We start from the raw sequence: 140,943 nt of genomic DNA, 5'->3' as shown, positions 1-140,943 counted from the left end.
CTCCACCTATCCCTATCTTCTGCATTCTCAACGCTTACACCCACTAGCTTCATATCCTCATTTATTACATCCATATATTCTTTTATCTCTATGGAATTAAAATCAATTTCTGAGCCATTAGCAAATGCTCACACACCTCTCTCTTGTCACTCTTGACCTATATATTAGACAAATGTACACTCAAAGGTTTAGTGCTCTTGCTTCACACATCATGTATCTCAGTCAATGGAGAGCCTCATCACCTCACCACCATCATCACTATCTTTACATTTCAATCCAGTTAATGTATATACTGAACAAATGAAATGACTTCACACACACACACACACACATTATATCTAAGTCTCCATTCTTGCCATGACTGAAAATCTGAGAATTGCAGTTGCTAAGTGATTAGTGGATGGCTGGCTGGGTTTTGCAGAACATTAGCAGATTTAAGCTCTAGCCTGCAGGAGACACAGCAATAATGCAGGATTAAATGCATGGCCTGGAAGATGCATGGAGATGCTCTCAGGGTCACCAGAGTGTTCAAATTATGAATGGAAAAACCCCATACAAGCTATATATATATATATATATATATATATATATATATATATATATATATATATATATATATATATATATATACATACATGTATATACACTACCAGTCAAAAGTTTGGACACATCTTCTAATTCCATGGTCTTTCCTGATGTTTATTTCTTTCTACATTGTAAAACAATGCTGAAGGCGGCTGAAATACACAATAATGTCCTTTGAACAGTTGATATTGAGATATGTCTGCTACTGATGCTCTGTAAAGCCTTCATAACGGCTCTAATCTGAGGTGCTGTTAGTTGGTGATTTCTGAGGCTGGTAACTCTAAATGAACTTCTCCTCTGCAGCAGAGGTCAGTTTTGGTCTTGCTTTACTGGGATGGTCTTCATGTGAGCCAGTTTCATCATGGTGCTTGATGGGTTTTGCAAATGCACTTGACAATACTGTTCTTGCAAGAACTATTCCAGAACACCTGACCTTCGTGTCTTAAAATAACAACTGACTGTTTTTTGTTGTCATTACATATGGATTACTTAAGTCCATGTGTGTTATTTCATAGTTTTGAAATCTCCAGTATTGTTCTAGAATGTAGAAAATAAATCCCTAAACAAAAAACATTGAATTAGAAGGTGTGTCCAAACTTTTGACTGGTAGTGTATATACTATATATACACTATATTGCCAAAAGTATTCGCTCACCTTCCTTGACTCGCATATGAACTTAAGTGACATCCCATTCCTAATCCATAGGGTTCAATATGACGTCGGTCCACCCTTTACAGCTATAACAGCTTCAACTCTTCTGGGAAGGCTGTCCACAAGGTTTAGGAGTGTGTTTATGGGAATTTTTGACCATTCTTCCAGAAGCGCATTTGTGAGGTCACACACTGATGTTGGACGAGAAGGCCTGGCTCTCAGTCTCCGCTCTAATTCATCCCAAAGGTGTTCTATCGGGTTGAGGTCAGGACTCTGTGCAGGCCAGTCAAGTTCCTCCACACCAGACTCTGTCATCCATGTCTTTATGGACCTTGCTTTGGTCACTGGTGCACAGTCATGTTGGAAGAGGAAGGGGCCAGCTCCAAACTGTTCCCACAAAGTTGGGAGCATGGAATTGTCCAAAATGTCTTGGTATGCTGAAACATTCAGAGTTCCTTTCACTGGAACTAAGGGGCCAAACCCAGCTCCTGAAAAACAACCCCACACCATAATCCCCCCTCCACCAAACTTTACACTTGGCACAATGCAGTCAGACAAGTACTGTTCTCCTGGCAACCGCCAAACCCAGACTCGTCCATCAGATTGCCAGATGGAGAAGCGCGATTCGTCACTCCAGAGAACGCGTCTCCACTGCTCTAGAGTCCAGTGGCGGCATGCTTTAAACCACTGCATCCGACGCTTTGCATTGCACTTGGTGATGTATGGCTTGGATGCAGCTGCTCGGCCATGGAAACCCATTCCATGAAGCTCTCTGCGCACTGTTCTTGAGCTAATCTGAAGGCCACATGAAGTTTGGAGGTCTGTAGCGATTGACTCTGCAGAAAGTTGGCGACCTCTTCGCACTATGCGCCTCAGCATCCGCTGACCCCGCTCCGTCAGTTTATGTGGCCTACCACTTCGTGGCTGAGTTGCTGTCGTTCCCAAACACTTCCACGTTCTTATAATACAGCTGACAGTTGACTGTGGAATATTTAGGAGCAAGGAAATTTCACGACTGGATTTGTTGCACAGGTGGCATCCTATCACAGTTCCACACTGGAATTCACTGAGCTCCTGAGAGCGACCCATTCTTTCACAAATGTTTGTAAAAACAGTCTGCATGCCTAGGTGCTTGATTTTATACACCTGTGGCCATGGAAGTGATTGGAACACCTGATTCTGATTATTTGGATGGGTGAGCGAATACTTTTGGCAATATAGTTTATATATATATATATATACACTGTATATGAAATCAGCAGAGCTGAGTATGACAGGTTTTCTTTACGTGCTTAGCTTCAAAGATCTTTCTTTTTTTTTTCTTTTGTAAAACATGATTTATTATGTATGATTTTTTAAACATCTTTAAATCTTACCTTTGAGCTACCTTATCAGATTAACACTGTTATGTTGTGTTTGATATAACATGGCAGGTGATGAGGCTGGTGAAGTTCAATGCATACTTGTCATATAATTCACTGGTTAACTAGAAATATTTATGTGCTTAATGACCTTAATTCCATCAATAAAACTTTCAAAGGAATGTCATTTGGTTGGTTTTACATAAGGAACAATAAATCTCTGCTGCATTAAATGTGCAAAAAAAATGCAAGTTAAATCCATAACCTTGAGTGTTCGACTTGAGAGAATCCTTAAAGCCTGTATGTAGAAAGAACACAGTGGTATCCTGTCTGACAGCCTTGTGAGAGGAACACTTAGGAAGCTAAGAATGTGACCTCTGTAGACAGAACCTGACAAAGATCCTGGTTTTAGTCATGTGTAAGCTTATAGCTACAATTTGAAGCATAATAAATCTACAAATGTCTTTTCTACAAATGATTTAAAATGTAATCTTATATACTTAGACCTTTAAAAAGCTTTGAAAGGACACTCTGAAGGGTAAATGGATAAGGTGAGTGGTCAGTATTTCAGGTTCTAAATAATTAATGAATATGCTGAGTAATCTCTGCTACAAGTTATAAATCAGCATGTCCTCTTCCTAATGTCATGCAAAGGGTGCTTTTGGACCAAACCAATAGATCATAGCATGTTAGACTTTTTATGTTTAAGATGATGTGAAGTTTTGTGGGCAGCATTCATAAGGAAGGAGACAACAGACGCAGAAGCAGGACAGATGCAGATCTGTGAACACTTAGAAACTGGTAAAATAATGTTTATTATATTACTTCTTACAGCAAGTTAAAGTGCAGAATTTCGATGCTGGGTAGAAAAAACAGCTGCCTTTGGAGGAGAATGAGAAAACACAAGGTCCAGTTAAACACGCTGGCTCTAGTTTTTTTACCACATGAGAACACCAAGCTGGAATCTGGTTTAGAAATCATTGAAGCATTCGAAAAATCATGACACGTGGACTAAACTGTAAACTATCAACATGTAGGTGAAAATGAATGCCATTTAGTTTTATGTTTTATGTTCATACCTTATTTGTCACGTTTTAGTTTGTGTTTCCTTTTTCAAAAGCATTTATATTTCTATTAAAAAAAGAAAGCAAAAAAACCAGCTTAGTATCCAGTTTAAGATAAATGCTTCTTATCACCAATGAAAATTACTTCAAAAAAAAAAAATAAATACAAATGTTGAGATTTCAAAATACCACGTTTAAGTGCACTCTGATATATATTAAAGAAACAATGCTATGCATGTACTGGCTATTTATTTAATCAGTACACTGGATTATATGTGACATTTTATATCGAATAAGCTTGCAAAATTATACTATTAGTAGAATAGTGGTATGCTCCAAACAGATCTTTTCAGATTTGTTTGTTTTAGACATGTGATCGTTTGCTGAAAAATAATGCTGGTAGAAGTTGTTTTTCTTCTGAAAAGATAAGCTACATCAGATATGTGGAGAAAAACAGATCCGAGTGCCTGACTGCGCACAGCCTCGAGCCAAGCAGGACCGATGCAGTTAGGTAATATGCGCTTCTGAGGGGAGAAAAAAAGGCACTTTGTTCTGGAGCTGCTAATTATCTAACATATGCAACCGTGTTATTCTAGTCGTACGGTTCGAGTGGACAAACACCCACGTTTGTCAATTCTTTACAGTACACGTGTGTAAACATGTAAGCTTTTATGTAAGCATTTGCATGTGTAACAGTATTTGTTTGCTACAAGTGGTGCCAGTGTACACTGAATGTGCTGTAGATAGTCTGAAGAAGCAAGCGTGTGTTTCAGAAGACGTGTGCTAAAGTCACAGAGACAGTGCCGTCTTTGCAAGTGGAGTCGATCTGCAGAGGCTGTATGAATGACACAGCCTTCATCATGCAGGCTCCTCCCTCTGACAGGCAACAGTAGACCCAGGCATTGAGGGTCAGCGTGGGGTCAGGGGTCTGTGGTTGAGGCGGGATGGCGCAGGTGATGGAGAGGGGCTGCGAGAGATCAGCAATGCTTCCTGTCACAGCATGTCCTTGCAGTAACCATTCATTACCTGGAGAGGAGAGGAACACACTGAACTGAGCCGCAAGTCAACAGCAATTATCCTAAAATTACTGCCTGACAATTCTTTTAAAGACTGGCTACTGAGAGTGTAGAGTGTGTATGTGCGTGCAGTGGAATATTTCTCCAAGCTGGTTACGTCTCCCAGTATGCACACAGCCGTGCTCTCACCTTCATTTTATAAACTGACTGATGTGATCGGACCAAAGGGGGGTCAGAGCTGTGCTCATATTCACACGTGTGTGTGTGTGTGTCTGTTTCTAGCCTTGAACCAAGGGCATGCTAGTAAGACAAGCATCAAACTGAATTAGGGAAGCATCTAAACCCAATTTATATTCACATGGGACCACAGGAGGGAATCAAGCCAGACTTAATATACAGAAGGGGATTCAAACACCCCCACTCTCTCCCCAGGTAAAATACAGTGTAAGAATAGGAAGTCTGCACTTAATTCATTCAGTCATTTCAGTCATTTAATTGCATCAAATAACAAGAGCCATACGGATTCCGGCTGGCACAAAACTTATTACAGACACTCACTAATGTTGGTCCTTTGGGGCCCTTTGCCATTCCAACTAAAGGCACCTGAGTAAGGCAATTATTGTAAATAAGTCAAATGACATGCATTAATTATACAAATATGTATGTAACAGTTAAGCTTAGATCGATATTGCTTTTGATAGCTGCATGGCTTCTTTCTTTGTCTTTGTGCGTGTGTGAGAGAGAGAGAGAGAGAGAGAGAGAGAGAGAGAGAGGATATGAAGAGGTACTGGGAGATCTAGCGAGTATGTGCTTGTGTATTCCGGATGGCAGAGGAATTGTGAATTTTTCCTTGGCCTGGGTCCCAGTGTGGCCGGCTGGTCCCTGCAGCCTGGTGAAAATGTGTGAACAAAGCACTCCAACAAACCGTCTCTTAAAAGTCTCTCAATGCTTCAATCCAACAGTATCCATTATCTTAAGGATGCACTTACTACAGAGAAAAAAAATCTCAGGAACAGAATATCTAAGTGTCCTCAAAGCAAACACTATACAATTTTAGGTTTTTTTTTACACTATTTAAGACCAAGTTTGCAATGATGACATACAATATATTTCAATATACTTATTATATTTCCACTATGGAATTTATTATTATTATTCTTATTGCAAATTATTACTTAAAAACCTTCCATAGAAGTCATAGCATTGAAAAAATAGAAAGAAAGAAAAAACCCACTTTTCCGCATTCAGCTTCTGAGCCGTTGGAGGTTTTAATCAGTGAGCTATCATCTGCTATTCTTGAGCCAATATTGATTAAGCAGATGACTGGAATAGCAAAGAAAAATGTCTTCCTGTGGGACCGTAAAGTTTACCATTTCATTTCAATTTACATTCCCTCATATGTCAGTTTAGGAGAAGCATCTGTCTCTGTGTGCCTATTGCACAAGCAAGCTAACATCAGCCTTGGTTTAATGCACACCATTGTTTCATTGAAATGAGCCTGCAGCGTGTGTGTGATTCAGAAAACATGATGATAATCAGTCACTGAGATCACATTTTTTCCCCTATTCTGGTGTTTAATGTGAACATTAACTGAAGCTCATGACCTGTATCTGTTTGATTACACAATGCACTGCACTGCTGCCACATTACTGGCTGATTGAATAACTGCACGAATGAGCAGGTGTAACAATACTCTGGTGTCCTATTAAAGTGGTCGATAAATGTCTATGAATTTCAAATCCTTCTTCCCTGCTAATTCAACCCAGTCATCAATTCAGTACCTTCAGCAGAGAGACTCCAGAAGCTCGGGGCATCCTTGGTCAATTTGGTTCCACCAGGCAGAGTCAGGCTGAGGTGGATATTAATGACCTGCCCTGTCGATACTGGCAGCGTAGCCATGCTGAGCACTGGGGCTGACTTTGGGAGCTTAGGAACCTTCACAATGACAGCAGTAGAAGCTGGGTTTGCAATGAAAGAATCTACTTCTACCACTGATATGGGGAGCTGAAGGAATAAAAAGCGGGTAGACACAAAAAGAAGGGTTAGGGATTCTGGGTTCAGTTATAATCAGTGATTTGACATATGAGACAGACACACACTGACCACAGACGCTGATTTGGTCTCCAAGTCCAGCACTTTGATGCGATGGTTGTTGGTGTCTGCTATGTAGAGCAACGAGCCCCCCTCGGCCACACAGAGACCCCCAGGCTCATTGAAACTAGTCTCTGCAAAGCTCGGGCCAAATGTGTCGCTCGCTTCCCCAGTGCCTGCCAGCACCCTGCACTGCTTAGTCTTAGGGTCCACAACTTTGATCTGGAATGAGAAATCATGCTTATAATAACTATAATTTGGCTGAGTGTCTAGTCACTGCATGACAAATATGAACAAATCCAGTGAAAAAAAATTAAATATAAATAAATTTATATATATATATATATATATATATATATATATATATATATATATATATATATATATATATATATATATATATATATATATATATATAAAAATACCTTGTGGTTGTAGGAGTCTGCTACATAGAGCAGGCTTTTACTGGCATCCCAGGCTACTCCTAAAGGATGCTGAAGCTTAGCATCCACTCCCTTTCCATCCACATCTCCAAAAGCAAAGAGATTCTGTTAAAACAAATCGAAACACATACCCAGTTGAGACTGCTGGGCCGTCCTGCTGTCCTTCAGATTGCTAAATCAATAAAGCTACAGTGCACAGAATATGTTTTTCTTTAAAAATATTAAATGGGGAAAAAAAAAAAACATGATTTAGTCAAGAGAGAAAAATTAGATATCATTTTATACTTCATCTATAAGATGTTCCTGAGCTGCTGTGAGTCACCCTGACAATCCTGTCATGGTAATTCATTGCCACTGCTGTGTCAGGGATGTCAGAACAAACTTTTACGCACACATCATACTTTAACTCTAATATATCAAACATCACACCTAAATTTGATACAAACGTCTGGCTACACACTGATGGGCAGGAGAGAGGGAGAGAGTCCCATATAAGACTGATGCCGTTTTTTTCTTCTTGAATTTTTAAGTCATTTATTTATAGCAAGTCACACTGAAAAGTTAACTCTCAGTGCCGGTCCCAAGCCTGGATAAAATGGGAGGATTGCGTCAGGGAGGGCATCCGGCGTTAAAACCTGTGCCAAATCAAATATGCGACCCCAAACAGGGAGCAGACGAAAGAAGAACAACAACAACATTTACGGCAAGTCAGAAATACTTGGGCTGCATCTTTAACCGCTTCCTACCATACTGAATAGTATGAGTCGCTACATCGTGTATGTCATTATGAATTAGGTGTACTATTTAGTGTGCATGGGGCAGTTTGGAAAACAGCTCAGGTTAAGAAAAATTCTTCCGCAAGAAACTTGCAACAGCGGTTATCTAGCAAAGACAAGAAAGGCCTGACCTGAAAGCTGAGTACAGGACAAACACTCAAAAGTTAATATTTCGATTTTATTCATTTTGGTATTTTTTAGAAGTGACTTTTTTATGTGACTTATGTTTTATTTGATAAGAAATAAGGATTTATTTGTTTTGGAAGAAAGCTTTATCACTAAAGCATTAACTAACCCTGACTTCATATAAATCTTTTCTAGCGATAATATAGATATAAATAGAGCTGATTTACCTGATTACGACTTTATAAAACAGCTTACATTTCTTCTTATTTGCAGCAACCGTGAACAAAATTACCTCTAACTTGGCTTTAGTGAAATGAATTTTTCCCACTCTCTGTTTTGGAGGACGCCATTTTGGCCTTCCACGTGCTTTCCTTTTATCGGCTCACTATTGCAACGACTGCATAAATTGTAAATAAGCTGTATGTGAGCGTACATCAATGTGAGCCGTATGAACATGACGTACAAATAAGAGACTAACGGACAGTTTTCACGCAGCAGCAGCTCATCGTTTGCACTTGACTCGCTGCTCGTTTTTTTTGTCGTACAGCAGCGGAGTCGCACGGAGATTCATTTGTACATCATTTCATGCTCTCATGACAAATGTGGGTCATTGAGTTCATTCCGCAGTGTGTCTTTACAATATGGTAAATTAGAATCAAGCTTGCTCTGTCACCTCACTCCACGGGTGTCACAGCTAGTCACGTCTAATTCGCCAATCAAGTCCTCTAACAAGGCAGGAAAAGAACAATTACACTCGAATGTGACTAACAAACAGAGCAATCAGATCTCCTCTGACTCTCAGGAAAACACAAACTGTGAGAGGGAAATTACACAGATCTGAAAATGTCTTCATTTTTGGCATGGAATTGAAAGAAGTACTTTCTCCACTAGGTTGTCTGAGCTCAGTACATGATCGTGATTGCTCCTGGCCTCATTTAATAAACACGTCTTTGTGTTAAAGAGCACTCCGGAAAATTTGCATTCCTGCCTGTCAAAATTTAACCCAGCATGCTACAATACTTCTACTTGTACTGTTTAATTAATTCATGAAGCCACAAAAATGTAAATCTTTATTTTGTGTATGTGCTTTTTTTTTTTTAACTGCCTCTGTATTAGTGGGAACAAGTGAATCTTTTTTCTCTGAGTGGAAAACACAAAGTGCTGCAGGACAGAGAGCATAAAGCAATGATGATTAGAATTGGGAAAGGAACGAATAGACAAGACAGGCGAAGAGATCACACTGCTCTCATCTGACCAGCCGGCTCAGCAGCCCGGAGCAAAACTTCAATCCCTTTTCTAATTATGTTCAATCCTAGCGTTTAAGCTGCATTCACAGGAAAGTGGCTCTAAATAATCACCGATACGAGTGTTTCCTTTGCAGCAGCTGCACTGTGAGCTCCTGATATTGTTTCAATTTGAATTTTATCAGGATACACAAACTTTGCCAAACACTGTTTAGTGAATCATACTGAAATGCTTTGAAAGCTGAAAATAAATCTCACCAGGGGGTCCCTCTCTCCTCCGACGACATGTTTGACAGCTCCATCTTTCAGAGAAAGGCTGCGGATTGTGCTGCTCTCGCTGTCTGCGATGAAAAGGCAGCTCCATGGTTCTTCGGGAGCAGCGGTCAGACCCGACGGCTGAGCCAGGCCGGCTTTATGAGGATACGCGTTATTCCTGTTCTCCTCATTCCCACTGCCTGCGAAGCGCACACACTCGCCCTTTTTATACTCCCTGCAATCACATATGGAGAAAATTAAGAGATTACTGTAGAGGTTTCATTTACAGTGCATGTGCAAAAACAAGCTTTATTCATTTTTAAAATCTTCACAGAATGTAATATAAAAGTGCAACAATCTGTATACTCTTAACATGAAAAGATCAACATTTCAAGCCACAAATAATACTGACATTTGATGAAAAGAATTAAACTATAACCACTTACTGTATAAAATACCTTCTGTTATCTACCTAAGTACTATCTAAGCCCAACCCTTTGTCTTACTACTTTAAACCACTTTCATATCATCATCTGAACAGCTTTTGGATCCTCCTAACTCGAATTTTCTTTAATAATGTTAAATTGTGCTCTCATTACAGGAACCACCCACATTTTTAACATTTTGCCATAATAAAATTGATGTACATTTTTAAATCATTATTAAATCGGGGGAATGCAAACTTTTGCCTCTTGCCACAGTGTATTTAATTTGCTAAATCACATAAATAAAATTTCTAAATAAGAACACAAAATTATCATCAACAAATGTGTATGTTTACTAGCACTTATGAGCTTCATTCACAAGTAAAAAATAATCACAGCTTAGAGAACAGCACACTGTACCCTGGAGTATGGCATCATACTGGTGCTGTGTGTGTGTGTGTGTGTGTTTGTGTGTGTGGCCATGTCGACCGACAGGGAACAGCTTACCTTCCTTTGGGCAGCTTCCCATCCTCTAGGAACAGAGCCCAGATTTGATGTGTCCCTGCCATTGCGATCCACAACACGTTATCCTTTGTACCACCTGTGATAACACATGCGTGTGTATACACGCGCACACACACACACACACACACACACACACACTTAAGTTGATACTTATCTCATAATAGAGCTATTAACCACTGTCTCTTATTTTTGTCTAGAGAGTTGATTGATTGATCTTCTTTAGAGAATTTCAAACAAATCACTCTTTTTAAAGTATACCTTTTAAAAGTCTTAAAACACAGCATTAGGCTCCATCAGTCAAGAACTGACCATCAAGTCCTTGTCGAAAATTGGGGAGTATTTACAGGGACAACAGCACACACAAGCGGGTTCAGTTATTCAGGCTGTGCTTACTACAGTAATATTAGCTCTTGGGTAAAGAAAAACCACAAGAGTAAGAGTGTTTTCAGATCCCAAAATTTTGCAACCTAAACAGCATTCAATCTGTACAGTGATTCACTAAAGCACTCACACTCCAATTAGACCTTAGCTAAACCCTATTCAATAGTGTCTGTGTTCAGGACCACACTGTGTGTGTGTGTTTTATGAGAGGAATGGACAATGAGGGCTATTGCACTGATGTCTAACAATAGCCAGCTAATGGTGCTGTTTATCTGAGACAATTTCTCAAAAGCTGGCTCAAAGCCCAGTACATGCATTAATGGCAAAGAACGGCTGAGAGAGGAACCGATGGCCTGAGATGAAATCTTTCTACATGCAGCTTTTAAAATAATTGGAAAAGGTACAAGGAAAGGATGCAAGACATCCAGGCGGTGGAAAAAATGATGAATCCAGAGCTTGAATGTAGAAATCCATCAACTTCAAACTTAGCAGTAGGTATTAAATAAAATGACAAGAGCAATAACACTTAATCATTATTAAAGGAGGTTTTACATAGACCTACATTATGAAAATATACTGTATAAACATCATTTAAATTCAATCTCACGGGCTATCCAAAAAGCCTTTTAAGATTTTTGCTTAAAGCAATAGTTACACATGAACTGAAACGGAATGACAATTTTCTACTTACCCTAAATGCAGCTAATTATGCAAGACATGCTTGATTCTTTAGTTTTGCACTGGAATACAAGATTAATGCTTATAGCTGCCAGATTAGCCTTGTGCAAACAGCATAACTAATTCATTTCACACTCAATTCAAGGGCTGTGCAAACAAAAATAAATAGCAAAATAAGAACAAAACAGGTTAAGGCGGTGTGATGCCATTACCACCCCAAAGCTGATTGTTTTCATGTCCCAAACTGTTTTGTTCTTTTATACCACAAGACAAAAATGAAATCAGTGCTATTTTAATTAAACTATGACAGTTTTTTTTCCCCCATTATAGACACCATGTCAAAAGTTTTGGGACATCTGCCTTTATATGCACATGAATGTAACATGGATTTGGCCCGCCCTTTGCAGCTATAACAGCTTCAACTCTCCTGGGAAGGCTTTCCACAAGGTTTAGGGGTATATTTATGGGAAGCACATTTGTGAGGTCAGGCACTGATGCTGGACGAGAGGGTCTGGCTCGAAGTCTCCGCTCTAATTCATCCTAAAGGTGTTCTATCGGATTGAAGTCAGGACTCTGTGCAGGCCAGTCAAGTTCCTCTAAACCAAACTCAAATCATCCATGTCTTTATGGACCTTGCTTTGTTCACTGGTGTACAGTCAGGTTGGAACAGGTAGGTTCCAACTTTGTGGGAACAAACTGTTCCCACAATGTTGGGAGCATGAAATTGTCTAAAATGTCTTGGTATGCTGAAGCATTAAGAGTTGAACTAAGGGGCCAAGACCAACCCCTGAATTAAATTATTTGTTTGGAGGGCCGTCCAAATAACAAAACTTTTGGCAATATAGTGTACAATATTTATATATATATATATATATATATATATATATATATATATATATATATATATATATATATATATATATATATATATATATATATATATATATATATAAAAAATGTTCTTCCTTGTCCAGCTTGTCCTTCCAGCTGCTCTTGCTCCAGCCTCCCCAGCCAAAAATATGCAACGTTTTAAGCTACTGAGAACCGAGAAAGTGCAACATCCCCCATCTGGAAAACACAACCATGGCAGAAAACAGCACTGCCTCTGACTGTCACCATATGCTGGCACTGGAGACTCCTTCCATAAAGAAACATCTTCACACACAGAGAGCTTCACAATATCAACTATTTTATATTAAATCTTTTCAGCATCCTTCATATTAGACTTTTGGGAGTGTCACAAATCTGCCATAAAACTGGCACTACTGTCCAAGCTGCTGTTAAAGAAATTCTGACCAATCAGAATTGAGAGTTCAACAGCACTGTTTTATACAGCACTTTGCTGTATACACCATACAGCAAACATGCGGTTATACCAGACTGGTGGCTGAAGGAAGCACACTGTACACAATAAACATGTCTGATTACTGATTGGAAAAATTTGGCAATGAAAAAAATGTCCAAAATGACCAGTCGACATGCAAAGGGACCGAAAGAATGTTGGACAGATGCTTGGGGCAGCACTGTGTCCTAGAGGTCAGACTAAAGTGAAGAAGCAGCTGACTTAAAAGAAGAAACGCATGATCCAGCACCATAGGGGCCAAGAACGTGCTCTGAACAGTGCCAAAGACACAAACTCAAACACATCCCAATCACAGAAAACTGCAAATCCTTCTTATCCGTTGTGTATTCATTAAAAACCAGCATGACAAACACAAAAGACCACAGCTTCCTTACTACTTTAAAAGTATAAGATGCAGTTTCAGATTCGCATCTCGTTCCACAACAATGACCTGAGATTTATGGAATGGCATCTGATCCCATGCATCACAGATTGTGGTTGTCTCCTGGATTTCTAAATTGCTTAAGGGGGAAAAAAAGCTAGCTCACAAATAAAAGCAGTAAAAACCTTGCATTTCAGGTCATGAGAGTAGTTGCCTGACACAGTGCTATGAAATGCGAGCCAAATAAATCAGGCAGTTTGCTCAAGGAAGTTGCCGCCGGTCACCAACAAGCATTTCTGATCTTATCATGTTTAGAACCCAGACAACTCATTCATCTTAATATCTGCTGCTAGTAACCAGCAGACCTGGCTGTTTACTCGTGGGTTGCGCCAAACAACAAGAGTCCATTCTGTGAGCACAAAGGTCCACCTCGACCAGACTACACACCACACTAAGCAGCATAAAAGGCAAATATGGTATCGACAACCAGAGCTACAGAGAGAACTTCCAAGAACTTCAAAAGGGACCGTTCTTAGAAGGCAGATGGGACTGATAGAGAGACATCATTGTGGTGAATAGGATGAATAAAAAGATCATAACATAGAATAAAATTGCTCCTGGCAGAATAATAAACTCAGACTTTATATGAGACATTAAATTTCATGAGTAATACTGAGAGAAAAAGATTAAGTGATTGTAATTCTTGTGCATGGAAAGGCTACACAAAGGAGAAGAAATATTAAAGCAACGGAAGCAAGAAGCAGGCTGAGTTCCAATGACCTCTTTGTTACCTTAAAATGTCTCTTGATCCCCTCACATGAACTGACCAATGACATGTTTAAGGCTTTTGTCCTATTTCTTTATACTACATAGCAAAATTAAGCGCATTGTGATAGTAGCTTATTATCTCATCATCTAAATCGTGGTCATTTACCCTCCAGATTTAACCTACTCTGGGACAGGTGATTATGTCCCTTAACTCCAGGCGAGACTACAACTAACTTTCACTTGAAGTCAGGCATCTCAGCAGACAGCCATGAACGACTGCTATTTGCGGTGTAAGCAGGAGTTAAACGATGTGACCACTTACCATGTGATCCTCACCTCATAAGGCATCAACACACTTGATTGCTAGAGCCTGTAGTGAGCAAGTTTATTTGCTACCTCTCTTGCCCATACAACAAAAGCTTTTTTTAGACAGGAAAGTAAATTAGTAAGGGGAAATCGAACACACCTATCTTCAAGAAGAAAAAAAAGTAAGAAGACAGATGCAGTAAAAGAAATCAATAAAGCAAAAGATGAATAAACTCCATGGAAACATTTGACTTTTAAAAGAAAATACACCCAATCACTTTCTAACCGTGGGTCACACTTTACTGCAGGGTTCTTCAATCTTACGCAGAAAGGGTGCGCGCACGCACACACACACACACACACACCACTGCAAAACACCAGTCACTGTACTCTGGAGTATATGGTAGGAGTTTCTTCTACTGGTTGTCATAGTAATAACATTAATCTGCAACTAGCATTCCAGCTGACAACATATGAGTTTTCTTCCTGCTAAAATGAAATATTCTCGAGGGAGATTTAGTGTTTGTGAATAAAATTCGACAGTGTATATCTGCATCATATCATATGAGATCACTGAGCAGAAGTGTATGCTCTTTGCCATGGATCATATCTGCTCTACTGTCTTCACTCCCACCTGTAAGCAACGCACCAAATCACTCCACAATCGCAGAAACTTTGAGACATCGCTAGACACGCTCACATCCAGTTGCTCATGTCATCAGCTCTCACTTAAAAGGGTTGGCCTTCGGTCACTGTATGTGTAAATGTATCTTCAATCAACTACCAAGCGTGCCTACAATTTGGCTGCAATAAAAAGCTGCATAAGACTGAATCCCCTTCTTTACTGTCTACTCTAAAGACGTTGATGAAATGTCATTCTGTTTCAAAACATAAGAATACTGATCACCCATGGAAGATTCTGACGATTTGCAGAAGGCTATATGAATATAAATGTCAGTATTTAAAACACATTACATCACTCTTATCCATATTACTAATAGAGACTGCATTGATGCACCAATACAGCTGAACACTGATATCTGTGCTGTGTTGTGTCAGTCAAAAACAACAAGCATTCAAGACAAAAAACATGTCAGTGGATTGGATTTTAAAATACATGGTATGTCCGATTCGATTCTGAGCCAGTGTCTCAAAAGCCATTATGCAGAGAGTGGGGAAAATTGTGCACTACAGGACATTCAGACCAATTCTAAAGCAAAATGTGAACCAATTTCAGGATGATCATAGATTATTCACTTCCCTAATCATCCTGTGATATGTGGTATGTATAAATCAATCTCAACACCACTGATATAATCACAGTCTGGTTATGTCTGGCCTTGCCTGTAATATGGTGGGACCTTGAGTGTACTAACCATCTGAGCACCGTAATCTGAACCTGTGTGGTGTTTTGTTTTTGTCAAATTGAGCTTTGAGTCCTAAGGGATTCCAGAGGACAGAAATCTCAAACATCCGTCACTACAGCTGGGGTCTGGCAGATTTTTAATATCAGATAAAATTTAATAAACCTTTTAGTGCGTGTCAAAGGGAAAGGATAGATGACTAGAATGTTCCCATTTTATTCTATTTACATTGAATTCTATTTACAAATAGAGTAGTGGCTATATGATAGTCTTGGAACATGAACTGTCATCCTTCTTTCTCTTGCTCAGACCCTTAATAACCACAGATATAGCAATTTCTCCAAAGAGAATGTTTGGGAAAAATCTTCACCTGCTGTGCCAAGGACTATATCCCAGGGGGAGCTGATAGGCTGCTGGAGTCCCATTGCTCCACCCTCTTTATCTGTGCCTTGGATGCCGATGCCAGCTAAAGTTGTAACTCTTCTTTCTAAAAGGTCAATCTGATGAAACAGAAAAAAGACGTACAACTCAGCAGGACTGATCTGATAAAGTCAGGGAAGTAGGTCGAAGCCTACAGCTGCAGTGCAGAGCACATGATCCATTTACCTTCCTGATAAGGTGATTCTCAGTGTCAGCCACATACACACTGTCTCCTTTCATGAATATTCCTTGAGGAGAATTAAACCGTGCCTCAGACAGATCTCCATCCCGCTTTCCACTTTCAGGCCCTGCCATAATAAAGAAAACACAGATTACACCATGTTTCTGTCTGCCTTTTCTCAAACATCAGTTCCATCAAAGTTGGTGTTGAATCAGTGAGATGAAACACTTCTTACCCCCTACACAGTACAAGACTTGTCCAGTGCTTGACAACACAAGAACTCTGTGGTGTCCTGTATCTGCAATGGCCAGGTTCTTGCTTTTAGGGTCCACTGCCACTTTTCCTGGAAATGACAGGATGGAAGGTGGTAAGGTGTCCTTGTAGAGCTTTTTCTCCACAGCATGGTCTTTGAGCAAACCCTGCTGTCCATAGTACTTGAGAGCACCAGCGGTGAACAGGAAGAGGCGTTCTCGATGTCCTTCACCCACCAGCGAGAACAGTAGGTTTCCTCTGGGCCCCAGAATCACCAAGGTGGGCCAGCAGGACACTTCTAACTCGTGCCACAGCCGAGCATCGCTGTCGTTTACCACTGGGTGAGTAATACCGTACCTCAACACAGCGCTGCAAATGTTCTGCAAAACTTTCTCATTGGGAAACTTAGCAGAGTGAACCCCTACCACAACCAGGCCATCTACAAGAGAAGAGAGGAAAGAAAAGGAAAAGAGGCAAGTGAGAATATAAATGTATTTTATAACATATTATAACCTAACCAAATTGTAAACCTGTTGTTGACCTGGGGCCAACTATTTCCTCAGGGGTCCTGGAACAAGAATAGGAGACAGCAGGCAATCAAACCTTCCTCTTTATAACTGCAGTGTGTCCTCAGGTAAAACTCTTATAAATGTTATAAACACAGCTCATTCCTCGACCCTTCTCTATATACACACACAGGTACTGTGTCTGCTGCTATTCTGCACAACACAATCACTATCAAATAGCCAAAAGCTACAATTTCTAAAGAAAATAAGATGTAAGTTTTTGTCAATTGCCTATTCAGACCCCTGTAACAAAGTACACTACTCTTACTAAAGTAGGTGAAGGCAGAAGAAATGAGATTTCCCCCATGAAAGCCTGTAGGTCTGAGAGGTTAATATATGAAATATGGAAGCAGCCAGGGAGAAATATGGGTCTGCAAAATATTCGAAAAGGTCTTTAAGTGACCAAGTGTTGAAAGTAAAAGTTTCATTCAGGGATAAGTGAAATATTGTGGGATTACTTTGATGTTTTCTCAACAAATTGCTTTTGTTCTTTTTAGATAAAAAAAATATTCAAGGCTGGATAGAGGACTCTCATCAAACAATGCATGGATGTGTGATGTGTTGATGGATGTCGTATTCAATCTTTGGATGAAAACATCCTGTTTGTCTGAGCTGTCAAATTGCTTCCTTGCTTGACGGCCTTCTAAAATGGCTTTTGTCTTTGTGCATTTAAGGGTTATTTTTATTCTAAACCTGTTTATGGTTTAGAGCCAGAAAAATGGCCAGGAAGTGCTTTCTTTGCCAGCGATTAAGAGGGATTCTTAATTAATTGGTTTTATCCTAATCTGTTCACTGAACTGTCACTCAAATTTAAAACACTACACTTAATAATATTATGTTTAATAATAAAGACTTTCCAGAAAAGGAGAAACTACTTTTCGGATAAATGTTAAAAAAAATATATATATTAGCCAACTCAGAGATTTAGTCAATGAACACTGAAGTTCATAATTAGTTATAATTATATACATTTATAATGATAAAATTTATAAATATTGAATAATTCTGATGGAGTGGTATAAAATGTTAGAGCAAAACCAATGAGTGGAAACCTACATATTTTATTGAGCTCCTATGCAGCCCTCGGGCATCCTATTACAACCAAGGACCTACTTTACATTAACTTTATTTTATTTCTCTCAGCTGTTCCCTCTCGCTTCAAGTGAAATGTCAGAAGAACAGCTCCTTCCTATCACAAGAAATGACATTTTTTTTCATTCCCTGTCCTCGTGGTGTGAAATACAGCCACTTGTATATAAAACATACAGATGTTAATTTCAGTGTTCAGCTTTAAAGGCCCATTAGCATATTACTTAAAGTATCAGCAGACAAGAAATACAAAATGAATAGAGGGAAAAATCTTTAGCTGTTTCTTTAGGTTCTTTCCCTTTCCTACATGAAAAAAAAGAAATATATGTAAAATTTTGCCTTCCCAGCTAATATCAAAATAAATATTGTTATAATCATCAGTGGAGCACAGCAATGTATATGAGATTCATTAACAAACTTGGGGTTGCATTATTGAAACCGTTTTCCGATCAACAAAAGGGCTGGTTAAACAGGGAAAGGGAGGAGGCAGCAGGGGCATGGGCATGTTCTGATCACTTGTAACGGAATGTACCAAAAGCTGTGCCAGCGATGCACTGTAAATTCTGAGATATGGCAGTAAGCAGGATAAAGGCTGTGTGGCTTGGCCCACTTCCTCCTTACAAAGAGGGTAATGACAGACCACTGACAGCTAGAGCTGATAGCACCTTTCACAGAGCTGCTATAATAAGCCACGTGCCAGCAGAACAGTGAGCTGAAGCATGATGACTGCTCTCTCTAATATTTAACAGCTCATCATATCCAGGGCTCAGAGTGAATGAACTGAGGAGGAACAGCCCTGAGCAACTCTGAGATAACTGGGGTCAGTAGAAAAAAATAAGAACCAGATTTCTCTCTTTCCTTACGTCATAATTAATATAAAAGGACAGTTTTATAGGGCAGTGTACTTGTTGTGCAATGGTAATTCCAAAAAAAAAAAAAAAAATTATATATATATATATATATATATATATATATATATATATATATACACACACACAATATATATATATATATATATATATATATATATATATATATATATATATATATATATATATATATATATATATATATACACACACAATATATATATATATATATATATATATATAGTTATTCTACTGTACAGGAGTGGGAGTAAAAAATATACTACAAGGAATCCACATTATTACACAGATTTGTGATTTACATCCTTCTTCATACACAGAAATTTCAGAGGCTTGTAATTTTAGAAGAATGAGCAAGTCTGGTTATGACTGTCCATAACCTTTATCTGAACATATCACCCTAACAGAGATTGTATCAACAGAGATTGTAAGATAGCATCCAGACATTTACATTTCTCGTGATGCCATTAATTACATGCTGTATAACTTATCCGAGTGAGCCTTATAATAGCCAGGCATGTAACTAATACTGCCTCCCACAGCTTAATGGGTAATGTTTAGAAGGAAACAGCGCCTCCACTCTTTGCCACTGCAACATTCTCATGGAAAAAATGATGTGCTGCTTCTTTTAAAACTTGATTATTCCATTTGTATTGTCTGTATAATTGTAATGTATACATAATATGATAACATCCAAAACATTCAGGGTTACATTAATGTATAATCCCAAAAAACTGCATGATGTAGTGTATGCACGCAGGACAATTTTCATCCCAGATGAGTGGAAATACAATATTGTGTGACTTACAGAGACTTAACCATAAAAATTGAAGGGTAACTTTCACTCAGGGGCTAAGCACACAGTGGCGGTGTACACAGTGAAGGGGTGTGTGTGTGTGTGTGTGTGTGTGTACGTGTACCTTTCACAGAGTGACGCTGCTCCAGTTGGTGCAGATCAGGCAGTATGTGCATGCAGTTGATGCAGCAGTAGGTGAAGAAGTCCAGCACCACCACTTTGCCTGATAATTCCCTTTGCAGAGACAGAGGGCCCACAGTGTTTAGCCACTCCAGCCCTGCAGTACACCAGAGATTTGGTCTGTTATTGTGCTATGAAATAAGCAGATATTCACCATGTGGTCACTGTTTCAAAGTCATTTCAGCCAGTTGGAACTCTGAAAGGTCATCTGTCTGAAGCTTGTACTATATAGTGCACTAACTGGGCATTACATGTGTTCAAGAGCATTGTGGAAATATCCAGAACTTGATGAAATCCCACAATGCATTGCAATAGCCAACATATACCCTAAAAAATACAGAATTCCTATAATGCACACACTTTGTTTACTTGTGATGAATAGATATGATTATAGATAGATATAACGAAAACATAGCACTTATATATATATGACATCAAATCTAAAACAAAAAGCTCCACCCAAAACAAAGTTCGCTAGCTGATAATAACCTTTTTCAAAATCAGGGACCTTCAAATCTTCGTTTTCGTCCAGCTTTTGTAAATACTGATAGACTAGATTTTCCTTCTCTACTTGCGTGGGAGCGTCTTCCAGGGTGTAGTCTAACTGACTCTGAATGTGCAGCAGAGCCGTCAAACTGCTGTGAGCCGCCATGTTTCCTACAAGAGCAGGGGAAGTAAGCAAACATTAGAGGACTATATCCGTATTAGCACATTCGCCATTAAAGTCATTAAAATGATTCACTCTTTGTCTTGGCACATCTCGCGATTATTTCTGAGTCAGTATAATAGTTATAATTGACAGAATTTATTTATTAAAGTTTACGTGTAATTATTCTAGAAAGCAAAGTGTACGTTGCTCGAAAATGCCGATTGCTAACGTACGGTTTGTTTATTTTTCCTGCACTGGCGGTAAGTGTGTAATGAAAGAGGGCAATTAAGAAGCGGTTATTCCGTGTATTATAAACTTTATTTGCGACATCCCAAGGTTTTGAACGAGAATGTCTTACGGTTCTATAATAAATGTCGCTTCGGTCCTGTGTGTAGCGCTTATCTGTAATTAGAGTAAACTCATACTGATGTCACAGAGCGAGTCTGAAAGTGATATTTGGGAATATAAATCTCTTAAGAAGACTAAAAGAAAAGCCCAGACTCCGAGATCTAGTGAAGATGAGTCAAAGCGACCGAGGTTGGCAAAGCAAGCCGAGTCAAAGAAAAAGACAAAGAAAGCCTGCAGAGGGAGTAGATTGAACACTAAGTCCAAGACATCGACTGAACTGTGTACAGGGAGTGAATGTGTTCAAGTCACCAAGCCAGATGGACCAACGACCAAATCCTCCCTATTGTCCAGCTCACAGTCAGCCGAAGTGGACGAGGGGTCATCATCAGAACAAGACCCTCAGTCCAGCAGTTACTGTCCTGTCTGTCAAATGCCATTTTCCATTTTGGTCGTCCAGACAGCACAGTGGCATGTTGCTGAATGCTTGGAGAACCCTGGAGAAACAAGTGAAGGTATGGCTTCATGCCAAGAAATAACTTCATAACAACATTAGACTTAAGTGTTCCATTTGAGTGTTTTCTGTTTTCCCAACAGACCTGATTCTGTTAATCAGCTAATTCACAGTCCTTCCTAAGTTGCAATGATTGTATTAAAGCAGAAAAAAACACTAAAATATATCTATGACAGCTCATACCACTTATAATAGATATCCTTTATTGTAGGTCTTTAATTATATAATTTTTCACATTTTGTCTTTGAAAAATACAGAATGTCCAGATGGCCTACAGTGCTCCTCTTCCATTCCAAACCACTACAAGAGGTACTGCCACTCTCTTTTAGCTCACAGTCGAGCATTAAATGCCACAGAGGCAGCTTCTTCAATACTGGGCCACACGCCTAGATTCCATCTGGAGCAGAAGACAATTAATAATGATGCCATTATTTATAGTAAAGATAGCTTTGTGGATAGTGCTGTCAATCTGTCCACTGCATCCAGCCACAGTGCCTTTCCTGCTCAAGGAGCCAGAGAATCTTCTACTCCTGTCCGCCCGAATGCCTTGCAGCTCTTGCGCTCGCCAGGGCCTGAGGATATTAAGAAAAAGAAAGGCTGGTCCCCTTCTACCAAAGGACCTAGATCTCATGCATCAACTCAGGAAGCTAAAATTAGGATGTCAACCCCAGTGAAAGCAGAAAATGTAAGCCATGATGTTCAGACCAGGGAAGTAAATGAGGAACCATGTACTTTAGATGATGATGATTATATCTCCTACTCTCCTCTTTCTGAGCTCCCTGCTGAAACCAAAGGGAAGCAGATAAAGAAAAAACTGTTTCACAGTACAGCGTTAGAGGATGCGAAAGGGAAAGATGACAATTCTGATTCACTGATATTGTTTAGTGATAGTGCACTGAGTGATGATGAGCTTTTTGCTGATGTCTTAGATAAGTATGAAACGTCAGTAAGCCAAGAAGATCCTGTCATTAAGGAGTCTCTGTCCACCTGTGACCAATTAGAGTCATTAGAGTCACATAAACATTTGACGGGTTCCAGCTGTGCAGGCCCTACTGATAGCCCTCATCAGTCCAGTTCTCCTTTTAGACACTCAAAAGACATTCATGAAATAAAAGACAGGAAGGAAGATAATCCTCCATTACAGTCTCCTCAAAGTCTGGTCCTGGAACGTCTTCGTCAAAGCATATCAAACACTGCACAGTTCAACAGTATCGATTCTACTTGTGTTGATATAAAGTCTGATTCTTTGACTCAGGAAATGCTTTCCACTCAAACACTCCCGGCCACTAGGAAACAAACGTCTTCCACGACCCCTAAAAAAGCCAAGACCAAAGCAGGAACATCTGGGTTAAAGCAAACTGATATTGGAGTCTTTTTTGGACTGAAGCCTTTGAAAGAAATCAAAGAGGAAGTTAGCACAACTGTGGAAGAGAAATTCCAGGTGAGCTCTGTTTCAGGAAAGAGTTCGGGGTCTGCAGAGCGGCAGAATAGACGGAGGAAGAACAAGGCAGTCTCTGAAGTGACCGCAATAAAGGAAGAAGCAGAAGAAGGAGTTGCTCAGCCTACGCAAGCAGAAGGCAAGCGAGGAGCGAGGGCATGGGGGAGGAAGAGGTGGAACAGAACAACAGCGACAGATGGAGTAGCAGAAGTGCCCAAACGATGCCCGTTCTACAAGAAAATCCCTGGTAGGTTGCATTGTTAATGTTTATTTGTTTTGACTTGCATACATTATCTATTCCTTTCATGTCTTGAATGAAAAATCTCTTTTCTTTAAGAAAAACTTTTTTTTTTTTAATATAACCTCATATCCTCGGAATGGTGTCATGCTGTGGTGTGTGTGTCCTTTAGCTTCCTAATATTTCATCTTGTGTGAACAACGACGAAATAAAATTTATATTTCCACTGATAGATTTGGCAGGCGCTTCTATCCAGTAAAACTTTGAATGAGGATGCAATCCAACAGTGCAGTTAGTAGAGCTAGGCAATATATCATTTTATATATTGTGTTAAATTATCTTACAGTACACTTTTTTGAAATTGTATGAGCTTTTTTTTAAAGAAAACTAACAATTACAAACTCTTAATTCCAAAGCAGATGATGTTACAGACTCCATTTTACCTCATATGCAGTATCAATTTATTTAGACATCCTTTTAACAAAATTGCTGAATCACTCTTGCTTGCAGTTTATTAGCAAAACTTTATATTATGATGCATATTGCGTATCATGGAAAAGTCTTGTCATCATATCCACCACCCCTAATTTGAAGACTAATGTTGCATTTAAATTACGTTTCAGTGTAATTTGAGCACTATTAAGGATGAGGAGGAGATTGAAATGTAGATATATGTTTAAGCAGTTTGCAAATATTTGCATATTTGCTCAAGGGCCCAACAGTGGTTGAGTGGCATCTTTTGACACTACTTTTTAACGTGAAGGTCACTGGATTGATGCTGAGTATGTTAACTTGAGTATAGAGGGAGGATGAAAGTCTTCTGTTGGACCACATTCAGAAATTGACCCATGTGTGATGTACATTTTTGCTGACTAGACTGCATATGTTGTGCTAATGAGGTATATGCCGAGTAGAGTCTGTTGCCATTCTGCTAATGATTTTAATTTGGTTGTTTTTCCTCAGGAACGAGCTTTGCTGTGGACGCTTTTCAGTACGGGAATATCAAAGGCATCACAGCCTACTTCCTCACACACTTTCACTCGGATCACTACGAAGGACTGAAGAAAACCTCAACTTTTCCTATCTATTGCAATAAAGTAAGCATATCTGTCAAAGTATAAATAACTGCAGACTGTCCATGTGGAAGAATGCAATGCTCATTTTCAAAGACTTAAGCAATATTCTTGAAGCGATTTACACTTTTTTGCTGAGGTCCTTTCCTTTGAGTACAGGAGAAATGCAAAAGATTAATTGGATGTCGATAGAGCACTTGTCTTGGCTCAGTAATTGTGGCTTTATCATTTATCATCCCCCCCATTATTCCCCTGAGTAGTAATGAGTTTTACAGTGATGTTTTGTCTCTGAAAGGTCACACATGGGTGAATTTGACTGGTTTGTCATTGTAGATAACAGGCAACCTGGTGAAGACTAAACTACATGTGGATGAGCAGTATATCCATATTCTCCCCATGAACGAGGAACGAGTAGTCGATGGTGTGAAGGTTATCCTGCTAGATGCCAATCAGTGAGTTTTAATACTTTTGTTTTCCTTCAGTTACTTTTTATGTGATTAGGTTTACCTGAGCTCTGGTCTGTGACTGAATCTGTGCCAGGAATGTCATTCATTTCTTTTTTTTTTTTGTCCAGCTGTCCAGGGTCGGCCATGCTGCTGTTGCTGCTGCCAGATGGTCAGACTGTGCTCCACACAGGCGACTTCCGGGCACATCCGTCCATGGAGCGCTACCCAGAGTTGCAGAGCGTCAGGATTCAGACAGTTTATCTGGACACGACGTGAGTACTTTGGCCAAATGCAGCTTGCAGAACATCTGTTCGGCTCTCTGCGTGATGAACCAACTGAGACAGTTTGAGGTCTTGGGCCCTGTTGGTTTATACAGTTTAAGAGCGTGCGAGCCTCACTGGGTGGTACAGGATATTTAGTAGTGATATGAGCTGAAGGCCACTGCTGTGTTTTGAATCACAAGCACCTTCATTAGTAGGAATGCACTAATCCCATTATTGATGTGATCCCATAAAGATCTGAGTGACTGTCAACACCTGAACCGGATACTGATCCGATACTGATGAGACAGTTAAACCAATAAGCCACATGTTGGTAATTCGCTTTCAAACTGAAGCTCATTGTGGCTCTATAATGAGTATTAATCTTTTTTTCTTTTTTTTTGGCATAGGTACTGCAGTCCAGAATATACATTTCCAACACAGCAGGAAGTGATCACATTTGCTGCTAACACCGCCTTCGAGCTGGTCACGCTCAACCCTCGCACGCTGGTTGTGTGTGGCTCCTATTCTGTGGGAAAGGAGAAGGTGTTCTTGGGTGAGTGACGTCTTTTTGCTGTTGTTGTACTCGGCCACTGCTTTCATACCTTCTCGGCAGTTGTCAGGAAAGAAAAGAATCCTCTTTAGTGAGCACAGCATCTGCGCTGATTAACTGACGTGGCAGTGTAACGGAAGGATTAAAGGGAAATGTCAAAGATAATTCTTTCTCTCCTGATGTGTCCTTGGCTTGAGATGAATTTCATCTTGTCCAACTTTTTTTTTTTTTTTTTTCCTGTCTACGAGCCTATTTCCTATTTTGAACTCTTGCTGGGAGCTCTGTACTTTTAGTGTCCTCCTGTGACCAGTCTTACTTTACCATAGCTTAACTGAATTTGTGCAAGATTGTGTTAAACTTTGCATTTCTGTTTGTTTCCTCTCCTCCAGCCATTTCTCAGGTGCTGGGTTCTATGGTCTATATGTCCAAAGATCGTTATAAGACCATGTGCTGTCTAGAGTCAGAACATATCAACCAGTGCATCACCACAAACATGAAAGAATCTCAGATCCATGTTCTTCCCATGATGCAGCTCAATTTCAAGGTGAGCTGCAGTCTGTCTGAGATTTAATAGTCAAATTGTTTAATAACAAATTTATTATTATTATTATTAAATCTCTAAAATAGTCATGTGCTGTGATTGGTCAATTAGAAAGTGTGAACACTGCAACATTGCACAGATGCATTCTGACATTTTATAACACTGACATTCTGTACCAGATTATATAAAGAGCTGTGCTCCAGTATCCAAATCTACTGAGGGTCAGTTTTCACATAAATGCTGACGCAAGTGTTGACTCGACTCGTTTTAAGAAAAAAAATGTAATGCTGTCATGACCCTGATAGATAAGAAACAAAATATGCTAGAATGTGTTCATATTTTTTCTCTAGAGTTAACAGTGTGGAAAAAAAACTATACTTTGTTATATACCATTTGTTTTGGGGTTTATGAAATATAATGATTTAGTATACAATTGATGGAATAAGGCTGTAAATCTCTCAGTGAGGTGCACTGGCTAAAAGTAAAGAACACTAACTACCACAAGCTTATTAAGGGGTTATTTATTGTAGGTGGGGGGGGAGGCATTTCTGCTAGAATCTGCCGTGGTTATATTGTGTTCGTTAAGGCTCATTGTTAATGTTGATTTAATGCTGTTAGGTATAAATAAAACTTTTATAAACATTCAGTTAATTAACAAACATGAATGTTATGCACATTTTTACTGAAGTGTATTAAGTAGAAGTAAACCAAGTAGTAAAAATGCATTTAATGCTGTTACTCTAATCACTGTGAGGTTTCTCAGGAACTGCAGTGCTATAGGTTTTATTTTTACATCTTTTTAATGTCTTTTTACAGAATTTAAAAGCATACTTGAACCGGTTTTCTAGTACATATGACCAGCTGGTGGCATTCAAGCCCACAGGTTGGACCTTTGCTCAGGAAGTGGGTGTGGAGAATATACAGCCTCAAGTCAAAGACAACATCAGTATTTATGGTATGCCATTTATCTTTCAAAGCTTCAGTGTCCTTGCTTACTAAGCTCATGATCACATAGATCTTCCTGAATACAGGTTTTCAGGTGGGCAATGAATTTCAGTGTAGCTGCTCCATGTTAAAACCTTTGACCTGTAGTGTTTTTGAGGCAGTGTGTCCTTGCAAAAACAATGGGAAGGCTTTATAAAGGGGTATTAATAGCAGCAGAAACTTATTTAGAACTCGATACAAACTTAAGACTGATTAAATTGAAAAGTACAGTGGTTTTTTTTGCAAGTTATCTGATTGGATGGATTACTTCTGGTCACTAAACTGCATGGCTTGTGTTCAGAATCAGCTGTAGATGTGTTTTGGAGTTTTGGTACTAATTTCTTACAACACAGCTATTTCCTTATGAGTAATGGAGTGTTCCAGTGTGATCAGTAAAACAAGTTTGATATCAGAATGTCATTATTCTCAGATTGAAGGCTGCGTCGGGTAGAGCTGAAACATTTCCAGTAAACCCCTACACATGTCTCGCGGACCATATTTCTTCCTGCTATTGATGGTATTGACTGGCCCGTTATGCTCATTACCCATCCGACTAGTCTGTCTCCTGGGAGTGAAGCCCAGAGTAGTGACATGTTTATTAGGGATCAGAGACACTCTGTGTTAAAAACAATGGAAAAGACCCATGTAATTGTCTTGCAGATGAGAGTTTCTGCAGAATGACCAGGCTGGTTCGAGTGACAGAAAGGCTGCATTAAATGAGAACCTCTGTATGACTAAAATATTAGAATGCACAACACAATGAACCTCGAGATGCATGGTCTACAATAGCAGAAGACTGATGAATCTTTTTCTGCTCAGGCACACAGATGGTAGGGTCAGAACTTGGCACCAACAGCATGAATCCATGTGACACATATGTAGAGTGGCTTATGTTTAAGAGAAATGTATTTTTTTGGCAAAGTGAAAAGGTCTCACGCTGTGCCTGAACCCAAAGTACTGCCAGAGATAATGATGCTGCGCTATATTAATAAACCCATCACCCTGTCTTCTCTTGAAGATGCGACTGTGGGTCATTTCCCAGCTGTTTGTATGCTTTGTGTGGAGTGCTATAAAAGGGCCACAGTGTTTAAAGACCATTTAGCATGTTGGTTAAAGGATGTGATTGTGCACACATACTTGAATGTATGCCAAGCGATGCCTCTTTTCATTAAATGCTGTTCGGCATGTGCCATGTCACCTCCTGGGTGACACTAAGAGCAGTGTCGGTGACTTCATTTATAAAGCAACACAAGAGAACTCGCATTCTACCTTCATTACGTGTGTTCTGTTTTATCTGACCCTGAATCATTCTCATTCTTTGTATAAAACAGCATCAGTTCATTTAAATGACTTCCTCCTCAGTAGAGCATAGATAATGGGGCTTTGGCCTCAGCTAAGATCAACATAATTGTGTGAGTAATTTTCTCAGTTTCAATAGATGTCATTGGCTGTACCTTAAATGATTCCTGTCCTCAGTGGGCTTCAGTAATGTGGATTGAGAGATAATCACTCAATACTGTACAATACTTTATTGATGAGACTTCTCAGTAGAGATCAGTATTAGTGCTTGAGTGACTTGTATGCTCAATAGAACCACTATCAGCACTCAAGTATTCCAAGGACTTTTGTGACGCTAACCCTCAATAATGATCAGCATCCTGTCACTAGAGGGAGCAAATCAACACTGGTCATTGTTCACTATAGAAAAAAGGTTCAAACACTAACTGGAACAACTGTCCATAATGTGTCAGGAAATCTTCTGACGACTTCTATGCAGTCTCCACTAGTTACATAAGGAAACTGCCTCAAAGATCTGGAATGTAAGGAAGTAGAATGGTAGGTTACAAATGTAACCAAGATGCTATGAATAAGCGAGGGATAGACTGATAATCTGGCTCAATCGAGTGGACTGTGAGAATGAGTGTGACTTTGCTATTAGCTCAGCAAGGAAATAAGCACACAGGAAATTGGCATTAGTTCTAGAAGGAAACCACCCTGGTGGTCCTCCACTTTGTCATAGAGCCATGAATGCTTACTGTTTTTCAATCTGGGGTTTTAATTTTCACATCTCAGGCTGCCACAAGCAAATGTACGTTCTTACTTCATAGGTTCTTCTCAGGTGATATCTACATTCCCAACCTGAAACCAGACATAACTGGGTGACCTACAGTAGACTGTCTGCTTTGCTTTCTTTCAAATGATTAGTCATATTATATATCCAGCTTGATTTTGGCACACATTTTTAGTCTTTTTGTTTTTGTTTGTTTGAGGTTTTATAGGATTGTGTGGGTTTCAGTCTAATCATGGTTTGTCTATTTCAGGTATTCCATACAGCGAACATAGTAGCTACCTGGAGCTGAAGCGCTTTGTGCAGTGGTTGCGGCCATTAAAGATCATACCCACAGTGAACGTGGGCAATTGGAACAGCAGGAAGGCCATGAACAGTTGTTTCAGCGAGTGGCAAGCTGAGGTTAAAACTCTAAATGCTGTACCAACGAGTAACCGCCCCTGTACAAGACAGTGACTGACCAGTGCCTCAACACATTTCAGCATTTGACCAAGTAGTCAAAATGTGTATTCAGATCCCAGATACATGCCTGGTTCTAAGCATAATCTCTTCTCATTCAAAGAGATGCAGAGGAAATTCTTGAATCATTATTTTACAATTTTCAGTGCAGAAACAAAGGTCATTGTTTTGTCTTAATATGAATATTATATCAAATTAATAATGAATGATCCAAGCCTTCTCGCTGAATCTGTTCCAGTGCATTTCCTGTCATAACTACCTAATGCCTAGGAATGTTTTAATTTAAAAAAAAAAAAAAAAGAAAAAAGTTTTTAATATGGAGATATTTGCAAATAAATCTTTTAAATAATGCTCAAGTCTTTTTAAAACCCTACTACACAATTCTCTTTTTTTTTTGCTCAATTTTTTGTGTTTTCAGTGAAACTTGCCATTGATTTTATATGTAAATTGAAAACAATTGTTAATGCAGCCAGAACCTAAAGGTCGTGTTGACATGACAAACACACATTGTCTGTAAAATATGGTCTCTACACCTTTCTTGGTGTATTGAACATTCACCAAACACTTTATTAGGAATACCTGTATACCTACTCATTCATGCACTTACCTAATAATAGCTCTGGGTCATTGGCTGGAAGATGTCAGGTGGGCTGGTTTGAGTATTTCTATAACTGCTGATCATCTGGGATTTTCTCACGCTTAACAGACTTTATTCAGAATGGTGCAATAAAGATGTTGATGAGAGAGGTCAGTGGAGGTTTGCTAGACTGGTCTGACTTGACAGAAAGATTACAGTAACTCAGATAACCGTTCTGTACAATTGTGAGCAGAAAAACATTTCAGAACAAAGTGACCCTTGAGGCAGATGGGCTACAACAGCAGAGGACCACAAACAATGGACAGTTGAAAACTGGAAAAATGTAGTGGTCTGATGAACCTTGTTGTCTGCTGAGGTGGAAGTGCTACAGCCTGTTTGTGTATCATTACTTATCATGTGCATTCCTTCATGGACAATTTACCATCTTCTAATGGCTACTTCCAGGATGATAACACACCATGTTACAAAGCAGCAAAGGTCTCAAACTGCATTCACGATCATGACAACGAGCTCAGTGTTCTTAAGTAGCCTTCCCAGTCACCTGCTCTAAATCCAGTAGAACTCCTTCGATATGTGGTAGAATGGGCTGTCATGACCGTGACTTGATAAATCTGCAACAATTATATAATGCAGTCATTTAAACATGGCGCAGAATCTCTAGAGAATGTTTTGTGGAATCTATGCTATCAATTATTGAGGCTGTTTTGAGAGCAAAGTCAGGCCCTACCGAGTATTACTATAATGTTCCTAATATATTAAGTGTATGTTCAGCCTGAGTTCACTGAGACTCCAAAATTTCTTTGTAGGTTGGGATTGTGTAAGCCCAGGGTAATCATAATTAGTCAAACTTTTTTTTGACTTGTATATGAAATAAACAGCAATTATTTAGAATATACCACACCAATTATACAGTTGTTTAAATACAGGAATAAAATTTAGGAATATAAACAGCATGTCAGAATATTATATCCTGTGCATCTCCAATACATCTATGAAAGTAATCATTTTTTAATGTACATTTGTAAGTCAGAAAAATGATCAAGTACTGAAGGAAAAATAATAGAACAACATTCAGAAAGTCTGTTAAGTGGCTTCACTTTCAGTGCAATCTAAATTTTTCTTTTCTGCCCATTTGAAACACTAGAGAGCTTCATGATGTAGTTCTCCCAAAGGCAGAGAAGTGCAGTGTAATACACTCTTGGATAGCTGGAGTCTTTTCATTTCTTCATCAGAGCAAAGATTTCAACTTAACAGTCATCCTAGACCAGACTTATCTTGAATCATTCGGAACATATTCTCTTGATACGCACTGTAAAGCTGACCCAGACATAACACTGCTGCTTGCTCAAAGGCACAGAGAGTAAGGATGCCTGATCATCATATCCAACACACGTCTGTATTTCAAATGAACAGTGCTGGGAGATGCACAGAATCAGAGCACATTACATGCAACATCCACTTAACGGTTGGGACCCTGCCTGTCTTAGGATAGTCAATTTTACCTGCAAGAGAGATTTATGAAGTTCAGCACACTTCCAGTAACAAGAAATCTTAAAAAAAAAAAACTTCCCTAATCCGACATGCATTCTTACCCGGTCTTTAGTAAGCCTCCTTAGATAAGTTTGCAGCTCCCCCAGACTGTTTGTAAGGAGGTCATTAATAGCTAGGATTTGGTCACCCTCATGGAACAGATCAGAGGACTGCGTATGCTTCCAGTTGGACACACTGCCGAGGAACAGACAACATACCATTAACAACTAAAGATTTGGAGTTTATAACTTGAGTCTGTGAATCATAATCAAGATAAATCAATGATCCTTAAGTATAATCAAAATGCTGTGTGGAAAAAGAAATAACGTACCATACTTTACCCCCTTCCTCTGAGAGGATCACACGGTTTTTCAGCTCATCATGACTAACAAAAATGTCCTTCTCCACAGGAATGCCCATTTCACTGAGGTATGCACATATTTAGCATTAAAAGACATTGTGTCATCTGAAACCAAGTCACATTCTACACTACATTCTACATTTGCATTTTGCTCACCTTGCTGGTGAAATCTGGCTGATCAGAGCAGTGGAGCCAGTGCCCTTATTGCCAGTCTGGAGGATCGAGTTCTCCAAAACATTACTTCCCTCCAGACTTCAAAACAAAACATTTTCCTTCGTTACTAATTAGACTGGTGTTTTATTTTTAAATTATAACAGGAAGATTTAAAATTCAAAACCTTAAGAAATACATCAAATTATAAAACATAAGATGTTATGTTATAAAATTACAGTTCTTTAAAAGAACTATCATGACATTGCAATTATTCAGTCTAGACTAGTGTGAATCATCTTGCACGGTTAACTGGACTTTAGGAGGTGGGGGAGTCTTTCTTCTTTCATGTATGTAAGCAACAATGTGGGACCAGAACTGGTGGTTGGAGTGGTTAAGGCCCCAGCACAACCTTACTCCATTGTTGGGCAACTAAGCAAGGCCCTTAACCCTCCATGCTCCAGGGGCCCCTGCGCTCTGACCCCAACTTCCTCAGCTGAGATATGTGAAGAAAACTGCTCCACTGTGCTTTAACGTTTGTGTGGTGATAATAAAGGCTTCATGCCCTCAGTTCGACTGACAACACGGAAATTGTGATGTAAACCTTTTATTAACTACTACTGACCAGGCTTTAGTATCCCTTTCCACTTGCTTTGGAAAATCCTACATTAATCCTCTAAAGATTTGTACCAAACTCTCACCAGTTCTTCAGTGGATTCTAATTGTACATACAAATTGGTATCATAAAGAGTGTGGTGCTCAGATTAAACATCCTTTTAATACACTTATAGTATACATTTGTGGAAGAATTATGATTTATTATCTACACCATCCTAAAGAGGATGTGTTCAGTTTAGAGTCTGGTTCTTCTCAAGGTTTCTTGTACATGTTGTCTCAGGGTGATTTTCTTATCAACCTTGCCGCAGGCTTGCCCATTAGGGAGTTAAATTAACATCAAGAACTTCAGTAAAGTTGCTTTGTGATGGTGTCTACTGAGAAAAACTCGATTCAAATAAAATGTAAATAAAGAGAACTTTTTATTTATTATTTTTTATTTAAATTTTCCTTGTCATTGTATGCCGCTTATTAATGAAAAAACATAAAATATACTACATAATATTTAACCTAAATTTAACATCAACAAAATTTATTTTCATCCCATTTTCTTTTTTTTACCTTTGACATAACCCATTCTTATAAAACTTTTTCTTAAAAAAAATTCTCTTAAAATTTCTTTTTTAGTAAAATCTACAAAAAAAATCCTTAAAATAAAAAACAGACCCAGCGAACAATGGCATACATTTTAGGTATGAGGATGTAAGTTCATTGCCAGGTTTTCGTCATTTAACACCAACTCTCAGACTTGTTCAACAAGTTTCGTTAACTACTCCATCTTTAAACACAACACGGCAATGGTTTAGCTATGATGACCTCTGATAAACAAGAATGAGTTTCAAGTTGTTAAGCAAAAGGTACTTATAGAACAAGGAAGAGCTTTTTAAGATTCATCTAAAAAAAAATCACACTCAATCACAAAAAGATCACCACTTACTCTGTCTGAGGAAACAAAGATTCTTCATCCTGAGCCCCTCTCAGTACCTCTGTCCTGTGTGTGGATGTGAAAACATGTGGACATGTAGTTTTTCAATTCAGATTCACATTAAATACACTCACAGCACTTACCTTTAGGATGAGTATAGATATTATATTGGTATAAATAATAAAAACTGGTTAAATAGCTAAACATTTTATTTGCTTTTAAACCACAGCACTGTTTATTGTTCAAATTGGCAGAAAACCTCTCTATAACATTTTTAAAATATATAGTTATAATATAGTATCTAGCTTGTTTTTTTTTATTTACAGATGAAATGGATAAAAAGTATGATGTGTTGCTCTTTTAAAAAATAAAAAATATAATCTTTAGGTAAATGCAGTGGTTTAAGAGGAATAAAACTTTTAAGGATTATTAGAAACAAATAAATTTGCATTATACCACTCCAGTGTTGATTCTTTCTCACAGCAGTACATCACATTAGGCTTTACTTCATATGGAATTTTTGCTTTTTTGTTTATGATTATAATAGAAGAATTAATTATTATTTTTTCCCCAGAAAAGGAAAGAAAGGAACTTACACACTTCCCATGTCCATGTAGTAGCTGATGTTTCCTTTTGTTTCACTTTCTTTGTTTATGTTTATTTCATCTTCTTCATCTTCATCAGTGTCTTCACTTTCCTGAGGCTTTACAAAAAATCTTAATGATTTTGTGATTTTGTGTAAATAATGATTTTATGTTAATGTTCTAGGCATTTATGAGTGTGTGTGTGTGTGTTTAGGTGAAGTGAGAACCTACTTGTGATATTGTCATCATGTAATTCTTGGGATAATCATAGTGAGAGTATAGCGAGTTGAAGGACTCGGGGGCAGACTGTCTTATTGGAAGAGATGAAGCAACTGGATCAGGTTCTTTCTGTTAGGAGAAGCAACATGTCCATCAAGAAAATGTGAATAAAATTCCCATTAATATATATGTACTACATTATATGATGTGCTTCATGTGGTAATTTAACTAGGTGTTAACATGAATTTAATTCCATCTAATAAAGTCTGTGCACTTCTTTTCACACAACAAGGGGGAGAGACCCATATACCAGAAACCCAAAAATGATTGACAAATTATTTTTCAAGCTATGCTGAACTTGAGGTCATGTCTATCACATTAGGTTTATTAATAACAATATGTTACTTGATGCTTTCATAATAAATATGTTGAAATAGTATTTGTCCATAACATTACATAACGCTTTGTACTTACAGCCTTGTTATTGCTGATCTCTGTTAAGTGAATTAAAATAGAGCTGTCCTAGGATCTCTAATCTAAGACCTATTTTAAATAGTGTGTGTATAACATTAAAACACACAGAAAGCTTCCTTATATTGGTTTATTGACTTACAGAGCTTACAAACCACTGCTTTCGTAGAAGGCTTACATGTACACACTGATGAGCCATAACATTAAAACCACCTGCCTAATATTGTGCTGCTAAAACAGCTCTGACCCATAAAGGCATGGACATTCAAGTCATGTTAAGCTATGATGGGTAAAAAAAAAATCCTATTCCTTGTTTTATTATTCCTGTGTCCTGTAAGTTGTGAGGTGGGGCCTCCATGGATCTGACTTTTTTTGTCCAGGATAAAACATCCACAGATGCTCATTCTGATTAAGATTTGACGAACTTTGAGTCTTTGTCAACTCTTTGTTGAGTTTCTAATAATTTCTAAGCATTTTTTTCTAAGTGCATTATCCTGCTGGAAGTGGCCACTGCCTTTAGGTGATACTGTTGCTGTGAAGGGAGATACTCGGTCTGTAACACTGTTTTGTAGGAGGTATGTTTAACATTCAGTTGAATGCCAGAAGGTTTCCCATTCCCCAGAGCTTTGCCCATTTTTCCTACTTTCACCACATCAACTTTGAGAACTGACTGTACAGTTGGTGCCTAATATATCATTTATCCTTAATATATCATATATCCTTGACTACCATTGTAAGAAGATAATCAGTGTTATTTACATCACCTATCAGTGGTTTTAATGTGATGGCTGATCATTTAGTACAATATTAATGATGTTCGATTGTCTGTTCAAAAGAGTTTTTTTGGAGAATGGAACTGAATATAAAGCAGATTACAAACAGTTTTATCAGTTTGGCCCGGCACCTCACGATAGACAAGCCGTGAGTTACAGTTTAATCTGTAATATGGCAGCTAGAATTAAGGGAAGTGGGACATTTAGTGTTTTCCTTTTTCTATAATGGAGACAAATTGCCATTAGTTCAAGCATTAGTATGATCCTGTTAGTGGTGTCTCACCTGTTCTTGGTTTTCAGACCATTTTGCATCATGATAAACATACAAAGGCTCAGATATTGACCTACTTTTCCTGAATTCCTATTAAAAAAGAAATCAATTCAAATTAGCAGTCTGTAGGTTGTATATTTTCAGTTAAAATGATTTTTCTTCAAAGAAAAGTATGCTTCATGTCAGGTTTTTTTCCTTCATTTCTCTGGACAGTACCTCTGAGTTGGGCAGTGTGTTCAGAGCCTTAAATATGGCATTAAACCAGTCCTCCACCTCATCACTGTGAAGAATATTTTATAAAAATCTTTGTTAGTTTTCACACCTAGAGTTTTCACACCTCAAATGTTGCAGTTTTTAATCATTTGTTTTTACATTCACAAATTAAATGGACTTTGATGAGGTTTTTCGAATGCTGCTATGAATCATGACTAACCTGTTTTGTCCAACCAGGAAATATTCTCTGTTTGGAACCTTCATGTACAGAACACAGGATGCAGAGCATCTAAAGTTTCTTTGTATCCACAATAAAATCGGGTGTGACTCTGGATGCCGGAAAAGCAGTGAGACCCTGAAAAAACCCCCAAAAAAAACACACACATCAAGATCCCTGGATCAGATCCCTGGATATGATCCATTAAATAATCTTTAATATTCAGAAAAAAATGTTGTATCAGAAATACATTCAGAAATATGTTTATCTGCTTTCCCCTGTTCTTTTCTTTGGTATTTCAAGTTTTATCCACACTCTAATATCATCCTAATGTCTCCATTGTATGAGGCAAATGTGGGTTGTATTTTTATTTATAAGTATTGTTTATTGATATGGTTTTAAGATATTAAAATATCTCATCATTAACAAAAAGGCCATACAACTTGTTTGCATGGTTTACAGCATGCCAGTGTATACAAGAATAATATTTTAGTTTATTTTTCTTATTTGTTGATAATTAGTAAATCTATTCATTCTTTCACATACATTACTTCATATTAAGCTCTATTTGATTGTATTAAAAAATTAATTTAAATGATTAATGATGAAGAATAATGCTCATATTGAGCTGTGATGAGTAAAAAAAGGATTTTTACTATTGACTAAAATGTATAACGATAATTGGTTGTCATTAAGATTTATTTCATTTATTTATTTAAATACATTTTTTACACTATTTTTTGTTTTCGTTTTATTGTGATAACTGCAATATAACTACATACTGATCCTCACAGCTATTCTTTAAAATTTTCATTTTCTGTTTCATTTTCTGTTGAAATATTAAATACCTGCTTTTAAAATGAGTGCAAAAAGAATTGCCTCAAAGTAAGCAAACTGCTAAGATTACCGATAAACCGCTGTTAAATAGCAACTTGAGAAAAAGGAGCAGTAAATGTATAAAAAATACAAATATAAAAAATGTTAAATTCCAAGGTTTCTAAATTCCAAGCTCCTGATTCACCTAAGAGATTTGATAATCATATAAAAAATATTGTAGAAACCCAGCAGTTAGATCAACTGGAATATACAGTTGCAAAAAAAAAAAGATCTTCGATTAATATAGTTTTAATGCTTATATACATACTGATAAAGGTTGATTTGTCCTAGAGGTTTCTCTCTTCTGTTTTCGTCCTTGAAGAATTTCAGCTCGTATTTATTTGCAGTTGTCTTATCGAGCACAAAGTACCTCCTCTTCCACGATTTCTGCAAAAGTTTACAAAAGCAAGAAGTCACACAGAAATGTTGTTGCAGTAAAGCTGTATTAAAAGATTCAGCCCTATTTAGATAAGGGTTTATTATTAAGTAGTATACCAAGGATCTGAAAAGGGTCTGTGGGGGTGACTTGTACAAGTAGCCAGACTGCACCTCTTCCATGTTTGCCGGGACATGGTATAACCTGGAATTTTTACTTGCTAGATGGGAAATATATGTAATAATGTTCAGGGTTTGTCCAAAAAAGATGAATGTTAAGTTCAGCACTCAACTATGAGGCAGACATACCTGAATTCTTCAGCTTGCTAAACATTTGGACACTGTCGTAAGACTTCCTGAAATAAAAACCACTTCTGTTATTTCATATGTGTTGATGTGTATCAGTGTGTTACATTTACTATTTTAACTAATACCGAGAGGAAGCAAACAGAAACAAGGCTATCAGAAACATACACAGGAAAATGAGATATTATCCAATCGTCTATAATTAAATTGTTATTCAATTATCAGTTATTAAATGAATTTATTCTTATGTGAATAGAAAACACTAGTGACCAAGGTCTGTGTGAGTTACTAACTGTATAGGCTTAATAATCAATCGTACACATTTTAATAATAAATATAAATTGTCTTGCAGTGTGTGTAGTCATTTTCTCTAAACAAAACACCACACAATATTAAATACTGGTAAGAGAAAAATAACCTGCTAACATTTAAATATTATACACATAAATCAGAATAATATATTAAGTGCATATACAGCACATTTTTATTTGCAAGTTTGCAAGTTTGAAAATATGCATGAACAATTTACGGTTACAGAATAAATCACATAATTTGTTAAGCATGAGCATCCAGAGTCAGTTGGTTCTAGAAAAATGTGTCTTCTTAGGCCAAAAGAATTTGCAAAAATAAAATAGAAACATTCTTCTTATTATTATTCTTATACACTTCTTATACACGTCTACTACCACCACCACCACCACTAATAATAATAATAATAATAATAATAATAATAATGATTTAAATAAATAAATAAATAAAGTAAGTACGTAAGTAAGTAAGTAAGTAAGTAATAATAATAATAATAATAATAATAATAATTTAAAACATTAATGAGATGCTGGAATATAAGCAAAACAGTACAACATTATATATTTGTTTTTGTTTGAACAAGATTACTGTACACAGTGTTATAATGAATCTACCTAATTGAAAGAGATAAATCAGTGCTGGGTTGCATTTCTTCATTAATCTACGCTGAGGTTACGCTCAGTAATTATCTTATAGAATTGGATATTTTACCTGAAGCAGAAACTGATGGTCCTCTGCACCACTCTAAGTACATTCATCTAATGACACTGAGGACAAGCCCAAGGTATTTAATCATAGCTTGTGAGATCATTAAAGGGCAGGGCTTCAGTCTTCAGATGTTTTCTATCCAGATAAAAATCTGATGTTTTTATTCACTTCAGAAGTGGGCACCCTAATTTTCTTTTCAGCTCTATAAAAAAAAATCTTTCTGTATTCAGTGTGCTCATATCCTTGCCTGTTATTTGACTCGGTCTGTGGGCTTGTTTAAATAAGCTCTTTTCTCAGCTCTTGAATGATAGCAGGAGGAAGTTAATTACCAAAATAAATAATGGCATGGAAGTTCCTGGGGGAATTTTAGCATGAGGAAAGGAATCATAACTTTATATGACCTAATATATATATATATATATATATATATATAAGGTTATTTTTCATACCGCTTCATTTTCTTTGCACTGTACCTCTCAGCTCAACATTTCTAATTATAAAGATGCAATTGTTTCTTCAAAGTGATTAATAATAATATGCATCATCTTACTTGTATGTGGATCCATACAATTATTTAATAATAAACATGACACTTGTTCATCCCACTTCTGAGCACACAGCCCTGATCAGTGTTACTCATTATTTTACTCATCTTGTTAGTCTTGTATTTACTCCTGTATATAATGACACAGCTCCTACATTCCTTTCTCCTGGCTCTGCTGCAGAGTAGTTTTTTTTTTTTTTGTCGAGCTTGGCTTCTGTCTCCATTTTGGATTTCAATTAGGAAAAAAAAAGAGAGATCATGAATGTGATATCTAGCATTGTTCACATAAAAATAAAATACCAGCCTACTGAGAAAGCATGACCAGTTAATGGGACCAGCTACCAGCTTCCTAAATACAAGAAAAGATGCTCAAACTAGGGCATCTTTGACAGTGTTGATAGAAAGGAGCCTTATGTTTTTGTATAATAGTTTAAAAAAATTGTTGCTACTAATCTAAATTTTAGACAGTTAAGAAAATACTAAAATCTCAAACATCTGTTGTTTGTTTGGTTTAGTATTAAAGAAAGATGGTGTACCAGCTTGAACAGCTAAGCCTTTGTGGTCAGAGTAGTAATTTGTCATTAGAGTATAATCAGATCTGGATCAGATGGTCCAGTGGTGACAGCATGTCTTAATTATATTAGAGATTAATGGCCAAACTCATTAAATAATACCATCACTTCAGATGCAGACACTGAGACCAATGAATATGAGACATAATCAATCACAACAAGCAACATTTTATTAAATATAATATATACCTGACAACATTGATCTTATCCTAATTGTTTTAATTTTAGTTATGCTTTAATTATTTGCTTCATACACATGATCATATCTTAGATACTGGAACCTCTTTAGAAAGACACCAAAGTACACGAGAGAGACAATAGATTTTCACTTACATAATTGAATGAGCAGTTATTTGTAACGCCTCGTCAGGCGGAGGAGTGTTAGAGTCCATGTGCAGATTTCGTAAAGGACGGTGGGCAGAAATCGTGGTCAAGATAACGAAAGCAAAGGGTCAAAAAAAAAAGCTGTTACTCAGAAAACTAATCCAAAACACAAATCCGAAACTCGAGGTCAAGAGATAAACTGGCAAGGTCATACACAAGGTAACTAGACAATAACAGAATAAAGGCTTGGCAAGTGACACAAACGGAAACAATGCTTCGCAATGAGGCTGAGGTGGCGCGCTGCTTAAATAAGCCTCAGTACTGGAAGTGGCCAGAGATAGTTAATATTCGGGCGAGGGCTCCCTCTGGTGTTCTGGCCCAGACTGTTGTGTGACAGAACCCCCCCCCCCCATCCCCCCCCCCCCCCCCGGGCCGGTCTGTAGGGAAAGTTCAAGTGAAATTCTTCGATGAGTGCAGGGTCCAGGATGTCCTGCCTATTGACCCAGCAGCGCTCCTCTGGACCGTACCCCTCCCAGTCCACCAAGTATTGGAGGCGGCCACCCTGTCGACGCAAGTTGAGAATGGTGCGAACGCGAGGGAGCCGTCGATGTCCAGGGGAGGAGGTGGTTCATGGGTTTCGGAGCGCGTGGTTTGAGGTACATGATAGGGCTTGAGCAGAGATACATGGAACGTGGGCAAGATACGATAAGAGGCAGGCAGGTCCAGGCGATAAGAGACAGGATTAACCTGATGAACGATCTTGAAGGGGCCGATGAGTTTGGGGCTGAGTTTGCGACAGGGTAGTTTGAGTTTCAAATTACGCGTGGATAGCCAAACTCTCTGACCCACCTGGTAGGCTGGGTGAGGCCGACGTCGGCGATTGGCCTGAATTGCCTGTCTTCGTACTGCCCTTTGAAGTCGGACATGGGCTCGCTCCCAAGTCTCTTGGCTACGTCTAGCCCAGTAGTCCACTGCGGGGACATCGGAGGGTTCTTCGGACCATGGGAATAAAGGTGGTTGATAGCCTAGTACACATTGGAACGGCGTCAGCCCCGTAGAGGAATGGGTTAAGGAGTTTTGGGCATATTCGGCCCACGGGAGGAACTCACTCCATCTATGTTGCTCCTTGCTGCAGTATACTCGCAGGAACCTCCCCAGCTCTTGATTCAGGCGTTCGGTTTGTCCGTTGGACTGGGGATGATATCCCGAGCTCAGACTGACGTTGATCCCCAATTGCTTACAGAACTCCTGCCATACTCTAGAGGTAAACTGCGGCCCTTGGTCTGATACTATGTCCTCAGGGATGCCAAAATTTCGGAACACGTTATGAAAAATAGCTACGGCGGTTTCCATAGACGTGGGTAGGCCTTTCATAGGGATGAGTTTACACCCCTTGGAGAACCGGTCTATGACGACCATGATCGTGGTGAAGCTCTGTGACTCGGGGAGGTCTGTGAGAAAGTCTATAGAGAGGTGCGACCAGGGGCGTCGTGGGATGGGTAGCGGTTCCAGCAGGCCCTCAGGCAAATGGCGGTCGGTTCGAGATTGGGCGCACATGGGACAGGAACGAACAAACCCATCCACATCCTGATTTAGAGAGGGCCACCAAAAGGTCCGGCGCAGTAGCTGAGTAGTGCGGTGCATACCTGGGTGGCCGGTGCTGGGGCTCTCGTGGGTCCACTTAATCAGTCTGTGACAGAGTGTCGTGGGCACAAACCGCTTGGAGGGTGGACAGTTTGGGGGGGGGTGCCTCAGAGGTGCAGGCCCGTTCGATCTCACCCATGAAATCCCAACGTATAGGAGCAACCAGCACAGACGGCGGAAGGATGGTGTCCGGGTGAACGGAGGGTTCGCAGACTTCATGAATTCTAGAGAGCGCATCTGCTTTTCCGTTTTTGGACCCAGGACGATAGGTGACCGTGAATTTGAATCGCAAGAAAAACAGTGCCCACCTGGCTTGGCGTGAGTTCAGACGCTTGGCTTCCCGTAGATAGGCTAGGTTACGGTGATCTGTAAGAATGAGGAACGGGTGAACTGCCCCCTCCAGCCAATGTCTCCAGTCCTCCAGAGCAGCCTTCATGGCTAGTAGTTCCTTGTTACCCACGTCATAGTTCATTTCCGTCGGGGTTAGCTTACGAGAGAAGAAGGCACATGGGTGTAATTTGCCTGACTCTGGCTGGCGTTGAGAGAGCACCGCCCCGAGGCCGCTGTTGGAGGCATCAACCTCTACTGTGAACGGTAAGTCTGGTCAGGGGTGCCGGAGTATGGGGGCAGACGAGAAGCTTTGCTTGAGCTTACTGAAGGCATTGCTGGCTTGGTCAGTCCATCTGAGTTTACGTGGCTTCCCCTTTAGTAACGAGGTCAAGGGACTGGCTATGGTACTATAGTTCCGAATGAATCGGCGATAAAAGTTAGCAAACCCCAGAAATCGCTGTAAGCCCTTAATGTTGGTGGGCTCCAGCCAGGATGTGATCGCTGATACTTTGGACTGATCTATTTCTATTCCTTTTTGAGATATCACATAGCCCAGGAACGTTATGGAGGGACGGTGGAACTCACACTTTTCCAATTTTACGAAGAGGTTGTGGGCTGCTAAACGGTGAAGTACGTCACGAACGTGGGAAACATGTTGCTCATAGTTGGATGAGTAAATCAGTATGTCAACTATGTACGCTATAACGTGACTGTGGAGCATGTCTCTGAACACTTCATTTATCATAGATTGGAAAACCGCTGGGGCGTTGGTGAGTCCATATGGCATGACTAAGTACTCGTAGTGTCCATTCATGGTGTGAAAGGCTGTCTTCCATTCATCTCCTTCTCGTATCCGAATCAGATTGTAAGCACTGCGCAGATTGAGCTTAGTGAATATTTTAGCTCCTTGTAGCTGTTCGAGGGTGGCCGGGACTAAAGGGAGTGGATAGGGGTACGGCACAGTGATGGCATTCAGACCGCGATAATCAATGCATGGCCGGAGCCCTCCATCCTTTTTTTCCCACAAAGAAGAAACCCGCAGCTGCCGGCGATGTAGAGGGTCGGATATATCTGGCAGTGAGGGCCTCTTCGATGTAGTCCTCCATGGCCTTTTTCTCAGGGATGGAAAGAGGGTAAACTCGACTCTTGGGTGGTGTGGTGTTAGGCAGGAGTTCTATGGTACAATCCCATGGTCTGTGTGGTGGGAGCCTGGTCGCGTTCTCTTTACTAAAAACCTCCTGCAGGTCGGAATATTCCTGGACGAGGAGTGTGAGCCTGAAAGCAGTTTTTTATGCAGGAAGGAGCCCACCTGCGGATGTCACCATTCTTCCAGGAGATATCGGGGTCATGAAGCTGCAGCCAGGGGAAGCCCAATACTACGAGGTTAGATGGGGAAGAGATGACAAAGAATGATAGTCGCTCACGATGGAATAACCTGAGTTGGAAGTCTATGGGTGGTGTGTGATGAGAAATGAGGCCCCCTCCGATGGGTTGGTCGTTAATGGCGGTCACATGGAGTGGGAGCACACATGGGACTGTGGGGATGTGAAGGTCGTGCACCAGATTAGCGTCAGTGAGGTTAACCGCCGAGCCCGAGTCAATCAGCGCTGTGACACAGAACTTAGAATTAGCAAAGAGCAAGAAAGCAGGAAGAGAAACCTTGGATAAATGCTCAATAGTCTCTATCTGGGTTGTAGCTGGCTTCTCAGGACATTGAAGCACACGGTGGCCCGGTTTGCCGCAGTAAAAGCATAGCTGGAGCTTAGTGCACCGCTCGCGCTCAGCCTCTGTAACTCGAGCCCTCCCTAGTTGCATCGGTTCGGTTAGATCCTCTGTGTGTTGCTGGATATCCATCATGCGGCGTGGCATAGCACGTGAACTGGTGGCTGCAGGTCGGTGTTGACGGCGCAGGTTGTCTAGACGAATGGCAGTGGAGATGTATTGGGATAGTGTCATGCTGGTGTCGCGGCAGGCCATTTCTGCTTGTAATTCTGGGTTGAGTCCCTCGCGGAACACCGCCATGAGAGCTGTCACATTCCATCCAGACTGAGCGGCCAACGTGCGGAATTTAATGGCATAATCCGCGGCCGCGTCCCTCCCTTGGCGCAACTCCAGCAACTGTACAGACACCTCCTTGCCTCCCGCTGGGTATTCAAACACTTCCCTGATTAAGTTCCCGAAATAATCCGCGGACGCTTTGACTTGGGGGTCTGAGTCCCAAACCGCTGCAGCCCAATCTAGCGCTCTTCCGGTTAGCAGAGATAATATGAATGCGCACCTGGTTCTCTCGTCGCTGTATGCCTCTGGCTGATGAGCGAAATAGTTATCACATTGACGAAGGAAACCCCTGCAGCGATCGGCGGATCCATCGAACTTTTCGGGTAAGGCAAAACGAGGAAGTTCGCTGCGTACGTGGAATGCCGACGCCATGGCGGCTATTTGTTCTCGCGGCTGTTGCTGAAGTTGTAGATTAGCGGCTTTCAGCGAGTCAACCTCTTCCTGATAAGCACGAAGGAGGGCTCGTTGTCGCCATAACGCCGCTCGCATATCCGCTGGACTCATTTCAGGCGAAGCATTCTGTAACGCCTCGTCAGGCGGAGGAGTGTTAGAGTCCATGTGCAGATTTCGTAAAGGACGGTGGGCAGAAATCGTGGTCAAGATAACGAAAGCAAAGGGTCAAATACCAGAAAGCTGTCACTCAGAAAACTAATCCAAAACACAAATCCGAAACTCGAGGTCAAGAGATAAACTGGCAAGGTCATACACAAGGTAACTAGACAATAACAGAATAAAGGCTTGGCAAGTGACACAAACGGAAACAATGCTTCGCAATGAGGCTGAGGTGGCGCGCTGCTTAAATAAGCCTCAGTACCGGAAGTGGCCAGAGATAGTTAATATTCGGGCGAGGGCTCCCTCTGGTGTTCTGGCCCAGACTGTTGTGTGACATTATTATTCAGGATTATTGTTGTTAATTTTGCTGTTACTATTTAGAAGAAAAAATCCTTATTATTGATACAAATACCCCATAGCAGAATTCTTCTTCTTCAGCATGTCCCAGCTTTGGAGTTTGGGGTCAGATCACAGGGGCAGCTATGAAACAGCACCCCTTGGGAGGGTTAAGGCTTTTAAGGCTGGAGCAAGGAGGGTTAAGGTTATTTCAAAATATATACACACATGGGGATATTCTGGGACTCTTCATGGGAAACTTCTGGGCTCTGTTGTACCCTTTGTTCAAGGGTCCAGCTGTGGCAGTTTGGTGGTGCTGGGGCTTGAATCCCAAACTTCTGATCAACAATCCAGAGCCTTAACCACTTGAGCCACACAGTGACCAAAACACAATGTCAAATTGTTTCAAAATATGTACACGCATGGAAATATTCTGGGAATCTTCATAGGAAACTTTTCTCCAGCTTGCCTTCAAAACAGACAAAGCAGAAAGCGAGTAAAGATGAGCCCTTATTTAAATCATCTTGAATTAATGAATTAACTACCCCCTCCCAAAAAGATAAATGTACATGTGCTCACCTATTTCTTTTTCATGTTGTTCGTCTTTGCTTGAGTCTGATCTTGCATCTAGTTTCCACTCAACCCTCTATAACCTCAATACAGTATGTCATGTTATTACATCATTTATGTAACAAAGACAAAGCATTGAGAATGAGAAGAATAAACACACCTGGTCTGTCTTTAGTGAATTCGGGGGTGCACTTATATCTCTGATTCTCCCATATTCCTAAAGTTATACAGAGATAATAATTGTACATGATGTCCTCCATGTATAGCATAGTGCTAAACTAAAAGCACAACAAAATTTTTTTCGAAGAGCAGAGAAACTCTACCTTAGGCTCAAACAGCTTGTGTGGACGATTATACATAGCCTCATATAAGGCACTGAACCACTTTTCAATCTCTAAACTGGAGAGAGAAATTTGATGCGCATAGAATCAGAGTGTGGTTTATACATGTGAAAGAACAAATTGTAGATAAGCTGAGAGAACGCTGTAGAGAAACACTGTAAAGAACACCAAGCCATATATTCTTGCAGTTATTCCTGCCTAATATAACACTTCTGAATACTGAATGTCTCAGAACACGGTTCAATGAAATTAACCAGTTTTCCAGTTGACTTTAATCCTATTTAGCCAGATGGAAAAAAATAATTAGCCAATACATGCTTGATATAAATGAAGTTTTAATCACTTGAAACACTTGATTCAGTTTAATTAGTGCAAGCTCTTTTTCAGATTTGATTCTAAGCTTTCCCATCAGTGAAGTCAAGCTTTCAAAACTGAGCATTTAAAACTAATTTAAATAAAAGATTTGCTTGTTTCTAAGGATCTGAACAAGGAAAAAATAATTTTGCTCCCTCCCTCAGCCCATACCTGGTTTCTCCAATGAGAAAATAGTCTCTGTCTGCCACTTTCATAAAAAGAACACAAGAGGGAGAGCATCTGAAATTCTCATGAACCCATTTCCACATCGAGTGGATCTCAGGATTCAGAAACATCGACGAGACCCTGAAAGACAGCAAATGTTCAAAAACCTTTTGGACTTATAGCTATTGAATTCTTGTTGGTTCTCAGAAAGTTTGTTATATAAAAAAGCTGAACATACTGAGACAGATCAATGGCTCCAATTGGTTCACTGTTCTTCATTTCTTCACTTTTGAAATATTTAAGATGGCATGTAATTTCACATTTCTTCAGAAGAACAAAATACCTCCGCTTCCATGATTTCTGCAATGTTAGCAGATAAAGGCAAAAAGAGATTACTTGGTTCTCTTTAACAATATAGTGCTTAAAAAATTTGACAGTGACATCTGCTTTTTAAAGAACTCTGTAAAGAAAATTAACCTGTAATTTAAACAGGCTCGCTTGGGGGGACTTATACAAGTAACCAGCACATAACTCCTCCATTTCTCCACCTACAGTGTGTGAAATGTTTTAACTAGCAAGATAAAGCATCATCAGTCAAAAAGCAAAGGCATACAAATTTACTATATTTATAATGAAATACTATTTATACTTACTTAATGCCATTTTTGATGGGGTGTTTTTGTGTTTGTAGATGGCTGAAAAACACCAGGATTAGCCACAGAGTGAGCTCTGTGACATTAAAAAAAGGTTTCTGGTTTTCTTTCACAATTGAATTTCTTTCAAAATGCAAAAAATGCCGCTTTACCTGCAAACCTGCACTCTGATGTCACTGCACCTTATCTGGTCAAACCTTTCAACATTCTAGATTATCAAAGTTGTGTCATCACAGGATATTTTTTATAGAGCAGTACTTCCTTGTTTTGTGTAATGCGATCCCATGCTGTTCCAGTGCTTGACAGGCTTGGAATTGCAAAGCATCAGTATTGTACACAGGAGAGAATAGTAAGGGAACGAGCATTGCTACCAGACACCTGTTCAGCCTTTAATGAACCCCTACCCTAATTTCCAGTCATCTTATAAATGTCTAGTGTCAGTCAAACAGCCATAAACCCGGTGGCACACATCAGGTCAGCAGTTGTGTGGCTTGAGCTTGTCTCCATGAACTTTATCAGAATGCTGGCTGTGTTTCTAGAGTTCAGCTCCCTCTTTCTTTCTTCTCTTCTTCCATTCATGCACGCACCACATTCCTACCATTTGTGTACGCCATTCACTAGAGCCCTGAAGGTCACGGCCACAGGCTATTTTCAGAAAAACCGGCACTATGACTTGACTGACAAATTGGCAGTTACTCAAGAATAACACAAAGACACAGACACACACACATATGCACAAAGACATTTATAAATACAGATACAGTTACTTATCAAACTAATTTACAACAACCAACAATTTACGACTCTTGATTTGCATCTGTTCTCACATATCCACAAAGTCTCATCAAAGGCCTTTGGCATAAATGGCAGATATAAATAGAGCTTTTTGGATGATGGCCTCTTATTTAAAGGAAGAACAATTGGACAGCAGTGTTCAGGGTGGCTTGTTCTTTCTATAACAATTAAAACTAATATGTGGCCAGATTTATGGACCTCTCTGACAGAAATTGAATATTTCCCAGGGCGCAAGGACAGCAGGTGCCATAATGGACATCACAAAACCCACCCCCCTGCCTTCGCCTGCCTGCAGTGGAATATAAAAGCTGGAGTCTAGGGTCTTGCGATGAGGAACTGCCTGCTGGCATAGAGGGAGAAGGGAAGATTTTTTGTGAAGCACCATTTTTCTAGACGCTGTGGAGCTGACGATTTATTGGGGCTATGAAAACTCAATCTCAGGTAAAAGTGTCACTCAGCTGTATATTCTGTTAAAATGATTAAGTCAGAATGAAAACCAGTTTCAGTGCATGATCTTTAGTCTTAACATGTCTCATTTTAGGACAATCCTGTAAAACAGCAGGAGCACTTGAAAAAGCAAAGGGACATTCTTGCTTACCGAATGAAAAAACTGTCAGCAAAGCAAGAGTACTTCATTGTAAGTCATAAATTCACAGTTTTGATTTATATTAATAGTGTAGTATATTAATAGAGTAGTTCTCAACAAAAGAAAATGTTGATATATTCTTTTTATATGGTTCTGGTCTGCTAACTATCGCAGAAAAACACAGCAGAACTGAAAGAAAAGATCAGGAAGAAGTATGATAACATGAAGCGAGTGCTGGATGAGGACATGCAAATCACAATGTGCCAGCTAGACATGGAGCAGGAGGCTATGGAGAGAACCACTGAGGAGAACATAGAAAAGTGCTTCCAACTAATTCAGGACCTGGAACAGCAGCTAGCTGAGACCGCCAAACAGCTGGACCAGGACAAAGCACGTGACTTGGACCAGGTACTGCCTGAAAAAGAGATTTCTTCTCAGTAAGAATGTGACTTTCTTCTAGCGAGTCTTACTCTTGATCTGTTTTTTTTCCATGCAGATTGCAGAGACAGACAGAAGGTATGTACACATTGGGCTGTTAGCACTAAAAATTGGGGAAATGATGGCAATGAAATGGCTGGTGCACCTTATCGGGAGAGAAAAGACATCATTAAATCCATCCACATTCACACAGAGCTTTAGAATTCTCACTCTAATCCATGTATCTTTTTCATTTTCTCAATCTGCTTTCTTGCAGGATAATGGAGACTTTGAAGGCGACAGATCCAGAGTGTTTCCAAATGGATGAGTTTAAGAATGAGCAGTTGCTATGTTTAACTATTAATTTGCTCCTGTTCATCCGCTCACAGGTTCCTGTCACCAAGAAACTCTTCCAGAGCTGTGAGACTCCCATCTATCACTTATTCTTCCTCAAGCTATACCAAGTGTTAATGTTTTTACTGCTTTCGTGTTGTAATTTTGTATTTTTTCGGTATACTGCAATGATACATTGCTTTGTTGTCTTGTCTTCCTCTCTCAGATGCCCAAGAGGTGGTTCTGAACCCTGATTCTGCTCATCCGAAACTCATCATTTCCCCAGCAGGAGACTCAGTGACATACACAGACACCTGGCAGGAAGTTCCAGAAAACCCTTCCCGCTTCGATACCACCCTGAACGTGATAAGTCAAGAGGGTTTCAAAGAAGGCCGCAATTACTGGGAGGTGCAGGTCAGTGACAAAACCTACTGGGAGCTGGGACTCACCTATCCCAGCATCCCCAGGAAAGGTCGTGAGGAGCAATGCTGGCTGGGGCGCGGACCCGAGTCCTGGTGTGTGGAATACTTTAATGGTGACTACACAGCGTGGCACAATGGGGTTCCCCATGAGCTCACCCATTTAACTGGGAGGAAATTCCAACGTATCGGGGTCTTCTCCAGCTCATATGGGGGTCTCGTGTGTTTCCTTGGCTCAGACACCATGACTCCGCTATACAGTTTTTGTGTAGGCCCATTTACAGACGCACTTCATCAAGCTGTCTGCCCTGGTCATGACAACCAGGGGACCAACTGGAAACCACTGCTGATCTGTGATGCCTCCAAGTCTGCGCCCACTCTGTGATTGGAAAGGTTGGAGAGATGGCAAGGCCAAATAAACTGAATAAAAAGCAGCCTATGTACAGTATAACAGTGTGATTGAATGATGTAAAATACAGACAAAAACGAATTACACACAAAGCAGTATTTATGTTTTAATACAGCGGTATGCATTAATCTATTATTTTAGATGCCGTCATTTAAATCTATTTTGGCTCTAAATTAAAAAAAGAAAAATGGCATTCAAAAATTTATATAGAATTCCAATCAAGATCAGTTATAATAAAAAAAAATCAAAACATTTCACATATGCACTGAGTCAAGCTTTTAAAACGTTTTTTTTGTTTCAGAAATCCTTTTATTTCAACACTAATGGAGAAAATACACTTTCCTTGTATAGTATAACAGGAAATCTTGCTATGTAGTGGACAGTTCATTATAACCTCCAACTAATGATACAGTAGCTGCCTCTGTAGATAATAATCTGACTGAACATAAGATGAAAATCATTTTCACGATCATCATCAACTTTCATACAATAAGTGCTGCTTTTATAAATTGCTGTTGTGTTTAGATTAATGCAAATTTCTTTTTATTTAGAAACAGTAGGATCATCAAGAGTAACTAAAAATAATAGTTTTGTTGTTATTTAAATGCTATAAGTCAGCCCCAAAAACCCAGGGATGATGTTCCACCTCAAAGAAACTTAAAATCAATACACTTCAATGCTTCTTGTGCTTTAAGTTTATAGTTTTTATATAAATTATAAGCCATAACCATTTAATGATTTGTAATAAAACAAATAAAAATTCATAGTGCACTGAACCTTGGGCAGAGACAGGTGTAGATACCAGTGAAGCACTATTTGTTTCTATTGTGTGATTCAAGAAAAGAACAAAAATGATCTTTAGCTAGTGATGTAAGCCAATAATAATAAACTAATTCGATTCAATTTATTGATCTAGCTCCAACCACTTACCACTGCATTCACCTGATATATTTAATTGTAGGCAGTATCACATTATTACAGTGTTGTTACAATGGTAGTTATGATGGATCAAATTCAGCTGTTACTCCTGCAAGTTTACTGCAAGAGGCGTATTCGGGTTGTGAACACATCTGTCTGTATATAAAAAAGATAAAAGAAGAAATACAAAAAATGACATTACTAAATGCTTCTAATAGGCTACAGGTCCATAACCTAACATGAATATTTCACACTGGTGTGGACAAAGAACGGCAATATTAATGTTCAGTGAAATAAAAAAAAAGGTATAAATAATGAGCAGTAGCATACAGTGTCAATAAAGAACCACTCCTCTGAAGAATCTATTAAGCGTTCAGAATAAAGTCAGAAAGAACCTGCTATCCCACACAAACAACACTAACTCTAGCTATGTCTGGATCATCCCTGAATATTCAGACCATGTGGTCACATCCTGTCAGTTAGTCAGTCAGTATATTAGTCGTCAGTCTCCAGCTTTGACTGTGATGTGAAAATGTGGGTGGTCAACATACTTAAAAATGAAAAATAAACAAAAGAAAAGAAAACAGAACAAGACTTATGAGTAAAAAAAAAAAAAGGAAATCAAAGACCATAAAGAGACTCTGAGGTCATATAGTTATCAGTTAAAATAAAGCTCTTTGGTCAGCATAGAGACAACACAGGGAATCTGCTTCTTCTCACTAAAGCGTGGGTCTTCAGACCAGGACTCAAAGTTGTTTGCCACCATGTAGTTGACACGTGTGAGGACCTGCAAGATTTCCAGTTGCTTGCCGGAGTCATTCAGGATGTTACAAAGAGCTTGGATGAACCAAGAGCCCCGGCCGGGATTCCTCCATGAATAGTAACCTGAGCAAGAAATGCATCACTGTATCAGGCAGCATCTGATGCACATACAGTTTAGGTCATCATTAATAAACTGCTTTCATAATTTAGTCAAAAAAAAAACAGATTATATTTGATGTAATGAAAGTTTCTATCAGAGGTTAGGAGACATTTCTGCAATGGGAAAGACTTCAGGACTTTACACTTTGGGGTTTGCCAGTAACCTGACAAGTTGCATTTTTTGTCTGAGTAAAAGGAGAAAAAGGAGAGACTGGTGAGGGAACAACTATTTATAGCTGTAAGTGATAATAGGAAATAAGTTGGCTCGAAGACATTCCAAGAGATTAAATGTAACTACATCCGGATAATGTGTCATTTTTTAACAAATAGAAATAGAATAGTTTGGCGAACGGCTGTGGTCTAAAGAAATTAAAACACTTCATAAACCAGCAGGTGCTGTTAATGGAAAATAATCACCCACAACCCCAACATTGTTTTTCCCCCCTATAATCGCAATCCCTGTCATGTTTTATCCATTATTTACAAATAAAACACAAAAATTACTTTCACTCTTCTGCAATTTTTTTGGAATAAGAAATTTAAAGGAGGACAGTATTAAGATCATATGTTACCTGGAACAGTGGAGTATGCAAACAAGAAGTCTGCCTCCACTGGGATTTTGTGTCTTGGGTTCGCATCTGTTTCTACAACGTCATGAGGTGTTCCTGAGTCAGTCTGTATACCTTCATCGAACTCTGAACCTCGACATGCCTGTGAGAATAACTCATTAATATCCTCCACAAGCAGACAAGAAAGAGTTAGCAAGGTGAGTGACCATGCTGAGTAAAGAGAACTGTGTATATACTTATAACTTTTATGTATATACTTATAACTTTTATGTGTATATACTTATAACTTTATGTAGGTCCTTTTCCTTTTCCTTTCCCTTTTACCTGGATGAAGAAAAGCTTGGGTTTGCCTACAAGACTCTTGCACATATCTCCTCTGAAGAGGGAGGTTATGTTTTTGATGGGCATGGCCCCGTCTGTTCCATATATCATGCCCTCCTCTCCATGGCTTAGCAAGATGCAGGCGAAACAGGAACTTTCGGTGTGATCCTCTTCTGACACTGATGCAAACACATACACACACACACACAAACACACACATTAGTGATTCTAGATGACTAACAAAATAGCAATAGTGATCATCTGCTTTTTACAGTGTAGGTTAGATATACGCAAAATACTATGACCAACAACTACAACTGCTTAAAAGGACGACCTTATATAAAGTACAATGAACCTTAATTGGTTTAATACCCAAAAGTATAAAAATATGTTGCAACAGTCTTTTTCTGTTGTGAGACTTGTACAGAATATTTATCATTACAGTATCAACAAAATCAGCAGTGTTGTCTGTCTGAATAACTCACCTTTTTTCAGTATGCTTGTCATTTTTTCACAGGACTGGTCGTTGTAGATGGAAACTTCAAAACCAAGGTTTTTAAAGCATCTGAACAATTCTCCTGCATCTCGGTCTGTGCCATTGCGTACATTCATCCCTTAAAGCCACACAATGAAACGGCTATTTTTGTATAATAGATATACTAAACATATTCATACTGCTATACCTATAACAAAAACTTTAATAACCGCTTTAATATACGTTGTAAGAGATTTAAAGAAGGCCTACCTGTATCAAGATTAAAGTTCTTATTGTTAATGATGATACATTTTCCCACTTGCGGGTAGTTCATCTTATATTGGCACATTGGAGAAATGATCCTGTAGCGCTGCTCAGAGGACGATTCCTTTTCCGGCGCCTTTTCATCCTTGTTCTTCTTGCTGTGAATAAGGAAACAACAGAAATTCTAAATTTAGTGCAGTGAGTCAGTTTATCATACTACAGTGCTAAAATGGGGAGTTAACCTAGCAGTAGTTAGCTTAAAAAAAACCCCACAGCCATCATTTATATACTTATATAACAAATAACAATACAAGGAAACTACATATAGCTATAACTATTTAAACTGGTCAAATATTAAGCTAGCATTATGTTTGAGTATTTTACATATGTTTGGGGAATAACTATTAAGGACTATTAGGACGACCACTAACAGATTTCTTATATCTGGTTCATTATCATATTTCCAAATATCCATCTGGCAGGCCTCTCTGGCCACTGCACACACAATATGAACAAGTTTGCTAGAAGAGCCTAGTCAGCCAATCAGCCAACCACTACAAACACAGTGCCCCAACACACAGCCCACAGAGTCACTCCTTTGATATTCCATGTGATTCCCCTAACACACAGGGGATGATAAGCTGATTTTGATAAGCTGGCATTAGAACAAACTTACCTGGATTCATCATTTAGCACTGAGGTACTCTGCATCGAAACTGTCCTCAAAAGTGGCCGCTACTGTTTAAATTTTCTTTCCTTGGCACGTGGTGGGTGCTAGGATCCTGACATGCTCCGTACTCAATAACGAGTTGAGTAATGACTGTGCCGGCCAGGAAAGGTGCACACTTACCTGAGTCAGCAGCCACACTACCCCCAGAGCTTTCTACAGGCCCATTCAACTATGCAGCTGAGGTCATGTAGGGCACAACTGACCCTCTGCTGACTGGTACACAATGCAGCTATGGGCCTACAGACTAGTTCATCTACTCTGTGTACAGAGATATTATTTCTAGATAGAACATCGAAATTGAAGTATAAGGGACTTGAAGCACAAACATTTATCCAATGAGTCACAAATCAAATGTCGAAAAATGCAATATACAGTAGAGGCACATATACCCAGTCACTGATATGCTCTGTTAATATCCTGACAATAAAAATACACATAAAATATCTATCACATAAATATCCACATGTTCTTTAGCTTAACACCTCGGGCATCGATACTGGGCACGTTTGAAGTGATCAATTTAACCTGTTATGCCACCTAGTGGAGAACAGGAGCAGGAATTTTTTAAAGTGAAGTGTTATGAAAGCTGACTAGTTTTTGTATTATTTATTTATTTACAGATACAGACAATGATTTTAACCCCAGTTGTGTAATTTAACCAAACTTTTTGATTATGGTGAGACAAAGACTGCAGGCACTACATAAATGCAGGAATGCTGACTGTATTTATCTATACACTTTTATTTTCTTTTTTCTGATTTGACAAAAATCTAAATGTTTTCTAAAATCATAAGCACTGTTTTGTTGTTTATAAGAAGGAAGTCTGTGATACCAGGCAAATTACAGTATCACACTTTGGACGGGTTTGAAAAACAAACAGAAAGGAGTCGTTTGGGAGTCGAATCTTATATTATGTAGCTGAGACAAATGAATCGACTCTGAGAAAAGACCCGGAAATCCTGTAACCTGAGTCAAAAGTCATCAGACTTTTTTTTTTTTTTTTTTAAATTTCCCTCCTATTTTCACTTTTGTTTTTACCCACCAGAAATAAAAGCTAATTCTAAATATAAGAAAAAGAGTTATAAAAACACCACACTTTTACCCCAAACAGGATGTGACGACAGAATTGGCTCACCTTCCAAAGAGCAGAAATCTTGCTTTACGGTCAGGCTTCGCATCTGTCTCGTCGCCACAAGCCCAGGTCTCTTCCTCAGAGTCCCCAGTGTTAGGAGGCAAAGTTTCCTCATCCATTATATATATCTACTGTAGCAAAGAACCCCAGTGATTATGATTGAGTCTAAAGGTTTGCAGGTTAAAACTGTACTGCAGTGTAATGGTGTCCTGCTATAGTCTTCCAGATCATTTATAATTGATGAGACAGGGGGCAGATAACAAACAGCACGTAATAAATATATATCAGGGATTCAAAATGTTCTGAAGCAAAGTCACTCAAGTTGGTTAAGGTGTTTTACTTTCCCTTGTGGTGCCTTAACCATTTTCTTTGCGGAACTAGTTAACCATAGCGGGCCAACTTTCTGAAAACCCGGTAGTACTAGGCTAAAAAAAAAAAAAAACTACATATTTACATTTGACCTATAACAGCACTAGATTAGTTAGTCAATCGTCTAACAAGCTAGACTAAGGCAGCTATAATAATGTAATATTAGCTAATTATTTTCAACAATAGTACAATCACGAATACCGAGATAAACAAGGCGTAGGAATCCAGGTTAGCTGAACAGCTCATGGGTTAACCTGTTTAACTTGGCCACACTGACAGCTAGTTATTCTGAAGACTAATAGTTAGTGAAAGCATGAAAACTTACTTTTCTCGCGAACTGACTCAAGGCACTGCAAAAGGAGACAGAAAGTGAAAGGAGACCAAATAAACAAAGTTTGTAAAGTACCACCGTGCAGTGCAGTACAGTATTTAAAGACACAGGAACATGTTAGACAGCATGGCAGTGTACAGGAATCTCTAACTAATCAACATCACGTGACCTTATTTTCACTCTTCACTTTGGGTTTTTACAAATTTTCATTTTTTAATTAAACGTTATTTTTCTACACTTACTGGCCTCTTTATTTAGTACATCTATTTTCTCCCATCCCTGATCCTGTTATAAGATGCTTTAGCCATTTAGGTGCACTTTGTAGGTCCTCAGTTACTGACCATCAGGGGTGGATTTAGTGATTTTCGGGCCCTAAGCGATTCCAGGTATGGGAATCTCGTGCTTGTGCAGTACTATAGGAACGTTCCACTATTCATGAATCATGGGGGGGCCCGCATTTGAAAAGATGTAATAATAACGTTAAAATCTTAATGGTTATAGGCAGACCATACAATATATGATAGAAAAGTAATAAGTACTATATGATTTATATAGGCTTCTTGGTATTGGTTGGGGCCCCCTAATTCCCCGGGGCCCTAAGCGGCTGCTTACCTCACTTATTGGTTAAGTCTGCCCCTGCTGACCATAGCCCCAGGACCACAATAAGAATCTCTGACACTAATGGACAGTGTTAACATTTACATTTACAGTCCTGGCATTTGGCAGACACTTTTATCCAGAGTGACGTACAAAAAGGGCTTTGAATTCTCTCAATAAATGCATTAACACTGATTCAATCAGCTTAAAAACTGTTAGGAGTTGTTTTTATTTATTTATTTTATTTATTTATTTTTTTTTTTATCAACATACAACAAAATGTGACAATATGAGTGTTGATGGTGCTGGTACAAGCATATTGCTTTTAAATATCTTAATGTAACTTGAGAACAGTCTGTCAACCAAAAATCCAGCCAGCAGCCCTCCTGTGGCCAGAAGCTGACACTGATGATGGGTTAGAGGATGTCCACCACATCACATACTGAATGAGATAAGGCCCATGATAATTTGCGTATAAGGGCAGTTGATCTACAGGTACTAATTGTCTACACACAAAGTAAACCAATATGTTGGTATAACTGACAAGCTGCCCAATGAGTTTAAGTGCAAGCTAGATGTGCTTATGTAATGTAGAATATTTAATAATCCTGTGTAAAGTCAGATTAAGATCAGGTCAATAAGGTTATAACAGGCCACGGGATTCTCCGTTTTTAATAGACTCAGTGGGTGGATCTCACAAGGAGAAGGACAGTTATAGCTACATCTCAAGTTCACTCAATTATTTTCAGCCTGGCCATTTTAATAAGGGGATTGCAATCTGAAAGCCTCATTACCAAAGCTCATTATTTCGCATGCTTTGCACTCACATCAGTGGCAGTGAGAATACAGTTTATGTTCAAGTGCTCAGCATCCACATTTCAAGACATTTTAATTAGTGAGTAATTTATTCACTAGCTTCCCGAACCTTAGTGAATATGTACAAGACAGCAAGGGCTGGCAGCTATCAAGGCTTAACATGATCTCAGAGTTGTCCAGTCAGAAGACCTGTCCAATGTAATAATTTCCACAAAACTTCTTCAATTATATATTTATTTTTATACACAAAATCACATGCTTCAATAAAAGGCACATTAAGCAAATATGTACAATCACATTTATTTAGTTAGAGCTTTTTAGTCCTGAAATATTCACCAACCAATTATATTATGATAAAATTAAGTTAGTTAAACATTTTTATTAAAATTGTAACCACTTTATCCAAGTACTGTATCTATCTCTAGGCCTGATTACACCCTGGATGGGACTCCAGTCCATCACTATGCATACTGACCCATTCACACACTCATTCACACTCAGGGACAATGTAAGATGGAGAAAACCCGCATGGACAAAGGAAAAACATGTGAAAATCCACACAGAGATTACCCTGAGGATTGAACCCGGAACCCTCTAGATAAATATCCTCAATTTAAATAGAATAATAACTATAAAATTATAAAAACTTTTGCCAGACTAGCCGGACTGTGGCTGGCTATCAGCCAGTGTAAAATTATTTACTAAAAAAATAAAAACAGATTTAAAAATGAGTAAGCATGATAAAAGTAAGCACATTTATAATGCACCTATTACACGTGCAACCAGCAAGCTCTGTGTGACTTCATTCACCTATTTTTGAACACAACCGAAAGACGTGGAGGCCACTGTGACTAAGCTCCCGAAATGTACAACAGCAAACTTAGTGTTCGGTTACATAAACACAGTAGCATCTTTTCCCCCCTAGCCACTAACAGACAGCTTGACAGCCAGTTGCATGAGCGTCAGCGTCTGAAGAGGGGTGGAACCTTACATCCACTACATGTAATAGACAGAGCTGAAGTGTAACAGATCTAAGTTTAACACAGGTCAGAGAGTGAGCCACAATTGGGAACAGTGAACTATCTGGAACGCATTGCCTTCCCCAGCTGAGGTCCGCCGAAGACTACTGATTTTGGAGAACTTTTTAATATATGCCCTTATATTTTTTGTAGTGAGTACATTAATAGGGAAAAGATGAATATTCAAAACTGTGCTAGGTGTGGATTTGTTGTGTATCCTGCTGAAAAGGTTAATCTCATTGGTCAGGTAAGTCTGGTTGTTTATAATATGTGAGTATATATTTGATTTGTGACATTCAGTGTTTTTCATTAGTTTAAATATTCAGATAGATTATTGCATAATAAAACTAATCTAATAACACTAAAGCAGTGAGTGACTTCTATAGTATATGTTGATGCAGGAACATTAATCAGGTTGCCATTTAGGATGAAATAGAAAACCTGATATGTTTTGTAAGAATTTTAGCTAGATCTCTTTAAAAAAGTGATTACAGTAGATTTGGATTTTGTTATATGTAATGACAGTGTCTCTCCATCTGTCTCTGTCATGTAAACAGAACTGGCACAAAGCATGCTTTCACTGTGAGATCTGTAAGATGGTTCTTACAGCCAATAATTACATCAGCCATCAGAAGAGGCCATATTGTCAAGTGTGAGTATAAGACAATTTTTGTTTTTAGATTTCATATAAAATACACAGTTTTGTCTTCTACTGTTCCTGTAAGGATACTCACACAAAACTTGCAACTATGCATATCACTGCCACAAACTAACTTTTGCTTATGGCTTGTGTGCAATTTACAGACACAATCCAAAGAACAACACCTTTACTAGTGTCTATGAAACCCCTGTCAACATTAATGCCAAGAAACAGGCACAAGCTGTCAGTGAGGTGAGCTTCAATTATGTCCAAGATATCACACAACACACCATGGCTTTGATTATTGCTCACACAAAAAAAGCAATAATCATGCAGAAATAATGACCTTCAGTAGGTTGTGTTTTTAATTATTGATGGGCTGTAAGGTAAAATATCAACAATATCTAGAGTACTTAAATACATGTATATGTTATTAATGGATTAATGTTAACATTGAAATGGCATGTCAGTGGCCCACTAATAAAAGTCATTATAGTGCTTTTTATGAGTGTTGTAAAGCTGTTTTAAGGAAAGCTCAGAGGCTGTAGTGACTCTACATGTTTGGAATGGAGACTGAGTTTCTGTGCTGAGCTATTTCGGTGGTGTGACTGTGACTCGACACCCTACTCTGATCCACTTTATGTACATGGTGTTTAAATATATGCATCACGAAAGCAGCCCTCTTCTTTTCCTGTTCCTCTCTCTCTCTCTCTCTCTCTCTCTCTCTCTCTCTAAACCTGGGATACCCACCTGCTCATGTCCGTTAGTGTGCATAAGTCTCTAGACTTTGCTGCAGAGTTGTAGTTACAGTGTATTAAATCTCCTTTACTTCCTGGAATTATTACCAAAACATTTTCCCATATAAAAACGTTATAAAAAGCAGCCTGTTATAAAATTAAGCACAGGCCACATGATCTGATCAAGAATGTTGTATCTCTGTGTGTATCATGACTGAACATTGTGATTTTGGAAATATGTAGAAAAATTCATTGGAAAATGTTGGGCTTTGATTATTCACGTAAACACTATATTGGTTTGCAGATTAAATATAGAGAGGATGGTGAACGCTTCATGTCCACCTTCCACTATGACATGTCCAAAGAGATAGAGCACGCTCGTAAGGCCAGCCAAATGACCAGCCAGGTGGGAGATCAGATACAATTTTATAAATAAGAATAATAGTAGTTTTGATAATTGTATCTTTCTTAAACTCAAAGCCACTTTACAGAAGGAATAAAAGCTGTCAGGTTGTTAAATTGCTAAATCCAGGATTGGTGCAATGAATAATGCCTGTGTTAAACCGTCCTCTAGGGCTACAATTCTGAATTTTCAGAGCAGCAGGTATGGTACTCGGGGAGCGCAAGCAGCCAGGAGGTAGTTCGCATGTCTCAGGCACAGAAAATCATCAGTGATGTAAGTAATCTCAGATCTCTGTAAAAAGTAAGGATGATTGTATGGTGGTTCTAATCATTGAAGTCTCTCTGGTCTTAGGTGGAGTACAAGCGTGGCCATGAGGAGCGAGTGACACAGTTCACCTCTGTAACTGACACACCTGAGATGCTACATGCTAAGACTGGAACTTCACTGGCAAGCGATGTATGAACATCTTTGCATATTGATAGTCCTAATTCACATTGTGCTCAAACATTATCACAGAAGGAAACTCTATTCTATCTTTGCTTCTCGAAAATCTAACGTTTTGGAAGCAGTAGAGTTCATTTAAAGTAACACTTTAAAGGCATTCTTAATACATTCAGAAAATGCACTCATTATCAGTGTGGCTTTAAAGCATCCTTCATATCCCTGGATCTTAACTGACAGGTGAAATACACAGAGGGGTATGAGCAATCCAAAGGAAAAGGCAGCTTCCCGGCCATGCTCACTCCAGCTTACGAAGTGGCCAAGAAAGCCAACACTCTGGCGAGCAATGTAAGTAAAGATTCCACATGTTGTGATTTGATTATGGTCAAACACTCATACAATGTGTTGTTACACATATAGCATGTCAAGCAGCATTCTGCATGTGTTTTATTTATTTTCAGGTCGAGTACAAGAAGGGACACGAGGATAGGGTTTCAAAATACACCACTGTGATAGATACACCTGAGGTACTACTGGCTAAAAGTCAAGGAAAGATTGCTAGTGATGTAAGCATGAACACTCTCAGACATTATTAATATATTTCAAAGAATTTATAAGACTAATCTGTGGCTGAAAATCGATTAATCAATTATTAAAAAAACAAAAACAAAAAAAACAGGTTGTCTACGTGGAGGAATATGAACAGCAGCGGGGGAAAGGAAGCTTCCCTGCTCACTTTACTCCTGGTTACCAAGTGGCCAAGAAAGCAAATGAAATGGCTAGCAAAGTAAGTACTCCCATGTCACTTGTACACTTTTTACACTGAGACTTCGCCATACAAGCCGCTAATTGCCTATGTTGTGCAGGTTAAGTACCAACAGAGGTATGAACAAGAGATAAAGGGTAAAGCTTGCACTGATGCTGGAGCAGCTGAGTTCACTTTGGCTAAAGAAAATGCGGAAAAGTTTAGCCAGGTAACAAGCTTCCTTGATTTTACATTTAAGCACATTTTAAGGTATAATGTTTATTCAAGCGCATGCCTTAAACACCATATAACTCATCAGTACTTATGACAAGCCGACATACAATGTCCTGTCTGCTAATCATTTGATCTTTATGTAAAATTATTTGACCATTTACTTCTTGTGGCTAGGAATGTGAAATAATCGAATTGCAGAGGACATGTTTGACAATGCGCTTCAGAGAGATTTAAACGCATGAAATTTTAACAAGTGAATTAAAAATTTACCTAAGAAGATACTGTATTGTGGTAAATATCTGCTGAACGTATTTTCCAGTGAATTTATTGGGTTTATGAGAACAAAATTAAGACCATGGAATTAAACATACATTATTTATTGTGAACACATTTACTATTCGGTAATAATATTATCACAAATGTATTAGTGGCTAATAGTCATAAGTCTTGGTGACTGTGTTTGCTTTCTTCATAAGCACTTATTACTAAATCATCAAGACTTATGACTGTGAGACTGTATATTTATTTTTGTGGTTGTGGATTATTGTATCTCAGCATGCCTATACAGAGGAATATGAGCAGCAGCGAGGCAAAGGAAGCTTTCCAGCTATGATCACTCCTGGATACCAGATGGCCAAGAAAGCCAATGACATGGCCAGTGATGTGAGTTTTGACAATCTCTTGTCAAATGAATACAGTACAGTTTTGTCATACAGTAAATTAATATTGTAAATGAATTCAGTACAGTTTTGTGATAGACATCTTGATCTTCATTACTGATGTGATTCCTGGGTGAAATCTACATTCCTACTGTAGTTAGAGAATCAATCTTACTGTCATGACTCCTACCTAGGAATTGAATGATGTCACTCCAAAAGCTCCCAGCAGACCAATATAGTTCCACCGTCTGAGTTTATGTATGACCATGTGTTATCTCACACCAGGAGAATGCAACCTGACATGGATATTGTTGTTTTAGAGTAGCACAAGTAATAACTTCTCTCTCCATTTTAACCTGCAGCTGAAATATAAGAAGGACCTGAATAAGATGAAGGGCTCTGCCTCTGCCTACCATTGCTTGACCTCTGAAGACAACCTGGCTCTGAAGAATGCCTGCAAGATCAACAAGCTCGTTAGTGAGGTGAATTCTGCTTTTTTAATTGGCTTGTTACTTAAAATGTTTTAACATACATGACTCATATGTGCATCCTACACTTATGTATGCTAAAGTTAGGAGTAGTATGTAAAACAGCTAGAACATAACTATTCTAGTGCACACTTAACATTCTTGAAACATCATCTGACATGTGTCATCAAAATCACGAGCTATCAGGATGAACTGTGGTTCCCATGCAGACATATATGGCAAAGCAAAGTGTCTATGCTATGGACAGAGGACAAGGCATCTGTCATGAGCTTATTCAGACACAAAGGCACCAGCCCTGTGATGTGTTCATCTTTCACAGCTCTCCTGCTGAGTTCAGCTCCTCTTACACTGCATAGAGACAAAAGTGACATCATGTCACTGTACCACTCACAACCTAGACATGTCGAAATACCTTTATTGATACCTGATGACACCATATCATCATCATCATCTCAGCCTGATTTATGTTCAGGGGTCAAAGAGCAAAGTTTTTTGCTTTTGTTTAAAGGATGGGAAGGTCACTAAAGGTTTAAAATAGACTGACACTGTATTAGATCATGGCTGTTTATACTATATGTGATCACCACTTTTTTTTAATTTAGGTTGAATACAAGAAGGATCTCGAGAACACAAAAGGACACAGCATCAACTATTGTGAGACACCACAGTTTAAAAATGTGTCCAAGATTGCCCAGTATACCAGTGATGTGAGTATGACCTTTATGTGCCTGCACTATGAGTGAGAGCATTTACTATATTTAAGTGAGATATTACTGTGCAGAAGTCACACTGCTTCATGTCTGATAATCACAATAAGAAACTGAATCATATGGTGACATAAAATATTATTATTAATATTAATATAAAAACATGTCTGCATACATTTGTATTTTCTATGACATACTTTGTCATTAAAATAATGTAGATATTTTACAGACATTTTTTAATTCAATTGTTTCTGTCTTTTTTTTGCAGAATAAATATAAGGAGAAGTATGCAAATCACATGAAGGGTCACTATGAAGGAACTGGGCTTGACAAGAAAACTATGCATGCCATGAAAGTTAGAAAGCTGGCCAGTGATGTAAGACTTAATGTTTTGTCGCTGTACTGTTAATACAGTGTCTTTATCAGTTAATAACTGATTGTCATTTCTTTAAATTCTATTAATTATTTTTAAGCACTATGAAGTATTTAGTATGTTAATGAGTTAATCTTTTCAATTTCAGATTTCTTATAAGTCAGAACATGAACAGGAGCAGGGTGAATACAACTATCCTGCTGAAATCACCCCAGGTTATCAGGCCCAGAAGAAACTGGAGCCTCTCAAAGATGTGAGTCTTCTGATATGTACAATAGTATGGATTTCTCTTGTAATTTTTATACGCCATTTACACAAAAACATACATAAAAGTCCTTTTATATCAGAAAATACAGTACATTCGCTTGTTGTAGAACAATTTCCTTGTGAAGCAAGTGATAATAAAACTATGAATTTTTCCTGCACAGAAAAATTATAGACAGCACATTGACAAGCTGAAATACAGTCAGGTGACAGATACTCCTGACATCGTTCAAGCCCGAATCAATGCACAGCAACTTAGTGATGTAGGTATTGATCTTTTTCTCTAACAGTGAAATGTATTGTTTGCTATGGTAATATGCAATAGACTAAATTAGACTGAACATTCTATATATTACAATGCTGTGTTGTTATGGTTAAAATGTTTATCTAATTCAAATATAAAAAATTCCTCTAACAAAAATTTTAAATATTAAATTGTTTTGATGAACACTTTTCCTAATTCTGTATCTGGTATATGATTGTTCTAATTTTCATCAATGTTCATCATTATATCAAAACCAAATAGTGTATAAAATATATTTTAGAGTCTAAGGCATGCTGTAATGTATTTTGCAGTTGAACTACAAAGCCAACTATGAGAAATCTAAGACCCAGTATACCTTATCTCAAGATACACCACAGCTTAAGAAAGCCAAAGCCAATGCAGAGCTCATTAGCGATGTGAGTATATACAGTAGTAGAAAATATAATCAAACTTATTTTGTCTTCTAGTTTTTGAGCCATGTATATGTTTGTATTATTGGCACTGTTCCTGGTCATAGATCAAGTATAAAGAGGAGTGGGAGAAGAATAAATCTAAAGCGTGTGACATTGGTGTGGACACACTGACCTTCAAAGCTGCTAAAGCTTCAAGAGATCTGGCCAGTGATGTATGCTTTCATTTCCTAATTCTATGACGCTACTTTTTTAAATTTGTTGCTTTACTGTAACTTGAAGTAAAAAACATTAAATTGAACATATCTTGTAGATTAAATACAAAGAGACATTTACAAAGAACAAGGACAAAGCAGTTGGTGTGAATGTAAGTGATTCGAAGACTCTCCACTGTCTTCAAGTGGCCAAGTTGAGCAGTGAGGTAACGATCTTTCTGTTCTATAATACACGTTATAATAAAAAAAACTATATATGAGAATATGCTGTGAAAAGAAAGAATTATTATATATCCATATGACCTTAGATTGCCTATAAGAAGGACTCAAAGGAGACTCAGACCAAGTGTCACCTGCCTATGGACATGGTGAATCTAAACCATGCGAAGAAGGCCCAAGCACTGGCCAGTGATCTGGACTACAGGAAGAAGCTTCATGACTACACCATCCTGCCTGATGACATCAAAGTGCAGCAGGCTAAGAAGGCCTACAACCTGCAGAGCGATGTAAGAAAAAGTGGAAGTAAATATTGGATTACAAGAACTGTTTTTTTGTTCATATTGCACCTTTTGAAGCTATATGGTTTGCCCCTAACAGAACCAGTACCGCTCTGATCTGATCTGGATGAAGGGAGTGGGCTGGGAGGCTGATGGTAGCCTGGATGTTGCACAGGCCAAGAAAGCAGTAGAACTTGCAAGCGATGTAAGTAAATTCTGGATGGACGAGAATGTGTTTTATATGAACATTTGATAAGTATTCATTATACAACTTTATTTTGCAGCAAAAATACCGCCAAAAGGTGGACAGGGTGAAGTTCACCCAGGCAGCGGACACTCTGTCCATCAAACATGCCAAGAAGAGCCAGGAACTGCAGAGTGATGTTAGATCATTTTGTTAACTTATTTGATCTGACTTTATATTTAGGTTTTAAATCAAGAGAGTCTCATATTTTTGACTAATCTCTTTTCAGCTGGCATACAAAGCAGGCACGGAGCAGATCATCCATAAATACACTGCAACCAAGGATGAACCTCTCTACAGGCAGGCCAAAGCTAATGCAGAGCTTCTCAGTGATGTACGAGCACATGTCACTTATCCATACATGAAATACCCTAAAAATTATCGAAGACTTTAAGATTATAAGCCAATGCTGTTTTCTACTTGTGTTCTTCAGAAAACCTATAAAAGTAGTTGGGAGGCCCAGAGGGACAAGGGCTTTGAGCTGCGCATGGATGCACTGTCTATCCTTACTGCCAAAGCTAAGAGGGACCTTGCCAGTGATGTGAGTGACCAAAGCAGAATAAGTTTGAAAACCTTACCTGCAGAGTAAATCTACAACATTCAAAGTGGTGTGATGAATAAGCATTGACTCTCTTTGAACTTTCTCACATTTTATAGTGACTAGTTGAACAAATAGGGTGAATACTTGTCCAACATAATGTAACTTATGTAATGTAAAAATATATTTATGCGACTGTTTCATTAACAGCCACTGTCATTGTAGGTAAAATACAAGCAACAATATGAGATGACAAAAGGAAAGATGATTGGGGTGAAGAATGTGACAGATGATTCTCAGTTGGCTCACTCAACACTGGCCACTAAACTCCACAGTGACCGCAATTATAAGAAAGCATATGAGGACAGTAAGACCAGATATAGTGCATCACTTGATATGATGACCATCAGTCAAGCTAAAAAGGCCCAGGATCTGGCTACAGAGACCAACTACAGAACTTTCCTGCACGAGTACACAAGCCTGCCCAGTGACATGAAAGTGGATTGGGCCAAGAAAGCCTATGGCCTACAGAGTGATGTAAGAATCAGATATAACTATACAGTTTATTGATGTATGCCTGATCTACAGGTATAACCAAACTGAAACATGCTGACAGCTGATTATATATGAACTGGTTCCTCCTTCAGAAAACCTATCGGTCAGATCTGAACTGGATGAAGGGTGTTGGCTGGGAGACTTCTGGATCTCTTGATGTAATGCAGGCTAGGAAGGCTGGCAATATCATCAGTGAGGTATTGATTAACTGTCTTATCTCTAAGCATTACTAGCATTTGCAAGACCCCTAAAAACTCCTAATTGAACTATGCTAAAAAGTGTTTCCTCCTATTTCTTTTTAATATATAGCAATTAATAGATTTATACGTTTCTATTTAGGAAAACATGTAAATGTATATAGTGAATTGGGGCTATGTTTAAAGAAAAAAAACTATACAAATTACTACAAAGGGATGCGGTAGCTTAGTGGTTAAAGGTGTTGGTGATCAGAAGGCTGTGAGTTCTTCTGGGCCCCTGAGCAAGGCCCCTACTACTCCATTGCTCAGCTATATGAAATGACATATTGTATAAAATGAGATCAGGGCCTTGAACACAGAAATACCTTACAGCAAAATACTAATAAAACACATCTGCATATTTCATAAACTATTGCACTTTTATTTAGCACATTTGCAAGTTGGTATAATGATTCATTTGAATAAACACCTTATTTTCTGTTTATCTACACAATGTATTAGATAAAAAAGTGCTCATTTTTTATCATCTTTGAAAATATACAGTGGGGAAAAAAGTTTATTGTTTATTATTATGTGCACTGGAGTATGAAACACAAGAATTCATGGACCATTTTCTCTGAACACATAATTACTCTATATTGTTATTCTTCACAGTATAGTAGATGACAAATTTTGCACCTATGTGCTGTCTGTGTGTTTCAGAAAAAATATCGTCAGAATGTGAGTGGTCTGAAATTCACCAGTGTGGAGGATACACCAGAGATGGTGCAAGCCAAACTCAGCAACAAACTGGCACTAGATGTAAGGATCAGAATTATACATTCATTAAATAAATCTATTTAGACAATTTAGTAATGAAGTAGAACCTTAGGAATGATGAATTTACTTATTTTGGTTGTATTTAATTTAATCACTCCTCTCAGTGCTCCCAATTATGTGGATATAACCAGATATTTTGTGATCATACAGAGGTTGTACAAAGAGAAGGGCGAGAATGAGAAGCACACTTACACACTCACAGAAGACCTTCCAGAGCATGTGCAGGCTAAGATAAATGCTATGAACATCAGTGAGGTGAGCTTGTTTAAATGTGTGCTTTGCTGTTTCAGTGCCACCATCGTTCCTCACCTTAATGTGCACTTATTTAATGTTCTTTCTTGTGTGTTTATTTTTAAGACACGCTACAAAGAATCATGGACAAAACTCAGAGACGCAGGCTACAAATTACATTTGGACGCTATTCCTTTCCAAGCAGCCAAAAGCTCTGGAGAGATACTTAGCGATGTAAGAGTGATCCTTATTTTGTATTATATTCTGTTGTTGTTTATCAGGGCAAGGTAACTGAGATCTATATTATTTCACTTCTAGCAAAAATACAAAGAACAGTTTGAGAAGTCAAAGGGTAAGATGATTGGCTTGAAAGGATTACAGGATGACATTAACATTGCACACTCGGTGCATGCCACCCAGCTACAGAGTGATGTGAGTACACCAGCTATGTACACACTTATTACTGTGAATAAGAATATTCATGCTTGAAGATCTTTTACTTACTGATTTAACTCATGCACACTCTATAGATTAAATATAAGAAAGATTCTGCTAAGGGACACTCTCAGTTCCACCTCCCAATGGACATGTTAGATGTGGTTCATGCTAAGAAGGCCCAGGCTCTGGTCAGTGACCAAGACTACAGATTTACCCTGCACAACTACACTGTTCTGCCTGATGACCTGAAGGTGCAAGCAGCCAAGAGAGCTTATGAGCTGCAGAGTGAGGTAATTTTTGATGTCTTCTAACAATAAATGTCTTGCTGGAATATTGTAAAATTACGTTTGCATTTTATAGCAACAAAATTATGCAGACTCCCTAACAAAGGTTATGTGAGACATACACAATAGTTCTTAAATGTGTACTTATATGTAAACTGACTAATTTTTGCACAGTTACTGACTTGTGCTTTGTGTGTGTCTAATAGAAAACATACCGCTCTGATATGAATTACCTGCGAGGAGCTGCCTGGATCGCTACTGGTGCCTTACAGATAGAAGGCTCCAAACATGCAACAGAGCTGATCAGTGAGGTATGGTGTATTGGCCTTGTTGTTTAGCATGCAATGGAAACTCTCTAAAAATAATAAATAAATAAATAAATAAATGAATAAATAAATAAATAAATAACATAATAATGATGCAATTTCTCTTTTTCAACAGAAAAAATATCGACAGCAGCCATATGCATTTAAGCATACATCTGTTGCAGATTCTCCTGATATCGTTCATGCTAAGTTCAGCAACAAAATTAGCAATGAGGTGTGTTACTTGTGTTTTTGCCATTTGAAGTCTTTTTTCTGAGGCTCATTTGAAACAAAGTAGAAGAATCAATGTGTATGTTTTAATTCGACAGCGTCTCTACAAAGAGAAAGGTGAGAACCTCAAGCATAACTACACCATCACAGCTGAACGTCCAGAGATCACCCAGGCCAGGATTAACACTGCTAACTTCAGTGATGTAAGCCAACTTCCTTTGTTTACTTAACCATATTTTCATTTTTAAATTCTAGATCATTCCACTATATACTACAATATGTGTCACAATAGCTTCTGAACATAATTTCACTGTATTGTATATTGGCTTTTCATATGCAGTTAAGGAATCCAACATTTGTGTTCTTCTTCTAGACCAAGTACAAAGAGTCCTGGCACACTCTGAGAGCTCAGGGATATAAACTGACAATGCAGGACATTCCCTTCCAGGCAGCCAAGGCATCCACAGGCATTGCCAGCGATGTAAGTACATCCATGCTAATTTTACATATTCTGTAAAAGGCTACATGCATAAACTCGTGATCTTCTGTGTAGTGTGTAATGTCAGTGCAGCATCATTCAATCAACCAAACCTTTTATACCTTTTGTATCAGGCGTGCATTAATATTATAACTTTTTATTTTATTAACCGGGAATATCATAACCTGAAATCTGAATCAATTCCTTTCCACAGTACAACTACAAGCATAACCATTTGTTGGAGAAAGGCAAGCACATTGGAGCACGGAGTGTCATGGATGACTCTCACCTCCTACACTGCCGGCAGATGGCACGTCTGCAGAGTGACAAGGACTACCGTAAAGATGTCATGTCCACCAGTGGGCAGTACCACCTTGGACTAGACCTCATCAACCTGGTTCATGCCAAGAAAGCCCAGGCCCTGGCCAGTGACCAGGAATACAAGACTCACCTCCATTCCTACACTGTATTGCCTGATGACATGAAGACGCAGTGGGCAAAGAAGGCTTATGAGCTGCAGAGCCAGGTGAGAGAAAAGGAGCTTACTGGGGAAGAGACTAGTAGAGAGAAAAAACTGCTTGGTAAATATATGTTTTTATGTTGACTTAGGGTCTACCAGTAAATATTGTATGTTATTTAAATGCAGTATACTACATAATGTGTTTTCTTTTCTCAGAATATGTACAAATCAGATCTAAACTTCATGAAAGGAGTGGCCTGGGACTCAGTTGGTGCACCTCAGATTGAATCTGCAAGAAAAGCTGGCGAGCTAATCAGTGATGTAAATCCACATTATCTGAACTAAAAAAAATCACAATGGCATTAAACAAATTATCCACCTGTTTATGCAATGCAATAAAATTTGGTTTTCTATAATTTATTCCTCTCATTGTAATTGCAGAAGAAATATCGTCAGCTTCCGGGCAATCTGAAGTTTACCCAGGTGGCTGATTCCCCTGATATCGTCCATGCCAAGAACAGTTACATCCAGTGCAGTGAGGCAAGTCTTCAGCTAATGTCTTACAAAATTAAGTGATGCATAAAGAAATAACAGAAATGCCACAGTAAAGATGCAATATGTTGACACAGTGTAATAACCTGTTCACGTGTATTACAGAGATTGTACAAGTCTGGTGATTCTGAGGCCATGCACAAATACACCCTACCCCCAGATCACCCTGACTTCATCAGAGCCAAGACCAACGCACAGCAGATCAGTGATGTATGACGGAAAATTATTAAGTATTAAAAAGGTTCTGAATTAATTTAATAAATAAGATGTCATTGGCTCATTTTCTGTCTAATGTTTCATTCTACAGAAAGTTTATAAGGCATCAGGTGACCAGGTGAAGTCAGCAGGCTATGATTTGAGACTAGATGCTATCCCCTTCCAGACAGCCAAGGCCTCTAGAGAAATTGCTAGTGATGTGAGTCTGTGTGACAAATTTTAATTATTTACTAGTCTTATATAAAATTAAAGAAGCTACATTTTCTGACCAAACAGCTGTTGGATTAAACCAAAGTTTATCTACTGTTCTTTAGTTCCATTACAAGGAGGCCTTTGTAAAACAGAGGGGCCAGCAGGTTGGTCTTCTCAGTGTTGAGGATGACCCCAAGATGAGACATTCACTGGCTGTAGGCAAACTGCAGAGCGACAATGAGTACAAGAAGCAGTTCCAGGAGACACGATCTCAATATAAGATCCATGCAGACCAGCCAGAGTTCCTGCATGCTAGGAAGAACCAGGCTCAAGCCAGTGACATCAGATACCGTCAGCATCTCCATAACTACACATGTGACCCACAGCAGCTGAACTTCCAACACGCTAAACAGGCCTACAAGCTGCAGAGTGATGTGAGTTGAGCATTTTGTTTTCTGTAAAATATTTATTTACTTTATAGCAAATATAGTTTAGATATAAGTTATGTGTGGAACCATGTAATATTAAGTACACTTAACAGAAAAAGTACATTTACCAATATTTTTGTAAGCAAACTAATGTTTGTTAGCTGTTATTTTTTCAGCAACTGATTTTGGTAGCAAATTTATTACTAATCTAATGGATGCTAATTATCTGTTCTAATTTGTACATTGTGGATGGTTTCAGGTGAACTATAAATCTGACCTGAATTGGATTAAGGGGGTGGGCTGGACTCCTCCAGGATCACATAAGGTAGAAATGGCCAGGAGAGCTGCTGAGCTTGGCCTGGCTGAGGGGCTGGACACTGACCAAGCCATCTCTAAGTATCAAGAATTAATGGTGAGACAACTTATTAGAATCTACAACAAATATGAAGGGAGATCTTAATGAGAAAAAAGAGAAAAAAAAATAAGTTAGACCTAATGCAATCTAATGTTGGCTTAACTCTCCTCTCATCTTTAGATGCTCCAGCGCCAGTTGCAGTTGGAGAATCAGCAGCAGAGCTCCTCAGAGGAGGCGGACACTACAGAGCAAGTTCAACAGTCTGTGGTCAATCCTGATGCAATGGAGATCCTTCAAGTCAAAAGGAAGAAGACCATCCACACTACTTTCAAACAGGCAAAAACAACAAAGTCCATGACGGTGCAGTCTGTAACATCTAGCTCATCTACAAACCACTCTCTCACCAACCAGTCCTCTGAGAAAAAATTTATTACAAATTAGTGATGATTTCATAATGTACAGTAGTGTAAAGAAAGCAGTTTACAGTGAGGCCATGTAGCGGTTGCTTTTCTATCAGTAATTCGACAGAGTAAAGTCAGGAATATTCTAAAATGGAGTGAAGAATATTCATAGAAACACAGTGAATTTCATCTGAATGTGACAGTGATGGAAGAATTACGAAGGTGGTGTAGAGTAAATGTAATGAAAGTATATAAATCCTGTTTGTTGAGGTATTAATAGGCGTATAAGGAGGTTATGAACTGTAAGCACAGGTGGAATTAAGTCTTTTGGAGAGTGTCTTGTGCATGTGAAGAATGCAGAATTACTGTAATGGAAAGGCAAGCACCTTTCTTTTTATTAATGAACAATTGAAGCAAACAGCTTGAAATAGCTGGAAAAATTTATTTAACAGTAGTGTTGGAAGTCAAATGTATAACCGCTTTGTGTGTCACAGGTGGACAATTATTATTTTAGACTGCCAATGGCAGAAGAGTTATATATTAAGAGATGTTTGATACAGTATACTTTTTGCCTGGCAGGTTCAGCTTTTTCAGTATGCCAATAGCTACAGAGATAAGCTTAATTAAGAGTACATGCTTGATGTATGACTTATGACAATGGGATCCAAACATAAAGGTTTTTGAAAACTATGCTCTGCTATCAACTCTCTGATGTCCTTTTATTAAAACACAGTCAATATTGCATACGTGTGATATGTAGTGCTACTCTATGTGGAGCGCATCTTTTCATTGATCCAGTCAATGAAGTGGGTGACACGAGCATAAACACCAGGTTTATTTTTCTTGCCACAGCCATCACCCCAGCTCACCACTCCATAGATATAATGTGTGTTGTTCTGCTTGCACACAAGAGGGCCCCCAGAGTCTCCCTACAAAGAGAGCAACCCAACTAAATACCAAACCAAACCAGAAACAATATTTATAAATATATTAAGCACCTGCACACATTAAATAACTTATTATTGGTGCATATAAATTTATGTCTAGGTATATGTCTATTTTTAATATATACACTATATTGCCAAAAGTATTCGCTCACCTGCCTTGACTCGCATATGAACTTAAGTGACATCCCATTCCTAATCCATAGGGTTCAATATGACGTCGGTCCACCCTTTGCAGCTATAACAGCTTCAACTCTTCTGGGAAGGTTGTCCATAAGGTTTAGGAGTGTTTATGGGAATTTTTGACCATTCTTCCAGAAGCGCATTTGTGAGGTCACACACTGATGTTGGACGAGAAGGCCTGGCTCTCAGTCTACGCTCTAATTCATCCCAAAGGTGTTCTATCGGGTTGAGGTCAGGACTCTGTGCAGGCCAGTCAAGTTCATCCACACCAGACTCTGTCATCCATGTCTTTATGGACCTTGCTTTGTGCACTGGTGCACAGTCATGTTGGAAGAGGAAGGGGCCAGCTCCAAACTGTTCCCACAAAGTTGGGAGCATGGAATTGTCCAAAATGTCTTGGTATGCTGAAACATTCAGAGTTCCTTTCACTGGAACTAAGGGGCCAAGCCCAGCTCCTGAAAAACAACCCCACACCATAATCCCCCCTCCACCAAACTTTACACTTGGCACAATGCAGTCAGACAAGTACCGTTCTCCTGGCAACCGCCAAACCCAGACTCATCCATCAGATTGCCAGATGGAGAAGCGCGATTCGTCACTCCAGAGAACGCGTCTCCACTGCTCTAGAGTCCAGTGGCGGCGTGCTTTACACCACTGCATCCGACGCTTTGCATTGCACTTGGTGATGTATGGCTTGGATGCAGCTGCTCGGCCATGGAAACCCATTCCATGAAGCTCTCTGCACACTGTTCTTGAGCTAATCTGAAGGCCACATGAAGTTTGGAGGTCTGTAGCAATTGACTCTGCAGAAAGTTGGCGACCTCTTTGCACTATGCGCCTCAGCATCCGCTGACCCCGCTCCGTCAGTTTACGTGGCCTACCACTTCGTGGCTGAGTTGCTGTCGTTCCCAAACACTTCCACGTTCTTATAATACAGCTGACAGTTGACTGTGGAATATTTAGGAGCGAGGAAATTTCACGACTGGATTTGTTGCACAGGTGGCATCCTATCACAGTTCCACGCTGGAATTCACTGAGCTCCTGAGAGCGACCCATTCTTTCACAAATTTTTGTAAAAACAGTCTGTATGCCTAGGTGCTTGATTTTATACACCTGTGGCCATGGAAGTGATTGGAACACCTGATTCTGATTATTTGGATGGGTGAGCGAATACTTTTGGCAATATAGTGTATGTCCCAGTTGCAGTCACAGCCACACCTAAATACACACCTGGCAAGTGTCAACCCCTCCTTGCATTCGTCCAGCACAGACCATGCTGTCATCCAGCACATCACCAAGAACATCAGGATCCATGCAGCGGCTCTGGTTGATCAAAAGAATTTTTGTGTCCAGCAACTGAGTGGAATGTGTATCTTCAAGAAAAGTATAGACAAAAAGAGAATTTGAGTTGATTTTGTGTTAGCTGGTAAAGGAAAGCTCATGATCAAGCAAATAAGTAAGAATAGGGATTAGGAGAAAATCTACACCTTTCTCAGTGACTCCAAAGCCTGATATAGAACATTCCATCCCATCAGGAAAAGGGCCAGGGGGCAGACAGGCAGATTTAACATACCTGGTCTCTCTGGCACAAAGACCATCTTCTGTCACATTCTTCAGTTTGAGCAGGGCTGAAATTTATTAAAACAATGTTTTTGTCATTAATTAAAAAGTAATCAACACTGAAATGAGTTCAAATTAGCTTGGTCCATCGATGGTATGTGGAAACAGGGTAGTGGATGACCTATGTCATTATATAAGCCCGTGGAAGTTGCATTGTAGTTCTCATGCACGATATAATCTTCAACCTCAATAGTCTGATCTGCTGCCTCACTCTTCTTTAGGTCCACACCACCCAGAACCACCTGCATCTCATAGAATTCTTCACTGTTAAGTCACATGTACACAGGCAGGCAGGCAGACACACACACACACACACACAATTTATGTTCAATATATTAAAACATGCACTTTCTTAATATTATGCCTCTATAATACAATGTCCATGTAATTTGTCTAGAGTATAAACAATATGTTTTGGTACACAGTGCTGTTACACAGGCAACACTTACATGCAGTGAGCAGCAGTGAGAACCCAGCAGGAGTTAAGGAGGGTTCCCCCACAATTGTGACTGAAGTCATCAGTGGTATTCCAGACACGGACCTGAAATGAGACTTGCCAGGGATGAGCACCAGGCTTGGACTTCCTCCCACCAAAGATCCTAGATGAAATCCTACTTGCCCATGGCTTTCCACACTCAGAGAACTCTTTCTTTACGGCAGGCTCTGTCTCTCCAGTAATCGTTAGCTCAGTTGTAGAAACTGGAAGAATGTTGAGAATAATAGAAACTAGGCAGGGTTGAAAAGAAAGAGACTAGGGAAGTAAAAGAGGAAAATGTGGAGGATATATACCAGGTTCAGGGCAGCGTGTGACATTACAGCTGTTCCAACGCAACTTATTTTTGTATCTGATGAAGCACCAGGGCTGGCTCTCATCATCTGGGTTCCTGGAAAAAGGAATAACTAATACTTTCATAGTGACCAGATTTGTCTTGTTTTATTACTTCTTTATCTCTCACACATATGGACTCACAGTCAGGTCTTACCTGCAATAGTTATGAGGTCCAGTTCCGTCATCTTTTACATCTTCATCATCATCAAAAGGACTAAACTGCATTATTAGGTAAGAGTTCCAAGGCAGACACTCATGTCCAGATATTGTTTCACTGACAAAACCTCTGTATGATGCCCCATTTCCCTCATAGCAATCATCAGGACCTTAGTCACACAGAGTTAATCACCAGCATGTTGATAAACAAGACTAAACAATTTAAAAAAGCAGTGAATGATAATAGACCACTTTACCAACTTGGCAGAACTTTCCACTGTAGTTTTCAGTACAGTTGCAGTAGAATGAAGCCCGTGTTCGACCCAATACGCATGTTCCACCATTCAAACAGGGACTGGGATTACAGGGTGAGGCTGAAACAGAACAACTTAAGCTCTTAACAAAACTCTTGCAGTAAAAAAAAAACACCTCATTTTCCTCAACACAATTAATTTGGCTCTCAAAAAAAAAAATGCTTAATGAATAAATTAACTGTGAATATTTATTAAAAAAATTTAAACGCTGTTTTATAAACTGTTTCCTTTCAGTGTCATTGAGAAAGACTGATCACACTCACGTTTCCTGCAGTTTGGAGGCTGGAAAGGGGCAATACACTTGCATTCAAAAAAGGGATGCTTATCAATACGGACACACTCGCCACGGCCGCATTTGATGGTCTTACAAACATTTACAACTGAAAACCAGAAAATCCATAAATTACTGCACCGAGAATATTTTCTTTTCAAATAAGTAGGACTGGTAACAAATCATTGGCCTCTAACCATCTTGACATCTTTTGCCCGTAAAGGGGTGAGGGCAGTTGCATTTGAAATCACTGTTACCATCATTCTCACATATACCATGGTTATAACAGGGATTTGGATCACATTCATCTGAGAGGAAGAGTGAAAGAAGGTGGAGGAAAGAGAAAGAGCAACATATATGTTTTAAATAACAATTCAAAAATTTGTCTTTGCATTAATGCATTAATTCTCATGTATTTTATATCTATATGATATCTTTCTTCATATCTATTTTTTTTTGTTAAACTGTTGATAAACTTTCAAAAAGAAGGGAGGGAATTCTTTACTGCTTTGTTTATATCAAAGAATAAATTGCTTTCCCCTTTTTATTACTTAACAATATGGATTAAATATATTTAATTTATCACCTATTTCATCAAAGAGGCCAGACAGCCAGTCATCATCATCATCATCATCATAAGATTCATCATCAAACTCATTGCTGAGCTCTCTAAATGTTTCTATGACACCTAAAGTGATTCCATAAAAAAAAAGTTATTGACATGACAAAATATTTATGTTCATTCATGTTACTAGGAAAATACAGTACTGAATCTCACCTTCAGCTATCCCCAAGATGAAGTCCAGTATCAGATTCTGAAAAAGTTAAAACAATTTGCATCCTGTTGCTTAAGGATTTAGAATTTGCACCACAACAATCAAAAGAAACATGTGAAACATGTTTTAGTAAACAATGTAAGTATTTAGCCTCATGATTTTAACATTATTCACTGGCAGTCCAAATTTAGTCAAATTTAACAGAACATGCTCATGACACAGGGACATAACAGAAAGGACACACTGAAAAAGGTGTTCATCCTCATCATCATTTAATACTTACCCAATGTGATTTCTAATAAGATGATTTTATTTACCTAACACATGGTACAAAAGTTGCTACATACCTTACTTTCTGCTTCTGTTGCTGCTGGATTGAAACACTGCAGACTCAACAGCAGCAGCAGCAATGTGAACATGACGCTGCCAGTACAGGTCACAGGATTACAGGGAAGAAATCAGCACAGCCCTGGGAAATGCAGGCATTGATCTTCCAGATCACCCCTTGGATATTCATACAGAACCTCTCCTCTTCAGCTGGCAATCATTAGCCCAAAATATTGATCTGTCTATAGATATGTCCAAACCTGTGCCCCAATACACAGACCACCCCTTCATTAGTCTGTTTACGGTTTGAATGTACAATAGCACTAGAGATTTCAGATCACTTTTTGTTCATTGAATATTTAATCATGTAGGCAGGTCAGGTATAAATTGCCAAAAGGAATTTAATGGTTTTTTGGTAGGATTGCTGTAACATAATTTCTGACTGCCTCTGTATGATTTTTTTTTTTTTATCCAGGTCAATGGCCATGCTGTATCAGTATATTTACTCTGAATCAGCCCTTTGGACTGAGCTTTATTTTACAAATAAACAGACCGTAAAATCTTCTACTGCTCAAAGGGTCCAAACTGTAGAACTTGTTAGGTGACAATATGGGCATCAGACTTAAGTCCTAGTTCAGGAATACAGTTACAGTCTTTTTCTTTACTTTACTTCTTTAATCTACTTCTACTTTTCTTTTTCTGAACAGCTAATCTTTACACTGGGTCATGGGCAAGGCCATAAGCACAAATAAATGCGTGTAAGTGCTCTTACCTTGAGTCTACTGTTTTCCATAAAAGACTGTGCACAGTGTTAGTGACTTAAGTCCAATTTACACAGCACAAGTCAATATTTACAAAGCAAAAAAAAAAGAAAATTCAAAACATGGTTTTTACAGCTGCATAAATCAGTTTTCTGGGTGCAGCATTCATATTATGCTAATTACCTTTCATATAAGATTTTTTTTTTGTCAGTAGAAGTGTCTAAGACAATGTTTTTCAAATGGATACCAAATACTGATATTAAATCCTCACTATGGACATTTAACTCAACAATGTATATGCTCCCAAGAGACGCACTGCATAGGGGATAAACGTCAGTCATTCATATAGTAGTGCATATAAAAAACAGATATCAATGAGTTGTCTTGAACAAAACTTTAATGTGAAAAACTGATTTGTGTAACCACAGCTGGATTGGAGATTTTATTATACAGATGTCTGACAGGATACAATAAAATTACTTATTGCATGGTATATAATTTATGGCCATGAAAACAAACAAAAAAAAGGTTTTGTGGAAGCTGGATAATGTATGCCACTATGTCACTTCTATAATAATCAGAATATGTCCCAGCTTTATTTGGAGCGCATCTTTTCATTGATCCAGTCAAGAAATTTGGTGACACGGGCATAAACACCAGGTTTATTCTTCTTGCCACAACCATCACCCCAGCTCACCACTCCATAGATATAATGTGTCTCATTCTGTTTACAGATCAGGGGACCCCCAGAATCTCCCTATAAAGCAAATAAGTGCAAAAAAAACAAACAAAAAAAACGTTATAATAAATATCTATGGGTACATTTAGCACACAGAAACACTAGAAACCAGCATACCAGGTTTAAAACAGTAGTTCTAGTCACATAATATGACATAATATGATTCGTTTAACCATGTTCTAGCCATGCTATTATGTATATATATATATATACACATGATTGTTTGATATATACAGTATATTTGAATAGCCACACATAAATACACACCTGGCAGGCATCAACCCCTCCTTGCATTCGTCCGGCACAGACCATGCTGTCATCCAGCAGATCACCAAGAACATTAGGAGCCATGCAGCGGTTTTGGTTGATCAGGAGAACTTTTGTGTCCAGCAACTGTTTTGAACCACGCTCATCTTCAAGAAAAAAGAATGTGTAAATAAAAAGAAACCATGAGTTGATTTTGTGTTAGCCGGTAAAGGAAAGCTGATCAAACAAATAAGTAAGAATATGGAGTGAGAGAAAAACTACACCTTTCTCAGTGACTCCAAAGCCTGATATAGAACATTCCATCCCATCAGGAAAAGGGCCAGGGGGCAGACAGGCAGATTTAACATACCTGGTCTCTCTGGCACAAAGACCATCTTCTGTCACAGGCTTCAGTTTGAGCAGGGCTGAAATTTATTTTGAACAGCACCATAAATGCACCATCATTATTAATTAAAATCTAATCAAATCTAAAATATAACTAATTCAGTTCCAAATTTTGCTGACATTTTGATTCATGCAAAACTAGATACATGTACAAAATCTCCAAGACTCTTTGACTGATAATTTACGGCCTTTCGAATCCATACATGAATCAAACATCATAGGGCATTTTCCTCACAAATTTATGAGATATCAAAATAATTACAATTGCTTTAAAATTGCAATAGGCCTATTCAAAATATAAGATGTTTTCTTAAATAACCTATGTCATTGTACTGGACATCGTCAATTTCGGTGTAGTTCTCATGGAGGATATAACTTTGGACTGCTAGTTTCTGATCTGCTGGCTCAGACTTTTCCAGGTCCACCCCACCCAGCTCCACCTGCATCTCATTTTCCTCATGTCTGTTAAGTCACACACCACACACACACACACACACACGCACACACACACACACACACACACACACACACGCACACACACAAATTAAGATTTATAAATTTAGAATTTTATAGAATTTTATAGAATTATAGAATTTTAATTAATCGCACACAATGTATTTAATATTTTAACTGCAGGTTTCATTGTTAAACTACAGTAAATTTTGGATTAGATTGCTAGGGCTCTTTTTTATTTAAATTGAGAATTTTGCTGTTATGGTACCATATTGCAACACTGCTACTGCAGGCAACACTTACATGCAGTGAGCAGCAGTGAGGACCCAGCAGGAGCTGAGGAGGGTTCCTCCACAGTCATGAGTGAAAGGTTGAGTGCTATTTCTGATGCGTGTCTGCAATGACACTTGCCAGGGATGAGTTCCAGGCTTGGCCTTCCTCCCACCAAAAATCCTAGGTGTAATCCTACTTGGCCATAGCTTTCCACACACAGAGAACTCATTTTCTGGAGTAGGTCTGGTAATCGCTACCTCAGTTGATGGCTCAGTTGGGGTTAAAGCTATAAGAGTATGAAGAATGTTATTACAACTAGGTGTGTTGTTAGTAGAGAGGGTGGACAGTGGGAGGGTGGGAGCCAAAATTAAATGAAAGAGAAACAATGAAAAATGTGTACCTGTTCCTCCTTGGCAACGTCTGACATTACACTCATCCCAGTAAAATGTGTTATTGTGTCTGAAGAAACACCAAGGCTGGCTTTCCCCATCTGGGTTCCTACATGAAGGGATATTCAATGCTTATATATTTACAGTAACCTTAAACAGTAATCTAGTAAAACATAGACTTAACTAGGACTTAAATTCTGATGCCAGCTGATTATACCAGAGGTGATTTAGGGGTTATGTAATCATAACTTTTATGTATTTTTTATTTGTAAGTATGTTTGCAAATGTTTAAACAGATCATACATAACATTAAAACCACTTAAATGGTTGATAACATGAATAACATGATTATCTCATGATATTGTCAAAGTTGATGTTAAGGAAGCAGGAAAATTGGATGGGTGTAAGGACCAGGGCCAAGCTGTGATGGCTGGATGGATGGACAGATAGATAGATACAACTTTATTGTCATTGCAAAGTATAGGTACATAGCAAGGAAATGCCATCAGAGACAGGGTCAGAGCATCTCCAACACAACAGGTCTTGTGGGGTCTTCCTGGTATGTAGTGGTTAGTACCTACCAAAAGTTGTATAAGAAAGGACAACCAGTGAACCATTGACAGGGTCATAGACCCACAAGGCTTACTGATGTGCTTGAGGAACAAATAGCCAGATGTGTGTGCATAACGTCTCTGGGGAAGAGATTGCACCAGGATAAACTATTTGAACAAGCAGGCAGTGGCAGCAAGATGCACCGGGCAATGTTCTGCTGGGAAACCTTGTGTCCTGCCATATATGAGAATGATACTTTGACATGTACCACCTACCTAGACATGTTGTAGACCAAGTAGACCCCTTCATTAGGCTTTCTTTAATGTACTGTCCTCTTTCAGCAGGATGATGCTCCCTGCTTCACTGCCAAAATTGTTCAGGAATGACAAAGAGTTGTTGACTCGGCGTCCATGTTTCCCAGGCCTGAATTTGATCAAGCATGTGTGACATGTGTTGGAGAATCCTAAAAGGATCTGTTGCCAATATCTTGATATCACATTAAGGAGTCTGTGCCTCAATGGGTCAGAGCTGTTTTGGCAATACAAGGGGGACCAAAGAGTTAGAGTGTTTTTAATGTAATGGCTTATATAAAAATATATATGCGGAGCAGAGGCTATAGGTTATTTTGTCTCATCAGTCAGAGTCAGCTCCAGGTGGTAACATGTTAAAACATGGAAAAGTTCAAGGGGATTAAACTCTTATATAAGCAGTGTTTCATTTGATGGCATGCTCACACACACACACACACAAACATATACACACACCCCTGACCTGCAATAGTTATGCGGTCCAATTCCATCATCCTCCTCTTCCTCCTCCTCCTCCTCCTTGCCAGCCTCAGTATAATCATCATCACCAAGATTTGATACAAAATGAGTGTTCCAAGGTACACAGTCATGTCCAGATATTGTTTCACTGACAAAACCTCTGTATGATGCCCCATCTCCCTCATAGCAATCATCAGGACCTTAGTCACACAGAGTTAATCACCAGCATGTTGATAAACAAGATACTAAACAAATTTAAAAAAGCAGTGAATGATAATAGACCACTTTACCAACTTGGCAGAACTTTCCACTGTAGTTTTCAGTACAGTTGCAGTGGAATGAAGCCCGTGTTCGACCCTTCACACATGTTCCACCATTCAAACAGGGACTGGGATTACAGGGTGAGGCTGAAACAGAACAACTTAAGCTCTTAACAAAACTCTTGCAGTAAAAATAAACATTTAGTTTTCCTCAACACAATTAATCTGCCTCTCAAATAAAATATTTAAATGAATAAATTAACAATTCATATTTACTGACAGCATTGTGTAAAAAACTTTGTGTTTCCTTTCAGTGTCATTGTGAAGATTGATCACACTCACGTCTTCTGCAATTTGGAGGCTGGAAGGGGGCGATACACTTGCACTCATAAAAGGGCTCAGTGTCAATAAAAACACATACTCCACGGCCACACCTGACATTCCTACACACATTTATAACTGAAAAACAAAGAAACTCATACACTAATGTGCCAAAACCATTCTTAAATATTTTAAAATTATAAGAAATCATGGGCCTCTAACCAGATTGACACCTTTTGCCCTTAAAAGGCCGAGGGCAAATGCATTTGAAATCGCCATCACCATCATTCTCACATACACCATTGTTGTAACAAGGATTTGGATCACACTCATCTGAGAGGAAGCAAGAGCAAAAACAATATCTTGTTAAATAATATTAAACATATTTGCATTTTTACATCATATGTTTTTGCAACCAGATTGATTTAGAGTGCCTTGAGGACTGCCATCAGTGTACACTCTAATGAGATGACTTACAGACTGGGGGAGAAGCAGATAGAGAAGAAAAAATATAGTTAAAACTGTTTACCATGCTGGATGAGCAGAAATGTAATGAAGTATGTCAACAGCAGGGGACAAAAAGAGAGAAGAAAATATATGATTAATCTTATTAAGAAATGTTTCAGTAATTTGGAAAGGCAAATCCTGGTCTAGTATGTAAAGCCCCACAGCTGACACTGCATGCCAGGGCAAGAAAACAAAGACTTTAGTCAGGGATGTGACCCAAGAGCCTTAAGATTACTTTAATGGAGGTTCAGTGTGGGAGAAATGTCCAGAAAATCAACAGTATCCAGACAAAAGAAAGCTAAAAAAAAAGCTAAAAGAGAAACCTGAATTTTGTTCTGAATTCAAGGTGTTACATCTGGTTTATCACCTGGTAAATTCATCAGGATTCTGGTGCCATGCTTGTAGCATCACATTAAATATAGATCAATGCTACAATCTCTGCAAATGGACCTAAACAAAATACTGAATAAATGGTCTGAAAACTTGTGTAAATTTTATATTGTTTTTAAGAATACTGATTCTCAAGACTTTACTTTTGTTACACTTTCAGTAACCACTTGTTCCTGTTGAGCATACTGAGCATAAAACAAGAACTCACCCTAGAGGGGATGTTAATCCACCAGTCACCCACATTCACTCAAAGCCAGGGGCAGTTTATCTTAGCAAGCCCATTGACTGACATGTGTTTGGGTGGTTAGTGGGACTCAGGGACAACATGCAAAGAAACTCTGCATAGACAGTAACCAAAACTCAGTATCAAACCAAGAACCCTGAGGCTGGTGACAACTCTACCTGCTTCATCACCTAACGCCCTTTTTATATTTGTATTTACTTAAGTCCCAATAATTCCAAAAGGCACTGTAAATTTTTTAAGTATTTAAGTTACTTTTACCTCTCTCTTCAATTAATTCGTACAACCATTGTGAGTCGGTATTAGTTTGATCATTATAAGAATCATCATAGTAGTCATCAGAGGTCTTGTTGGTTGCTGTTGTTGGATCTAAAACACATTTATAAAAACTCTGGGTTAAAAAGAAAGGTACTTAAGCTCAATGAAATGAGAAGCTTGTGACTGAGGGTCAGTGTTTTTAATCAAACTAAGATAATAAACCTCACCTTCATCGATACCAACTTTAACCTTCAATAAAGGTCCCTGAAAGAGTACACAATTTTAACATTCAAAATTCAATAAGGATTCTAACAGATTCTGCATTACTCAAATTCAACTCTGTTTTTGGATAAGAAGACTTGTAGACTGAGTTAAATGTACAATATAGTATAGTGAGTAGTGTGGAGCAGTGTGATATCGCTAGAATGACTACAATATAAAATAATAACTACAATTAGTAAACATTTTGTGAGATTTGGTCCTGGAAAGGTAATGTCCAATAACTAGCCGTCCAATAATAGCTACTGTGTGTAATACATTCATTTCTCAGGGACATAAGAAAAGGCTTTATGCAAACTGAGTCCTCTCTTTGTACTCTCCAAAATCATCATCATAATTTTTAAGGCAAATTAATTTTACATTTGCTACATACCTCACTTTGTGCTGCTGCTGTTGCTGCTGTTGCTGCTGCTGTTGCTGCTGGCTGGTTAAGACTCAGCAGTAACAACAATAGTGGGAGCATGGTACTGCCAGTACTGGTCACAGGATTACAGGGAAGAAATCACCACAGTCCTGAGAATGTAGGCAATGACCATTCAAATCAACTCTTGTATGTAGGAATCATACGCATTATACATATGTGTTGCTCCTCTCCGGCTGGCAATCATTAGCCTAATGCATTGATTTCTTCATGGAATTATGTCCAACCTTGTACCCCTAAAAACTCCAAACACCTTCTTTAGTCTGTTTCTCTTGGCTGCACATAAGAACTTTCCACCTGGGTTTATTTCTTGGTGTATATGTTATTATGATTCAAGTCTAGAATTAGACACGGGCATGTCCATATTTGGCTCATATTTGAATGGGTTTAATTGATTTATTTCTTGAAATTGCTGTAATATGTGCTCTCTCCTGTAGGTCAATGGCCAGGTCCACATTTTGGCATGTTTACTCAGAATCAGACCTTTGAACTCAAAAGTTGATGTTAAAATCATCTACTGCCCACCAATAGTCCTAAAGTTTTTTTTTTTATATCTTGGGAAATACTTTAAAGGGAGAAAAGTATTCTGACACTTTTGTTATTTACATTTATAGCATTTGGCACCCAGAGTGACTTTCATTTATCTTAGTCATACATCAGAGCAGCTGAGGGTTAAGAGCCTTGTTAGCTTGGTGATGTGGGCAATCAGCTTGATGCATTTATTTTAAGAAAGAGATATGCAACCAAATATTAAGTGATAGTTACTTAAAGACTATATGTTCCTTTACTTTTGCTCACCTTAAAATCTAGTGGTCTGCCACCAAAAGTGCCATGTTCTAAGTTGCTTAACTTGGATCTCAGGGAAAACTGTGATCTATCATCTGATCACTTGTAAAAGCTAATTACTTCTTTCCATAGATGTCTCTCCAATTTCCAAAAACAGCTTTGCAGCAAAGTACTAATACAATTTCACAATCAGTTTATTTTTTAAACATGCATTTGGTTACACTGATACATGAAGCAATATACACCGATCAGACATAACATTATGAGCAGTGAGAGGTGAAGTGAATAACACTGATTAGCTCCTCATCATGGCACCTGTTAGTGGGTGGGATATATTAGGCAGCAAGTGAACATTTTGTCCTCAAAGTTGATGTTAGAAGCAGGAAAAATGGGCAAGTGTAAGGATTTGAGTGAGTTTGATGAAGGGGCAAATTGTTATGGCTAGACGACTGGATCAGAGCATCTCCAAAACTACAGCTCTTGTGGGGTGTTCTTGGTCTGCAGTGGTCAGTATCTATCAAAAGTGGTCCAAGGAAGGAACAGTGGTGAACCGGAGACAGGGTCATGGGTGGCCAAGGGTCACTGATGCGCATGGGGAGCAAAGGCTGTCCAGGGTAATCTGATCCTACAGATGAGCTACTGTTGCTCAAATACACAGTGCATCACATTTTGTTGCGTATGGGGCTGAATAGCCGCAGACCATTCAGGGTACCCCTGTGCACTGCTGAAAGCGGCAACAAAAGGCAAATGAACATCAGAACTGGACCACAGAGAAATGGAAGAGGGTGGCCTGGTCTGATGAATCACGGGGAACACATGGCACCAGGTTGCACTAAGGGAAGAAGGCAAATCGGCAGAGGCAGTGTCATACTTTGGGCAATGGTCTGCTGGGAAACCTCAGGTCTTGCCATCCATGTGTATGTTACTTTGACACTTACCACTATTTACTACCTAAGCATTGTTGCAGACCATGTACAGACCATGTACACCCTTTCATGGAAAAGGTATTCCCTTATGGCTGTGGCCTCTTTCAGAAGGTTAATGTGCTGTGCCACAAAGCAAAAATGGTTCAGGAATGGTTTGATGAGGTTTGACTTGGCCTCCATATTCCCCAGATCTCAATCCAATCGAGCATCTGCTGGACAAACAAGTTCGATCCATGGAGGCCCCACCTCACAACTTACAGGACTTAAAGAATCTGCTGCTAACATCTTGGTGCCAGATACCACAGCACACCTTCAGGGATCTAGTGGAGACCATGCCTCGATGGGTCAGGACTGTTTTGGTAGCAAAAGGGGGACCAACACAGTATTAGGCAGGTGGTCATAATGTTATAGCTGATCAATGTAGGTAAACGTTTGAAGCCAGACATGTATGTAAAGGAGCTCTGTATTGTATAGATTCATTCAGTCCTTGAGTTCATTTTTCCTAGATGTTTTATTCAAATGAGAAAGGAATAGATTGCTTGTGACTGGAATACAGTACATACATGGTTACTATACAGCATCAGAGATGAATATGATGAAAGTCATCAACAGCATGCATCAAAAGGACCTCTAGGGCCTCATGGTTTCAATGGATGAAATCACTATTGATCTACCTCCTATGTGGCTCTGGCTCCTAAAACCCATTCAAAGGTAACTGTAAGGAACAATTCATTCAAAAAAGTGAAAAAAAATACAAAATTATGGAAGTACTGTATTTATAAAACCCCCCTCTCACATTTTATTTGGACTCTTAAATATTGTTCAGCATATACCGAGTCTTGTTCTGAGCTCTGTGAAAGATTCGTAAACTTTGTTAATTGTTTGATCACATGCACATTTGAATACGGGATGTTTCTGATTGTCTTACAAGCAAGTCTAGATGTTTCCAAAAAGCTCTGAAATATCATGCTCAAACCACTGCTTTTGTTCACTAAGTACCCGAGAACATGCACTGCTTTCTCATTACTTTACTTCCTCTAGTAATGCATGCCAGTGTTATGCTCACATATCCAACACAGGTTTTAACACTTCATTCTATTTTCTTTATTTCATGATCTATTTCCTTTAGCAAACCAGGTAAGTGCTAGCATATTTTTGGACTTCTCCTGCCCAGCTCCTATGCACTCATTTATTGTTCATTCAGACACCTGAACATAACCCATGCTTTCACACAATCATTCTATTCTTTCTCCAAACTCAAAAAGCAAAATTTTTAATGGCTGTTCAAGAATGTCACAATGAGGAAGTCCATAAGAGATAAAAGAAAGCCAGAAAATGCATTTATGAATAGTCACATTTTGTTGCCATAAACAGCAATAATCTGCTTTCTCATTCACCACATCAGTCCATCTCTCACTTAGTTAAAAGCACAACATTGTCCTTTTTTCCACTTGGCTCTGCAGCTCAGCTTATTTGTGGTGGTTGGGGTAACTGGATATTTTTCTTCCTCTGATACAGCGTTCATGCTCAGGTGTACTCTGACTTGCGGATGTATGTGGAAGGTACGTAGCCCCGCCGTCCTCCGGCCTCACCCAGCCACCACTCCTGGTTGCCATTCATGTCCTGAAACTCTAGGATTCTAACTCTCTGATTGGCTGAAATGCTCAGCTCATTTGCACAGCGTGCAGTGAATGAATAAAGAGCATAGTATATCTGAAAGAAACAAAAAGTGAAAAATGGTAAGTAATGAGGAGATTAAAAAATTACACTTCCTATTACATTTTCTCAATTAAACACATTAGAAAACAATCTCTTTTAATTAAACATGGTATACCTGATTGCCGTCCAGCTCATGTTCAGGCTCTATGTACTCATCAGCAGAATACTGAGGCTTCCTTTTCTGTGTTGAACACTCGATGTTCTGTCTCTGCTGAGAGCCATAAGCTGTGTGCCTCTGTGATGCATCGTGTCTAGAGTCTTTATTGGATGAACAAGAGTCTGTCTCTGAAGAGTCTGAGGGGTCTCTGTGATTAGTTGGTGGAGTGTAACTGGAGTTAGAGGAATTTCTGTAATTGGCAGGATTTCGGGACAAAGTCTCTGAATAGTCTCTGTGATTGGCAGCATTATGAACAGCAGTCTCAGACAGTTCTTTCTGATTGGAGGAATTTCTATAGGTAGAGTCAGGGGTATCCCTCTGATTAGTCTGAGGGTAGCTTGGTGATGGAGTATCGGTGTGGGGAATCCTCTGGGAGGTGTTAGAGTCCTGAGAGAGGCGTAGTGATGCCTGGTTTGGAGTGTGACCCGAAGAGAAGCTGACGGAAGATGTCTCATGGTTAAATGTCAGTGTGCTGTTGCTGTTCTGTCGTGAGAACACAGGGGAGGAGCCACCATATCCTGACTCATTGGAAGACTGACTCTCAATAGAAACATCTGAATGGCTTTGTCGTGGGTTATAGGGCTTTAAGAAGGAGCTGTAAACAAAGCCCTTTGTGACTAGGGGATAAGAATAAAGGGCAGAAGTTATTCCAAAAATCTAAAACATTAGTTACACAATGAACATAAAACAAACAAGAGTTAAAACTGCATTCTTAATTTACATACTTACCACCGTTATCTATAAGCCATCGATTCTGACTGCCCATGGGGTCTTGCTGTTTGATGACTCCCACAATATCACCCTCCTGAATGGACACATCCAGGTCTTGTGCAGCATTAAAATTTCTTTCAGCCTGGAATAGTCTCTCTGGGCCGTAGAGAGCAAGTAGCCCTGTCCGATGCTCATCAGTCTGCATTATGCAATTTGGCTATACAAAAGAGAAGTGAGATTTTAATACAATTTAACACATTGGGTGTTTGGGATTGATTGTTACAATGGAGTCTAACTCACAGGGTTTAGAAGCGGCTTCTTGGAAGTCGGTTTCTCAAGGGTTTTCTTTTCATAGGCTTTGCGTGGCATGGGAAGGTTCTCTGGGAAGAAGCTGAAGCTTTGTAAAAGCTGGAGAACTCTGCTGTGCTCTTCCTGAAACAGTGACACCAGGTTCCCCTCCGTGCCTCCTATACCTGGCAGCTATCAGAAGACACACATTATTGTATAATTCACTGTTATTCAAACAGCATTTGTGATTTCTCATGTGATTTTGTGTGACATGGTGCTTCTAGTTAGTGCATTAAAATGACCTACACTGTTTCGCTTTGAAAGTCACCCTGTTATCTTTCCTCACCACTGCTGCCCTGCACATGTCTCATTATCTCATGACCTATCCTCACCTGCAGGAGTGGAGAGAGCTCTCCCAGTGTGAGAAACATGAAGTCTCTCTGTGCCTGAGCAAAGCCTCGCATGCAGTTGGTGAAGAGCTCTTCAGCAGCACGATGAAATTTGGGAAGCTCGTCCAGCAGCTGGGCATTCAGGGCCTCGTAGTTGTTCCTTGCTGTTTGCAGCTCTTCCTGCACACGTTTATCTTTTAACCTCTCTGCTCGCTCCTTACAGTTATCATAGTCGAGTAGCTTGTCAAAGCGCTTCTGGATCAGCTTGTGTGGACCAGCAAACATGGAAAGCAGCTGGTTGAGGGGAGAGATGACCAGAGCCTCTGTCCTCTCTTTCTACTCACACACACAGACAAAATATGTCAGAAACGCACAATGTAACTTAAAATAAAATTATAAGTATTATTATTGCTGTTGCATTATATTTATCAAATTTTATCTGCAAGGCAGCATGCACTTTGAATGATCTCCTTATAAATCTCATTATACCATTCACGCAGTTTTGTAAAGTGATGTTAAGGTTTTTGATCCGGACTCACAAATTCAGTGAACTGCTTGTCACTGATACACCGATGAGCTCTTTGGAAGCGCTCTGGATCCAGTTGTTTCTGTCGCTCTGTGTAGATATCACAGAAGCTGATGGCTGACAGCACCTTTACAGAGGCTGACTCCTGGTTATCAACATCAGAAAAACACATCAGATAAAAGCCTAGATCAAGGATTTCAGCTTGTATAATCGATTAAAAAGAGTGTTAAGTTGTTTGAATGTACCATTATTTATTTTAGCTCAAGAAAAACACTCACCCTTATGTGCTGCAGATAAAGAGAGATATCCCTGATAAAGGACTTGATTAATCTCTCCTGGAGTCTAAATCGCTTCTCCGCCTCATCAAAAGCTTCATCTTTAATCTGACAACAGTCAAAAAAATGGTAAACAACAAAATATTTTGCAAAATATATGGCCTGCCCATATGTGGATGTGGTGTGAAATGATTATACCTGTGGTGCAATTCCAGTCAGGTGTTTGAGGTGACTGCTCACTCTGTTTGACTTCTTGATAATGGAGTGCATGCTTAGTTTGGAGATCTTGTCAATGAGTCTGTCCTCATCCCCTTTGCGGTACTTCACCACTATAAACATTAGAGGGCAGACTGGCATTAACACTGACTAACAACTGCATGTTTCTTACAAAAGAAAAAAAAAAAAATCAGGGAGTATCAAAGTTCAGGTTGTGACACACACACACACACACACACACACATACCCAGGTCCTTTCTTCTTTTGTACTCATTGATGTTGACATTGATTTCTTTGACAGATGACACTGCATCTGCAAGCTGCTTCCTGTCATGGTGTGACTCTGGTGTGGCATTCAAGAGCTCCATGAGCAGCAGCGGATAACGCATCACCCTCTGTACAGGCTTTATTAGGAACGAACCCAGATTTATGTAGTTGGTCTTCCCCCTGAGAAAAAAAGGAAAGAAATTTACAAGACTTTCTACAGTCAATGCACATCAACCCGTTTCATCGTAAACTTTTTACAGTGGGTAATTGTTCATACACCAATCTATAATACATCATTAATCAAAATAAGAGATTTAGAAGAGTCTGACATTAGTCATCTCTGAATAAATATGAAAAGTAAAATTTACAACACAAGCAAATCGAATATATGCCATCTAATATGCGCTGTTTTGGGGTTTCAACAGATTATTTGCATTTTATTAACTGCTTGAATACAAAACTGGTAAGTTTCTTGGGTGGATTGTTAAGCAAGGCTTCTAAAATGGGAGATTTAATCACTTTAATATGATTGGTGGAATGAACAAAAACCCATTTCAAGAGTGATGAATTGTTTGCACTTTCCATTCAGTGAAAGAAAACCAAATTCAGTGTTATATCGACCAGATATGGATTTTCTTTTTGAAGAACTGTGTACAAGGTGTTTTTCCACAGTTCCTCAAGACAACAAACCAAACAGCAAAATGCATTAGGATTGGTAATTGCTTAGAGATTGTGTTAATATTAAATCACATCACCACACAGCTTTATGTAAATAAAAAACAAAAAATTAAAAAAATTAAAAAAAAAAAAAAAGTAAGCCAACATTTTACTTGGGGTTAAATTCTGACTTGACATACTATGCTTGTTAACAAGTTAAATCAGTAACTCAAAGTGCAATCTGAAGTCAAGTCAGAACACAGCCCTAACAAGAGACAACACAAAAATACAATACAGAGAAAAAGCACTCAGAGTACACAATCCCCTTGGCTGAACACACATACACAAACAGGTTATGAGGGTTAATAAACACCATGCATGCTGTCAGGCACTTCACATGCAGAAGCTTGTTTAGACTTACCACTCATGGTATATCGCTCTGTCAGGAGGAAGGGAGAAAAGAGAGAGATGGGACAAAACAGATTATGTCGGGTTAAGGGACCTGCTTCTATGTTTGCAAATTAGACACTAGGTAACTACTGGCTAGAATAATGATCACAAAGAAAGCATTATTAGATTTTAACAGCTAATTGAGGTTTAGTGATTTAACCTTCCTGCAATATCAAGACTGAAGAAACAAGTAACCAGATACAAAAGAAAATAAATTACTCCGAGTTAGTTTAATAAACTTTCAGTTGCCAGGGCAGCATGTGGCATCAGTGACCCAATTTAGAGGAGCAGCAAGGCACTACTGGCCCCTCACTGCTCCCCACTGAGCCAAAAAATTAAATGTCAGCTTCCTATGGCCTCAAAATCTCACGTGGCTCACAACTAGTCTGAAAAGAAACGCAGCGGGAGAGCCAAGTCCTTTACTCACAAAACCGCAGATACAGTAAAACAAAGCCCCGTCAGCCCCATTAACAGCCAAACACACTAAAAACATTGCTGTGGTGCAAAAACAGGAAGTACATTTCCTTGAGCGCAGAAAATAAAAGGCTACCAATTCCCTTTTCCATTTGTCTGGCAAGCTGTGTGAAAATTAACGTGATTCATTGAAATTACTATGAAATATGCTAGCGAGAAGCCTGTCTAGCAGAGTGAAATAAAGAGATTTGTTCTCTATCTAACATATCTCTAACATTGTTCTCTAATTTAACTTTACTACACTATATCAAATAGTAAATCAGGCAAAAGGCAAAAGCAAAAGGAAAATGCTGTAAACTTGATAACATCAGAATTCACACCATCATTATTTGCCAACTTATATTTACTTTTGTCAAAAAGTCAAACATCAGATGACAAGGAAGACTTCCTGCATTTAAACAGCACAAAAAATGGCCAACTACACAAATAAGATCCTTGTGTGTATACGTAGAATCATCAATAACATCATTTGTTTTGGGGGAGTAGGCCTGAAGTTTCTGCACGGTAACATGAGCACCAGTAAATGCTGGATCATCTTACACACTCACCATTCTTTTTAATAAACAAAACCATAAAATAGCAACTTATAGTAACTAGCATGGTCATGTTTCAAACATTCTCTGGTAGTTTTAGAAGCACCATTTATGCATCACCTAGACATCTGCAAATCAGAAATCTTTTCTCTGACCAACCTGAGGTTCTCCAGGCATTCCAGCACCTGCTTCTGAATGTTTTCATCTTTCTCATAGGTCTCCAGCAAGGCGATGGCATCATCATGATTCTGACAGTAGACCTTGTACACCTCTTCCAGTTCTGATTTGAAGTCCAAGAACACTTTTCCTAAGAAATAAATGATACATTCAATAAATTGTACATTTTAAAATGAATATATGTGCAACAACACTAACTTAGAGCTCTTTTTCTTACCTATGGAGTCAGTGTCCTGAAGAGCTTCTTCAAGACGTGTGGAGAGATCAATTACAGAGTCGATGTTGCCAAAGAGCCCATCGAAGTCTATATTCTGGACCTTAAAGTACAGGCATTATGTTCAGAACACAAGTTAAACCCAAGAATACAAAAACACAAATTAGCATCTAAAAAAAGCATCTAATTTGAAGAAAATAAACAGTTACATGTGTACAAACTTTATACATCTTGGTAAATTCCAATAATTAAAAAAAATTTGCTTCACTCTCCTAGCATGTATAGCCCGACTTACCTGTTTTATCTGCAGAGGTACGATGATTTCTGCCTTACACATGTTCAAGTCTTTGATGTAATCTCTCTCAGTTTGCAGGAGCTCTTCTATGACCTTTGACCTTTTCTCTAACATCCTTTGCTCAGGATCCTCTGTGGTGGCTGCAGAGGCTGGAGCAGGTTCTAGCGATTTGGGCTGGGCCGACAGTAGAGTCATCTCTGAATGAACACAAAAAGTACATCTTAAATTACAATACAAGGAAACCTAGTAAATGCCACATTTCTATATTCAGGGTTTTGGTTTTGATCACACTGTGGAGGTTTTATGTCATTTAATTAGTTGCTAGAATAGAAGTAGGACACTGGAATAAAACAGTTTGTGCAGCACAGTAAAAAGCACACTGAGTCAATTCTACCATACAAATGACAATTGGGTAGAACTCACCAAGTTCTAAAAACTAACAAATAATTGCAAGTGCCAAAAAACAATGACAAAAAAACCCTACAAAAACTGATTATAATATATTTAGCCAAATTTTTCCCAAAAATAAACCAACAGACACCAATTTAGCAAAATAAGCACACCCTTCTTTCTTCCACAATATTTAAGGGACCCATAAACATATAGAATAAAAGGAGGATCTTCCCCAGACTGTATATAAAAGGTATAAAGATTGTAAAAAAAATATATCTATATATCTATATATCTATCTATCTATCTATATATATATATATATATATATATATATATATATATATATATATATATATATATATAAAAAGTTATATAATATATAAAAGTGCAGCCTGACGATGTGAGTTTTTTCTCCTCTGAAGTTAGGTTGGATAAAACGGTGGGAACGGTGGAGACAGGACAGCACTCCTACATTTCACGCTTCAAAAATGAAGCCTAAAATGGATCTTTGTAAAAACATAAAGAGCTGACAGTGTCCACTGACAAACTAGTCCTTTGATGCTTTTTATAAGACAGTAGGAGTTTAGAAACTGGAGTCAATGAGTCCAATCAGATGTTCTTTAGTAACACGGCACAGCAGGACCCTTGGCTATAGTACTGCACAATTTAGAGTATTACTTCTGCTTACTTCAATACACACCAGCTACACTGAATGAAATTACTGTGCCCCAAAGAGCTTAACTGTCCATACAACTGTCATGTGCTGCAAACCCTGAAACTATTCGCTGCTTCCCAGATTTAACGTGACTCATAGTGATATCATGCTGAGTTAAAGCTTTCATGCTGCTAATTCATTTCAAAATCCAACGAGAGACTATCCTACTAACCAAATGCCTCTTAATTTGTCTAAAGACTTGCCTACTGATGGGTAAACATGCTTTAATTTTAATGCAGTCCCATTTTATGCTCCTAATGATGCTGAATACCGGAGTTTACACTTTTAAATCATCATGGTTTTGATTTTTTAATTTATTTTAATGCATTTTTAAAACTATTCTAGAAATTAAAATACCTAGAACATTCTATCATGCCTAGTAAACATTACTACACCACATTACTGAAAGTGTCTTCACTATATCAGTGAATGCATTATCAAACTGTGAATCAAATGTGGGTCAGTGGATACTGCGCCACAAAGGAGAACCGGTTCTGGTCATACAGCTTCACCCAATCTTACTAACACTGTTAGACTAAAGCTCGGAAACCAATAACTAAAAAAAGAAAAACTAAACAAAACACAGAAAAGCCTACTTGACCTGGAAATTATACTCAGAAAGTGGGAAGGTTCCCACAACCTGTTGTTCAGCATATGACCTCATGTCAACATGGCCACGTAGAGTGACTAAAATATCATTTAACTACTTCAAATGAGTTTACACCAGCAGTTACTTCAAATCAATCCACACAGATATATTAGTAGGTGAGCTTTATAAGGAAGAACAGACAGTTCACTGTTTTGTGAAAGTAAATGTATCATTGCTAACAAAACACACACTTTCATGGAAGCAACCGTTTTAAAAACCTTGTAGCTTGAAAGCCCCGGTTTGGAACATAACATAATTCTACGATCAAACATCCCACTTCCAAGCTGAGTCCAATTCAGCATATCTATCATAATTTCATAAACATTATAAACAAATATGATTTCTCCTGATGTTTCTCTCTCTCTTCACCTCTTCCTAACGCTGTCACTCATATTCATGCAGTCAATACTTGAAATGGACAAAAGGTACGCAAACATTGTTAGAAAATGTCTTCAGATTTTTCCCCAAAATTTTTAGTTTAATATGACAAATTTTTTGACACAGGTCTATTTTAAAAAAAATCAAGGTTACAAAAAATCTCTATGAATAATAATGGAAGTTCATCACACCGGAAGTTCACGCCTAGTCATGACTCAATGAATGACTGTAATAATGCTTTCAGCCAAACACCTCTACTTAAACAATAAACAAGCTAGTCAAAACCGTTGCGAAAACAGGATGTGAGTCAACCAAAATTGCACATAGAAATTTCAACTACCTAAGCACTCAAGTCAGGCAATATTGAATTCAAAGCCTTCAAAGCCAGTATTACTCCTTCACATCACCTAGTAAAGTAGTATTCCATGATTAAACACGAATTAAACACGAATCCTGAATCCAAATGACTGATTTAATCAGTCATTTTCAATAATTGCTTAATCATGGTCATGGTCATTGTAGGTCTGGAGTCCCAGGAACATGAACATGAGGCATTAATATTCTCTCAATGGGTTGCCAGTCCATTACTGGGAACCATGCACACACATTTTCCAGACGCCAATCCAACTACTGACATGTTTTGGGTTTTTTGGGGGGAAACAAAAAGCTCTTTTTTGGTCACAAAACTCTTCAAAGACAGTAACCTCACCTCAGGATCAAACCAGTGATCCTGGATCTGTGGGGCAGCAATACTACCTACCTGCCACATCAGAAGAGTCATTATAAGTACATTCTTGCATGGGAGTGGTACATGGAAATGTGAAAACCCAAAAGAAAGTATGCTCTATCAGAACCATCTGTGTGAATGGTTCAAAGGGTAATACCAAGCAGATTTACAAAAGACTCTTTCTTTCTTCCCCCCTTTCAGTTTCGTCCATGAGAAGCAATTCATGTTGCTACTGTGTCTGATCTCTTTCCATAGTGTTATTCTTGACAACCTCTTCTGCAGCCCCCACATACCCAGGGATGGCAGTACAGAGGTTTCCCCGTTCATAGCTCTGACCCTGTAAACAGAGCACAAAACTCAACAACATTTCAACGAGTGCAGAGACCCTGGCTATAAATCATCCTGCCTATCTAAATAAGCTCCACATTAAAAGCATGATGTGTAAGGTATGGGTTTTATGTGTTGTGGTGGGCTGCTCCATAAATTCAGGAAGTTGTCTATGTTTGTGCTATATAAGTAGCACATGCAATAATGTTACACTTATGTTGAGACTCCCATTAAAAGTTTGTTTTGTAGTTCTAATGATCTCATACAACACTTGCCCAAGATTGTAAGAGTAACTCTAAAGGTGTTAATCATATAACCTCTGGTTTCGCTCACCTCTAGTCAACTGATAAACACACCTATCCTCCTGGCAACCAGACAAACATACAAGTGGCAATGTCATAAGCATTGTGTGCTTCTGAAGCTTGATTGCTAAGGAAGCGAAGCTAAGAACTTGCTATGTTTCTCTGCAGCTCTATCTCTGGGACATGGGCTTCATTTTGGGCCCACATTACCATGTGAATGCATGGGAACCTACCACCATTACACACAACTGAATGAGCACACTCACTGGTGCACACATTCACAAAAGGAGTCCTGAGGCCTACACACACACACACACACACACACGCACACAGACTCATAGATGTCACATCAACTCCAATGCCAAGTGATTTTGGGAGGTCTGGTCCATGACTTTGCAGTGACCAATCCCTTTCAAAAGTCCAACTCATCTAAATTCCATCAAGATCTTAAGGATCTCTCAAAATGAGGCCTCTCTTGATCCTAGTGCTCATTCGCACTTTTGTTCAGATATATCAACAAGCAGGTGGACGGGTTTTTTTTTTTATGAGGTCTGAGCTCTACATACAACCTAAAATCTATGTTTGTGGGAAAAGACAGTACTCTTAATAATGTGCCTCACATACAAAAAAACCCCCAAAAAACAAAAAACACAACCAATCAGAGTCAGGCAAATTACTGAACAATTTCTCAATCATCCATTTACAGAACTGAAAGCAACACAATTGGGTGTTTCTGTTTGATGTGTGAAACGAGGGTGATTTATGGGCTGACGCTGAGAGTCTGCCCTCTGAGCTGTTTAACTATCACGGCAGTCTAAAGTCACACACTATCAGCACTGCGCACAAAGTTCACACAAGAATGCACGGTTGCCATAGATACATGTGCTGGTAGACCTATGCGATTAACCCTCGACTGAAAGCATGTGGGGGAGCTGGATACCAAGTTTTAAAATACAGAGTCGACTTTCACTATTTGCTACTAGTACAATGACAAATAAAGCAATAAACAAATCCAGATTTATAGCACATGTCCACAGTAAGCCTAAGGTAAACATGTCAAAGAAAATACGCACAAATCTTACTGTACAGGTCAGGGTAGACACAGTACACAGTATATTTAATAAAAACGTGAACAAATGAGTATCTTCAAAAGTATCTTCAAATTTCAAGACAGGAAATATATTCTACTACTTGACATTTTTTCTCGACAAAAAGGCGCGGGGCTGTCTTGCTATTGTTCAAAAGCCAGTGGGGTCACATTCCAGCACTTCCTCACGACTTAGTCAAACTTATCATCAAATACTTTGTGTAGATTGAGAAGCCTGCGCTATTACGCACTGGAGGCGAAAGTATGTGAGCATTCATGAAACTAGTCTGCATTATTTAAAACTGGCTTGTCTGTTTCAGGAGTAACACATGTAAATAGCACGTACTGACTGCTGAATCACGGATGTCTACATTTCAATCAGATTACGATCTATTGTGCTGCAGCAAAAACACGGCATGAGAATTACACGAGTTCACCATACCATGTTACTCACCATAAGCTGCTGACTGGGTGGTAGATTTTTTAAAAATCTACTATTAGGTTCTTTTATTCTGTGTTTGGAGCAATTTCAGAGACACTAACTGATATTTGATATAAGAATTCTATATAATAATTGTATAAAAGCTAGTTAGCTGTGCTCTATTGTGATTTCTTAGAGTATCATGATAGGACCATTTTAGCCAAGCCTTGAGATTTTAGTTTACATTTTGCAAATTGACGTATAGCCATTCACACTCAGACACACTATATAGCCATCCTTAATCTGAAAGCAACCAATAGTGCTGACAATCATTTTTTATCTTCTACCTTTGTCTGATAAGTCTGATTAAACCATGCAGTGTAAGTGATTTGGGTATATGTAATCCCTTGAAAACAGTCAGATTAGCATTACAAACATATGCTATAAATACACGCATGTCTACTGGCTTTATCTGGGGCTCAAACGGGACAAAGCAAGACATTCAAGCACAAAAAAAAGAAGAATAAAGCATGGCTGAAAGGTCTTATTCAACAGTCAAACATAGAAGGGTTTTTTTGCATTGGCATCAATCCTCAGAAGGCTGCTCTTGTGGTGCATCAGCACTAAACTGGGCGCCTGCATGCTGACTGATAACTCAATACAATAGTTAGTGCTCTTCACACGCATGATTGTACACACTGTCGTCTCCTTTACACCTTTGTTTTGAAGATCTCGAGACTGACAGGTTACATTTTATTATTTCTTTACATTATATAATTATTTAAAGTTTTATGTTCGCTATATACATGTGCATTAACATTTTATTTTATAAAAGAAAAATAAGAAACAGCAACCTATGCCAATCTATTTTAATACATGAATCAACTAGAGCTTTTCTGAAAATCATCTTTCTCTATTAAAGCAGTGAAGAGCCACCTAAAGTGCTGGCCGTTACATTTGTCTTTGCAGTGTGTGTCTGAGTAGCTGACCTACATTAGTAGATTCTTCTCAAGGCATATTGTGTGGATTGCTCATGATGCTGCTCAAGCTGACCCTAGGCATAATGTTATTTGAAGGTTGTGTGCATGTTTCCTAAACGTTTCTGTGTAATCCCCCTCAAGACCATCCACATGGACAGCTGCACAGGGATTAAGCCAGCAGCATTTGTCTTGAGAGACACACGCAGCATTAACTATACCAGCTGGTCAAGTCTTGCTATCAAATGACCTCTGATACTCAAACTCAACTTGTCTTTTTTTTGGTCACTGCACCTGGTTAATCTTGTAGCCTACTTCAACTGTTAGATGGCAAAAAAAGAGAAATGAAACAGAATAATCTCATTAGACATCTGTAATAAGCAACCACTGAGACTAAGGCTTCGTATGCAGAATCATGTTAAATGTTAGATTTTTTTTTTTAAGTAAGCACTATTGTTGGCTTATGAGGTTAACATAAATACATCTCTTTGTAACTGAGATCTTTGCATCATATCTAGCAATATTAGACTCTGGCCAACATACAGAGACCTCTGGCTCCCTAAAGTCCAAAAGTGCTGAGCTGAGTCTTTGAGTCAAGCTGAGGAAGCATGATCCTCCATTCAGTAGTGCCCTAGTCACTTTGCAGTTTCAGCTCCTTTCAGATTGTATAAAGGAGGGTCTCTGGTGCTAGGCACAGCCTAGTCCCAGACAAGACTTCCTAACCTCTCTCCTCCCCCAACGGGTAATTATAGCCTTGCACTACAGAGGATTACCCAGGGCTCCCCAGGCCGCCTGCTCCATGTCAGACACAACACAGGTCAAAGGAATCTCACTATGAGACACTTTACACTACTTTCTTCTCTACTTAGACAATGAACACAAACAGCTCACTAACAAAAGTAAATCACACTTAGGGGGTTGACAGATGACTGGATAACACAAGTTACACTTTAAATGTGTAACAGATTTGATCCTGCTAATCCTGACATGCATGTACACCCAGACCCATTTTTAGCTAATGTGTTTTGATCAAATAGGCTCACTGACCCTCAAGGCCCCCACCAGACTCAGGCCTCTGAGGTTGTCTCCCTATGATGGCAGGGCTGAACCCTACCTATACAGTTGCTTTGCCACAGAACCTGATCTCATAGTCACAAGATCAAGTCATGATCTAACATGCTATGAAATAGCCAAGAAATTTGTTCCAACAAGCCTTATTATGTCCATTTTGCAAATTAAGTACTTTTCCCAAGCATGTTCCCCACATGTTTAAACAGATTGATTTAAGACACTAGATAGCAGAAACTAAATGCAAGGAACAAAAACATGAAGCCACAAAACCTGCTTTACTAGTCTCTCCACCCTACATGCCGTGCCCTAAAGATCACCTTTCGTGGAGAATCAGTGAAAACCTCTCTGCTCCACAATCAGAGTCGGAGCACATAATCACGCACGTATATACACTGCTGGCTAATTACACTGGTGACAGTGTAATCAGCACTTCTGTCATTTCCTGAATTGATCAGATACCACACAAGGCAGAGACTGAAGGTCAGAGTCTGGCTGCAAATAAAGGTGCTATCCATGTGGACTCTGCTACATAGTTTCGGCAGGTTTCCATGTCATCCTTTTACTGTCAGTGTGTTCTAAATCTGTTTTCTGGCCTTGGTAGGTGTTATTGTATGGTCTGTACTGGAACATAAATTTTTACCTTGCTTCTCTTTCCTGTTGATGACAAACTCAGTCTTCCTTAGAGAACTAGGAGCTGTTCGTCTGTAGAAACTGTTCCTGTCCAGTGAACCTGTATAAAGTGCCTTCTGCTTTTTCCAGCCTTGTTTTTCCACATCCAGTCTTCCTGAGCCTGGGTCGATGCAAGCCCCATTCTTGGTGTCCTCGTGATCAAATTGGCTAAGAGTGATAGGATCTTCGTAGCTTCTCACACCCCTTTCTCTAACTGTCTGTGAATGGTAAACATCCTTTTGCCATTCCTTAATGTGTTTCCAACGGTCATTATCACTGCTGTACCCATCTTGGGAAACTTTGAAGTAGCCCCTGCTTTTCAGCTCATACCGATCATCCTCCCATTCCCTGTCCTCAAAATAGTCTTTTACCTCATTATAGTCATCAGATCTATGGTCTCTGTTCCCCTTGTCTCTATAATAATAGCGATCAGCATCTTGGGGCTGGTAGCGGTCCCTTTCCCTATAACTGTCTTTTTGCCTTTGCTCATGAAGATCTTCCATGTAATCATAGTGACCTGTTTCTCTACGATCATATTGGACCTTCTCCTTGAGTTTGTACCTGGCATCTTTCCTAGAGTCATATGTATCCCTGTCCTTAAGTTCAAGTTGAGTATCACCCTGCCAAGCATAGTAGTCTTTTTCTTTATATTCTGCATCTGGATTCTCTATGCGTTTATAGTGGTCTACTTTTTTCCGATCATCAATATCTTTTTCCCTATATTTTGAGCGATCCCCTTTTCTTTGCACATACTGGTCATTGTCTCTCTGATCATAGCTGCCTTTCTCCCTAGATGCATAGCGACTGAATTTCTTGCGATCTTGCTCACTCTCTTTATTGTAATTACGGTCCTCTCTCCTACAGTCATACTGGTCCCTCGGTTTACGGTCATAGCGATCTGAATCTCTGTGATCACTGAACTCTTTTTCTCTACGTCCACAGTATTCTGTATCCCTATATGCATATTTTTGTCTTTGTCTAGTGTCATAGTAATCCCTTCGCAGACTGCCCTTGTGGTCATAACGGTCATAATTATCCAAGTCTTTCTGATTATATCGGTCATATGAATCAAGCTCTCTATGATCATAGTAATCATTGTCTCTGTGCTCATAACGATCCCTTTCTCTGTAATTGCCTCTCTTTTTATCAGAATAATCCCTTTTGTCTCTGTCATAGTAGGCATCCCGTCCCGTTTGATCCCGTCTCCTATTGTGCTCCTGCTCATCATAATACTCATCCACATCCCAATGGTCATATCTGTCCCGTTTTATATGGTTAGGATATTCCTTAGTTTGTGGGCTCCGGACATAGTCCTTATTCCCTCTGTGGTCAGTAAAGTTAACATCTTCTTTAGGCTCATAAAAGCAATGGTTTCCAGTCCATTTTTGTGGCATCCTGGGTTCCTGAAACACAGCCTCAGGTGTGTGGTAGAAGAATTGGTTCCTCTGTTGTGGAAGTCCATCTCTGTATGGGATCTTGTCACAGTCTTCATATTCCCAGCAAGTTTGGTGCATACCACTGGTTTGTTTGAGGTAGGCTTGGTTTTCCAAATAGCCCGGTGCAGGCCCAAAATCCTGTGGGCATATCAATGCCTGCTGTGGATGCTGTAGCAGCTGCTGCTGCTGTTGTTGAAAGTGCATATGCATTTGGATGTACCTTTCCCGCTCACAGCTGTCACTCACCAGCTCCTCTACGCTTTTTCCTCTCCGAGGTGGAGCTCTGCTGAAATCCCATTGAACTGGGGCAAACACCATAGGGTGTCCCAGTGCTATTTGACCATTCATTCCGTCTGGAAGAACGACTGTTTCACCAAAACCAGCTGTGTTTGCTCCTCCAAAAGTCACTGTTTACATCCACAGAGACAGGAGTCCACCTGTCAGACATAGTTACGGCCAACCGCTCACTCTCTATTTCTCTAACTCAGTCTCCTACAGCTGCTAGAGCTGAACTGTGTGGCTGAGTTGTGAGAAACTCAATCCTTCACTCCCTCTATCTTTCCAGCCAATAGGAAGGAGGCAGAACGCGAAAGAAAAAAGAGGGGAGGAAAGAGGGAGGAACGAAGGGTAATTATTCAGTGAAGTCATATGAGAGGTGGATTACAGGAATTCTGTGATTGGCTCTGAGTCTCTGTTTGCAGAAAAACAAAGGTTGGCCTTCACAGAAATGCCCTTACGCCAGGGAGAGGCTTACTCCTTTTTTGCAGAAACTTCTGTGAGTTGTTTTCACACTTGACATTGTCAACCAGAATTATCATAATCAACCTTTCACTTCTAAGGATAATTCCATAAATAATCCTCAAATTTAGCCCTAATTTTCTACTTTGCAAAAATGCTTTAGCTAATCATAATATTAAATGTTTAACAGCTGTTGAATCAGTATGGAATACAGAGTTGAAGCTATGAGACACTTAAAAACATTCAGCTTTTATCTCAAGTAGGATGCTATTATTTGATTAGCATAACCCTTTCACTAGGTGCCCAATGGTGTGTACGCAGCATGCAGATAATTGTCTGTCCCACATTTGCATAATTCCCATGATTTTATAAAACTTTGCTTTCATGTTTCAATGGGATGACCTGGGAAAGTCTGGACACAGGCTGATTATTTCACACACTACTTTGTGGTTTAAAATGCCTGTACACTTCACAATGGGCTATTGTTAAGGGCCGTCCTGATCTCTGGCATGTTTCAGGGAGAGAAGAGAAAAAAAAACAGCTATTCACGTCCTGCAGTATAGTATATCTCCTGCTTTTGAACCAGCTGAAGGAGTAATTATTAGGAATGTATTTTTTTCAAGCTGTTGCAAGCTACAGAAAAGAAACTTGAGGAAACATAAAAAGTTGGAAATCATTTGGAACGTGAAGGTACTTAAGTGTGTGTTAGTGCTGCAGCTTCTTAGAGTTTTCAAATACAAAAGAACCATTTTGTATTGGACAATGTAGAAAGTATGTGTTTTTCTTTTCTATTAAACTTAAGAAGTCTAATCAGCACTGAGGATCTTATATTACCGAAACTCAGTTCAGGGAGGTCAGGTGCAGCATTCCGGCTGTGTAATGACAGGTAGAAAACCATTTATTTACATATACTTGGTTCTTTCAGACTAACACAATACACATTCTTTTAAACAAATAATCTGTTTTTTTTTACTTTCAAAAGAGCAATACTATAACTTTATCAATGAATATATAAAGTAGATAAGAGCTAGCTGAATGCTATGGTATGCGAGTGCCATTTTTCTCTACACTTTCAAACATTCAAGCAAAATGACCAAGAACAAACATGCAATGGCTAAGAAAAATGTCCCCATGTGTAAATCATTAAACAAATCATCCATGTACAATTATCTGACGGTTAACTGTGATTTATCCCTCATATTTAGTCTTGCTTAGGTATTTTAATTACAGCTGACTGTTCACGACAGAGCATGAAGCAGCCACAAAAAAAACAGTTGCTAAGAAGATGTCATTAATGAGGTTCTCGTGGGTTTCACAAGGGCATGTTTCTCAGTGCTGGTAAAAGAGGCCTCTATTAAACTGAAAGGGGTGTCATGAAACAGAAAAGATGGGAGTCGGAGATCAGAAGAAAAATGCCTTTGCATTTTATTAGTGACCTAACAAGTTCCAAGTAAGAGGCATAGTGGAGGAGGTAGCAGGATAGCTGTAGTGGATGACAGAGAGAGAGAGAGAGAGAGAGAGAGAGAGAGACACACACACACACACACACACCCCCTGTCAATTCAGACCAGAGTCTGAATTCTACCCCATGCTAATGCTGTTCACTGTGTGATAAAGTAAATGAGCAGATAGAATGCCTCGCCAGAAACACAAGAGTCTCCAGATCACACAAAAGCGTTTGATTCAGCTCTGAGACTGGCTACTTTTTTTGTTCCAAGTTTCCTCTCCATGTATGCCCCTCCTCCTGTATCTGTTGTCATCCTCTTCCCCCACTCCCCTTGCCTTGGTATGTTTTCATGAACTACTCAACGTTTTTTCATCATCCCTGCTCATTATTCATGTACTCTTTTTCTTTCTATTTCTATTTTCTGTCCTTCATTCACCCATCTACGTCAAGTATCTTTCCATGACCAAGAATTTAGATGAGGTTGTATGAACACGCCCATCGTGAATTTGAACAATACACATTCTGTCCCTCCCTCGCAGAAAAACACACCCTGATACGACATGAAAGAAATACACACACTGATACTCACACTTACTGAAAGAGAAACCAGTCGCCTAACACAGTTATACATAACATTCTCATATAAAAAGAACGACAGACTGCAGGACTGTAAACAAGTCCTATAAATCGTAACTTAAAATCATTTCACTAACCAGTATGAGGCAGTGAAAGTGGTCCGAAATAAGAGCAAATATTTAAACAAATATTTGCCATAAATTCTATTATAAAATCAAGACTTCTGTTGAATGGTAGCAATTTGTAACTAGGTTTGAATAGGCAGCACAAATTACTCTGATCAAACAACAGTGTTTACATAGCTGTGTGAAAACATTTCATGTGTGTGGTACACTCAGACATTTCTGAACACGCCAAAAATTAAAAATAAAAAGCATCCTATACCAAATCTAATACCATTAAAACAAAATAAATCTGAAGTCTCAACCATATGTAATATTTAGACTTATAAAAGCAGGCCAGAATCTTCAGTACATTTCCCTGTACTTGCAAACAATATTCCAGAATCCTACCTGGCACATGTATGGCCCTGCTCCACAGAACATGGCTAAAAAGAGCGGTGAGACGCATCACTGGCTGAAAGAGAGAGCCCCAAAGTCGGCGGTGGATCCTTGGCAGGGCCATGATCTTCACACAGCCCTGATAACACTGATATGCTCCCTACCCATACGAAAGGGAAGACAAGAAGGGGCCCTCATACTGTATATATGTGTGAAAGTTTTCTAATTCTACACCTTCGTAACATGCTCACATATACTTAATAAACAATTAATAATTAATTAAGATTTAGTATAATAATCTTACTTTAAGGGCTTGTTTCAGCTGAATCGGATGCATCATCAGCTGTAATGACACTTTCATAAAACAACACAGATTTATTTGTTCTCTGTGCTCAGAGCTGCACTGGTTTCCAAGCACCATGATGAATTTGGGCCAGTAAATCCAAGCTGGAGCTGTCAGACTATTTGTAATTGTAAAATAATACTTTAATACAACAAAGAGGACATGCAAGTGAGCCAAAGCATGTGAAATAACTTCAGTTTACTGACGGACACTTTCTGACTGAGGATGAAAATAGCACTTTTTCCCCATCTGCCATATGAAGTGTGTCACATATTTAAGAACACTGAGCTTCAGGTTTCAAACTAAATACTTGTTTAAAAAGACAACACCCTGCCTTACTCCAGTTCACAAAATAATGCAGCCCCATCTAGTGCTAAGTTAGCTCAAGTAAAATCTGACCTGTGATGAATTAACATGGTAGTGGATGGCTGTACAGTATAGGTTACATATTAACATTGTGCAGCAGTTAACTACATCAAACCTGGACATAATGACAGCCTTTATAGATAGATGAATAGACCTATAATCTGGAATCATTTACAAATCAGATAAAAAATTTCAAGATTTCAAATCAAATAAATAATAAAAAAGAAAATCAAAATCAGTCTATGATACAGCCATAACAATTTACAAACAAAGATCCACTTTTTCATCAAAAAGGAAACTGGTTAAAAAAAATGCTATTAAAGACCATTTCGCATTTCCAAGGTCGTCTGTGTGTGTCAGAGAGAGAATGGCTAAAAGAGAAAGAGCTCAGGCAATGGACAACCCTAAAACCTGTGTTGAACTAATAAATTGTCAGTTTTTTGTAACATTTAATGCTATGGAATTTCTGCAAACTGTAAATTAATGATTTTATATGTGCTTACCAAATTCTCTTTTTTTCTGTCTCTTGAGTTTGATAAGTGAAAAACTGAAAAGGACAAAATCCTCTGTCCTGAAAACTCCTGAAATGGAAAGCTTAACTTGAACTGAAATGAGTCATACTGGCTCGGGCCAGCGAATTGACTCACACCGGCGCTGGATCGGCTCAGCAAGGAGTTACAGTCTATCAAACATGTACTTGTTCAATTGTATCATTGTACTGTGTTGTTTGCTATGTCTGTATGTGTTACCTCGCAACTGCTGTTGCTCCAGTGTGAGAGTCTCCACAGTGAAGTTGCAGAACTCCAGATTCTCCAAGGCCTGCTGACGTGCCACTTCATCCTCCTCTCCCTCTTCCTCTAGCATGGCACTCAACTCCTGTGCTGTATGTGTGTACATATCAATGTCTCTTTCTACTTCCTCAAGTCTCAGGAGAAGTCTATATTGCTCCTGCTCTCTTTCCCTCTCTTGCTCAATCTCTCTCTCCCTCTGTAGAGCATCTTCGGCCTCCTCCACCTTTTCCTCCGGTGTACCCTCCTCTTCCTCTGTTGAGACCAAGAGGTTGGAGTGCTGCATAGGAGGTCGAGGACAAGGTGGAGGTGGCCGTGGAGCTTGTCGCATTGGCCTGTAGGGCTGTTGACAAAATTGACCATTGCTAAGAGAAGTGTGACCACGAGGTGCTGGTGGTCTGAGAATCCTGGGACGAGGAGGAGGGGGCCGCAGTGTTTTCCGTCTTTCTAGAGATGAGCTGGGGCTAGACAGGGGCGAATCATGGGAAAAGCCTTTGATGATGTCACTCTCGCTACTGTAGTCCATGATAGAAAAGTGGCGGGAAAAATTGTCTTTACATTGATTGTTTCTCATGGGCTGCTCATCATTTCCTCCATATCTGCCTGGAAGGCTGCTTTCGAACTCTAGTAGCTGCTGGGTCAACTTGGCTTCTAGGTCACCAGACAAAGAGCCTAACGTATGAGACATGGTTAGTCCATTACTGCCCTGCTCCTGAGACCATATATTATGCTCCCCACGCCCATAAGTTCCCAGGTCAGCATCGCTGACACTTGCATGACGGGTCAACTTCTTCTGTCTGTTGGTGGCTTGACTGGCTGATTTTCTGCTGCTGAATGGGACTCTGCTGTCATGTGAGGCATAGTAGCCTTTGTTCCTTGTCCAGGATGAATTGCTCTGAAGAGTTGAAGAACTTCTATTAGATCGGTTAAGGCTGGTGTTCCTGGTGTTAGGAACAGGTGGTGGTTCAGGAGGGCTGCTGTGATTACTTGTGCTGTTCTGTCTGTTGTGGAGGCTGGGGCGAGGAGGCAGCTGTGGTCTGGGTGGAATCAGATTTCCTGAGTTAGTTCTCTGGAGTGGCCTGGGGCCTGAATTGCCTGTTCTACTGGGATGGACAAGTGGTGGTGGTGGCCTCTCTTGTCTCCTGGGATCTGGCTGATTCTGAGGCAGACTCTGAACTGTTGTTCTGTCCTGACAGCTGATTTCTGACCCTGTGTCCCTTTTACAGGCTTCTCTGCATTCTTCTCTTTTCTCAAAGTAGTCCAGATCCCACACCGTATAGTCCTCATGGCTTGTCCCATCCTGGATATGTGCTTGGAAAGCTTGGTCTTCTTGACCACAACTATGATCAGAAGCATAACTGTCTCCTTCCTCTTTTTCACAGGTGTCGTTTTTTCCACTTACAGTGGGCACTTGTTCCTCTAACTGTTTCTCAAACTTAACAAAGCGGTGGGGGAAAATACCCCTTCTGCCCCGCACCTGCCCCTCAAGCCACCCATCCTCTAGACTTTTAAGTATTTGTATCCTGTCCCCAACATCAAAGTCCAGCTCCTCCGGCTCCAGAGCTCGGAAATCATACTGTGCAATTCCATACACACCAGATTCCTCTTTATCTTCTTCTTGGGTCTGCCTTTCTACACTGTCCTTCAGTCTCTCCTCTTCTTCCTCTTCCTTTTCCTCCTCTTCCTCCATTCTGCAGGTGAGATACTGACTCTGTCCATGGCTCATAGGATTGTCAGGCAGGAGTGAGCGCAAAGGTGCAAGCAGCTCTACGAAACCCTCAGGAAAGATTCCTGTCCTACCGTCCAGCTCACCCTGGAACCAACCAGGCTCAGGCATGGCCACTATAGTGATGAGGTCACCTTCACGAAAGTCAAGCTCTTCATCCAGCTGGGCGTGCAGGCTCATCAGAGCACGTCCCTGGCCCAGAGCATAAGGAGGCAGATCAGAATCTTGGGCAGCTGCACTGCGCTCACTCAGCTGCTTAGAGCGGCCCGATAGCTCCAGCTCCTTCACACAGGATAATGGAAAAAGTCCACGTGAGCCCCAGGCATTCCGACCCCTGTGCCAAACTGCATCTACATTGCCCTCTCCAGCCACCACATCACCTATGGCAGGGTAACAGCACAAAACACACAGATGACATATTAATATTACATTCACTGTTTAAAGATTATACAATCTTGCTACTGTTCTAGCCCATATACAAAGATACAAATGAGTGGGCAGCCGAGCGTCACAATGTCTGTTAAGGTCACTGATGTCAAATTCCACAAGCAAAGCTCCACCTTCTATTGTGTCCAACATATAAACTAAAAAACCTAACAGTCATATACAGGAAATGTAAGTCATATGACACTGTCACAGGAAAACAACTACAGGAATTGGAGTTTCCAATGAGAGAGAGAGAGAGAGAGTCAGATCTAATGGTTGCATATCTTAGTATAGTATTTTAAAATGCATGATAAAAGGGGTAAACCTATGCACTAAACAATGCTATATTAGTAGTATAGATATGTCAAATGTACTACAAAATAATACGAAACATTTTCACAGACATTCTTTTCAAGAGGATAAGAAGACAAAGTGCAAAACTAGTGACATCTAGTGGCTACTTACATCAGCACTGCCAAGAGCAGGGGTCCTCAAACCAGGGGTCATGACCTCATATGGGATTGCTTAATTTAGTAAAGGTGTTTTGAAGATGAATTTTGGGGGCTAATATTTTGAAACGTTAGTGCGGATCATATTCAATCAAACCATGACCATTGAATTACTTATTCTTTTCCTGATACAGTGCAAGAGTTTGGCTAAATAAATAAATAAACCACATACAGGTACTATTATAGACCACTGTTTGTGGATATTCCTTGAATTTTAACCACTTACGGGAAATATATATTTGCTACTGACATAAAATGTTCAAATGTTACAGAAGTCATATATAGTTAATCTAGGGGAGAGATTCACTTGCTCCAAATGTTTGGAAACCCCTTGGCTTAGAGTGTTGATCCCACTAGTGCATGCAGGTAAAAAAAGAAGCATGTATCTGACAATACATGTTTACACAAAAATCACGGTTTCAGTCTTTTACACAAAAACCTTACATCTAAGTTGAGGATGTAAAAATCGAGGAACTTTATAGACAACAAGAAGATATCAGAGGAAAATTTGTTACTACAAGAATGGCCTACAATAGGACTAAACCAAAAAGGTTACCTCTTAAATGGGACATTATGCCTTTTTGAATGCGTACACTTTATGCTGAGAGAGACGGACACAGATAACATACAGGAACAGAGCAGATCATTAAAGCATCTCCATCACACACACACACACACACACACACACAACTCAATTGCTGTTCAGAGTGTGAGTAAGAGACAGCACACATTTCATATTTGGTTGGATTGAGGATTTACCTCTCTTCAGGGACAGGTTGTCTGGCTCAGAGGAGTTGAAGTCACTGATGCACACATAAAGTTGCTCTCCTGCCTTTGTAGGGGGAACTGTGACAGATTCAACAAAGGTGCTTGGAAACTGACCTGAGAAACAACAGCAAAGTTCAAGTGAGTCTGCAGAACGCTGGTTGGTAAATGTGATCAGAATAGATTCAGAAGTGTAGAATACAGATTTTTGCTATAATCAGTCCTAAGGCGTTCACATTTTTTAAAAAATATCCTATTTTTGTCAATATTATGCAGCTTTTCTTATAGACATATGGAAGATCCGTAATCTGTATCTTGTAACCTGTATGTATCGTGCATGTAACTTTCCTCAATGTTTTTTCTCATTTTTTCCTGATGTTTAATTTAAAACCTGTACCAGTAAATATTGTTTCTTGTATGTCCTTGCATATACAGAGCACAAAAAAACAAGCTTATTATGCACAACATTTAACTTTACCTGTGACTCTGTCTTTAATCCCGAGCAACCAAAACTCATCCACTACACTAAGGACTTCAACAACATCACCGGTAAAGAGAGGAAGCTCCTCTGAGACACTGGGTAGGAACTCAAACACAGCACGCACCACGCTGCCTGCCTCCATGTTAACTCATTACCTGAGAAAGAAAAGCAAGACAGAGATCAACACAAATAAACTCCTTTCTTCAGCGATGAATGTGCTGACAGATTTCACCACTAGATGTCCCACGCTGGCAAGCGTAATTCCATGCACTAGTGATGACATCAAAACAGCTGTACAATACAAATGGTTGCAAAATCCAACAGAAAAAAACATTAACTTCAAGTACAGCAAAACAAGAAAAGATTCTTTATAATCATATAATCTTTGTTGAGAGAACAGAGGCTAGCCCTTACAGGCTTCTTCCAATGGTAAAGCAGGACCCTAAACTCTGTAAAATGTATTTAATTATTCAGATGTTTCTTAACTGGGTGGATCATGGACGAGAGACATTGGCTGAGTCATACAGCCCAGGGTGAGGTACTGTTTAAACAGAGAGAGAGAGAAACAGAAAGAAAGAGAGAGAGAGAGAGAGAGGGTCAATGTGCATTTGTCTAAGCATCTGAAAATGTTTATAAAGGGGATTTCTTAGCCCCAGTATGACCAAGTTGTTCCATTCTCTTGTAATGTGATTGTGTGGAAGTACATATTGCTTGCCTCTATGGCAAACAAGTATATAATTACTTACTCCATTAATTAGATGCATGTAGAATGAATACAAAATAAATAATAGTGTGTGAAAAGGAGAGCTTAAGTGTGATAAAGAAGGAAAGGAGAGAAGGGAGGCACATGTTTCACAGACTCAAAGGCCTCTCTGTCTCGTGTGTGTGTCTGTGTGTGTGTGTGTGTGTGTGTGTGTGTGTGTGTGTCCACGCATGGGGGGCTGCCTCAGAGAAAAACCCATCTGGTAAATGGATGACAGGTGATCCCCCCCGTGTGGGTCAGAGGAGTGTCACTTTTTTTAACTATAAGGTGAGTCTATCTCTGTTGGAATAAACTGCATGTTCATTCAATCAAATCAGTATGGACAACTAAATTCTCTGTTTTGGAAAATGTCTTTTCTTTCAAACAGAAACAACAAAGTGTAAAAATAAATTCCCCAAAATTGAGCCTATATTCAAAAGCTTCTTTCCAGACAGGCAGCTAAAGTGGCACCACTACTAGATCCAGAGTCTGTTACTTCAGGAATGTTGACTGTTATAACAAGTTGTGGGGCAAGTACCAGCTTTTCACACGAGACGTAGCACACAACCTCATCAGGAAGTAGAGCCATTAAAGTGCTGAGCCATTCGTACACAGACACTTACTGTAATTAGCTTGTGTCCAGGCATTTAGAGCCTCATGGTACTATAAATGTTTGATGAAATAAAATGAAATAAACTCAATTAATTACATAAATGGCTAGGAAAAGAGTATTCATAGAAAACCTAGTGCTAGCAAGCTAGCTAAAAGAAAAATTAGAGGAAATAAAATGTGAAAAATTCATGAAATGACTGCTAGTCTAGCTAGCATATATCTATTTTGGTCTCAATTCAGTTACCTCTAGAAACCTGCTGGTTGCATTCGACAAAGACAGAAGTGGAATCAGACCAAAAAAGTTTTAAGCAGAGCGAAAAAGAAGCAGATGTTTTTGCTGGGTTTTAAAATAGCTTAGGTTTTTAATGTAAAACACCATAACAGCGGAAGCTGAATTGTTTTGGTTATGTAAGTGATGTTGATTTGTTGCTCTTGCTGTCGTTTTTCATTTTGTTTTAAGCAAACCTACGTCCTTGCTCTCAGTTCTTGTTTTCTACATTTAACGTTGCTTGTTAATACATAAGATTTGAATAATTTCACTCACTAAAACTACATTTGCTCACTAAAGAAACTCATGTAAATAAAGCACTTTTGTGCTTGGCAGGTTTGTGGGTCTGATATCCAGCACCTCTGTGATGTTTTGTGAATGGATGTTTGGATGTTAGGATGTTTGGACAGACAGAAATGCTGGGCAGGTTTCTGTTCGAGACTAGATCATTCCAGAGCAAATAACAGAAAAAACATGGAAAAATATCAGACTGGATGTGTCTTATTCAGCAGTGACTCAGCTGCTCTATATATCAGAGTTGCTTGTTAAGCGAAAAACAAAACCATACAGTAATTCAAACTCCCTAAATTTTGGTGGCAGGAATATTCCTAAAATTCTAATCACAATCATTTTGATTACAAGAACACAATAGTTTAATAATACTATGACATATCAACAAACAACTTGATTCATGTTGCATATTATTAGGATATAATATTTCTAGAAATGTATACATCTCAATAAATAAATAATAAATATACTATACGGCAAATAGTATGTGGACACATGAGCATCACACTGATAGGTGATTCTTCCCCAAACTGTTCTCACAAAGCTGGAAGCATACAATTGAATAGAATGTCTTGCTTTATATGCTGTAATATTACAGTTTCCCTTCACTGGAACTAAAAGGCCAAACCCTTTTCCAGCATGACACAATACGAGCTCCATGTGGATTTGCCAAGGTGGGATGAACTGGAATCCTGACTACGCTCCAGGCCTCCTCACCTGTCATCAATGCCTGACCTCATTAATGCTCTTGTGGACAAATCCACAAACCCATGCTCCAAATTCTAATGGAAAGCCGTCCCAAAAGTCTGGCGGTTATTATAACAGCAAAGAGAGACTAAATCTGGAATGAGACATTCAACAATCATATGGATGTGATCTGTGGTCAGGTGTCCATAAACTTTTGGCCATACAGTGTTATATGTGCATATACTAGCTTTCAGTTAATAAGTACAGTTAATGCAGAATTAAGCATTCTAGTACAAAGAAACATTACAACTGTAACTCATCCTCAGTCATTATTAAAAGAGAAGCCCAACTCCAGGAGGCCATGGTTAGTCATTTCATTTAGAGCCCACGTATTACTGTACATGTGAAGCTGGCCTTTGTAAACAATGCCTTGTTTATGCTCCACTGGTTAAGAGGAGAGAGTGAAGGACACGGACATGTTGGCACACAGCTGAAAAAAAAGAGCTCAGTGGCATATGGTCCCACTGAGAGAGAGGTAGCTGTGTGTGTGTGTGTGTGTGTGTGTGTGTGTGTGTGTGTGTGTGTGCGTATGAATGTGTTGATCAGGCAAAAGAATGATTAACACCTATATATAAAAAAGAACGAGTGCATAGAGTAATCCAGATTAAAATGCTTGAAGCCTACCGGTGAAGACATCAGGAGATCAGAAGGCTTCTGTCAAAAGACACCTGCACGCAGCTAAGAAAAGTAGCAAGCCAGAGAGAGAGCGAGGGGGAGAAAGGAAGAGAGAGAAAGTCTCTTTGCACTTGAGAACTCCTTTGGGATCTAACATTAATTGAGAATTCCTATTCAGTTTTCACTGCTTGTAAAATTCAGTCAGTACACACACGTTAAAAGATGTTTAGAGACAGATCAGCGTGGAAATAAAGAACTACAAGCAGACAAAAACACACAGAATAATGCAGGATGTGCTTTGGCATCTGATGGGTGGCATAAAGTATTATTCTGTAAGGAAATGAATGGGCCTGAGGTAATTCTGTAAATTATCCAAGAGTAAATCAAGAACTGGAAGTAACATCAAGCACTGGGGTGACAGGTGACAGGGAAAATGGTGCAGTTGTAGCTCAGTGGTTAAGGCACTGGACTAACTGAGCGGAATTTGACTGACTTTGAATCCCAGCACTGCCAAGCTGCCCCTGCTGGGCAAAACCTTTAACCCTCAACTGCACAGTTGTATGTTATGTAAGTCAGTACTACTGAGACAAATAATGAGTCTGTTTGTTTCTTGCCACTTGGCAGCAGGGTGAAAGTGTCAGTAGAATGACAGACAGTTTTATAAACACAGGCCTCATACTCTCTTCACCAGTGTGTCTATCTGTGGAGTTATCTGTGCGCACACACACACACACACACACACACACACACACAGAGACAAAGACACAGCTGCGCTGTCACTGATGCCTCTGTCCCTTACCAGAGTGTGATGTAACATCACTGAATAAAGGTTCTAGATGTAACAAGTGTAAATAATTACATAACCAGACGTAAACAATTACATAAATACACATCAGTACATATATTAAAGATTTGTAAACAGCCAACTAAACAAAGAAAGAAACATTTAACTACATAAACACATTTAATTAACTTTAATAAATGAACCCTGGACCTGACATCAGTCTCAATTCAGATGCTTCTGTCTACAGTTTACTATAATTTGATGTAACATTAAAACTAAAGTATATATTTAGTTTTTATATACTAAAGTATATTTAGTGTCTAGAATATTAGATTAGATTATGCAAAGTTTACTTTTCATATATTTTCTCATCATCATCCAAAGGTTCAGCAAAAGGTTGAATTTTGTTTCAAGTTTCAGAAATAGAAACATACATACATACATTTTTTTGCATTTTGTTCTGCCCTGCTTAAGAAGTAACATCAGTCAGCTGCTTTTCTATGAAATGTAGATTCCGGGAGCGAATGTGACTAATAATGAGAGTACGATATGATTATTAGTTGCGAATTAGTTATCATGAAAATAAGATGATTGTTATGAAATAATTACCATGCATCAAAATTATATTATTATTATTATTATTATTATTATTGCATTTATTCACATAAATAAGTACTAGAATGCATGCACTCCCAATCTGAGAGTTACTGGATCCTGTTCTGCCATAATCTGGCACAATTAAGTACTGCCTGTGTGAAAGCCACAGTTTTGTATTATGGTTATTAATTTTGGTGGTTTGGGTTCTGCTGGGTTTCAGTGCTGTGACTTTTAAGAAATGTCATGTATACATGGGCTTGTCTTTGGCAGCTTCCTCTATAACCCACAATCCTATTTCTAACTGTATGCAAATACTCTCACCACACATCTCCACCCTATCGTTCTTAGCAAGTAGGTGTTTTAAGAGTCTAAGTGATGTGTTTGATTATCGGTAAAGTTCTAAATGTAACTCGAAACCTATCAAACAATTGTAAATGTACATTGTACATTTGCTGACGTTATATTAACATGATACAAGAATAAACGGGTTGGTTTAGAGTAAAGACTCAGACACTGCCGATACTGGCATTCATTTCCAAAATGTTTCTACATGTTGAGTCAGATTTCACAGCAACTTTGCATATAGCCATGTTAAAGCACCCATATCTCCACTCTTCAGAAATTTATGCTTTCCTTCTTTGCTGTGCCAGGTTTAGTCTTTCAGGGTTTTTTTTTAGCCCTTGAGAAATTGTAAATAAATAAATAAATAAATAAATAAATAAATAAATAAATAAATAAATAAATAAACATTACTTAATACAAATTATTAAACATTTTTAAATATGCCTCTACATCTTTATTTACATTACCCATTCTTTTAACCCTCCCATTTCCCTCTCTCTAGTCTTCCTTCATTCTTCAGCTCTATCTCTCTGTCAGACAGGAAGGGATGTGGCATGCAGGCCTGAAACTTGATCTGCTGACTGCCTGCTTTTATTTATTGAACAGGACTGATTGCCTACCAACAATGAGGGACACACTAACTGCACCAGCGAGCATGTATTCAGAGCTGGAAACGTCTTTATTGTTTAATGTTTTTGTTGTGTGTGTTTTTTTTATTGCCTCTCTGTGTTTACTGTGCAGATAACAGATCATTCCAGATCGATAAACACATTTCTTTTCTACTTTTCTGTACATAACATTTGGTACAAGATGACAGCAGCTGTTTGAAATAAAAGTCCATGATTGAAGGTTTAAAAACAAGGATGGGCTCACAAACAAAAAAGGCAGTAAATATTTCTTCTATAACTTCTATCTCAATGCTGTAGGGACCATGCCATACATAGTTAAACAATCTTTTAACAAGGCTGACACACGCTCAGAAACTCAAAATATTTTTGGGCAGTGTTCGCATTTCAGCATGTACAATCTGGAGGCTCTGAACCACAGACTGAAAAAAAAAGGTGCCCGAACATATACCTCACTTCTTCTTTTAGTTTCTCTATTCTTTTTTTCTTGTATTTCCTTTTAATTCCATACATCTGCCTTTTAAAACCTGTGAACAAAATCACTCTTTGTGTCTGGAACCTATCCCTCATACTCAAAAATACTTCATACTTCTTCATTCCACAATTCCTCACCAACATGCCGACATCAGTCCTGACATCATTCCAAAGGGAAAGGGGGCGCTGGGCAAGTCAGAGCGTGGTTTTTGCAGGGAAATCCACAGCACATGAGTAAAGGGGTGGAGTATTTCCCCAGTGCAATCATTTTGACAGAGATGGAGGACTATGGAGCCTGAGTGGTATTTGGAAATCTGTGTGTGCAGGCTTTAAGAGGCCTCACCAGCCTTGCATAAATGTTGTAAATGCTGCGAAAGAAACATGATGACTGCTAATCTTCCTGACTCACAAATCTGTAATCATGAGAGACTGTTGCCTTCTCTCTCTCAGAGACGGCACACAGCCAAGCATGCGCAGCAGCCTCTCCACGAGGAGACTGGACTACTGCCCATCACTTCAAACTGAAATCTCTAGTGAATGTTGTGCAACATAGGACTGCCTTTTTGCAAAACAAAACGTTTGAGAAATAAAAATGATTTTTCAGGATCTATTCCATTTTTTTTTAATCACCAAGTTCCTATGTTGACCCATACATCTGCTGACATGAGAGTCCACTTAAAAAATCTGTCAAAAAGTTGTGTGGACTCAGGTCACACCCTGGATGCAACACCACCCACACACACACTCATTAAGACATAACAGAGACAACTCACAGATCAACCAATATGCAACTCAGTCAATCAGCCTAATACGCATGGTTTTGGACTAGGCGAGGAAACCCCTGAAGCACAGATCGAAAATGCAAGGTCAGAGGTGTGAACGGTACCTTTAGTCCCAGAGGTGGAAGGAAATGTGAAAAACCAAACCAACCAAACTTTCCCCTAAAGCTTTTATATACGTAACTGAGCTTTGATTCTGAGAATATCAGCTAACCACCAGGTAATGTGACTATTTCTCAGAAATATGTGGGTGCAGGACCTCAAAAAAAAAAGAAAAAGAAAGTGGGCATCCAGGAATGGTGTCTTTCAGTTTCCTTTCATTCTGGTACAGAGTAACAGGGAAACCCTGGTGATTTTCCATTGTTCACAGACCCACGGTTTCATATGCAACTAGCATTTCATTTGATGTGGTTAGTGGCAACTGCCAGGGGTGCTGAATATCACCTAGATAACACAAAGATAACACAAGATTACCTAGATAACACAAAGAAGGTCCAACCGAACCTCAAATTAACTGAAAAGGTAACAGCAGTGCAGATGTCCTGGAACAGAACACACCAACATAATGTTCATGAAGAGACACTCCATACAGAGAGACAGGTGTCCATGATGGGCACCAGTTATCCAGCATGTGAGCAATGTGCTGATTTCCAGCTCCAAGTTTACATAAAGGATCTCACAAAGTTGGGCTCTTAGGGCAACATGGCACACATTGACACACAGATTGGGAAGAGCCCTGCAGCATCCACAATGGGGCTCAAATAAGGAGAGTTAGAGGTCTAGTTAAAAAAAAGTCTGTCTGATAATAAAAAAGAAAAGAAAAGTAGTTAAATAAGTTCTTGAAATTCCACATCAAGCTGAGACAAAAAATAAACATTTACATGAGAAAATGTTTACATTTTGACAAGCAACTAACATCCCATCAATGAAAAGAGTGTAAAGAATGTTCAAGTGTCAGAGTAGATTTTTGCAACTCGGAAAAAAATCAGGCCTGACTTTCTTTCTACACCGTATGCCACATTTTGATGAACTCGGAAACTCGGAAAAAATCAGGCCTGACTTTCTTTCTACACCGTATGCCACATTTTGATGAACTCGGAAACTCGGAAAAAATCAGGCCTGATTTTCTTTCTACACCGTATGCCACATCCTGATGAGCTGAAAATGCATGTTACACAGCATAAGTACTGCAAGAGGAAGTGATTAGTGGAAGTGTTCAGGCAATAAAAACAGACTGATTTCTATAGAGCTCTAAGAAAAGGACTGAGCATGAGAATGGGAATAGGGAACAAGGGACTATATCTTACAGAAACATTGTAGACAAAGGATATTAATCTAGATTATACCCATCATTCAACATCCATGAGTGTGTGTGTGTGTTTTAATGGAAAGCTACTTTACATAACAGCTAATAAGTTGTATTTGAAGTGCAACCCAAAAATATCCTGCGGCTAATCGGAATGAAAATCAGGATGAGGGATGAGCAAACTGAAAACAAGCCCCAATTCTTTGTAACTTTCAGTAATTCTGCATTACACTTCATTTGTCTCGTTAAATCTAGAGATGTAATAAAATCATCACTCTGGCGTTTCAACCAGACCTACAAAGCAAGTCTACTATAAGACAACACAGTACAGTATTTCCAAGAACCAATTATCTTTTAAATGTGACTTTCTTCTCCAGGTAGTGATTACACTACTCAGTGAGTGATTACGCTACTCATTATGAGTTTATAGAGCAGAAGTTTCAGTCTCAAACTGCCAGCCTTAGTTCAACTATTAGTCAGTGAATAAATATTAAATGGAAATGGCACATCACTGACCATAAACAGGTGACGGTTCTTTTAAAAATGATCAGAAAGATGTCCTCTAACTCTCTTAGAGGCACAGTAAAGTCATGATCCTCTCTTACATCATCAAGTGGTGTGTCAGCTGTCACCAGCTGCCATGTGGCAGGTGAGCAGCTACAACATCTGACAACCACCACCACCGCCGCCACCAGCACCCTCACACACACCCTCACACACACACACACACACACACACAACTCTTTATAACAGCCCCTGCAGCTATAATAGGCTAGTTAGTCAATTTTGTAAAAGAATTTCCATAAAGCTCGTGTTGAGTGACCAATAGTGACCATCAGGATGATGTTTTGAGTTAAACACCCCCCCCCTCTTATCAGAAAAACAGCTAGAAGTGATTAAAATGCACATCGCGTTACTACAAGTGAAAGCAGTGATTTCTAGAGCTGGTGACTAAGAGCAGTTCAGAGATCAGCTACTCCGTGTAATCTACGAACATGTCCATGAACAAATATTTAAAAAGATATGAAAAACAATGTTATCAAAGGCTGATTAGCTGTGGACAGAGAATGTGAGCTGTAACGGTCCGTGGTTACAAAGTAAAACTTAGGAAACGTGTTAAGCAACTAAGTATCTGTGAAGTGGCTTCCGGTAATAATACGTGCTGTCGCTTCGTTACACTTACCTGTGGGACAGAGTAACGATCTGGCTGGTACACGTTGCTTCTTTTTTTTCTGTACACAATTATTTACAGTTCCCGCTTCCTGCCATTCATAAATCTAGTCTCGAGCATTTAAATAGTGGAAAGTTTTGTTAGCCTATCGGCTACGTGTTGACCCGCAGCAGATGATTTCCTGTGTTTGGCATCTGCGTTCCACAAGGATCAGCTTTCATCCCGATCCCACAGGCTGATCCCCTGCTCCTGCTCCCCATACTCACATCACCACCCTCAGGGGCGGTACTTTTCCCACCGCTTTTCCAACATATCCCACCCCCTAAGCCAACTGTATCTCATTTCCTGGACTAGGATTGGATCAAGTAGCAGCTCCTCCTACAAACTACAGGGATTGACCAGTGTCCAGGGGCAATCCTAGTGCTGGGGATAGCCGAATACGGGTGGACCAAAACAAGGCCCCTATGGGCACTTCCATGTTAAGGCTGACTTTTACGTGCCTGCAAGAAAACTGACAGGGTTCTGCTGATACTGCAGTGGAAAAAAAAACTTTAAACCAAGTGTGAACATGTTTTGGTAGAAATTTTTTTACAGAAGGGGTAACCAAGTGTCTGTGGACTTAAAACCAAAACAAAACTTTAACGTGACTGGAAATTAGATTTTGCTGTCTTTAATGTTGTATTTATCCTGTTAGAGTAAATGAGGTAAATGAGGTGTATGAGTACATATGTCTGCCATTTTCAAGCCAAATATAATGTAGTATTGTGGAAAACTTTAACATTTTAATGTAATAGCACTGACTCTAGAGAAGTGACTGGAGAAAAGAAACTACTTCGATTTGTTTCCTTTTTAGCATTAGGTACTTTTATTTATTTATTTATTTATTTATTAGAAATATTTTATTTGTTTATTATTTAGAAAAAATATTTATTTATTTATTTATTTATTTATTTATTTATTTATTCATTCATTCATTCATTCATTTATTTATTCATTTATTTATTCATTTATTTATGTATTTATTTATTTATGAAATGGACCTTTAACTGAATTTTAACCATAACAGTGAGGGACAGGCTCATTCCCACTCATTACGATCGTGATTAAAAATAACCCTTCTAAAATCATATTTCTGTTTTCTGTTAGCATCATTGCTGAACAAAATCACAATAACAGTAAAAAGGTATCTTTTTAAGAAAGAAAATGAAAGAGACTTACAGCGTTGAAAATTATATTAAAGTTAGGATGTTATGTACTTTAACACCTTCAGCAAGTTAGCATAACACATAGCTAATAGTGATAGCTATAAATAAGTTTACTCTTCTCTGTGCCTGTTGAACTCATGAGGGTAGTTTGTGCTATTTCTTTATACAATCCTTACATATGGCTTCTTTTTCATCAATTTATCATCTATTTCTTCTGTAATTCCCACTTTATAAAATGTATTTAAATTATATAACAGATTTGTGGTGTGTCAGCATTTAGTGACCTGGGAGCAGAGAAACAACGAAAGGAAATTTACTCGAACTCCATGTCATGATTCACTAAACGAGTAGATCATTTGTAGTTACACAAGCAGATTCTTTAGTGTATAATCTATCTTATTCGTGTTTTTTATATTCATTAGTTTGTTTGTTCATTGATTTAATCCTCAGTATAATAGCTGTTTCAATATGTGGCACACATTTTTTTTTACCACGTGTTGACAGTTGAGTCAAAACTGATTCACTAGCTGACACAGTGGATGTGTTATAATATGAGTATATAATGTTCATTGTAGCCCAGGCTACAATGATGCATGCAGCTCATTTTCCTGGCACTGTACTGCCCACTGCATCTGAGAGAATATCCCAGACCGGTCCATACAGATTGCATGAAAAGCTTGTTTTATGTCCACTCCTACACTCCTTTTCATTGATTGTGGTCATATGACTGTTTAGCTCTGTTTCCATTCTCTGTTATTTAGTGTCATTTGTCTGCTTACACCATTTGTTTGAGTTGAATTGAAAGAAGGTTTGGTATGCAGTGGACTTTTGTGGCTTGATTGTTACTCTTCTGACTGTTACTCATACAAATTAATGACACTCGATGACATATTTAGACATTTAAACATCAGGATTTAATGCATTGAATAGACAATAACAGTAATGTTAGATTATTTATTAGAATTTAATTAGTAAAAACTAGACATTAGATTGCAAATGATTACAGTTCATTACCTGATGGTTTGTGGGTAAAAATGTAAATGAAAACAAAAGAAAATAAGAAAACACTGATATTAAGCACATTGCTTAAGCAGTTATCTTTCAGAGTTTCAAAACAACTTCCATAAGTATATATTACTATACTTGTGTGTTTCAGGCTTTATACATATTGTGTCCTGGGAGATCTATTTATAAATGTTCTTTTATACTATACTTAGCTGCACTGAAAACAGGAGTGTGTGTTTTTATCAACATTTGATGACCTGTTCCTGCAGTTTCTGGTTGTGGTGCACATGTCCAAGGTTCAGGACATTCCTGGAGTGAGTTTTTCCTTTTCCTGTACGTCAAACATGACTTTTTCTCAGGTTGTTTGTCATCCGAAGGAAAATTGTGGAAAACCCACTGGCTTTTGCACAGCTAATTATAAATACATATAGGTGAACAAGTAGATCATTGTGTGTTTAATGTTTTAATCTTTTCTTGAATATCAATGAGTAGTATTTTTTGTAATACAGTGATCTTCTTGATAGAATTAGGGTCTAAAACATGCAATAGTTTTTTTCCAAACCTAGCGCGTGCATATATTTTAAGTGGACAACAGTGACCTCTGGTGAACAAATATACAAGAAGTATGAAATAATGAACACTTTTTTATGTATGTAACATTTATTTTAGTTTCTGTATTTTACTAACCATTTTCTTGTTAGTAATTAGATTTTTTTTTATATATATCTTACTCGAATCATGGATTATTCTAATTAATTGATTTCCTGTAATCAGAAAAATTTACAGATGATATAAAATGGTTTTCACAGTTCTGTAAATAATCAGTGCTCTACAGAAATCCTACTGATACTGTAACAGTCTTGCTAGATGTTAAAAGGTTAAATGTATCTGTGATATTTATGATAAATTGTTGTTAAAGTTAATGTGTAATATGTAATCACAAACTTTTCAAAACAATTGAAATAAGGACCCATTTCAGTGCTACATTTGATTATGTTTGATTACACCACAAGGCTCTGTAAGTGCTGTTGTACAATATTTGTGACACCTCACAACATTTCCTAAGTATCAAAATTATTTTTGAATTATATACTGATTCTTTTCTATAAATCTGACATTATTCAATACATGCATTTCATAAGTGTTACGTGAATATGATTTCATTTCAAAAGAACCTCCTTGTGAAAAGCATAATATTAAGGATCCAAGACAAACTGAGGTCTGGGGAAGTATGTTTAGTGATGTGATTTGTAACAGCGATAATCTAAATTTCCTTTGCCAACTTTAATGGAACGTTGCAATTATTTTTCTTTTCTTTTTTTTTTTATCTTGGGCCGAGGTTGGCTGGAGGAACTGGCGACAAGCTTTTATTATCTTGATGATCCGTGGCATTCAAGTTTGTCTCTTTTGGTGCTGGTTTCAAATAAAAGTGTAACTGAAAAGGAAAGAAATATATTCATATGTACATGCACCATATTATGTAATTAAAATAAATGTAGATGTATGGCATTGCTTGATGTATGGCAATGTTTTTTTCCTCACCTGTGTGGCCTCTGCAGGCCCGATTGTCACTGTATTGGTGGAAGGCTGGTAGCCTGGTGCAACGACAGTTACAGTGTAGGTTCCTGGCAAAAGCAGGCGAAAGTAATCTCCATCTGCACCTAGGATATGAGACATAGACACAATCAGTATCAGACACTATCTTTAAGGTATTTATTACATATGTTATGCATATTGTGATAGATTTACTAACCACTAGTTATGTCATGGTTTATTCCTGCCACTGAGATCACTGCATTGTTGATGGGGTTGTTATTCTCATCATAGACCATTCCTTTAATGCCATGGTTAACCTGGGGACAAATCATATTACAGTCCTGTTTGTTTTACTTACATTGGATATGTTGTATATGTCCTAGGTGTAGGTAGTAAACGTTTCTATCCATGTTGTGTTCTGTGCAAACAACAAATAGTATTACATAGACTCTGACTAAGTTGTAGCTTTTTGATCTTAAGCCCATTCAAAGCACAAAGAAGCAGGTTCGTTACAGACTAATGCAAAGGGACAACACTGGCTTGTTGTCTGTCCCTCTCTCACATCTCGTCTAAAATACTGCGTCCTTTAATTTCCCATTTCATTATAGACACAGTGCACTTTAACCAGGTGCATGTTTTCCCCAGGAAGTTAAACTTCTAAGTGTTTCAGTGAAATGAGATGTGAACCAAGTTCTGGGAAGGGGGACTTGCCTGTTCCAGGTAGGACACCAGAGCCTCCCTGTTGGCCAGCCATTCATTGGCCAGAGTGCTCGCTGGGGGGAATTTATCGCAGCTCAACTCCAGAGTGATCTCAAAGCAGTTAGTGTATAGATAGTTAAAGTCCTGCATGCCTGCAAATATAAAATACTGATGTTTAACTGTATGAATTGATGCAGTTTTGGCCTTGTGTTGATTTGAGTAAGTAAATAGCTCAGTAATGACACATTTGGCCATTTTAGTTATATTACAATGAATTATCCAATAAATGCCCCTCCACTGACCCTTGGATAGAGTGTACCAGCTGGCTCCATTGGTAATCCCATCCTCAAAGTAGTCTCCACAGTTATAGCCTTTATGCATCCAACTGTGAGCATAGGAGTAAGTCTTTGCCAACTACAGACACAAACAAAGAATATAATTAACAAATTAAGTAATATTTTATTAAATAACTGTAAGCATTCACCCATTTGATTTATTACATTACATACATGTTTGAAGATCTTGTCATCTGGAGTGGCAGAATACGTAGACCTGCCTCTTATACGGACTTCTCTGGATTTGTCAAAAGGGTAGTTTGCCACCACTGCTCCTCCATGCAGATTTGCTGAAAGAACAAAGTTATAACTTTCCATCCATCTAATGACTGCAAGCGTCTCTGGTTCAACCTAGAAAGAGCAGAGAAGGAAAAGTGTACACGTTAATGTACTCTACACTACTCTAATACACAGCATGACTGCACATATTTCCCCTGGGAATAATAGTTAACTATGTTAGTGTACAGTTATCTGGGCCATCTAACGTCATAATACCTCCAAATAAAGCAATAAGGAAAATAAACAGTTGGTTACATTTATTGCTTTTAGTCAGTTTGGACAGATCAGTTACTACAGTTTGTTATCCTTGCAGATAACTGCTGGGATGTTAACCTAGTCTAAGCTCTGTTTGTGGGAAAAAAATGTGATGTATAGAGCTCAGATTCTCAGTAACCTCAACTGTCAGCAGAGAGCTTGGTTTCAGGGGGAAAACCCTTCTGAGTTATTATGGCATGCAAAATGTCAAACACATCTCACTTAGATCTTATCTTAATTATTATTGATTTATGTGAACTTAAAAAATTATATTCTGGAGATGCCCATACATACTAATACTATTCCATAGAAAAGATCACCTGTGCCCTATTTGTAAAATGATAAGCTGAGCTGCTGTATGATTTGAGAAGTATGTGTGTTCTTTGCTTATAATCATGCTTTGAGCTAAGCCACATGATTTCACAATGACAATGAATGGTTTAACTTAAATGTTTCAGCACACCATTCGAGGAACTGATCATGATAATAATGTCTCCTTCCAGTGTCTGCTTATGTAAACAACAGGACTGAATTCTTCAATCGTCAGGGTCTGATACAGGTTTAGAGCCGTAAGATACAGATTAGTGCCGTAAGACCTTGGAAGGATACTTATCTATTATGGTGGATGATGATGGATATGATGATGGATATCTTATACTGATATAACCATATTTTCTGTTCTGTGGGTTTATGTAATCAGTGCCATATCTAGTGGTTTACCTTTTCAAGATTGTGACAGATATCGAAGAAAAACAACCAACATATGGAGTCTTAGTAAATTCTACCATGTGTCTGAAGTTTAGGGTTTCTTATATGAGAATTTTTTGCTTTTTACTTTTTTGGTTGACCCATACATATTATCTCACTATCTTGGTATCCATATTACATAGAGAAATGAAAAAACAAAACAAAACCCCTGCCTTAAATATGATTACTGATTTTGTGCTGCCCCACCTGGTGCTCCCAGTCGTCTGGAAGAGGCAAATGGTGATTCTGTCCATTGTTCTGCTCATTGTAATACAATAGGGCATTCAGGTCAGGGAAATTGCGATTTAGGTCCACATCTTTGGAATTCCCACGGCCCACCAGGTAACCATTGAACTCTGGACCCTGGGAGCCAGACAAATCACTTTTTACTGTATTAATACGTATCTCTGCTTCAAAAATTGTCTATAAGTATAATGAAAAGTCTTACTACTTACTCTTACTACATACTATTGCATCAGATCTTATGTAAAGTAAATAGTGATGTGTATATGGTGAATCACAGCCAGTGTGTTGTATTTTAGCACAGGGCAGTTGATTTGTGATGTGTGAGATGGTAAACATATGTCGTTGTAAAGCTGTTTGTTGCTGGGCATGAAGTTTGTGCCTGAAATAAAATGTTCCCTGCAATCTGTTTATTCAGGCTAGAGCTGACGACATATTTTATAACAAACGAGCCCAGATCTCTGCACATACTGCGAGTCTTTCTTACTCTGAGGGTAATTATAAATAAGCATTTGAGATGTATTTTCTTTCGTAAATATGGTTTTAATACCTGCGTGGCTGCCACTTCATAGCCGTCTGGATTCATGGAGGGCAGAATGTGAATACGTGTGTTGTGGATGAGCTCTGTAATCCGTTGGTTCCCTGCTTTGTACTCGTCACACAAGAACTGTGAGAGGTGGATGAGTAGCTCACGGCCCAGCACCTCATTTCCGTGCATGTTACCCACGTACTTGAACTCTGGCTCCACTAGAAAACACATGTCCAGTGAACACTGTCAGTAAATTAACAGAGCATACAACATGTTACTGCAAACACATAAGTGGGTGGCAGCAAAGCTCTAATTTGTGGTTTACTGTGGAAAAACTGATGGGTTTACATGTAAGTAGATCTACAGCGATATTGTGAGTTTTTTGTGGTAAAAAAGTGTGCCACAGAGTTTTGTTCATTTTCTTTCCTGGTAGCTTCACAATGATTATTTCAAAGAATTTCAAAGAATCCTTTTAAATTTTTGGTAAAAGTTCATTTTAGTTTGGAGAAAATCTAACTAGTTCTTGAGAAAGGCTGCAAATTGAGCAGCTGTTAATCACACCAGGATTGGATTACTAGAAAGATGTGTGAGTAACTAACAGATTAAATAGGTGCCTTGCTCTGCCTCAGCAATTCATCAGAATACATCTAAGGTCCTGCAATCTTTCTCATAAATGCAGTCACCAGCACATTTCTTAATATAAGCACCATGTTGATTGTAAACTGACAAGCAGAGACATAGTCTGGATTGCTGGCGAGGTTCCTGTTTTTGTGCTTTTCACCTTATTGTGGAACATGCATACATCCTCCAATTCTACTGAAGGAAGTCCATACATCAGCGAAAAAAGCCCTCCTGACCCAGGCTTAAACCACTTACACAATATTTGTAGCTAGTTATTCTTTGTCAACTGAATGTTTAGTCATAAAGTGTCTCATATGGTTATACCTAAGCTATCGCTGATGTATATACCAGTGTAAAACATTGTTGTCCCCAGTTTATTGCAAGCAGAAAGGCAGGACTTTAGTAGCATTCACAGCATGTCTTGCTTGGTTCATGTAAATTTTGTGTGTTGTTTGCACAAAGGCCATTTCTTTGTACCTTAGCTGTTGGCAGACAGGTCACATCAGTTCACATTATTAATCAGAAGCCTACACTCTCTGATGGATATGACGCAAAATAAATTACGTTAATTTTAAAGTGTTAAAAATAAAGTGTTAATTTCAAAACTACATAGACAACCAATAGCCTTCTCTTTTCAGAGCATTTTAATTTGCTTGCATCAAGTTAACTGTGGTTTACATTGGCTGCCTCAATTACGTTGTGCATCATCTTCTTCATGGAAAAGAGATTTAAGAGTAAGACTGACACTGAAATAGGTAAGGACACTCACATGCTTCATGGATTCCTGGATTATCGCTGAACTCCAGGACATAAAGGTGGCGTCCCTCCACACTGTGACCAATGCTGTAGATGCGGGTGATGTAGGGGCATTGACTCTGAATGGAGAACAGAGTGCGCACCATCTCCTCATATCCATGGTGCTGGAATTCAACAGCCCTAATCAGTGGAGTTCCAAGTCCCATGAGCAGTGCTCCAAACCAAACTACACAACTGCCTGACAACATGGTCCTGTTCTGCTCCACAAACAGAGAGCTGTTCCCTCTCCCTCACTCACTCTTTCCCTCTGCCTGTCCCTCCTTTTCTCATTCCACTTATCCGGTCTGTCCCCTCCCTCACATTCACACTCACATACAGGAGAAAGTAAGGATTTGCCCCTCCTTCTCTATCTTTCATGTATAAGGTTTCCTCACCATGTTTTATCATGTATGTGACAGTTACTTTATTGGCATGACATAATTTGGGAGCAACAGAAGAAGGCTGCCTGTGGTGTGAGGCACCATGTGAACTATATCTTGTATATTTTACTTTTGAAACTGATTTAACCTCATGCTTTGCATTGTTCTCTGTCTGGCTGAGCCATGGCAGTATTTTGTAAGCTCATTGCTGATCTGTGGTATGTCTCCACCACTGGCAGGAATGAAAGTAGAAAACAAGAAAGACAGCAAGAGAACATTTTTCATTCCCTCTTTGTGTATCTACATAAACACTGGTTCATTCATTAACTTTGGGTAAACACAGTAGGAAGGCCAGAGGTTATGCTTTTTCTAGTGTCTTTTGGGAAAGCAGTGCTGGGATTCCTGGAGGGCCTCCCCCTCAACACAATGTCCTTAACCCCCAGGAGCTGCCGTCAATCTCCTTGACCATTTAAGAGCTGTAGCTGTCAATTAGTGTGTGTGTGTGTGTGTGTGTGTGTGTGTGTGTGTGTGTGCACGCATGTTGTGTACTGCACCTGGACTAACTTGTCACTTCCTATATAGCAGACACACTGAGCAGACACTTTCCAAGAACTGAACATGTAATGTGAAAACATACTGGCCAATTCCAAATTTCCAAAATTACTACAAATTTCAAACACAAAATGTATTCATTCAAGACATAGTCAGTAAACACCCACCATATTGTAATTAATATATAAAGTTTATTGACAAGTTAACTTAGAAAAGAGTTCAAAAAAGTCTAATAGAAAAACAGAAAATAATAGAAAAAATGTCTCAAAAAAAAACTAATTTCTGAAGTCATTTCAGAATACAGAAAGACATTCAGGATCAGAAGAGAGAAAGATGGAAACCACCACTAACCATAAACATATTATTTTAACAGGTTAAGAAAACAGACCTGTCGAACTGAGACATGTCATAAATAAGGAAAGCTAAAGAGATAAATAACCTTATTTATCTTGACAAGAAATCCAGGCTAGATATTGCGTTTAGCTTTGCAATATCTCAAGATTCCAGATTCAAGAATCTTTTATTGTCATTTCAACCACATATAGCTGACGCAGTACATAGTGAAATGAAACAACAGGACCTGAGATCTCCAGGATCTGGTGCTACATAAACACACAACATAAAGTTTAAACACAAAAAACAGCATTCTTATGATCTCAGGTTGTTTAAAATTCGAAAACAATTCACAAATACTGTTTCAGCATTTAAAAAAACTTTGTGTATGGGCAACTCCAGATGGGGTTTACAGGATTATTTCTGTTGTTGTGTGTCACAGAAGAAACAGCTTGCATCATTAAAAAAAAACAAAGATTATGAATAGCAGTAGAATATAACCACCTGAAAGAAACCACAAAAATTTGTTTTGATCATAATTGTCAGTTTAGTCAAGACAAATGTATAAAAAAACGTCAATACCTCCACAATATATGGTCACAGATGATGCTGTGTTCTCTACCGGTGTTTGAGTGGGGGGGAATTCTCTAGTGCAGCTCAAACCTAAAATGAAGTTTACTATTAATAGTCATATTTAATGATCAGACACTGCAAGAAAAGAAAAAAGAATGATCAAAACTAGATTTAACTCACTTTCTTGATCTTTGCCGCATTTTTTGTTCTCTGTAAATGTGTAAAGTACTTATTAATTATATATATTTTTTCAAGGAAACACTTCATTTTTATATTGTAAGTATACAAACTGCAACAAAATGTATAGACAGAATGTTTGTGAGAGGCTACCTACCGACTGGGACCGTATTAAGATCATTATCTACACATTTCGGATCAATAGTAGACCATTTGATGCACGTATGGTCATCCCTTTTTTCGATTCTGCAGGTGGGATGGTCTTTACTGCATTGGTCCTTCATTATTCTGAAGCAGGAGACAGTAGAATTGCCTGTATGTAGAATTGCCACGCTGTATGTGCAGTTTTCTGAGGGGACATGAGGGGAAATGTACTTTAAAACAGCAGTTGATATTATAAAAAAGGGGGGGGGTTCATTGATCTTTTAAGTAGCCAGTACATATTTCATATGTAAATCCAATCAAGACCAACTTTGCCCTCCAGGGACCTGTACCATGAAGGTAGCTGAACAAACTCAAGGTTACAGGATTAGTTTTAAGTTGACAATCCAAACCAATGCAATCAGGCTTTACAGGTCCCACGACACAGCTTATCAACTTTCTCTGTTAACTCCTTAAGCTATGATTTCTCCAAGTGCGCGTGCACATGAAAAGCGTGACGTCGGACCGAACAACCATTGCATTCGGAGCTAGAGCCATATATTTTTCCGCTTGAGGAGCAAGAAATAATTATGAAGAAATGTGAAGAATATAAAAAATGTATTACACACAGTAATACTGTCTCTGCTGCCAAAACAAAAGAAAAATGCTGGAGAAATATTTTTCATTTTTCATGTCACCCTGTCAATATGTCTAATTTTATAAAAGCTCACAGCTGACCGGTCAAATTGAGCTTAAGTTACCATGGCGATGAACACGGATTAAAACCAAGGTACATTCATGGTACCTAAAACCCAGGGTTAGTGCAAACTAATGTTAGAGTTAACTAGCTAGCCAGCTAAACCAGCTTCAAGGCACAGACCCCAAGGTTAAGACCAAAAATGAGAAAGGGGCAAGACCAAGACAAGATCAACACCACAAGTGCAAACACTCAGATGTGCTAATTTGCTGCTTGCAGTGTTTTCCTAACATGACATGAAATGAAACTTGACTGAAATAATCAATGTAACATTTTATACAAATAAGTACACAGGACCTATGTATACAGGACATGTTAAGCCTGGCCTATTTTTCTACCTAGTGCCACTATTTATATTTCCATCCTACTTATATATGTACTTCTATATTTTCTATATTATAATTTATGTCTGTGTATTCTCCAGCACCAAAAAAATTTCCATGGCAATAAAGCACATTCAAATTCTGATTCTAATTCTGACATTGTAATCCACTTTTATATAATTGCATTGCAGGGTTAGGGATTTTGTAATTATAAACAAGATGCGTTTTTAAATGTGACATCACATATAAAGATTTGAGGGCTATGAAAGCACATTTCTTTGATTTAAGCAGAGAGCAGGTAAATAAAATGCATTAACATCTACAGTTAAATTTGACTCATACAATTTTCTGACCATATACTACTCTCCAGTTCCATTACAGGTATTTGAGCTATATTATTTACGTTTATACTGTATGTGCTATATGACTCACATATATATATATATACATATATATATATATATACTGATAAGCTATTACATTAAATTCACCTACCTACTATAGTGTAGGTCCCCTTTGTGCTGATAAAACAGCTGTAACCCATTGAGGCATGGACTCCTGGACTAAGACGTTAGCAGTAGATCCTTTAAATCCTGTAAGTTGTGTGTTGGGGCCCCCATGGATCTGACTTGTTCCCACAGATGCTCAGATTGAGATATGGGGAATTTAGAGGCCAACATCAACACCTTGAACTCTTTGTCATGTTCCTCAAACCATTTCTGAACATTTTTTGCATTGTGGCAGGGAGTATGATCTTCCTGAATTATGGAATACTGCTGAATACCATCAGTGGTTTTAATGTTATAGCTGATCAGTGTACCTTTGCATTTTGTACTGTAACAGGAACATCATAAAATACAAGTTGAAGAATATGACATTACGGTATTGGGCATTTTTGGAAAATTGAACCCATGAGAACAGATTTTCATTTCATTTCATAGTCTGTACCGCTTATCCAATCTATCATCAGGCCATGGGGAGCCTGTGCCTATCTCAGGTGCGATGAGAACAGGTTCAAGATCAAATACAGTTTCACCATAGTATACGGTGAGAGAGATGACTGATCTCAAATACCACAACAGTAAGCCTAGGTTTTACAGTGGATTTCCTGACAGTAGATCAAATATGCTAAAACATGCTTTAATCCATTTTACTTATGCAGGAAATTCTTTACCTTTTTGGAGACTGCTGCCAGCACAGAGAAAGATACACAGCACCATTAGGAACATTTTCTGCATCTGCAATATTAAGAGATCATTAATGGCATGACTATTTCACAAAGTACACAGTTTATCAGCCCACAATATACCAGAGTAATAATAGTTAAATATATATACACACAATATATCATGTACTCAAAATATATTTAAGCAAAAAACATAATAATATCTTTAATAGTTTACAAAGAGCGAGTTTGTACACACATCGTACGCTTACCCTAGCTGAGAATGAAATGAGTGAAGCTGGAAATGCCAGCACGAGAGAAATGAAAGAAAAAACTTCCCCCTTGTGTAGCACCTTTTTTAGAACAAGATGCCCTGCCTCTTAACCTATACACTCGCTCTACTCTTTAGTATATTAGTCATCTCTTGTGTACAAAAAACATGGATAACATGTATTATATGTAATAAATAATTGTGTGGGTGGGTGTGTGTGTGTGTGTGTGTGTGTGTGTGTTTCACAATCTGGCTTATAAAGCTATTTCAGTATAATTACTTACTTCTTACTACTTACTACAGATTTACTTATGTACCAATACAACCATCACAAGTATACTTTACAATTCTAAAGTGAAATCTAGATAAGATTACAATACAGTTTGTGGCTTAGAAGTGCAGTTACTGGCAATGTTGCTAAAAAAGAAGAACTAGCAGCTGCATCAAAACGTCAGAGTAGTTTCACTGCTACTAATAAATGTAGTGCAAAAACAACGTGTATGTAGGTGAATTTTGCCAAATTTTTGGAAAATTCTCCATAGCTCCGTTTAAAAATATTTATGTACACAGCTTTAATTTTCATTGATAGCACTAGGCCACAAGAGGGCAGAGTTTATAGCAGTAAAATGCGTTGTCAGGAAGGATGTGAACCAAATAAGCTAAACCCATACCTCCTCTACCATGATAAACTCACAGTAATATAAGTCCGTGTTTATATATAGGTGTTGGACCATCATTCTCAACCTTCTTGGAGTAGATTCATACAACTTCTGAATATCTTCTAGTGAAATTTGTGTACCATTCATCAAGCAGAATATCTTCTAGTTGCTTCAGAAAGATTGAAGCAGGAAACCTGCTTCTCACTGTTCTCTCCAAAAATTTCCACATTAGTTGGAACTTCTTTGGTTGTTTGTATGATTGCATTATCATCTCGAAAAATTGCATCATTGTTGTGAAACAGCATTTGGAAAATAGAATGCACCAGAAAACACCTCATTTTTACAGTCAGAACCAGACCATTGTTGGGGTGGTTTTCATACAATAGCTCAAACTACTGTTTTGAAATAATGTCCAATGATTCAATCAAACTATATCACTCCTTTCCGTTTTCAGCTGTTCAGGTTTTGACACCATATTTTTCAATTTTTTGTTCTCCATTGATGTGGGTTTGTGATGTTCTCTGTGCGCGGTTTGTGTGATTTTTTTGTGCCATGCTTTGTATACGCAGTCATAATCATGGAGACTGACTCTCTTGAAACACCGAAGAGTTGGGCTGTAAGGTTAAAGATGCTTCTGCTAAACGGGCTCCCACCATCTGTCTCCTTTAGAAGTCTGACAAGTTAACCATTTTAACAATGACTTGAACTAACAACTGAGCACAACTTCTTTTATACTAGCATGCAACCTAGATAATGTAGAGCAACGAAAGATAAATAAATGATAATCACAATGTTTATTTTTTGCACATTAGCCTACACAAAATAATACTAACCCCATAATAATGGGTGCTCAAATTATTTTGTCCAACCCCTTGTATATAAAAATAATGACAAATAAATAATGATCAAATATAGTGAACAATGTTCAACAAACTCTATTGTACATGTATTAAACATGTTCACTATAAATAATTCTTCTGCTTTGCCATTCTAGTATGTTAACTTTAGTTACTGATCAAGATAATAGGTCAAGATTTATGTATACTATTAAAAGAACAATGACACAAGCATAGATTTTTTGTTTGTTTTATTTTGTTTAAAACCTGAAATTAAATTATTATTATTATGTCAATTTTCTTGATATACATCTTTATTCACAGCTCAGTCAGATTTTACAAACAAAAATCTAATCTATTACCAGAATGTTTTTGTGTAGTAGAAGGTAAGTGGAGAACCCAGAGGAAATCCCTGGAGCTCAGATGCTAGGCACTACTGCACATGTGTTTAAAGTGATAATAAAATGCATAGTAATTCATACGTTTTATAAAGAATCTGATAGTCACCTACAGAACATGCTTAGCCAAATTGTGCCCAGTGAAAATGGACTGGAAAATGATGCATTCTTTACATATATACATGTGTTCATTCTGATGGAATGACAAAATTAGACAATGGTTGAGTGTATAAAGGAAGTATATATGTGGAATGGAGGAAGAGAAAAAGGTGATCTGTACAATAATACACACAGATTTAACAACCTTTATGTTAGATAGCTAAAACATGATGTCTTCTTCTTTAGGCTTATATGTCAGTAGGGTGCTGACATGTTCTTCAGGAGAGTTGAGCGACTGTGAGACGTAAGTGTTGTCTAGACTCCCGCTGCACTGGTCCAGAGAAAGACTGCAAGCTCTCAACTTTAAAACCTAAAAATTTGGAAGATAATCAAACATGTATTTCTTTTAAATATACATTTCAATTCAAATTAACAAAGGGGGTCCATGTGTACACATGTGTACATATCTCATTTAATACTTACCTGTTTCATCTCCATTGTACAATCTAGGGGAAAAAAAAGAAACAGTTAGTGAGAAAAATAGACTGTATATTCACTAGAGCACATTGGATTATATTAGCTTTGCGGATAGCATTAATGTGTGGATTGTTGTTAATACTCTACTGTGGTAGAGTGCTATGGCCTCTCACCTATCCACTGAGACACAGTGATAAATGGTGGCCCATCTACAGAAACACCCTCCAGGAATTCATTCAACTGTGTGATATCTTCGGTATCATCAACAGACATCTCCCCTGGCTCATCAACACACAGCTCAATCTCATCTAAGTCAGCTAAGTATGTCAGATTAACAGGTAGACAAACAGAACAGCACTTACTCAACCTTCTACAGTACATTATTGTTAATTTACTACAACAACACAAAATAACAAACATTTGATCATGTTATTGAAGAAATAATGCAAAATCATGACAAATATTTATGTCCCCTTGTCCTCTAATGTCCTCTTTAATATCTCACAAGCTTCAGAGGAATGGGTCCAATTTAGTAATTTACACATTTAAAACTTTTTATATATACTTTTGTGTAACAGGGTTGTATTGCCACATCATTCTTGATATTTCACAACACATTTCACAAGACTGCAAATAAAAAAAATATATTTATTTATAATATTTATAAGTTATTTATCTGAAACAGGCACAGAGTTTGTTGTCATTTTTTTAAAAATAGGTTTCATGTTCTGTGAAAGAAGTCCAGTGTTGTTGGGGTTATGGATGAATTTCATCCCTAAGAAAGAGTCTAATATTTTCAGAATAAGCATGATTTTGAACACAATTAAACTTTGATCTGAAAACATACTGTACATAATACTTGATTTTCACTTCACGTGAATGTCCTTGTCAGGAACAGCTGGACAGTTCCCTGCCAGGCCCAGAGAGGGCGCTGGCAGGTGAACCTTGGAAGCCTGCTTCTTTGTGTGTCTTTTGTTACGCCCTTCCTATTGTTCCTATCCTGATTGTCACCTGTATCCCATTAGCCCTAATGTCTACCCCTATAAATAGGGATCCTTGTGTTTGTGTCCTGGGCCATGATTGTTATCTGTACCGTGGTTTCTGTTGGGCTTTTGTTTGCTAGGTTCCATGTCCAAGCTAAGGTCTAGGTTTTTGTTTTGTTTAGTTATCCACGCCATGTCTTGTGTTACGTTTGTTTCCCTATGTCGCGTCTTAAATGTAATAAAAGCAGTGCTTCGCTGAATCCTGCGCATGGGTCTCATTACACCGTGTGCTGGCGTGCGCACACACACCACGGGCGTCTGGGGTCGAGCCCCGCATAGGGTCCCAGACGTTACAGTCCTATAAATTTTGATTCATTTTTGTCTGTCACCTGTGTTGAAATGAACATGAATAATCTCCCATGATAAAAGAGAAGACAGACAAAAATTAACCCAACATGATGTACCAGAAAAACACAATGCAATTCTAGAACTTCTCCATTTCTGTGCATGTGAAATGACTGACATGTTTGCACTTTTCCAGTAATTCCCCGAGCTGTATCTCTGGCATTTGTTATTGAGACAGTTGCCATGGTGTCAGCATGATGTTGCCGGGCCTTGTCCAGATACATCTTCAAAGGTGGAAGCTCATCTTCACTATCCTCTGAGTCTGGATCAGTACTGTCCCTGATGTACACCTCCTTGTGCTGCCTTTTCTCTGTATAAAGGGTATCACAATTTAATCTATAACCCTTTTTCAAAGTTGTAAAGACCACACTACATAAAATACTTTGTAAGCCAGTCAGTAAAATGGGAAAAACTTAAATCAGTGACATTGTGGATTTCCAGTTGTAGTCCTATATAATTATAATCATTTGTGTTTCCTGTATGGTAGCATAATGATCAGATATGAAATAGAAAAAGGATATAAAAACACAAAATGATGAAGAAAAAACTACACTAGATAATATAGTATTTATGTATATGCATACTGGGTATATGCAGTTGTGTAGGCATTAACCTTCTCTCTGCAGCTGTTTGAATGAATGTTTTGTGTGTAGCTGCACACGATGGTTGTTGCTAATGTGCTTCAGCATATGTTGGGAGTGAAGCACTGATTGGGTATACATGACCAGGACTTTCCCAGCCAGAGCATCTGCACTTATCTCAAAACGCCGACCCTGTTAACACCAAAATGTGTTTCAGTATTGAACTCAAGGACTTACTAACATTTATTTTAGTTAAAGCATATAGTTTAAATATCAATATATAAAAAATGCCCATATGTATATTGTTGTGAATCAAAATGTATTTATTTATTCATTTATATTTAGTTACTTAGTTAGTTAGGTAGTTAGCTTTTACTTATTTTTTTACTTACTTTACTTTTTACTTAAATCATTTCTGCGAACAAGTAGTTTTCATTCAGAACTTCTGTCAGCAATTTATTCACTTATTTATTTATCTATCTATCTATCTATCTTTTTTTTGCTGCATTCTACATGAAAAATATTGTGTGTTACATACAAAACTGGTATACAAGCCTAAACACACAGTCCAAGCACTATGCATATCACAACCATTTTTTATGTGCTTCTCTATTTCATATATAAGATTTTGTACATAAAAAGTGTAGGGAGCACTGAACAAAGGATAGGACATAAAATACTACTGCTGTGATATACTGTATGTATTTAATTTTGATGAAAGCATGCTATAGTTTTTTGTAAGTGGTTGTGTCAAGGGTAATTATTTTCCTCCAAGAATACAATGAACAAATAAGTAATGAATGAACAAATTTGAGCAGTAGATTCAATAGCAGTTCCTCAAAAATGCTTTAAAATGACAGTTTGAACTACTGTTTGACTACTATCCATATGAGTCAATCAGATTTTATTAAGATTAAGATTTTTTTTATTTTATGCAATATGTTTTGAGCCAGCTTTGAGCTTGTTGCTCATTGTTTAAATTTTCTTTTTTTATTGGAGCATTACAGTATATGTAGAATAGTAACCAGTCGTAGTTTGGGTATTATCACTTGAGAATAATGTAATGTAGTATAATTTAATGTTTAATTACTGCTTTCTTATTAAGCATAATTATAATTAGAAAATTAAAATAATTACCTGAAATTTAAGACAATCTATACTTGACCAGGGCAATTCATACAAAAGCTGATTTTCTCCACTGTTTATCTGGGGACAAAGCAAGGGCAGTGATGTATACTGTAATCTCAACATGCAAACTCACCATTCATGCAAAGTACGAGTGTATATGTGCTTTAACGTGCTCATGCTGTTTAGAGAAATGGTACCTCTAGTTCATATATGTGCAGTCCTGTCAAAGCCAGGCCCAGCTGCATGCTGGGTCTCTTTTCTTTTTTACCCTATAAAAGAAAACAGATATGCTTCTGATGTGGCAGAATTCAGTTTAATTGCATGTGTTTCCTGTATGCTGTTTCAGGTTTGGGCCCTGACCTTGCTCATGCTGTAGAATGTGAGAGGCACATCACTCAGGTTACAGGATTCCTCGATGTAGAGCAGAGAAGCATCATATGCAGACATTCCTCT

At 38.7% G+C, this 140,943-nt stretch overlaps 12 protein-coding genes across 21 annotated transcripts in view; 3 read left to right on the top strand and 9 right to left on the bottom strand.

Moving 5' to 3' along the window:
- Positions 1–3,402: 3,402 nt before the first annotated feature.
- nhlrc2 (NHL repeat containing 2) lies at positions 3,403–20,836 on the bottom strand. 2 transcript variants are annotated; one of them, XM_058406569.1, is made up of 11 exons: positions 20,645–20,836; positions 20,100–20,252; positions 16,621–17,076; positions 16,391–16,512; positions 16,155–16,284; positions 10,546–10,639; positions 9,617–9,848; positions 7,195–7,317; positions 6,782–6,991; positions 6,460–6,682; positions 3,403–4,688 (listed from the first exon to the last, which is right to left on the bottom strand). In XM_058406569.1, exons 1-11 carry the CDS (start codon positions 20,805–20,807, stop codon positions 4,432–4,434), a joined length of 2,163 nt encoding a protein of 720 aa, XP_058262552.1. In that variant the 5' UTR covers positions 20,808–20,836; the 3' UTR covers positions 3,403–4,431. The 2 variants fall into 2 exon arrangements, with proteins under 2 accessions (XP_058262552.1, XP_058262553.1); XM_058406570.1 differs by having other exon boundaries at positions 3,404–4,688; positions 20,100–20,286; positions 20,645–20,768.
- Positions 20,837–21,031: 195 nt separating this feature from the next.
- dclre1a (DNA cross-link repair 1A (PSO2 homolog, S. cerevisiae)) lies at positions 21,032–30,096 on the top strand. The gene is made up of 9 exons (XM_058406568.1): positions 21,032–21,664; positions 21,921–23,348; positions 24,303–24,436; positions 24,746–24,864; positions 24,987–25,130; positions 25,529–25,674; positions 26,061–26,215; positions 27,029–27,167; positions 29,518–30,096. Exons 1-9 carry the CDS (start codon positions 21,232–21,234, stop codon positions 29,718–29,720), a joined length of 2,901 nt encoding a protein of 966 aa, XP_058262551.1. The 5' UTR covers positions 21,032–21,231; the 3' UTR covers positions 29,721–30,096.
- A 1,601-nt stretch (positions 30,097–31,697) lies between these two features.
- LOC131363734 (pleckstrin homology domain-containing family S member 1-like) lies at positions 31,698–38,365 on the bottom strand. The gene is made up of 13 exons (XM_058406572.1): positions 38,211–38,365; positions 38,022–38,122; positions 37,795–37,913; positions 36,654–36,788; positions 36,437–36,500; positions 36,233–36,310; positions 34,718–34,834; positions 34,499–34,605; positions 33,915–33,968; positions 32,369–32,464; positions 32,183–32,275; positions 31,914–32,046; positions 31,698–31,823 (listed from the first exon to the last, which is right to left on the bottom strand). The coding sequence occupies exons 1-13, from the start codon at positions 38,233–38,235 to the stop codon at positions 31,764–31,766; spliced, it is 1,182 nt and encodes a 393-aa protein (XP_058262555.1). The 5' UTR covers positions 38,236–38,365; the 3' UTR covers positions 31,698–31,763.
- A 7,554-nt stretch (positions 38,366–45,919) lies between these two features.
- LOC131363630 (pleckstrin homology domain-containing family S member 1-like) lies at positions 45,920–47,554 on the bottom strand. Its single transcript, XM_058406359.1, has 7 exons — positions 47,492–47,554; positions 47,253–47,374; positions 47,021–47,155; positions 46,478–46,553; positions 46,315–46,371; positions 46,164–46,230; positions 45,920–46,053 (listed from the first exon to the last, which is right to left on the bottom strand). The coding sequence occupies exons 1-7, from the start codon at positions 47,552–47,554 to the stop codon at positions 46,028–46,030; spliced, it is 546 nt and encodes a 181-aa protein (XP_058262342.1). The 3' UTR covers positions 45,920–46,027.
- A 1,125-nt stretch (positions 47,555–48,679) lies between these two features.
- Positions 48,680–50,717, top strand: si:ch211-28p3.4 (zinc-binding protein A33). Its single transcript, XM_058407207.1, has 6 exons — positions 48,680–48,903; positions 49,004–49,099; positions 49,223–49,456; positions 49,545–49,564; positions 49,743–49,885; positions 50,025–50,717. Exons 1-6 carry the CDS (start codon positions 48,886–48,888, stop codon positions 50,600–50,602), a joined length of 1,089 nt encoding a protein of 362 aa, XP_058263190.1. The 5' UTR covers positions 48,680–48,885; the 3' UTR covers positions 50,603–50,717.
- Positions 50,718–52,148: 1,431 nt separating this feature from the next.
- On the bottom strand, positions 52,149–56,808 carry casp7 (caspase 7, apoptosis-related cysteine peptidase). Of its 3 annotated transcripts, none has more exons than XM_058407209.1 (7): positions 56,651–56,808; positions 55,960–56,087; positions 54,101–54,252; positions 53,841–53,969; positions 53,359–53,534; positions 53,038–53,176; positions 52,149–52,429 (listed from the first exon to the last, which is right to left on the bottom strand). In XM_058407209.1, the coding sequence occupies exons 2-7, from the start codon at positions 56,073–56,075 to the stop codon at positions 52,203–52,205; spliced, it is 939 nt and encodes a 312-aa protein (XP_058263192.1). In that variant the 5' UTR covers positions 56,076–56,087; positions 56,651–56,808; the 3' UTR covers positions 52,149–52,202. The 3 variants fall into 3 exon arrangements, with proteins under 3 accessions (XP_058263192.1, XP_058263193.1, XP_058263194.1); XM_058407210.1 differs by having other exon boundaries at positions 55,960–56,084; positions 56,651–56,800; XM_058407211.1 differs by lacking the exon at positions 55,960–56,087 and having other exon boundaries at positions 56,651–56,801.
- Positions 56,809–58,648: 1,840 nt separating this feature from the next.
- nrap (nebulin-related anchoring protein) lies at positions 58,649–73,780 on the top strand. 3 transcript variants are annotated; one of them, XM_058407295.1, is made up of 43 exons: positions 58,652–59,335; positions 59,646–59,740; positions 59,893–59,980; positions 60,770–60,871; positions 61,040–61,141; positions 61,220–61,324; positions 61,550–61,657; positions 61,771–61,875; positions 61,989–62,096; positions 62,176–62,283; positions 62,844–62,951; positions 63,310–63,429; positions 64,038–64,142; positions 64,411–64,518; positions 64,664–64,768; positions 64,944–65,042; positions 65,356–65,460; positions 65,562–65,669; positions 65,768–65,875; positions 65,978–66,175; positions 66,267–66,371; positions 66,451–66,549; positions 66,640–66,744; positions 66,844–66,951; positions 67,174–67,485; positions 67,596–67,700; positions 68,403–68,501; positions 68,670–68,774; positions 68,877–68,984; positions 69,069–69,182; positions 69,281–69,478; positions 69,679–69,783; positions 69,914–70,012; positions 70,107–70,211; positions 70,382–70,489; positions 70,701–71,012; positions 71,163–71,267; positions 71,388–71,486; positions 71,604–71,708; positions 71,806–71,913; positions 72,029–72,340; positions 72,594–72,746; positions 72,870–73,780. In XM_058407295.1, the coding sequence occupies exons 1-43, from the start codon at positions 59,264–59,266 to the stop codon at positions 73,128–73,130; spliced, it is 5,487 nt and encodes a 1,828-aa protein (XP_058263278.1). In that variant the 5' UTR covers positions 58,652–59,263; the 3' UTR covers positions 73,131–73,780. The 3 variants fall into 3 exon arrangements, with proteins under 3 accessions (XP_058263277.1, XP_058263279.1, XP_058263278.1); XM_058407294.1 differs by having other exon boundaries at positions 58,649–59,335; positions 68,670–68,984; XM_058407296.1 differs by lacking the exon at positions 60,770–60,871 and having other exon boundaries at positions 58,650–59,335; positions 68,670–68,984.
- Positions 73,101–78,694, bottom strand: LOC131364172 (hyaluronan-binding protein 2-like). The gene is made up of 13 exons (XM_058407297.1): positions 78,531–78,694; positions 78,186–78,222; positions 77,994–78,095; positions 77,605–77,715; positions 77,400–77,516; positions 77,080–77,196; positions 76,821–76,992; positions 76,627–76,721; positions 76,287–76,536; positions 75,959–76,101; positions 75,705–75,845; positions 75,448–75,590; positions 73,101–74,019 (listed from the first exon to the last, which is right to left on the bottom strand). Exons 1-13 carry the CDS (start codon positions 78,600–78,602, stop codon positions 73,858–73,860), a joined length of 1,662 nt encoding a protein of 553 aa, XP_058263280.1. The 5' UTR covers positions 78,603–78,694; the 3' UTR covers positions 73,101–73,857.
- A 978-nt stretch (positions 78,695–79,672) lies between these two features.
- LOC131363289 (hyaluronan-binding protein 2-like) lies at positions 79,673–86,060 on the bottom strand. Its single transcript, XM_058405661.1, has 13 exons — positions 85,725–86,060; positions 85,300–85,336; positions 85,076–85,183; positions 83,899–84,009; positions 83,698–83,814; positions 83,386–83,502; positions 83,100–83,295; positions 81,788–81,885; positions 81,418–81,673; positions 80,981–81,123; positions 80,541–80,681; positions 80,278–80,423; positions 79,673–80,028 (listed from the first exon to the last, which is right to left on the bottom strand). Exons 1-13 carry the CDS (start codon positions 85,812–85,814, stop codon positions 79,867–79,869), a joined length of 1,722 nt encoding a protein of 573 aa, XP_058261644.1. The 5' UTR covers positions 85,815–86,060; the 3' UTR covers positions 79,673–79,866.
- Positions 86,061–86,736: 676 nt separating this feature from the next.
- Positions 86,737–122,304, bottom strand: dnmbp (dynamin binding protein). Of its 4 annotated transcripts, XM_058405839.1 has the most exons (17): positions 122,016–122,303; positions 112,647–112,804; positions 112,163–112,285; positions 108,704–110,848; positions 94,833–95,029; positions 94,541–94,640; positions 94,306–94,453; positions 93,111–93,128; positions 92,013–92,212; positions 91,748–91,878; positions 91,553–91,657; positions 91,288–91,419; positions 90,752–91,084; positions 90,372–90,551; positions 90,090–90,288; positions 89,319–89,977; positions 86,737–89,197 (listed from the first exon to the last, which is right to left on the bottom strand). In XM_058405839.1, exons 2-17 carry the CDS (start codon positions 112,789–112,791, stop codon positions 89,012–89,014), a joined length of 5,001 nt encoding a protein of 1,666 aa, XP_058261822.1. In that variant the 5' UTR covers positions 112,792–112,804; positions 122,016–122,303; the 3' UTR covers positions 86,737–89,011. The 4 variants fall into 4 exon arrangements, with proteins under 4 accessions (XP_058261822.1, XP_058261823.1, XP_058261824.1 ...); XM_058405840.1 differs by lacking the exon at positions 93,111–93,128 and having other exon boundaries at positions 122,016–122,304; XM_058405841.1 differs by lacking the exons at positions 112,163–112,285; positions 112,647–112,804; positions 122,016–122,303 and adding an exon at positions 111,960–111,990.
- Positions 122,305–124,854: 2,550 nt separating this feature from the next.
- cpn1 (carboxypeptidase N, polypeptide 1) lies at positions 124,855–130,541 on the bottom strand. 2 transcript variants are annotated; one of them, XM_058407094.1, is made up of 9 exons: positions 130,227–130,540; positions 128,858–129,054; positions 128,272–128,427; positions 126,958–127,134; positions 126,751–126,862; positions 126,461–126,600; positions 125,967–126,066; positions 125,756–125,874; positions 124,855–125,648 (listed from the first exon to the last, which is right to left on the bottom strand). In XM_058407094.1, exons 1-9 carry the CDS (start codon positions 130,459–130,461, stop codon positions 125,538–125,540), a joined length of 1,347 nt encoding a protein of 448 aa, XP_058263077.1. In that variant the 5' UTR covers positions 130,462–130,540; the 3' UTR covers positions 124,855–125,537. The 2 variants fall into 2 exon arrangements, with proteins under 2 accessions (XP_058263077.1, XP_058263078.1); XM_058407095.1 differs by lacking the exon at positions 128,272–128,427 and having other exon boundaries at positions 130,227–130,541.
- A 6,150-nt stretch (positions 130,542–136,691) lies between these two features.
- The window catches only part of LOC131363228 (FERM domain-containing protein 6), a 9,913-nt gene continuing 5,661 nt past the window's right edge, over positions 136,692–140,943 (bottom strand). The window contains exons 6-13 of the mRNA XM_058405551.1: positions 140,851–140,943; positions 140,688–140,759; positions 140,500–140,568; positions 139,395–139,554; positions 138,900–139,091; positions 137,567–137,710; positions 137,400–137,422; positions 136,692–137,286 (exon numbers count right to left, since the gene is read on the bottom strand). The exon at positions 140,851–140,943 is cut by the window's right edge and continues 63 nt beyond it. Of these exons, the coding sequence (XP_058261534.1) occupies positions 137,137–137,286; positions 137,400–137,422; positions 137,567–137,710; positions 138,900–139,091; positions 139,395–139,554; positions 140,500–140,568; positions 140,688–140,759; positions 140,851–140,943 (903 nt within the window). The 3' untranslated portion in view covers positions 136,692–137,136. The remainder of the gene's footprint in view (positions 137,287–137,399; positions 137,423–137,566; positions 137,711–138,899; positions 139,092–139,394; positions 139,555–140,499; positions 140,569–140,687; positions 140,760–140,850) is intronic.

The sequence above is a fragment of the Hemibagrus wyckioides genome, linkage group LG13, assembly GCF_019097595.1.
Source record: "Hemibagrus wyckioides isolate EC202008001 linkage group LG13, SWU_Hwy_1.0, whole genome shotgun sequence".
NCBI lineage: Eukaryota > Metazoa > Chordata > Actinopteri > Siluriformes > Bagridae > Hemibagrus > Hemibagrus wyckioides.
Note: the sequence above shows the minus strand (reverse complement) of the source record. Positions and strands in the feature narration are given on the sequence as shown.

Excerpts from the sequence above, each read along its gene's own strand:
- nhlrc2 (XM_058406569.1), bottom strand. The coding sequence starts at position 20,807 with ATGGCGGCTCACAGCAGTTTGACGGCTCTGCTGCACATTCAGAGTCAG. Across the intron at positions 20,253-20,644 it reads GGTCCCTGATTTTGAAAAAG|GGCTGGAGTGGCTAAACACT; the intron begins GTTATTATCAGC and ends GGTGTACTGCAG. Across the intron at positions 17,077-20,099 it reads GCAGCGTCACTCTGTGAAAG|ATGGCCTGGTTGTGGTAGGG; the intron begins GTACACGTACAC and ends CTTCTCTTGTAG.
- dclre1a (XM_058406568.1), top strand. The coding sequence starts at position 21,232 with ATGTCACAGAGCGAGTCTGAAAGTGATATTTGGGAATATAAATCTCTT. Across the intron at positions 21,665-21,920 it reads CCCTGGAGAAACAAGTGAAG|AATGTCCAGATGGCCTACAG; the intron begins GTATGGCTTCAT and ends TGAAAAATACAG. Across the intron at positions 24,437-24,745 it reads TTCCTATCTATTGCAATAAA|ATAACAGGCAACCTGGTGAA; the intron begins GTAAGCATATCT and ends TTGTCATTGTAG.
- LOC131363734 (XM_058406572.1), bottom strand. The coding sequence starts at position 38,235 with ATGTTTAGCAAGCTGAAGAATTCAG. Across the intron at positions 36,311-36,436 it reads ACACACTGCCCAACTCAGAG|GAATTCAGGAAAAGTAGGTC; the intron begins GTACTGTCCAGA and ends CTTTTTTAATAG. Across the intron at positions 33,969-34,498 it reads TACATGGACATGGGAAGTGT|GACAGAGGTACTGAGAGGGG; the intron begins GTAAGTTCCTTT and ends ATCCACACACAG.
- LOC131363630 (XM_058406359.1), bottom strand. The coding sequence starts at position 47,554 with ATGGAGGAGTTATGTGCTGGTTACTTGTATAAGTCCCCCCAAGCGAGC. Across the intron at positions 46,372-46,477 it reads ACAAGCTGTTTGAGCCTAAG|GAATATGGGAGAATCAGAGA; the intron begins GTAGAGTTTCTC and ends GTATAACTTTAG. Across the intron at positions 46,231-46,314 it reads ATTCACTAAAGACAGACCAG|AGGGTTGAGTGGAAACTAGA; the intron begins GTGTGTTTATTC and ends TTGAGGTTATAG.
- si:ch211-28p3.4 (XM_058407207.1), top strand. Across the intron at positions 49,457-49,544 it reads AAGCACGTGACTTGGACCAG|ATTGCAGAGACAGACAGAAG; the intron begins GTACTGCCTGAA and ends TTTTCCATGCAG. Across the intron at positions 49,565-49,742 it reads ATTGCAGAGACAGACAGAAG|GATAATGGAGACTTTGAAGG; the intron begins GTATGTACACAT and ends GCTTTCTTGCAG.
- casp7 (XM_058407209.1), bottom strand. The coding sequence starts at position 56,075 with ATGGATGAGGAAACTTTGCCTCCTAACACTGGGGACTCTGAGGAAGAG. Across the intron at positions 53,535-53,840 it reads GACAAGCATACTGAAAAAAG|TGTCAGAAGAGGATCACACC; the intron begins GTGAGTTATTCA and ends TGTTTGCATCAG. Across the intron at positions 52,430-53,037 it reads TGCATACTCCACTGTTCCAG|GTTACTATTCATGGAGGAAT; the intron begins GTAACATATGAT and ends TTTCTTGCTCAG.
- nrap (XM_058407294.1), top strand. The coding sequence starts at position 59,264 with ATGAATATTCAAAACTGTGCTAGGTGTGGATTTGTTGTGTATCCTGCT. Across the intron at positions 63,430-64,037 it reads TCAACAAGCTCGTTAGTGAG|GTTGAATACAAGAAGGATCT; the intron begins GTGAATTCTGCT and ends TTTTTAATTTAG. Across the intron at positions 68,985-69,068 it reads CTGGAGAGATACTTAGCGAT|CAAAAATACAAAGAACAGTT; the intron begins GTAAGAGTGATC and ends TTTCACTTCTAG.
- LOC131364172 (XM_058407297.1), bottom strand. The coding sequence starts at position 78,602 with ATGTTCACATTGCTGCTGCTGCTGTTGAGTCTGCAGTGTTTCAATCCA. Across the intron at positions 76,993-77,079 it reads TGGAAAGTTCTGCCAAGTTG|GTCCTGATGATTGCTATGAG; the intron begins GTAAAGTGGTCT and ends TGTGTGACTAAG. Across the intron at positions 74,020-75,447 it reads GAGGGGTTGACACTTGCCAG|GGAGACTCTGGGGGCCCTCT; the intron begins GTGTGTATTTAG and ends CTCTCTTTGTAG.
- LOC131363289 (XM_058405661.1), bottom strand. The coding sequence starts at position 85,814 with ATGCTCCCACTATTGTTGTTACTGCTGAGTCTTAACCAGCCAGCAGCA. Across the intron at positions 85,337-85,724 it reads CAGCAGCAGCACAAAGTGAG|GGACCTTTATTGAAGGTTAA; the intron begins GTATGTAGCAAA and ends GTACTCTTTCAG. Across the intron at positions 80,424-80,540 it reads CTTTGGAGTCACTGAGAAAG|ATGAGCGTGGTTCAAAACAG; the intron begins GTGTAGTTTTTC and ends TTTTTCTTGAAG.
- dnmbp (XM_058405839.1), bottom strand. The coding sequence starts at position 112,791 with ATGGAGGCAGGCAGCGTGGTGCGTGCTGTGTTTGAGTTCCTACCCAGT. Across the intron at positions 91,879-92,012 it reads CAAAAGAAGAAAGGACCTGG|TGGTGAAGTACCGCAAAGGG; the intron begins GTATGTGTGTGT and ends TAATGTTTATAG. Across the intron at positions 91,658-91,747 it reads TGACTGGAATTGCACCACAG|ATTAAAGATGAAGCTTTTGA; the intron begins GTATAATCATTT and ends GACTGTTGTCAG.
- cpn1 (XM_058407094.1), bottom strand. The coding sequence starts at position 130,461 with ATGTTGTCAGGCAGTTGTGTAGTTTGGTTTGGAGCACTGCTCATGGGA. Across the intron at positions 126,601-126,750 it reads CTGGTACACTCTATCCAAGG|GCATGCAGGACTTTAACTAT; the intron begins GTCAGTGGAGGG and ends TTATATTTGCAG. Across the intron at positions 125,875-125,966 it reads AAACCATGACATAACTAGTG|GTGCAGATGGAGATTACTTT; the intron begins GTTAGTAAATCT and ends CTCATATCCTAG.